Source organism: Phaethon aethereus (assembly GCF_964289735.1).
Source record: "Phaethon aethereus genome assembly, chromosome: Z".
In the NCBI taxonomy this organism is placed as follows: domain Eukaryota; kingdom Metazoa; phylum Chordata; class Aves; order Phaethontiformes; family Phaethontidae; genus Phaethon; species Phaethon aethereus.
This window is the reverse complement of record NC_138577.1, coordinates 41337581-41481759: the sequence shown is the minus strand read 5'-3', so window position 1 is coordinate 41481759 and position 144179 is coordinate 41337581.

The window sequence follows — 144179 nt, the reverse complement described above, 5'->3', positions numbered from 1 at the left end:
TTGCCCTGTAACACCCTGTCATTCTCTTCCTTTCTGCAGTTTATTCCTTGCATTCTTGCCCTTGTAACAGCATCTGTTCCACTGATATAACCAGGAAGGACCATTCACCCGTTAACTTTCTTTCTGGATTTTTCTCATAATGCCCATCCTCAGGCATTTTGATGTATTTGCTTTTGTCAAGGTCTTTTGCTCCCTCTTAGATGAATCAGGACCTCTATTCCATCTTTGTCCATAGCTGTTCAATTGCTTTTGACAAATTTTATCATATATTTCTTTGTGAAATTATGCCCTTTGGGGCTCTCAGTAGCACATCCACTCATCTCTCCTCTTTCTCAGGTATTTCTTGTGGAGAAATCTGATTTCCCCTTACTCCGTCCCAGTGCCTTTGGATCTCTACTGTTTCCTTTATACCTACTTTTTGCATGGTCTTATGTACTCAAATACCTCAAAATATTGTCCCTATGAAGTTAACTCAACAATTCAGACAGCAAAGGCCATGAGGTAAAAGGGATGAAAATCTCCACCAAGAAATATTAGTTTCTTGTTATGTGCAGATTTTGTCCATAAAACACAACCAAACCCCATGAAAACATAACTGCTTGGAAAAGCAAGATTTCAAAATAATTTTCATCAAAAATTATTAAAAGTAATTTTTAATGTAATGTTTCCTGCTGCCATATTTTCTTAATTCAGCAAGTTCTGGGAATATAGTGAAAAATTAATACTTAAAAAAACACCGTATAAAGCTAATTACTGAACATTATTTTATGGCAAAAAATGGGGAAAGAAAGAGTCTAAAAACAACATTTTGAATTGTTAGAAAGATTTTGCTTTAAGGAAAATTTGGAAGTGTTAAGGTTTCTTTCTGAAATCTCACTGTTTATAGAAACAATATTAGTGAGAAACCAAAAGGAAGAGAATGTTACAAAATGAGAATAATCCAGTTAGCTATGATTACTTTATCCTTTTGTCACTTGGCTTGCTGTGTGTCCTGATATGATTTTGATAACTAGTACATTTTGATTACTCTTGCAGTATGCAAAATGCAAATTGTCACTGGATGAAAGTCTCAGGTGATATCAGAACAAAACATCTGAGCGCAATGGGACTTCTAGATGCTCAGCACTTTTACAAATTGGGCAGGTGCCCTAGGCTTCTAATTTTGAAATCTCATCTCTGCAAAAAGAACACACAATTTTCTAATTTTTATATTCAAAATCAAGAAGTAGACAGGCAGTAAAAGGAGCTTAATGTTCCCTGTGACAAATCCTTTTCCAAATAATTTTTTCTCTAGCATGTATAAATATCCTGTTTTTCTTTATTGCTACTATTATCCATCATGTCAAGATGTGCACTGCTGGAAAACAACTAAGCAGAGAATCAGACAATTAACTGAAGCAAAATGCATCTATTTCTATATATATAATAGTGAAGTAGATTATTTAACTTACAATATTGCACTATTATGTGGTAGAAACAGTGATATCTTTTTTAAATTGTTGAAATTTCATCATTTAGACATTCTTTAAGGAAATATTTCCAATAACCATAACCATCTCTCACCAGATATCTGAAGGAGTTAGCTTGTAAGAAGGAAATACAAAGACAAAAAAACAGATTTCCAAATATTTTAAGAGAGGACTTTTAACAAACTATCCATCTTTCTCTGAAAGGCTAGTGGGTTTTTTTAATGACAAAAGACAATGGGATTTATTTCATATTTTTTGACCTGATTCTGTTTCTGTTATTTAAATATGTGACCACAAAACTTCTGCATTTCTAGATGAGACACTACAAAGCTGCACTCCACTGTGTTTGCCAATGAAATAAGTTTAGGTACATTAAAAACCCCACAAACTCTGTGCCTTTTGTGACACACACTTTTCCAAGATTGCTAAGGAGCAACCAAATCTCAGTTTATTATACTATGAATGAAGTTGTTGCTAAGCAGCAAGTGTTGTCTCTTTTTATACTCTGGCATAGGAGAAAAGGAAATTATTTCTTGTTAACTCTTTATTTCATAATTGGCAAAATGAAAAGCTCTGTTTGATAACCTGGCTCCCTGTTTGTCTGAGCTATCTGGAAAATGAATGGAGTAGTAATGAAGCATAATGTGACAGATGATGGCAGGAGGTAGGACTAGGGAAGCTGATTCTTAGCATTAAAACCCTGTACAATCCTGCCTCAATAACAGAGTAATTAATCAGCTGGGCCTAACATATAATCTGATTAAACCCTTCTTTGCTAAAGTGGTATAAAGCAAACCCCAAAACTGAGTCTGAGTGAGCAGAGAAAGATGTAAATCCCAAGCATTCCAGGAGCTGCCTCCCAATCTTGCATGTAGAAACCAAGTAATTTTTCTTAACAGTCATGGAAATTAGAACTTCTTCATATGTCATAGGTTTCAGAAGGTTTGAATTAAATTTACAGAGAAGAAGAAATCAGAGCTAAGATTCTGAGATCAGCATTTGTTTCCAGTGGTCAAATAACTGCAGCTTAGATAAAGAAAGTCTGAATTTTGAACAATGTCTGATCATCAGATGCTGAAGCTGTGTAATGGCAAGGGTACAGTTCAGAAAAGTGTATTTGTAAATGGCTTGATATTGTTTCCTGAAATCACATTGCATCCCATATTAGAGCACAGAGACACATTTTATTCTTCCATTTTAGTAGTGTTACCAGTACTGTGTCAAACTGCTGAGTACAGCAAAATGTGTGGACCTGCATAATATGAACCCCATGACAAAATGAGTTGGGATTAGCAATTTCCATTACTGCTTAGCATTGGAAAATCTCAGCTACCAGTGCCCAAGGTATAATTCCACTTCATAATGTCGACAGGTAATGCATAAATTAACCAGTAACTCACAACAGGGCATGTACTACTGACTAATGTAAGATGAATATTAGTCTGTTGCAATTTGGGTTCACACATAAGTTCAGGTGCTTAGCTGAAAAACCTGACCTTCTTTATTCTGCAAAACTAGCTTAGATTCTTTCCTTTTTTTTTTTTTAAATAAAGATTACTTTTCATATTTCTAGCAAAGGAATGCAAAAATAAGAAGTGATGAGGGACGAAAAAAAATCAGTTGAACTTTTATGAAATTCCAGACTTCGGGCTTTTGTAGAGCTTGCATGAAGTCTTGGGGTGTTTTCATTACTTACAATGTGTTTCGGCCATTTCTTTCAGCAGACAGCTACATGAGGTAAAACATGGGAGCCAAATTCTGGTCTTACATCCAGGAAATCTCATTAAAAACAGAAGAGTTAGAATTCACACAGCCTATAGATCTTGATAACAGTTATGCTCTCACACTGAGCACGTGCTAGCTATGTCTCCCTGGACATGGTGTGTTCCTAGCCTTTGGATTAGCTTAGCCTTGAAGGTTAGTGTTCCTAAACTCAGTGTAAGCATCAAAATAGTTTTAGTGCCATGAATTTGTCCTTGTGCTATAGTACAGATTGAATGTCATTCCAATTAGTTCCAAGCTGACTGGACAAAAGAAAAAGTGTGAGGTGAAGGGAGGGGAGGGAGTGGATGGGGTGGACAAGATGGCAAGGAAAAGTAACACTGCACATAAATTTGAAGGAACCTCAGAAGACAGCTACAAAGGGAAAATCAGCCTTCTTTATTTAGGTCTCCCAGTTCTCTGGAGACAAGCAGAATATCAGCATAACAAATGCTGAAGCCTAAATTGCAAGAGATGGCAGTGCTGGAGGCTATTTTGATTTTTAGTGTGGCAGTAAGTTCTTGTCACTTCTTCCTAACTTCCACTAATGCAGATTTGCCAACATTCTAAGCACAAATCTATGATCCCCTTTTTGCTCCATCCTCCTATTTGGTAGTCATATTTCTGCAGATTTTGATCATTCTTTCCTTCAGCTTTGAACCTGACCAATTCAAAACCAGAAACATCTGTAGAATAACAGTATACCCAGTGATTTTTAACAAAGTAATTGTACAAGTAACAAAAATTTAGGTTCTACCATCACTTCACATGATGGTGTTGGCTCTGAAAGGCCAGTCAGCCAACTGGCAGTAATGAAATGTAATCTTGACACTAAAATCAGTGTGATTTTTATTTATCACAGTAACACAGGAGTAGCATCCTCTTTTTCTCTGTCTGGATTCTGTTTTCCTTGCTATACTAGAGCCATTGTCAGGCCCAGGCTACTGATACCTATGTTGGGCTAATCTTCAATAGGCTGCTAAAGTGCACTTTAAAAACACTTTAAATTCACATTGCATTGAACTGCTTTGCAAAGTAACCACTCATATGGAAGAACCTCACCCATGGAAAAGACAGTCAGGTGAGTGCTACTTCTTGGATGTATGCCATACATCGATCAAATAAAAGTGGTGCTTGAAAATTAATAGTACAGGATATATTTCTAGTGATCAGCGAGCAGCATGGTTCAACAACAGATAGGACAAGCAATTAATTTAACGTGCCCAGGAGTACCACACTATTTAATGTTAAAATAGATGTGATATAAATTGTTTCCTATGATTTCAATTACATTATGCTAATATTCATAGCCATAGCTAAACTTTATAAAAAATTTAATACACAAAACAGACACTTACCTGCAAAAAGCTACATTGCTTCTCAGTCTTCCTTTTCTTTCCAAATTCTGATATCACAACTGATAGTGCACATGTATTTAGAAAACTGATGATTGGAAGACAGTGTTCTAGGGTCCTGGACTTCACAGTTATCTCTCTCTCTCCTGTTTTCCCAACTGAGTGAGAGGGAGAGATAAATTTACTCAGTAGAAGATCCCACTGCCTGTTTCTGAGGTCTCTCAATCTTTAGTATAGGCAAAAACCTTATGTGAAGTATTTGATACCAGCATAACCAGGCACGTAAATAAGTGACTATGGGAAAGGTCATTATGCATACTTCATTTTCTAAATGGTCTGTTCTTACTAAGTACCTAGGCAAAGTTTCCAATGGTATCAGCAAGACTTTCAGGTGGGCAAGGGCACTTAAGAGTTTCACTGCAGTTGATTCAGTGTTCCTGCCTGGTCCATAACTGGTAAGGCCAGGAGGATTCTGGAGACAATTCTTTAAGAGGTTCTGCACCCAGTTGTTTTATAGTGTCCAAAAAGCAAGAAGATCCTTGTGAGAGCTTATGAGACCTTGTAATCATCTCTAGAGATGTGCCAAAACGTGTAAGTATAGTGTTTATGGGGCAAGTACCAAGTAGATATACAGTAGAGGATGTTTACATAGAATCAGAGAATCACAGAATTATTAAGGTTGGAAAAGACTTTTAAGATCATCAAGTCCAACTGTCAAACCAAAACCACTATGCCCACTAAACCATGTCCCTAAATGCCACATCTAGACATTTTTTGAACACTTCCAGAGATGGTGACTCCACCACTTCCCTGGGCAGCCTATTCCAATGCTTGATCACTCGCTCTGTAAAGAAATTTTTTCCAAATATCTAGTCTAAACCTCCCCTGGTGCAACTTGAGGCTATTTCCTCTCGTTATATTGCTGCTTACTTGGGAGAAGACACCAACATCCACCTCATCGCAACCCCCTTTCAGGTAGTCATAGAGAGCAATAAGGTCTCCCCTCAGACTCATCTTTACCAGACTGAACAGCCGCTCCTCATAAGACTTGTGCTCCAGACCACTCACCAGCTTCATTGCCCTTCTCTGGACACACTCCAGCAACTCAATGTCCTTCTTGGAGTGAGGGGCCCAAAACACAACACAGGATTCTAGGTACGACCTCACTAGTGACGAGTTCAGGGGTACAATCACTTCCCTGCTCCTGCTGGCCACACTATTTCTGATACAGGCCAGGACGCTGTTGGCCTTCTTGGACACCTGGGCACACTGCTGACTCATGTTCAGCCGGCTGTCAACCAGCAGCCCCAGGTCCTTTACCACCGGGCAGCTCTCCAGCCACTCCTCCCCAAGCCTGTAGCATTGCATGGGGTTGTTGTGACCCAAGTGCAGGACCTGGCACTTGGCCTGGTTCAGCCTTGTACAACTGACCTCTGCCCATCAATCCAGCCTGTCCAGACCCCTCTGCAGAGCCTTCCTCCCTTAAGCAGATCAACATTCCTGCCCAACTTGGTGTCATCTGCAAACTTACTGAGGGAGCACTCAATCCCCTCATCCAGATCATCAGTAAAGATATTAAACAAGACCAGTCCCAAAACTGAGCCCTGGGGAACACTGCTTGTGACTGGCAACCAACTGTCTGGGCTCGGCTGTCCAGGCAGATTTTTACCCAGCAAAAAATGCATCTCTCCAAGCCACGAGCTGCCAGTGTCTCCAGGAGAATGCTGTGGGAGACAGTGTCAAAGGCTTTACTGAAGTCCAAGTAGAGAACTTCCACAGCTTTTCCCTCATCCACTAGATGGGTCACCTGGTCATAGAAGGAGATCCAGTTGGTAAAGTAGGACCTGCCTTTCATGAACCTGTGTTGGCTGGGCCTGATCCCTTGGCTGTCTTGCACATGCCCTGTGAGCACTCTCAAGATGAACCACTCATGATCTTCCCCGGTACCAAGGTCAGGTTGACAGGCCTGTAATTCCCCAGATTTCCCTTCTAGGCCTTCTTGTAGATGGGCGTCACATTGGTAAGACTCCAGTCATTTGGGACCTTCCCAGTTAATCAGGACTGCTGATAAATGATGGAGAGTGGCTTGGCAAGCTCCTTTGCCAGCCCTCTCAGTACTCTCAGGTGGACCCCATCCAGTCCCATAAACCTGGGAGTGTCCAGGTGGCATATGAGGTCATTAACTTCTTCCTCCTGGATTATGGGGGGTTTATTCTTCTCTCTATCCCTGTCTTCCAGCTCAGGGGGCTGAATACCCTGAGGATAACTGGTCTGGCTATTAAAGACTGAGACATTAAGTACCTCAGCCTTTTCCTCACCCTTGGTGTCAATGTTCCCCCTCACATCCAATAAAAGATGGAGATTCTCCTTGGCTCTCTTTTTGTTGTTAATATATTTGTAAAATCATTTTTTGTTAACCTTTACAGCCGTGGTCAGATTGAATTGTAGCTGGGCTTTTGCCTTTCTAATTTTGTCTCTGCTTGACCTAACGAGATTCTTGTACTCTTCTTGAGTTGCCTGCCCCTTCTTCCAAAGGTGATAAACTCTCTTTTTTTCCTGAGTCCCAGCAAAATCCCCCTGTTCAGCCAGGCCGGTGGCCTTCCCCACCAGGTTGTCTTGCAGCACATGGGGACCACCTGCTCCTACAATTTTAAGACTCACTTCTTGAAGAATGTCCAGGTTTCCTGGACCTTTTTGCCCTTCAGGACTGTCTCCCAAGGAACTCTCTCACCCAGTGACGTGAACAGGTCCGGAAGTCCGTGGTAGTGGTTTTGCTGACCCTCCTCTTTACTCACCAAGAATTGAGAATTCTATCATGTCATGGTCGCTAAACCCAAGACGGCCTGCAACCACTACATCTCCCACCAGTTCTTCTCTCTTTGTAAACAGCAGGTCAAACGGGACACCTCCCCTGGTAGGCTCACTTACCATCTGTGTCAGGAAGTTATCTTCCACACACTCCAGGAACCTCCTAGGCTGTTTTGTCCCTGCTGTGTTTTATTTCCAGCAGATGTCTGGTAAGATGAAGTCCCCTACAAGAACAAGGGCTAGCGATTGTAAGACTTCTGCCAGTCGCTTGTAGAATGTTTCACCTGCCTCCTTGTCCTAGTTGGTTATCTGCAACAGACACCCAGCAGGACATCTGCCTTGTTTGCATTCCCCCTGATACTTACCCATAAGCACTCAACCTTGTCACCACAGCTGTTGATTTCTGTACAACCAAAACACTCCCTAACATACCGAGCCACCCCACCACCTCTCCTTCCATACATATCCCTTCCGAAGAGCTTATACCCATCTGTTGCAGCACTCCAGTCATGAGAGTCATCCTACCATGTTTCTGTGTCGGCGACTAAGTCATAGCTGTCTGGCTACACCACGGCTTCCAGCTCCTCCTGTTTGCTGCCCATGCTGCGTGCATTGGTGTAGATGCCCTTGAGCTGGGCTATCCATTTCATCCCCAACATCATCATTCCACCTCTAGGCTTATCTCTAGTGAGCCTGGTTTTATCCCTTTCCCTCTTTGAATCTAGTTTAAAACCCTCTCGATAAGCCCTACTAACTCATAAGCAAGAATCTTTTTCCTCCTTGGAGACACCTGAACTCCATCTGCTGCCAGCAGGCCTGGTGTCATGTAAACCTCCCCATGGTCAAAAAACCCCAAAATTTCACCAACAGCACCAACCTCTGAGGCACGTGTTAACCAGGTATGTTTTTCTGTTCCTTTCAGTGTTCCTCCTTGTCACTGAAGGGATTGATGAAAACACTACCTGTGCTCCTGATCCATCGACTAATCACCCCAGTGCTCTGAAGTCCCTTTTAATCACTTTTAGACTTTGCGCAACCCCGTCACTACCAACCTGCATGACAAACAGTGGGTAGTAATCAGTGGGCTGAACCAGACCAGGGAGTTTCCTGGTCACATCTCTCACGCGGGCCCCAGGGAGGCAGCAGACTTCCCTGTGGATTGAGTCTGGTCAGCATATTGGGCCCTCTGTTCCCCTCAGAAGGGAGTCACCTACGATAATTACCGTCCTTTTTTTCTTTCTTAACAGAGGAAGCTTTTATGTGTGGGGCTGACTGATTCACCTTAGGCAATCCCCTGGATGGACTTTCATCAAAGTCCTCATGTTGCTGGTCCTCAAGTTCCAGAGCCCCATACCTGTTGTGTGAGGGCAGCTGGGACCATGAGGGAGGCTGGGAGGGGATTTGCCTGCCTCCCTGAGCAGGGACCTGTTTCCATTCCCCCTCATCTCTTGGGTTCTCTCCTTCTGCCCGGCAGCAAGAGGACAGGGGATCCCCTGCTGCTTGTGGAGCCGCCACCGGCTGTCTCTGCCTTAGGGACAGCCAGGTGTGGCTCCACCAATCCGTCTCCTTCTTGCACTCCCTGATACTCCTTAGTCTCTCCATTTCCTCTGTCAGCCCTGCCACCAGGCTGAGCAGATCATTCCCCTGGTCGCACCGCACACATGTGTTGTCTCCACTGCCCTCCAGCACATGTGATGGGCTCAGGCACTGCCTGCAGCTGGACACCTTGACAGCCATGTGTTTGTGTGGGAGCTTCGTCTGCGTCACCACATTCCTTCTGGCCATTGCTTTCAGCCAAGTGGAGACCATATCTGGGGCCTCTTCAGGGAGGGCTATGACCGACCACTTGTAGAGGGAGCCTCTAGAGGCAGGAGACGGGGAGACTGTGCCCTGCCGGCGTGCCTTCCCTGCATGCCCTGCCTGCGTGAACTGCTGCACAAACTGATGTGCCATGCCCTTCTGAAGGACCATGTCCTGTTTGCCTGCCCTGACATAGTATTCCATAATAACATGACAGTAGACAAGTTCTTAAGAGTCAAATTGTATTCTCCTTTAACCTCTTCAAAGGAAGAAAGAAGACATGAAGCAAGAAAATTATTGGGAAAATTTGAGAAATTATGTTTAAAATCTCATGAAAGACCTTATTTGCCTTAGAAGTCATAATATGTTATTAGTATATTCACAGTGAATACTGTTTGTGGTATGCCATATTTTCCTTATGTTCCCCTGTGTTATGGAGAAGTTGAACTGTGCCAAGGAGTTTTGCCTGGATTTCAGTATTTATGCAAACTAACACTGGTCTAGTTATCTTGACATGTAAAGCTGCTAATCATTTCTCACCTTGTACACTGGGTTTCTGACCATTATTTCTTTATCCATTTTCACTATGTATGTGCGTTTATAACTGATGTGAGAATGACATTCAACAAGGGAACAAGTGTATTATTTGTCCTTAGAACGTAGGAAAAGTTCTGTGTCACTGTATGTTGGTTTCTCTTTACTTAAATAAAAAGTTGTAACAAGACTCAAATCTAATACTGACATCATCAGCTGCCTTTTGGGGCCCACTCTTCCCTTCTGTTTTCCTGTTATCTATTAGAAAATTTGATAATATCACAGAAACTGATATGTGGAGATTTCTGAGATAGATTTGTTTATTTGTTTGTTTTCTACTTTTCAGGAAATGACTGATGTGCCACTTTCATAGACTTCTCATTGAAGAAAAAAGTCAAAAAAAAAGAAAACTGGCCAGTCATGGGAAAAAAAACACAAATGCTGACAGATTAATGGTCTGATAACCTGTGCCTACAGAGTAGTAATAACAGGACCCATACTGAAATAGAGGAAAGCCAAAAGGCTGAGTGAGGCACTCAGTTTAGAAATATAGGATACAACCATGACATTTTAGGTAGTGAAAATCTGTCTTGTTTTATTTTTAAACAAAAAGATTTCTCGCTACTTCTACTTTTTTGCTTGCCCTAAAAAGCTCAGTTTGATAATTTAAATCATGTCATACATTTTAAAAAATGCATATAATTAATTAAAATCATCAATTTGTTGGGTGCTTTTTTTCATATATTCCCATTTGTGACATAGGTACACAGGGATACAAGCTACTGTGTTATGTAGCTTACAGACTTCATCAGCAGAATTCTGTGACTTCTGCACACAAACCCATAGTATGACAGAGAAACGGTATGCTCTTTCAGTGTGAAAAGATGTACTGTTAAAAAGAAAGAATCTTTTGCTGCCTTCACAATGCACACTTTATACTTACTATAATCTATCATGAGTCATTTCTAATAGTCTTTGAACACTGTTTCATGCTTTTTTTTTTTTTTTGAACAGTCACAAAGTCTCTGTGTGATTTGAATGTTTGTAAATACTCCTGTCGACATACACTGTCAACACACACACATGCAAGTGAGAGAGAGAAAGAAGGATTATACATATATATGTATACATATTTTTCCCAAATGACTGCAAGGAAAGTTTTAATTCCCACTACATAATGGTCCATTTGCCTCGAGTGTTTCAGAATGGTTCAATAATCACTAGCCATGTGTGCAGTTTGTTGAATTATTTAAGCTTATTTCCAGGGGGAAAAAGACAGGGAGGAAGGCAACTGATTCAATGCAAATGAAAAGCTTTTGAAGCTCCCTATGGTGAAGATGTGATTACAGTCAGACAGTTAATAACCTAGACTTAGAAAAATCTGAAGGTTTTAAAACTGTCTGGCCAGTCAGTAAATGAGGTTTTTCCACACTATCGACCAACTGCCATGTGTTGTAATGGTTTCAGATTTGTTTGGAGTGTGAGTGGACCCACAAATGAGGAAAGGACCCCCCTGCTTCATGATTAAGAAGAGCAGTTGGTAAATCTCAAAGGTTTTCTTTTGGATTTGTGCTCAAACCTTCAGCCTGCAATCGCATACTTTCTTCTAAAGTCTTCAGAGATTACATAAGGTTGTCCAGCTCTAGGCTTTTGTAGGAAGAAATTGGTTTATGTCATGCTTTTTCTCCAGGGCTCGCAGGATCCTTTTCCCTCCCTTCTCTGACCCCCATGCTCCATCTCTCTTGTTCCTTGGCACAGGTAAGTCCTGTTGAGTAACATCTTATACGCTTGATATCTTTGAATAACTGATTGGAGAAAAAAAACAAAACACAGTAATCCACACATGGTTCTAACTCTAAATGCATGTAAACAGTTCTGAAGTGTTCATAGTCCCTCAACAATAAAAGATGTGTCTACAATCTATGTATGCTACACAGTGGCTGGCTCAAAGCTGTTTCAAAGAGATGCTGTTAGTCAGCCACAAAGAACAGCCCCTATTTATGGGCATCCAGTGAAATTAAGCCACTGTAGACTGAACCTCATCTCCAGTGAGCTCCATTATAAATCATCTGTCTTGATCATCTTGTCCAGTGTGCAGCCACGTGGAAAGGCATAAACACTTGCCATCTGTGCAAAACGATAGGAAGAAGTGCAAAATACTGCCCATCCTTATGCTTCCTCCCATGCAAGCAGCACCGCACTGGTGTGTGCTGCAGAGGACACTGAGGATGTGCTATCCTGGAAAAGGAGGGGGAGGCATTTCCTTTGACAAAGGCAGTATGCCCACAGGAGCCTGGCCAATGTTTACTCTTATGCCCTGCATGTAGCCCAAAGCCGAAGCAGCCATAGGCATCTTTAAATTATCTGCCAGACAGTTGGCAGCCAAGAAAACATGAGCAATATCAACTGACGGATGTACCCGCAGGGAATGCTTTCCACATCCCGCCCTCCAGAACTGGCCCTCGGGGATATTGACCTTTGTAGTACTCCCTCAGTGACAAATTGGATGCTGATATCCTTGCAATTCTTGCTTCTGTTTTCCCCAAAAGCCAGCTGAGAGGCACCCGGTCCCCTGAGAGGTGGCAGACCACCCGGTGTTGTGGTTCTGTCTCACAGGCAATGGGGTGTGCTGTTTCTCTATGCCATGGATGACAAGGAACCTGTAATATTATCTTAATAATTTTCTCCTCTTTTTGACCAGTTGTGTCCAAATTTCCCAGCCATGTTCACTGCCCTAAAACCTGGTTAAACATTGCTGTTGTGCTTGTTAATTGAGGAGTGATAAAGTGTTGTCATTAATGTTCAAAATAAACAATAACACTTTTTTAGTGAGACAAGCTTCTCCTTACTCTTTTGTTTAGCCTCCCTCTGAACATAGATGTTGCCTAAAAGCAGAAATACAGTGTTCAAAGCAAGAACCTGAAATTATACCTGAATTACACCTCATATTTTCCAAACGCTTTATTTTCACTTTGTTACATTTTGTAGAAAGTTCAACTTGGCTTATTTTGGTTTCTCTGATTTCCTCACCCTTTTGCTGTTAGGCAGATTATCCTTGTATTTTTCTCATGGCACAAGTAAAATGTCAGACAAAGTCTGAGCTCTTATCAATCTCCTGTGACTGTTCGTTCAGTTCACAAGGGACTTTCAACCTAGTTTTCAAATCTGCAGTGAATAATTTTTTCTCCCTGGGTTTTCTAATACAAACTGCCCAACTTTTGCTATCTCTGTTTGAAACAGGCCAGTAAGGATAGCATTCACCTATTCAACCAACTGTAATTTTGGGAGAAAAGTTGTATTTATTGATAAAATTAGAGTGAGGTTTGAATCTTCTTAGGGGATAGTTTCAGATGTGAAGATTTTGAGAAATCACTCCACAGCAGACAATCATTTACACTAAATATTTGCCATCAATTGACAATATGTGTACGGATCACTCTCTGTGTCACTTTTCAGTCAGATAACTTTGCACACAGAAAGACATTAGACCATCTCATATCCTGAGGTTTAAAAAGAAGATGATGAGAAAGAAAAGAGAGAAGCTTTCTACCTCTGAAAATTTCAATACAAAGGAGAAATATGAATCTTTGAGTGAACGGAAGATGGTTAGAGGACATTACATAGCAAAGTATTCATGCAGTTAGTTCATACAGCTGTTTCTGTAAATTAGATTTGAAAAGGCAAAATATACCTGTATAACAACCTCTATTATGTGTTGATGTTAAAAAATGTATTATAAAATGCACAACCAGAAAACCTGTCATGCTGTAACTCCAGGAAGAGGCTCACAGTATTTGGTTTTCATTGAGTCTTTTGCATGGCAGATACTCAGTGGTCAACTTCCTCTTGTCAGCTTCAAGTGGGTTAATAACATTATTAAAACAAAAGCCAAAGCTTTAGGGCAACATATATTGGTATCAATGCTGGCAAACATGGATAAGAAGATTGCACTTTCCTTTTGAAAGTCACATGCTGAGCCTTTCAAGTATCAAATATTAATGTGCAGAAAGGTTACCAAAACAGAAATGGTGCTAATCCTGGTGAACAAATGCTGGAGATAATGTGGAATTGGTGTGACTTCAGGCTTTACAGAGAACAGAGGCAGCATGACCTGGAGAAATGGGACCAACTGAAAGAGGGAAGCCTGAATTCCAGACATGCCACTCTTCAACTGACAAATCACTTTATCTTTCTTTCCTCTTTCAAAACATCCATATTTACTGAATTGTCTCAGTATTTTTAGAATTCTCTAAAGTGCTATGAAATAAAATGGACTTATATTTAAAATAAGTCAACACTAAAGCCATAAGCTTGTGATAAACGTTGCATGCTTTATGAAGTGCTGTGCCTGAAAAGTTGTGTGAACTCAATAGTTATCTGTGGTATGGTGTTGCTCGCTTCATAGATTGTACTTGGAGTGGGAACCTAGTTACTTGTATTGAGTCAGTTAATAAATTCCAATATGTACAGCAGCTTGTGAAAAAAGGATCATTTATGCAGAAAGAGTCAAATTTTATTTCCATTGCTCATGTTCTTTTGTGTTCCATAAGAGCTATATTTCTTTATTTCTGTTTTATTTATCTTATGGTAAGACTTCCAAACCTTATGTGTAGGGTAAACCTTAGGGTTATATTATTTTAGTAGCATTTTAATACTCCTATGCTAATCCTAGCAGCAGTGGAATACCTACAGTTATCTTTACACTAGTTCAGTATAAAACATATCAATAAAAAAGCCTAAACCAAGCAATGTACAGGTATGCATACTTTTGACTGAAACCACTTGGGGCTAATGAGGATCCAAATGTTTGGCTACTTGCTGTATTTATCTCGGGCAGTATCTAGCTAGGGCTTGGGGTTTTTTGGGGGGTGGTTGTTTGTTGTTGGGGTTTTTTTTATACTCTCTCATTTATGAAATCTGAATTGTATTTCCATCATTTGAGGCTGAACATCAGTTTTTGACACTGCTGTTTTTCACTATCCAGGCACATGTGAAGCTCATAATGGAGAAAAAGTAAATGATCACAAGCCTTTTTTTTCCAAAGCAACCATAGCAAGCAAAAGATTTTTTTTTCAGATGAGAAAAAAAATGTGAATTTTGGTTTCAGAGAGAAATGGGCCAGGTGTGTTTTGACCTGAATTAAAACATTAGTGCTTGAATAGAGACAAGGTGCAAGGATTCAGACAAAGAAGTAATGAAACCTTCCTGATTAATAAAGCAAACAACCTCAAGATCTCAGACAAAGTTGCTGTTGAATGTGGAATTTTTATTTCAAGCTGTGCATTAAGAAAAATAATCCTTTAAGCAGGATAAAAACATGAGTGATTTCTAGATTTCAAGAATTGATGGCATATCTACACAGACTTCTGTGCTTCATAAAGGAAAGGAATGAGCATATTATCTTTTAGGAACTATTTTCCTAACAGGCATAGCTGTTTGCACTGCATTAAAAGACCTGACTTGTTGCCTTGTAGAGAAAGGAAGAGGCAAGTCTGCAAACCAGCAAGGATTCCAAGGGATTTTTACATTAGCCCGTAATTAAATAATAGTTTATGTTGCCTTCTTCCACTGGGAATTACATCCTTTTCACCTCTCCTCTGCTAAAGCAGAGACATCCATTACGATGAGTAGCTACAACACTTGTCAGATCCAATCAGCTCCAAACGACTGAAGACCAACTGACGTGTGCTCTCTTAAAGCATGGTTTCTTCTCCCCCAAAAGCCCACTGTCCTTTCACGTGCATGTAACAGTCAGAAGAGATCACATCACACAATGAAGAAAAACAGAAGCATATGGTACTAAGGGGCCTCTGCAGGAGATGGCTAAAATGCCAAGACTCGCACATAAACAAAATATATGCAAAAATATGTGTTCATATAGAAAGCCAGTTAAAAGCAGATGACAGAAACAGCACAGAAAGGCAAAATTTTGCCATCATTACAATTACCTCAGAGTATTTTTCTTCTTTTTTTCAGATTGTTGTCTAAAGTGGTGCACAAAATCCAGCAATCACAGGCACTTAACTATGCATAAGCAGTTGCAAAGTTCACTTTTCCAGTACAATATCAAGTCATGTATACTTCACACCACATTTTGCTCATGCTTATAGTAAATTTCAACATGACAGATGAATTGCAAACTCTAAGTGACTACACTGGCAGATTTCTCTTCCTCATCCCATCGCTATTAAATACTGTATGTAAAAGCAGGGACACAGATTCACTGCATATTCTTAACCATCATGTAATCCTCTCTCTCTCTTTCTCTCTCAGGAGACACATAGCTGACTGCTTCTTCTAACCCAGAGAACAGCATTTTCTGAACTAAGCAACCTATTAGGTGTTTTGCAAAGAAAGTTGATATGCTGAGGATTCTTCCCTCTCCCCCTTAATTCCATATGTGTAAGATGCTTTTGCTGCAATAACTGCATGAAAGAGCATCACGTACCAAAAGGTGCTTTTTTCATCATGTTACTACAAACTGAAACAGCAGCTGTTTCAGGAACACCATGAAGTGTATAAACTGATGGTTACAGAGCTTATTCTGTAAGCCATAAATTGACTAGAAGCTTTAAAATGCTATTCGCTGGAGAAGAAAATGTTTATTTTGGTTTGTAATGCTGTCACAAAGTATGTTTAAAGGAAATAGGGAATTTATGAAGACAAGATTCACTGACAGAGATGCTCTTTGATCCATAAAATGTATCTGAAAGCATTTTAGTGCCAATGTTAGGTGATGCCATTGTTCAGTTCCTATATGAAGCCACAGAAATGACCAAATGGATTATGCAGGAGGGCTTCTAATTTTAGCAGAATCTGTGGTTTTCCTCACTTTAATTTAATCTTCTCTAATTCAGGATGTTAAAAAATGACTGCACTTTTAATACCCATCTCTTTTGATTTGCACAGATTAAATTTCTCCTATTTAAGAAATGTCGTAGATCTGAATATTTTTTAAATGGGTTGAGACATCGATTTGTCTTAATTTCAGGAAAATTCCCTGCCTTGCAAAGATGCATTGGATGTTGTAAGATTGCTTTCTAACCAGGACATTCACCAAAACATTCCAGTAGAACCATGACGCTAAAAAGCAGCTGTCCCAATGTCACAAGTTATGTGGTAAAAATATTATTTTAAAAAAAAAAAGAATGAGTAACTTGAATTCAGAATATTCTGCATGCATTTATCAGTTTGCTAAATTCATGTTGTTACAATATACATTAGTAAAGGAAGCAATTTTTTAAGAAAAAAAATAAAGCTGTAGAAATATAATGAAAAAATGTGAGTTTTGGATGATTTCTCAATTCAAGTTGTCATTCAGCTCTGAAACTCTGTGACATTTATGTAAGAGATGGATTTCAAATAGGGCAGGTATTTTTTGTTTCATTTGACAGGCGGTGTTACTTTCTGGTTAGACTGTTCTTGATACAGAGGATTGTTTCCTGTTTTCTATAACTATGGCATATTGACAGAAATTGTAATTATGTTCCCATCATTTCCCTGTGTTTACTGCCTTTTTTTTTATTTTCCAAAAGAGAACAAGATGCTCCTGAATGCAATTACTAAGCAAGCTCAGAAACATCATCTATAGTATGGAAGTTATGTTGTTAAACATAATAAAATCCAGAAAGACAATAAAACATCCTTTCTAAGGAACCTTTACATTCAAAGACCACAAATATGGGAGAGGGAGAAACCTCAAAAAAAACCAACCAGTAATTTCTAATAGGAAACTACAATACTAATGGAAATATCTGCAAAGGGTCACAGGGTTAGCTTCATCTTTCTCGTAATAATGCAGATAAAACTTAATTTTTAGTCTAGTGTTTTCCATTTTATTGAATATTTGGGGGGAAAAAATCTCTTTTAATGACAAAAAATTATCACTAAACCTATGACTAGAAGAAAAATAAGGATGGAAGGTGAAGAAATGGCTTTTATTTTATTTTCACTAAGGAAAAAATAATGTAAAATCCTTGAAGTGGCTTAAAAAATTAAATCATAACTCAATTAGTCTGGTCACTCTTTTTACCTGATGGGTAGGTTAGTCAACAGTGTAGGAAGCACCTCTTGCCACTGACACAATTGCTGCTGCCTTCTATCTTCTTCTCCAAGTTGTCCTATGTATTGTTTTCCCAGGCTTAGACCACTCCCACAGGAAATAATCTACTTTTGAATTGGTTATGTAAATCTGTGTAGCAAAATTAGAAGTTGCATATGTAAAGTGGAAACTGGCAGTTTGCATGACAAAAGTATTTTTATCACACTGTTGATGTCAAGCACTGATGATATAAAACATGGTTGATTCACAGCAGAACTTTTCTCTGGTTAAGCATTCAGTTTAGAAAATTTGTCTTTTTAAGGATTACTATGACAAGGTGTTTTTCAGTACAAGAAGCAGGTGTGCTTTTTAAGAATAGAGAATCTCATTAAAAAAAAAGGAAAACCCATCTTTCTTGATGACATCAAGCTTATGGCATCTCTAAATCAAATCTGGTTTTCTGTTTTTCTGTTTTCCTGAATGCACCCTCTTCTTGTAACCCTGCGAAATGGAAAGCATTGTAACTATTTTTCAAATATTACTAGTTAGATCCCCAGCAAGTGACAAAGATTCTAAGATCAAGATAAATACCAATGACAGAAAGTTGCTGTATGTAGTTCATGAGGCCTTATGTTATAGCTTTGCTACGATGCAGACCATAAGCTCATGGATGCAGTTTTTAGCACCTCTATATTCTTTTTTCAGTTATTTTACTTTACTGAGAGTAAAATTGAAAATACTTCTCTTTATGCATAAAATTCTATTTAGCAAAATAGAATTTGCAATGCAGAAACATTGAAAATGTTACTGTTACAGGTATGGACTGAAACTTCTTTAGCCTTTTTAAACTCCCCAAAGCAAAATTCTATGTGTTGGATGGTCAGAAGTTAAGGAAATATAATCAAAGTATGAGAAGTATTACTTAATTTTATGCTTCATAAAAGTTAAGCAGGAAGGGACACGCAAGGTACCTATTACTGTCAGGTAACAGATACAGTGTTGCAAGGACTCAATAAGTCAAAAGAGAAGCTAAAATAAAATCATGTTTTGAGTTTAGGCTACCACATAACAACAATGTATTGGGTCCTCCAAAATAAAAGAATTTTATATTATTATGAGAGTCTTCATTTGTGGTGTGTAAATAATTACTTCCTTCTCTTTCCACCATGTGCAAGTATTCTAAATTTGCTTTTTCCAAAATGTACTCTCTAATATCTGGATATGGAGGTAAGTGACAGCTGCTAGACATCAATGAAGTACTTGTGCAATGTTGTACACTTGAAAAATGGTTCACAGGAGGTCCTAGCAATTTGGTGCGATTTTGGGTTAAGTCTTTTTTTTTTTTTTTTTTTTAATTTAAATAATGTGGCACATAAAATTCAGCAGGAAACAGAGGGATAAGTGTGATTATGAGCTGGACTTACCAAGAAGGGTTGTTCTATTCCTTGTAAAGAGACACATATAATTTTGAATTCTTTTTTTCTAGACATTCACAATCTGAATTGTTACAATTCTGTTCAAATATGAAATGTCATTTTTCTAATAAAATTTATGTGTTTACTAGGTTTTATTTGTCTTTTTCCAGTTCCAACCCTAATCATAAGTCTGCCAGAATCTAGGCACTGGTCTGGGAATCAGAAGTTCTATGTCCTTTCAAGCTATGTGTCTCACTGTGTCAGACTGACTGGAATAATGGATTCTGATCTTACTGCAAGTCACAAGATATTAAAAAATACAAGTATGTAGTATTGCAAAGAAATACCTGGAGGGTTTTGAAATCAGTGTAATGTGATTAGCAGTACTTTTTGTGACTACTAAATCGGTATACACATTTACTAAGAAGGAAGGATGTTTTTGTACCTGTCAGACTAAAGAAACCACCTAAGATTTGAAGTAATAGAAGATTAATATATATTGTCATATTGTCTTTGTTTATTTACACAGTTTATATATAATTTTGTAGTTCTACTTCAAATTCAGCTAAAATGATCTAATATTCAGATGGAAATAAGTTGACAAAATATTGATGTTTTGAGGTGCTGAAGCTCCAGGTCTTAATTTAATATCTTACTACTGTGAGCTATGGATGAAGAGTTAGCAGCTGTTAAACTGGATATAAACTGACATTTTAGCATGACAGTAACAAAACAATTGCAGTGAGAATTTTTTGTTTCACTACTAGCTGGCCACAAAACTCTACTAAATTACCATATAACATTATATTTTATTGTGTAAATCATATGTGATATATATCAGGAAGTTGTCCAGCATGAAGATGATTACCTTTAAACAGCAAATAGTCTAAACTCATATAATCTATTTATATATTTATAAGGTCTTGTCTATAAGAGAAAGAATCTGGGAAGGGAATACAGAATAGCTATCTCTCAGTAGGTATTCAACCTAGATGTTTCTGCAGGGACTTTTAATCTGACACAAGAGTGCCTTTTCTTGTCCATTTGATGGTGGATTAAGCTGACCACGCAAAGACTTTTTCATTGTGGATTATAGCAGGAGTTCATACCGAATAATTGGAGTCATAGCCTATCGTGTTTCACAACAGTTTCTGCCTAAAGACAGGCTTTACTGCTGAGACACGGAGCCAGAAGTCTACACCTCCTTAGCAGTCTCTTTAGTCTGTATCAGCCTGACAGTCTTCATCCCAGACCCAAAAAGTACTTCAGACATTTGCTGCTTCACTTTGCCAGATTTGGACCATGGCTCTCAGGGTCTCAGAAGGCCAAGTTCTGACAGACACCCTCATGGTCAACACACCTCACTTCCACTACATACAAAGTAAGGCAGTAATATTTCATATTTTAAAGACTTGTAAATCCATTTTATAAAAAAAGGGTATGGGTTAAAAATGCTTGGAAGTGTAGGGGAAGGGGTTTAAGCATGTACAAAATAAAGAATTATCTATTCTAATTAATTATGTACAGATATTGCAGTTTCACACCCTCTTTTCACTTGACAGGTAAATTGTTGAAGACAGGAGACTTATTATAGATTTTACATCCAGCCCATGAGGATTTGGACTGATTCCATGAGCAGGTTCAGGTCAGCTAAGTCCTTTCCTTCAAAGCATCATGGGTGTCTCTGAGCATCATTGCAAGCTTGTTCTGGCAGTAAGCCAGGCTTCAAAAGCCTTTCACTGTGCAGTCACTGACTCACTAATGGGCAACTGCAGGCTTTCTGATTTTCCTTTCGTTTCATGTGTTCATTTGACATAAATTTAATTAAACCAAATCTGGTGTTAAAGCAAGAAGAGATAAAAGTGATATGTCGCAAATTAAAGAACTGTGAATGATACAGGAAACAGATTTTTTTTTTTCTGTTTCTGTAAAATATTGTCAATTTTAGTAAGCTCACTACTTAAAGTCTGCAAAAACTGTATAGATATGCATTATTAAGAATAATATGCATCCAGGGTTAGATGAAGGTCTCAGCCCTATATTCTCTGTAGTAAAACCTTTCAGAATATTCTTATACTTTCTTTCATACCCACACTTCAGGTAGTCACCTCTTCACAGGATATGAGATAAGTTTGCCCTTCTGCCAGCTACATATCCATAGTTGTTAGACAGCTCAAAAGCATACAACAGCAGAAACATGAAAAGACCACATATTAAATATAAAAAATCATCATTTTTCAAAGGTCTCTTTTGGTTTTTACTTAAGGCTAAGGAGGTGATAGTGAAAATGAAAAAGATCATGCTGTTAAGAAGGTTTCATTTAATTGCTTTGAATGTTGCTTTAGGAAACATCGAACTTTCTTCTTGTTCTTTTTAAAAGTCTTTTTTTTAAAATTAAAAGAAAATTCAGACTGGAAATATACTAATGTGAACAGAAAAGGTATTTGCAAGCTGCCCAGAGATGTTCTGAACCAATCATATTCAATGGGGTTCCAGCACTGTCATTTCATAAGAACTACACATAAGTTCCTAACACTGAAAGCATTAGCACTGCAGGAAGGACATGAACAGTGGAAGGAGGACCTAATGACCAATGAGCAATTTTTGCAAAGTCTCCTATTTGCTTATTTGATATGTAAGCTATGAGTGGATAATTCATGTATGGGACAAATTCTGGTGGTCAAGCTGATGCAAACAGGAATTTATTTATCATAGCACCAGCTTTCCAGCTTTCTTTCCTTTATAGATTATTATGGGTGTCTCTGTTTTTTTCAGGGTGGATGGGTGGGGGTTCAGTAATTCCTCCAGCTACTGTTGCCTACGCACAGACAGCTGCTAACATAAAGGAGGCCACATCACAACTGACTGAATGGAAAGTCTCCCTGGCCATGCCTGTACTGAAGGCAAAGGTGGTTTGGCAGTGTTTTCTAGAGCTGCCACCACCATCTGCACCCTGACTCCTGCTTAGGACAAGATGAGGGTGCACATCACCCCTTGGCAGTCCTTGTCGCCTGTCGGGGGAAAGCCTCAATACAGTCCACTGCCTGGGCAATGGAGCTGATGAGAAAAAACTATGGAATATAGACAAAGACTCTCAGGGCAGGATCTTTTAACACCCCGTAATCCCCCTTATCTCTATTCCAAAGACCACATGAAGCTTTTTCATGAGGAAAAAGGGAAGCAGCTTTGAAGAAAACAATCAGAAATGCTTTCTGTAGAGAAAATGTCCCCTTCCAGAAATGGTAAAAATTATGCAAATACAGTACACCGAAATGAACGTTATCTGAATAATACAAAGTCTTCATCTTGCCCATGTGGAAGGATTCCCTTTTACTCTTCCTAACAAGACAAAATAATGTTGCAGGTATCAAAATCAAAGATCTTATGTTGAATCATGAACTTGCTTAATTTTTAAAATATTACGTAGCAACTAACTCTTCTAAAACTGGGAAGTTCAAGCCAAATACAGATATTTTAGGCATCAAATATTTAATTCCATAGAGTTTTTGTGAACACCAAACTGTATACATGAAAATTATGACATGTTTATTCTTGTCTAATTAAAAACAACAACAAAGAGCCAAAAAACCCAAAAGCTGCTTCATTTAAACAGACAACTTCCCATCAACCTCATTCTCAATGGGGATAAATTTAACATTTGACATAAGTAAAGACATTTAGGGTATAACTTTTTAAAGCAATCATTTTTGTTCATGTGCCCAGCTCCTTTGGACTTGTAGTGTTTAACTTTTCTGGCACTTAAGAAAATTTTAATCTGTTTTTCACGGGTAAAATACTACAGAGGGATTCAAAATAGAGACTATGAAAGAAAAATTAATTACAATAAAGTGCTATCTTTGCTACAGACTGTAAATACTGCAATCGTATAGTGTGGCAGAGTTGATGATCTGATATAGAAAGTGCATTTTTTCATGACAATTCTAGCTTAACTCAACACTGTAACAATGGAGACCTTGACAAAAGCATATTGGGAATGCAAGTGGCTGTATATGATGATCCTCTCAGTTCAAGAGCTCACTTACATACTGGGTGTATGTGCGTAAATCTGACAGTACATACAAGTTATACTGTTAGTGAGACCTATTATCATTTTATGATCCTGGAAATTTATCCAGGTGAAGCCGTTTTCACTACAAGGTCTTCAGCTATTGTCATTTATTGACAATTAACCCATCAAGAACCATAAGACAAAAACATAGGACAATCTACATACTGCTTCGTCTTATTTCACAATCTAATTTTAGATAGGGTTAGCAGAGTTAGGCAGAGGCATTCCAATATGTAAAAAGCTTATGTTAATCCAGAAATGCTGCACCTCCTCATAAACATTAGAAGATGGAGGGCACTGTTATCTATCTGGCTGTATTTGCTCCACAAAGAATATTAATGCCAACCCCGAAGGCCTTCACTGGAGCTATCTCAAATGTCTTTGGTTAGAGCTTCACTATCTCAGTGTACTCCATCATTGTAGTAAGTTCCTTAGAAAATAAAACTCTGGTCAACCTCTAGAATGAAACATATTAGGTGAGAAACAAGGATCTCAATTTAGTTTCCAGGAATCTGTCACAGAGAGCTAATGTGTAAATCTCATCACCTTCAAAGAGAAGAATAAAAGTAAAATCTGTGATTGCTAAGGATGAGGTAACAAGGGAAGACTGGTTTGCAGAAGGAAGGAAAAAGAGAAAGACACAAAGAATAATAGCAGACAGATGAGTTGAGATTAACATAACTAAGATGCACTAGAATTCTGCAAATGTTACCTAGAAATAACAAAAAATTAAATACATTACTAATTTGTTTAAACTATCACCCAGATCATGGTGTTCAGTTCAGAGGCAATAATCAGATTTGAACTAATATTCACAGATTTTGCCTCATCTTTCAAAACTGCAAATTGTCTTTTTATTCAGTAGGCATCCTCCACGGCTTCTTCTGCTTCTTCTCAACATTGAAGATCTCAGGGTAGTCTCTGGGAGGGAGGAATGTGTACACTACTGCTCTTTGTTCTTTGCAAAAATGTCTTCTAAATACAGAGTATGTACAATTTTGTACATAGACTCATTGTGTATTTAGGTATTCTATTTTTACTTGCCTTCCTGACATGTAAGTGGCTCACCTGATTAAAAAGGCATTTGAAAGTTATGATAAAACTGTGTTATTTCTCTGTTCACCACAGTGAAAAATGCTATGGTAGCGTATGTCAAGTGTTTGGGCATTTTTTTGATGAAAGACAGTGTGTCCTGCATAACAACTGTAAAATATTATTGCTAGACAAATAGCAATGTTTTTTTCCCAGTGTTTCCATTAACATTACTTTCAAATGTGAATACATGTTTCATATTTTCTTCTCCAGCTGAACAGCCCAGTTGTTCTGTCTCTTCTGCATTTGTAATCCAAAGAGGAAATCAATAATAAAGATGACTGAAACTATTTGGCAAAGGAGTAAGGAAGGGGAGTCTTCTGTGAAAGCTGCATATCTGCTGCCCTTTCAAGCAAAACATGGAGACTATTTAGATCAAACTCGCTGTCCCTGATATTCAATATACTCGTGACATTCTCACCTCCCCTTCAGCAGTGACACTGCAGCAGGTCTTCACCCATTGTGCTTAAACACAGCCTTGCAGTAAAACTCTTGCTCCTGCCCCTTGCCAGAAGGCATGATCTATTTTAAGGTTAGGTGGAGGTAGGCACTAGGGAGCTGTTACAGAACTGTGACATCAGGAGTGGGAAGCTAATGATTTATGGTAAAAACCAGAAAAGTGGTGCAGTAGAGCTTCAGAAAGTCTTGAGTGTTCATCAAAAGACACACACCCTACCAGTTGCCTTAAACCCTGACCTAAAATCAAAATAAGATTGTACTCAAGGGTTAAAAATGTTCCATACATCTTCCTCATAGAAGGAAATGTTTTCTGTAGACATTGGATTTGACTCGAGGATGTGTCATGCAGAATTTTTACAGAATGAAAGTCTAGGATCTGGTACAAAGCAAGGAAAAACATTGGTTTCAAAGGATTTTGTATCAAGAATTTGTTACCTCCTGGTCTAAAGTAGACGACTTACTTCCCAAAGACACATTACTTCATCAAGTGGAAATACCTGACACGAGAAGTTTCAGGGAAGTGGACTGAAAAATGTTGCAAGATTGTGTATGTATGTCATTTGAATATCAAAATCTCCTCTTGAAAACATATACTACAATAGCTTTAAGAAGTTGACCAGGCTTTAGGCAAGAGAGATAGTAATGTTTACATAAATGTGATAGGAGAGAAAACTCATGCTTAAAATACCCACATTTCAGAATAAGTAAAGCACAAATGCAACAATCCTCTGAAGTTTCATAAATTATTCTCTTATCACTGTCTTTCCTTCTCTCCTACTGTATCATTTAATCACTTATCTTTAAATGTACTATAAAGATATGGTATCAAGGACTATGTTTTCCTGTATATGTTTGTATAGGATCTAGCACAGTAGCATTTTGATCCTGCCTGGGACATTAAGGTAATACTTCAGAATAATCTGCACACTATTTTCAGAATATTATATATCCACCTGCAGAAACTGGTCAGATAATGAATAGATATGAATAATTTATTTTAAGAAAAAGGTTCTAATTAATCAGATAAATTACCAGGAATTAATAATTTAACAAATCTAACTGTAGGGAGCAATCTTTCACCTACAGAGAAATGAACCAGATGACCCAAGATATTTCCAATTTCTAATTCTCATCTCCTAGGAAATAAAAATTTTTAAAAGTCAGTGACAATTGAGAATTTTTGCATAACCAAAACCTCATCTAAACCCACAAATTTTCTGAAAGCAGAGACAGACATATAAGAAAGGGAACCATGGAGATTTCCAAGAAAGTGGAAGCTGTGTGCCAGCATCCCTGGGGAGAAGGATTTTCCTTGATAAATTGAGGAAAACAGCAAAGTCGGATTGTGTTCTTGACCGCTTACTTCACACTGCAGCTCCATATGTAAGAAACTCTTTCCTCCAAAGTCCCACATATAACAATCAAACCTGAAATTGTCACATACCTGCATACACAACAGACCTTTCCCATACAAATGTTAACATTCTTGCATTTTGGTGACCACAGTTTCACCACCCACTTTCTCTGACCTGACAAAAAAAAAATTTTGAATTCTATATATTTGATAACTTCACAAAATACAATCATAGAATCCTAGAATCATAGAACAGTTTGGGTTGGAAGGGACCTTTTAAGGTCATCTAGTCCAAAACTCTGCAATGAGCGGGCATGTCGTCAACTTGATCAAGTTGCTCAGAGCCCCGTCCAACTTGACCTGGAATGATTCCAGGGATGGGACATCTACCACCTCACTGGGCAACTGGTGCCAGTGTTTCACCACCCTAACCAGTTGAAATCTATCTTCTTTTAGTTTAAAACCATTACCCCTTGTCCCGTTGCAACAGGCCCTGCTAAAAAGTCTGTCCCTATCTTTCCTATAAGCCCCCTTTAAGTACTGGAAGGCTGCAATAAGGTCTCCCTGGAGCTTTCTCCTCTGCAGGATGAACAATCCCCAACTCTCTCAGCCTGTCCTCACAGGAGAGGAGTTCCATCCCTCTATTTATTTTTATGGCCCACCTCTGGACCCGCTCCAGCACATCCATGTCTTTCCTGTGCTGAAGACTCCAGAGCTGGATGCAGTACTGCAGGTGGGGTTTCACCAGAGCAGAGTAGAGGGGCAGAGTCACCTCCCTCGACCTACTGGCCACGCTGCTTTGGATGCAGGCCAGGATACGGCTGGCCTTCTGGGCTGCGAGTGCACATTGCCAGCTCATGTGCAACTTTCCATTTATCACTACCCCAAAGTTCTCAACAGGACTGCTCTCTATCCCTTCATCCCCCAGCCTCATCACCAATCTCCATCTGGACATTAAGCCACTGACAACTACACTCTTCATGTGACCCACCCACCAACTCCTCCTCTACCCAACAGTCCACCCATCAAATCCCTATCTCTTCAATTTAGAGAGAAAGATGTTGTGCAGGACTGTGTGAAAGGCCTTACAGAATTCCAGATAGATGGCATCCATAGCTCTTCCCTTGTCCACTGATGTAGTCAGTCCACCATAGAAGGCCACTAGGTTGATCAGGCAGGACTTGGCTTTGCTAAAGCCATGTTGATTGTCTCAACTCACCTCCCTGTCCTCCATGTGCCTTAACATAGCTTCTAGGAGGATCTGTCCCATGACCTTCCCAGGATCAGAGGTGGGGCTGACGAGTCAGTAGTTCCCAGGATCCTCCTTGCTACCTTTTTTAACAATGGGTGTGATATTTCCTCTTTCTCCAGTTTCCAGGGACTTTCATCTGACTGCTAGGACTTTTGAAATATTGTGGAGACTTGCTTGGCAACTACATCAGCCAGTTCCCTCATGACTCTGGGATACATCTCATCAGCTCCCATAGACTTGTGCATGTTCAGGTTCCTCAGGGGGTCTTGAACTTGATCTTCTCTTACGGCGGAAGGGACTTTGCTCCTCCAGTCCCCGTCTTGCAGTCCATCCCCTCGTGAGGTGTGGGAAGAGACACAAGACTGAGGCAAAGACGTCATTAAGTACCTCAGCCTTCTCTTCATCCATTATTATCAGTCTGCCAGTCTTTCTCATCAGGTTGGTTACGCTTTCTTTGACCTTCCTTTTCTGGCAGACATACGTGTGGAAGCCCTTCTTACTGTTCTTTGCATCCTTTGCCAAGTTTAGCCCCAGCCGCTCCCTGACTTGCCTGACCCCATCCCTACACAACTGGGCAGTGTCCCTGTACTCATCCCAGGATACCTGTCCCTGCTTCCACTGCCTGAGCGTTTCCTTCTTGCCCTTTAGTTTGCCCAGCAGGTCTCCACTCAGCCATGTTGGTTTCTTGCCTTCGTTTTCTGATTTCTTACACCTGGGGATCAAGAGCTCTTGTGCTCCATGGAAAGTGTCTTTGAACTTCTCCCAGCTCTGTTCTGCTCCCTTGTCCCTGAGGGCAGTTTCCCAGGGGGTCTTATTGACTGAGTTTCCCAGGGGGTCTTATTGACTGACTTAAGAGCTTTCCTAAGATTCAGGGTCCTGACTTTACTCTTTGCCTGCCCCATGTCCTTCAGGACTGCAAACTCCACCAGTGTATGATCATTGCAGGCCAGGCTGCCTCCAATCCTGACATCACCAATTAGCTCACTTGCACTGATGACCAACAGGTCCAACAGGGCATCTGCTCTGGTAGGTCTGTCTGTAACCTGGCCTAAGAAGTTATCCTCCATGCACTCTGGGAGTCTCCTGGATTGCTTACAGCTTGCCATGCTGTTTTTTTGAGCATATGTTGGGGTTGTGGAAGTCCCCTAGCAGGACAAGAGCCTGCAAGTGTGATGCCTCCTGCAGCTAGGGTAAGAAGGCTTCATCAATAAACTCCCCTTGAGTAGAGCACAACAACAAGGTTTCCTTTGTTGCCTCGGTCCACGGTTCTTACCATAAGCTTTCAATCTGCTCGGGGTTATTCTTCAGAGACAGCTCTTCAGACTATCCATTTCTTCATTTAGAGGGAAATATGCAATAACCTCTTTCTAAAGACAGCTTTTGAACACACTTGTTTGATGAACATGAGAAAAAGCATGATCTCCTCACAGATAGTCTCTGGGAAGAATGTTAAATTTTCTTGAGTGTATTATCTGCTACAAATTATTCACTTAGTTCTAGTTAGTCTCAAAATACTGAGCTTCTCTGTATCCGGGCTGGGGGCTGAACCCCTCTGACAGATGAAGCAGATGAACTGTGCTGATGAGCTCCAGATAGAGCCAAACATCTGTCCCCATTTTGCTGTTGCGTGTTCCCGACAGACATTTATGCATTAAGTCTCTTTATCAGACAACACTTTGTTTAAGCCAAGATATAGTCAACCATCATAATAGGATATATCACTAATATGGGAATATGAATGATTGCTACTTTGATAAGATATTTGTATCAGAATACAAGCATTGCCATTTGGCTTATCTTAATACTGCCAGGCATTTTTCATCATTTATAAACAAGGTCTCTCATAAGAGTGATATATTCACAGTTATGCAGAGTGTCCTCTCCCTTTAGGGTTACAAAAATGAGATAGTGCTGTCCTGTGCTCTAGTCCTAGACTTACTTTCATCCTGAGAGATATATGAGCTGTTTCTCTGCAAGCACAGAGCATTGTCTGCTCCTTGCAATTCTGCATTCAGTGAGTACTTTATATAGAACAATGAACTTTTAAACATTCTACTGATGCTAAGTACAGAAAAAGATTGCAGCAGTGTCTTCACCCCCAGCTCCATTATGCATACATGTTTTTATTTAAAGAACAATGTTGAAGAGAGCAGGGATGTTTCTATTGAAGAAGGTACCCCATAGCTTTTTTTTTTTTCTTTTCAGCAAAGGCATGACAAGATGCACTGGTGGTTTGGTGATTTACTCAGCCTTGAAATAAGAATCTGTTTCCAAGTCACAAAGGTAGTTTGATATTAAAAGAATGTTAAATTACAAAGACTCCACCTTTTAGCACCCTTGTAGTATAGTTACAAGTTCACTGATTGTGCATGATGGAGCAGATGTACAGCAAATATCTTCCAGGACTGGGACTTGTATATCCAGAAGGTTTAGCATGAAAAGGGCCATCTGTGAAAACCTTCAGGTGATACTGGCAAAGTTTCTGAAGACAAGTTTTATATCAGACTAGCAATTTGCTGCCATGTGAGGCTGTTGGTTCAAATTTGATTTCTTCTATTCTACTCTTAAGACAGCAAATTTAGTTTCCATTGGACTGAAATACTTCAGTCTACCTAAAGCATTTGGACTTCATGTGAGGTAAAAATTGTGTATGCTGAGCAAGAATTGATGATTCTCTCATGCATAAAACATTGCAATACTTTGATATATTATATTAACCATATTAATTGCACTTATTTGTTTTATGGATATAATTTCCCATGCTAAGTCCTTAAATTAATGTTGGGAATGTACATGTAAGTGTCAAGGAAGAAATATTCATACAATAGGAACTGAAGAAGAGATGAAGAATATTTCCACCTGGAAGTCACTATTATGAGAATTAGTTTTCTGAAAAATACTCTTAGTGAAATGAACTGGAAAGAAATTGAAATACTGATAGCAAAAATCATAAATCTGGAGGATAATAGTCAGAGATTAAGATGTGGGAAATTAGTAGTTTAGTAAGAAAGCAATCCCTTTGAAAACATTTTGTAAGCAATGAAAAGAACATTTTGGTTTTTAATATTGCCCTAGTCAATATGTTATGTGGGACTGAATTCAGAAGACATAAATGAAATGTCTAGACAAAAAACTCAGAAAATATATAACAAACATATATTCTTATCAAAAGGAGACTAGAGAAGGCAGAAAAATTGCAAGACGGTAAAATAAAATAAAAGAAAGCAAGAAAAAAGGATTCTTTTTCTGTTTCTGTTTTATATTGACAATCAATGAAATAAAAAAATGTGTGTCATAAAAGTAGAAAAAAAGACTGGCTTTGGAAATACCATTATATATATAATACTATTATATATATGTACACACCATATATATTATATATATCTATACACCATATATATAATGGTATACCATTATATACCATTTTAACACACTACTCAAAATGTACTGTAGCATTTCTAGATTCTGTATGTTAATACCACATTTTGTGCAAATCATGTTTCATCAACACCATTCAGAACCATCCAGGCAGTCTATTACAGAAATTCTTATTTTGGAATGGACATTTAATGTAGAATACTTTGAGGTTATCCTGAAATAATAATCAAAATAATTTTTAGAATAATTTAAACTTACTAGAGACATTAATTTTATGACTTCTTACAATTACACTTCTGTATTTTTTAAATTGGTACAAAACTGAGCTCTGTGGACAAATAAGTGCAACACAAACTATTTTGTGATTAATAATGCAAAACGGAAGGCACTTTAAATTTTCCTTTGCTTGGCAACTCCTCCATTTTACTAACTCGGTGTTTAAAAGCTAGATAAAATGTATATACTAAGAGAAGAGACCAGAATATATTGCACATAAAAATTGCTGACAGAGCATTAAAACACACAGGAAAAAAAAACTTCTCCTCGTATCCCAAAATGTAGTTTAAATATAAGATTCAGTCTGTACGTTTGTCCCATCGCTCTCCCAAATGAGTTTCACAGAACTGCTGCTAATATAGTCCCTGGATTTACATGAAGAGGAAAAAAATCTAGAGGAAAAAAGCACCATGAATGCAGTATTTTTGCACAAATTATAGCTGAACATCAGGCATTACACCTTCAGGGCAATCTATGCATCTTTTTAACACAAACTCTCTCAGATGGGCTTGTCTGAAAACACTAAAAGCACTTGGGCCAAGAATGTCAGAATTAAAAATACAAAAGTGGCTGAAAATGCTGTTGTGTGTCAACCTTTATTTGTCCTTTAAACCAAGAAAAAAGAACAAATGTATGCCTGTAGGCCAAATGCAGAAGAGGGTTTTTTTTTTCTCCTTTCCCTCCAACTTATATGAGATTTGTACAATGAATTGTAATAGAAGGTTCAGATGACAAAAATTACAGTGGTATAGCCAAGAAAAATACCCATGGGGCTTTCTGCTTCCCTTGTGCCCAGCCTGAACTATCAGATCAGCCTTCTGGACTCAAATGCAACACTGTCAATAGGAATACATCATCTTTTTTGTGGTGTAGAAGAGCTGTCGGTTGCAATTCCCATTATTCCAAGGCCAGGATTTTCCATTAGTGTAGCCACCTGCTGGGTTTCTCTACTCAGGTTTAATGGAGTCTGAATTTGAATTTATCACCATCTGTGGGAAGACAGGAAATGAGAGGAGCAACACTAATTCCTTTCTTCATTTACTAAGCATAAGCATAATCTTTATAAGGAGATAGTCAGAAGCAGCAGTGATCAGGGAGATGGAGAGAATATTTTAACTCATATTGACATCAGAGTTCCAAACCAAGAAAAATGCTGTCTGTTCCTCAGCCAATTCCAGCAACAAAAAGAATGTTTTCATTTCCTATGTAATGTTGTACCAAAACATGCAGATATGGGATACTATTTTGTTTTTCCTTCCAAGGAGGTCTCTAAAGATTTAATAATTCAGGGCTTGGAATGTGAATAAGTTCTCAGGAAAAGTTAAGAACACTGAATGATAATGTTTGTTTATTAAATAGCTAAAATAATCGTTTACACATTTTGTTCTTGTTATCTCCTGCCCCCAAAACAAAAATTTGGAACAAAGCACTAAGGAAGAAAAAATGGAAGTATTCAATTGAAAAAACTGTTCAGTGCAAGGGTGAGATAAAGAACTCAAAAGATACAACAAAAAGCAGAACTTCTGTATTATCATGAAAAGGAATATTTTTTTGTTTGTTTGTTTTAGAATACCCAAAACAGATAATATTGAAGTAACTTCCTGCCCCAATATAACAATAGGAAGACTGTTTGTGATGCTTTAATATGGCACTGCAGTTCAATTTAGAGTCACCAGTGGGCTAGGAACCATAATTCCAATCCACCTTAATGTATAATTTGTTGTTCCTGCCTATTGAGGTTGAGATCTATGTACTTCTCCTGTTTGAAAATGGTAATTGGTGCTTTGGAGTGGACAGAGGAGAAGGTGGAAGTTTAAAAATGCATGGTTTTAAAAATCTTATGTGATATCCATATGTACTCATGAAAGGGATGCTGACATCCAATCTGCATTTGTGAAAGTGGTGCCATGAGTTCAAGCATTTCTCATGAATTTTGCTCCATGCTTGTAATCTTTGGAGCTACAATCTTGAACTTGTGAGGCTGCTCTCCTGACATGTGGGTCAACAAAAGGAGTTTGAGGAACTTACGTAATTTAAAGGAATGTTATTTGTTGCAGTGAAGAAACAATTCCAAAGGGGCAAAATTATTGCCCCCCCCCAAAAAAACCAAAAAAACCCAACCAAACAAATAACCATGAATGTTTTCTTCCCCTCCTTTTCTTTTTACTTTTTGACTATCTAAATTCCTCTTCTATCAGAGAAGTTTTGCGCATTGCACTGCGACAAAGTAAAAAACCTTCAGGTTGTCTGTTTCTGGTGAAAATCATCTGACATTTTGTCCCTAATGAAGCAGAGGATAAAACAATCTTTCTGATTGCTTGATGAGTAAACTGAATGGTTGAGTTTACCTTGTTTCATTGTGTAATTTGTGATTTGTGGGAGACCACTTGGTCTTATACCAGCAAGTGTTGTAACATGTCTGATAATCTTACTGCATTTTGCTTTGCAGACTAGGATTAGCCACAACAATGACTCTTGATCTTTCTTATATGGTTTGGTTTTGTTATGTTTGTCTTCTATTTTTGTCTTACAGCTACTGTGGAATTTGTCTAGGCTTAAAAATTGATAGTGAAACACTAGGATGTGTATGTTGTTCAAATGACAGCTTTCTCATTAGGTGTTACGAATTGCCTTTGGCCATATGCGTCCTGAGATTAGGTGACTATTTTTCATTTATTTATTAGAGCTACACCATTGTGGGACCATAAAGAGCCTTTAAGATGGGTACAGGCTACATTTAAACTATCTTGAAGCCTTTTTCCTCAAGCAGACTGGCAGGTGAGATTCTTGCAACAATCTTCGAGTCACTGGACAAAGTTTTCATCCAAAAATATGAATAACCTAACATGCTAATAGAAAAAAGAGACCTATTTTTCCAGAGCGAATTCTAATGAAAGTTTTTCATCCTAAAGGTTTCCTTGGTTCTTGATTTATTAAAGCTGCAGTCTACTGGAAGTTTTTCATCTGACTTTTAAGTACTCTGCCTACTGGATATTGAAGGACAGGTCTTTATGCTTCCTACGTACAGGAATTCCAGTGGTCTCCAGTATCTTTGTAGAGGTGGAATTGGAAGGTTTACCCCTTTGCCTTCCACAGAAGTGTTTTTATTAGTGAATTATTTTTTATTTACTTCTAGAAATGTAAGGATGATGCCAATATAAGCATATCTATTAATTGGCTGAAGAATTTACATCACATGTTGGGCATCTTGCTTTTAACTGACTGTGTACAAGTGAGTAGGTTTTGATGCAACACCACCCCAAATCTGAAGACCTAGCAATCTTTTCAAGGCTTATGTAGGTATGTAAGGTTCCGAAAACCAGCTTGCACTGGATCTGCATGCCTGAACCTTAGTACCACAGAAGAAAAACAGCTAAGGAGAAGACAGCAAACTAAATAAGTATTTAACTGTGGCTTGCCTGTTTTGTATGATGTCACACATATGGTTATGGTTATTCATACTGAGGGTGGCAACTTTAGTGATTCAAGACTAACACAAGAAAATCTGTCAGCTCTAGTTAAATGAACGTTGTTATTACCTCAGGTCAAGCAGATGGAGGGCAAACTTCTCCGTTGGATTCTGCTGCTCTTTAATTAATGTCCACATTTGTTATGTCAACATGATGCATCACGTTTGGTTTAAAGATTTGTTTTATTCCTAATACAAATGCCTATACAATTGAATTTCCTACATTGTAAGAGTTGATCCGGAAACTGGAGACCTGAGGTGGATGGAGATTCCTTCAGTTCCATTTTGGAAGAAAATAGTTAGAAGAAAATTGTTTAATATTTCTGTAATATCTCTTACATATTCTTCTTCTTCAAGTTCTTAACATGAGCATTTAATACATTATAAGGAGCAGTTTGCTTGTCAACAAGCCTTTTCAATGGGGAAGGAAGATGTTTCTTCCCACTATGGGAAGAATATATTGATGTATTTGTGATAGTGAAATAAATGGTCTGGTACAATTTTTCATTCAGTAAAACATTTTGTTTTGTTTTGTTCTGGAGAAGAAGAAAAAAACAAACAAGCTCTATCTTGTGGAATGTTTCCTTGGAACATTCTTTATCCATGCAGAAATCATGAAAATATCAACAGAAGGAAAAAAACAGTAATTGCAACTTTTTGTGTACATATGATTTTTCATCATACCTATTTTAAAAAAAAAATAGGCTGAAAAAAAGACGTCACCTTTGTCATTTAAATCTTAGGAAGTAAAAGAAATTTGTTGGCAGTTGCCAAAATAATAAATGAAGAAGCCTGATGCTTCATAGAAGCAGAAAACAAATATAAAAATCTGCACAATGTGATGTTCTTTCATAAAGAGTTGGCAGACCCATGCTTGCTTCCCGGAAAATTTTTTTACAATGTTTGTAAGCATTTAATATTGCAAGTTCATTCCATTTATAAAGAAGAGGTTTTCTTGCAACTATTTAGTAACATTAAGGAATTATGTGTCTTGTTTTGTTCATTACTTCAGTGAGATTTAATCCTTGCTGGATGGTTGTAAAATCTCCTTTGAGAAGGGCTGCTGTGTTGATTACCTATAGAAAGGGACTGTAGACTGGCTGTGCAGGACAATTGTTTCATCAAGAGTGTAGACATGGACAGAGCTCTTTAAAGGAAGTATTGGGAAGTGAATCAGTGGAAGTTAGCAGTGGCCCTTTGCAGGTGGTCAGTGTCTCCTGCAAAAGAAAGGAAAAAAAAAGTTTTTTCTCATGTATGGACATATTCTCATCACAATAATGACTTCAATTTTTTTTTCCCCTACTCTTTCCACCCTCCACATTATATTAATAGATCTACTCATATATACATATAAACATATATAAAAAGGGTTAGTACAAGTACACATTTTTCAAAACATTAATAAATAATACAAATGTTCTTTATGGCTGTAATGTAACATAATGCTTTACAGAATCACAAAATCACAGAATCATTAAGGTTGGAAAAGACCTTTAAGATCATCAAGTCCAACCATCAACCCAACACCACCACGCCCACTAACATGTCCTGAAGTGCCACATCTACATATGTTTTGGACGCTTCCAGTGCCAGTGACTCCACCACCTCCCTGGGCAGCCTGTTCCAATGCTTGACCACTCTCTCCATAAAGAAATTTTTCCTAATATCTAGTCTAATCCTCCCCTGGTGCAACTTGAGACCATTTCCTCTCATCCTATTGCTAGCTACTTGGAAGAAGAGACCAACATTCACTTCACCACAACCTCCTTTCAGGTAGTTTTAGAGAGCGATAAGGTCTCCCCTCAGCCTCCACTTCTCCAGACCAAACAATCCTAGTTCCCTCAGCTGCTCCTTATAAGACTTCTGCTCCAGACCCCTCACCAGCTTTGTTGCCCTTCTTTGGACACACTCGAGCACCTCACATTTAGTTTGATTACATATAATCATTTATTATTATATCCATTTCCTTTCCTTTTTATCTGAAAAATTCTGCTTTGAAAATGAAGAAAATGTCATGGTAAGAGCTGGATTGGTTTTATTTGAAAGCAAGAGTAAAATCAGTTCAAGTTTGGAGTGGAGTTACAGGAGAGTGAACAGAAATATACACTTGCTAGATCAAAGATATCATGGAACTTGGAATCATAGAACAATTTGGGTTGGAGGGACTTTTAAGGATCATGTAGCCCAAGCCCCTGCAATGAGTGGGCACATGGTCAGCTTGATCAGGTTGCTCAAAGCCCTGTCCAGCCTGACCTGGAATGATTCCACCTCTCTGGGCAACCTGTGCCAGTGTTTCACCACCCTCATTGTGAAAAATTTCTTCCTTATATCTAGTTGAAATCTACCCTTTTTTTAGTTTAAAACCATTACCCCTTGTCCTGTCACAACAGGCCCTGCTAAAAAGTTTGTCCCCACCTTTCTTAGAAGCCCCCTTTAAGTACTGGAAGGCTGCAATAAGGTCTCCCTGGAGCCTTCTCTTCTCTAGGTTGTACAATCCCCAACTCTCTCAGCCTTTCTTCATGAGAGAGGTGTTCCATCCCTCTCATCATTTTTGTGGCCCTCCTCTGGACCTGCTCCAACAGGCCCATGTCTTTCCTGTGCTGAGGGCTCCAGAGCTGGACGCAGTACTGCAAGTGGAGTCTCACCAGAGCAGAGTAGAGGGGCAAAATCCTCTCCCTCAACCTGCTGGCCACGCTGCTTTGGATGCAGGCCAGGATACGGTTGGCCTTCTGGGCTGCGAGGGCAAATTGCTGGCTCATGTCCAGTTTGCCATCCACCAGTACCCCCAAGTCCTTCTCAGCAAGGTGGCTCTTGATCCCTTCATCCCCCAGCCTGTATCACATCTTCTTCTACAGAAATGTGAACAAAGGCGTGACAGCCTAATTATATAAGAAAGATTAAGATAGTCCATCTGTGATTTGCTTTTAATGAGCCTGCAGGTTGACCAGCTTGAGAATTTAAAATACAGATCTCAAGTCATCAGTAATCTTGGCTATGTAGACAAGCTTGATCCTTGTCACTTGGCTTTATAGAAATATTTTGCATTTCCTTTCTTCCCCTTCCTGCTATTTTCCTAAAATGAGAACTTCATAGCAAGAAAAACTTTTCAGTTCATTAGCTGACTTCCCCTGGATTTGAACTATATGAGGTATAGAAGAAATAACTATTGTCCTAACAGTCAAGTGAAAATTATGTATTATATAAATCTGGTTTGGAATCATGACCTAGAACAGCCTTCTCAGCAAATGAGGTTGTAGCAAATCAAATTCTTGTAAAGAGCATCTTTCTTTATATTTGAGTTCCTTCTTGCCCTCTGTGCAAAGCTTTTATTGCCCTTCCCCGATTCCTCTCTAGGACCTCCTGCATAGTTTCTCCTGTGTGATTTTTACAGACGTATTACCTACACACACTTTTAGTCCATGTTTACAATTTGATGTAGACCCATAATCTATTCTGATATTCTTAGGTTCCACTTTGTTGTTGAAGTTTTTCAGACACAGCAATATACCCCATTTAGGTCCCCGGGCCCAACCTTGCTCTGTAATTCCTGGCCCCACTGTACTTTTACCTCTGCTGTCAATCATCCTTGCCAGCTCTGGTTAGTCCTGCTTATCTGCTGTTCCCTACAAGAGAGAAGGAGAATGGAGGGAGACAAGTGGCATTCTGCTTCCCTTTCCTTTGCTTTAGCTGGTGAGTGTATTTTCAAGATCTGTGTGTCCTAGGACTAGTTTATACTAAGGGAAATAAACTCAGGATCCAAAGAACAGAAGATTCCCAGGACTGTATTTTTACTGTTAATTCCAACATGAATTTCTAGGCTTGGGACATCAGATAAATTAAATGTTGAAAAGGACTGAGTAAAGAGAATAAGATTCTAGTTCCTACCCATTGGCACCTTGAAACTTCATTCACCTTTGTCACAAAGTTTTAATAATAGCATGATATTTGATGATACTGTGATGCTTTTGATTGCAGGAATCATGAAAGATTCCAGTGTCTTTAGTCTCACTACTCTCCACTGTCTGATCATCACAAGCCATACTATCTCCTCATATTTAATAAAGTACATAAAAGACTTTGTAACTTTGACATCATTAGTATTTTGTCTATTTCCAATGTAGAGAAAATGGATGCCCACCAGGTTTTCCAGACAGCTGTCATACAAATTTTAAAAAAAGAAAGCCAGAATAAACAAAATCTATGTGAGAAGATGTCCCCTCCAGTTACAAAAAGGGAATAAGACTAGCTTTGCACTGTGACATTTAAAAGATGGCTCTGATAAATTGGAGGGCAGCAGTTCTCAGAGCTGAAGTTCTTAACAGAAAAACTTCCTCTGGAGACTTTACCACTGAACGTATCTATTTCAGCTTCCCTCCTCCCACAAGCACTATATGCCCCCAGCTCTAGTCTTTTACATGCCTTGCTGTTTACTTCCTGAAGAACTTAGTTCCCTCTTCCACCATTGCAACCTTGCTCAAAACTTGAAGAAATACCTGCTTATCCATGTCTGCCAGGTCTTTATCAAGTGCACAGGCCTCATTAGCTTTCCCTAGCTTTTTTTTTTTTTCCAACAGTATTGTTGGAAGGTGTTTGGGAGAAGTTGTGAGAGCACTTGTACAGAGAAGTGACTTGAGAAATCTGTCAATGCAAGGCAAGAAGTAAGCTAGTCTATCCTTTTTGATCACTTCTGCAAGTTTGAAGATGAAATGGAATAATAATTTTTCTATTAAATTTTCAGATATTTCCTTAAGTCTGATATGCTATACAAAGCATGCACATCTATATGTAGGAGCTTAGGTGTTTCTGCTGACTGAAAATCTTGATACAGATCAGTAATATCTCAAGAAATATTTCTAAAGGAATTTGTTTTTGTGTGTTCCCTCTAGTACTCGTTTGACCACAAAAAAAGTCATGGTACATTAGCTTGCTTTTGAATTACAAATATGTTTAATTTTGAAGCTAAATTTGAATACATAGGTACAAAATAGAAGGTTATAAATCCTACATTTAGTGACATTTCAACACATCTTTTGCAGATGAATCACCTTCATTATATATTCTTCACACCTGCTCATGTGCTCTGTCCACTGCACTGTCTCTTTTTATCTTTCTGGGGATATTTCCCTCTTAAGCAATAGAAAATAAATGTATTTTCATTTTAAAGCAATAAACAACACAATATAGCTCATTTCATCAAACAGACGTAACTTTTTATTGCTAGGGCCATAAAACTCCAACACGGGTCCTGTATTGCTAATTTAATGTAGTTCACCAGATTATATTTGTGAGATATTTAAAATAAGGATACAACGTTCCTTGAAGTATTTTTAATACATCTCAATGAATTATACTTCAGTTAAAAAGTTGCTATTGCAGTTTTAAAATTCAGTAAATACATCAATAAGCAGCCTTTTTTTGGAAACTGGGATTTCAGAGCAGTACATTACATAGACTCCAAGGCAGTGAAGAACAAAGAGCCTGTGAAACAAAAATTGTTAGGGGAAGAAATTAGAGCCTAAGTACTCAGACAAGAACTTATGGAATTAATAATGGGAATAGAGGAAGACATCTGTGCATGTCATCATGCAAGAGAAATATTGGACATTAGGAAAGGCAATATATTTAGTACCTGGAGGCAGTGGATTCAAGACTATCAAAAAAGTAATGTGCTGGAGTACAAAATTATGCTAAACCCATGTTTTTTTAACTGCTGTGAGTGTGTAAACACTGGACCTGTATTCAAAAGCTTTTATTTCTAAAAAATAGATTAAGATAAAACTATGTCAAAATACCATATACCAAAGACTGGGACGCTGAGGACTTGCTGTACATAAATTTTGTATACATAGTAAGAAAGGTGGGAAACAAGAAGGGGAAAGGAAGAATGCACAGTTGTAATAAAGGTAATTAGGAAACAGTAGCAAGTACAGAGGAAAACTGAAATGAGCAATTCCAAATGGTGGATAACTTATTAAAACAAGACATTTGAGGTTAAGCTAGATGGATACTTTGGAACTCCATTCTCTCTCACTAAGTCTGTCCATCACAAAAAAGGAATTTCAATCTTCAGCCTCTTTCTGCAGTAAATTGATGTCAAAGTGTGGTATACTGACAGAACCACTCAAATATTTTTTGCCACTATGTTTTGGCAACCGGCTGCACCTGACAAATATTTATTTACATCATAATCAAAGTCTTTTCTGAAAACATTCTTGCATAACTTAATGTTACATATGCTTCATTTGACCACTCATTTTCTAGAGGCAGTCCAGCGAATGTCCATTCTTCTTCTCACAACGTGAATTAATTAAAATTGTTTGTTCACTTGGGAAAAAAAAAAAGAAAAAAGAAGTAAAATAATGAAATAATGATACTCTGAACTTAATAATTGGAATAAACAACAAACACGTGAAGCAAGCTCAGAAGACATACACTTTGGTATTTGAAGTTGCCAGTGTAACTCTTAACACGCAGATCATCAGAAATTGTTTTGTCCTTTGAATCACTTTATCAGCATGAATTTATTCAAAGCAGTCTCTGCTGAAAATCTGAAATTGTTGACAGTGCTCATTCTGTGAAGCAAAATGTAGTATGAAATGGCTTGAGCTGCTATGACCATAGCAGAGACTTCCAAGTAGCATATGTTACAGAACTACAGTACCACAGTAACTATGAACAAAGCAAACGTTACCATAGGGACAACTGTATCCATACTTGGAACTGTATCACGTAAAATTGCTACCGAAACAAGAACATTTGGGCAGCACAAAATTTCCTTGCAAACATGCTTCCCCAGGACAAAATTTATTCTTGTTCAAGTCAATGTGGGATTTGTGTTATGGCCCCTCTACATGTCAGCAGGAAAGAGATCCCTTATGGACTTTTAAGACAATTTGGGCTCCTAAGACATACACGCACTTCCAAAAGGTATATTCTCCCTTCTATTTCCAGTTGAAAAATATTTTACTTACTTTTTATGGATACTTACAAGGAATTACTTTCCCTAAAAGAGAAGTTTTCCATCCTCAAATTCCAAGAGTAGTGACAACACCAGGCTCAATCTCATGTGAAACAACATCAGTTGCACTTGCAGATTAGAGGAATTTACCAGGTATACCATTATTGTATTTCAGTGTGCCATGGGCTGGGAATAGTAAGAGTTTGTCTGTTTACATGTATTTCTCATCAGAACTAAAACTTCCTAGTCTTGCAACTGCAACATGTTATAGTTTAATTTATGCTATGTGATGTGCATTTTCAAAAGGACAAATAGCTGTGTCTTTAATTGGAATAATCAAAAAGATACATAGTTACATTTCAGACTTCAAAATGTCAGTCAATTAAGGTCAAAAAAGTAAAAAATTAAAAGTTTACAAGCTATAATGTATCAGTCCGATTGACTCTTTACCAAAATATCATGTGGAGAAATAGGTAAATGTGTTTAGGAACACAGAGAGCTACAAACAGCCTATTTATTTAATTTATTTTCAAATTACAGAAGCACTTATACATTAGTACTTTGGATGCCTGGAGCGCAATTAAAAGAAAAGATCACAAAAACAAAAACCAAAACCAATGATCATATTATAGCAAGACTGTTCCATCAGGTAAGGCAAACTATCAAATCAAAGCAGCGGAAGCAACAAATTCCCCAATCTATTTTAGAGCAAGCTTCTCCTGCTGCTATTACCCTCCCCTGATAGATGAGAAAAGAAGGTATGTTCACAGATATCACCCTAATGTTTGGATTAAAGTGGCATTATCTATTAATAAGATTTTTTTCTATTCTTTAAGAATTGTTGATTAAGACCATGAATTTTCTTTAAAATGTTTGTGGGTTTTTTTGAACCGGGTTTACTACTGAAAAAATGGTCTTTTAATGTTGGTAAATATTTATTCTGTCAAATAATATTCAGCCGATTTCCAACTCAACTTCTGCCAGTAGAGCTCCTGTAAGCCACAACTTATTTGTTAAAACAGCGTCTTTGTTGTGATGACTTGCATGATCCGTCTTTACCTTTCTGCCTCTACAGCTCTTCTGTGTTTCTGTGAAGCATTTATTGTCAAATACAATGCATGCCTCCTAAACAACAGCCAAAACAATAACAGGTCAGTGGTGCAGTTCTCTATTGCAAATAGTCCTTGTGCTTTGCCTCTCTTGAAGGAGTATTCCTGTTCTAGGTACAGGCATCCAGTTTGCTGGTGCAGTGACAGAAGTACTAGCAGGAGTATTTTGGTTTATGCCTTGTCACTGTGTCTATTCTAAATACTGTTAGTATGCTGCTTTTTAGTTTAAGCAGACAGGACGAGTCTGTTCCCATTTCAAAGAAATTTCAGTCTAAGGTTCTGTTTCAGCAAGATGGAGAAACATCTGCTTAATTTAGAGAATAAATAAATAATAATATAGAAATTGTTATGCTGGTAACCTTGTGTCTGTTCTGCTCTTCTCATAGGTAATCTATAGAGTATTGTGAAACAGTCAAAGATGTCAGTCTGTATTTTCAAAATGGTTGATGTTTCCAGGCCAGAAAGAGCATTTAAAGCTCCACCCTAAAAAGCACAGTCAATAGTTTTATTCCTTAGGCATAACAGTCTACTGGGTACCACAGCTTTACTCTTGCGAAGCACATATATACAGAAAATAAAGTGTTTTCTCAGCAGAAAAATCAATGATACTTTTTTTTCCCCCTATTAAAAAGAGGCTCAAAAAGATATTTATACAAGTTTGAGAAAGTTTTCATTTCTCTATTGCAATGGAACAATGCATGTATTATTATATGTATTATAAACATGTAATCAACACCCACTCTCCTCAGAAAACAATAGCTCTGACCTAAAGACCCCTGCAATTTCAGGCATATATGCAGCCCTTTCTGAGAGCTTAGACATCTAAGGACTTCATAAAATGAGTAATCAGCAGATTATCAGTCATTTGCTCACTGGCGGTGGTTAAAAAACTTTTAATAACATTAAATATGTGTAATAATTTCTCAGAGTTGATATCTAAATAAATAATGACTAGATTAAAAAACTAAATTACTTGAGACTGCAGCACTGAAGTAAATTTTCAACTACAGAAAATGAGTAAAACCTTTACGAAAAGGATTGTATATTCATATTGCCCAACATATAGCCAGAGAAACTTCTTTCTGTAGTCAGTGGTGACACAGAAACACCTGCAAACAAAGGCCAGAGAGGGAGAACTTGAGCTATCTCCTGCTGTTGGTGGCTCTCTGGAGAATCCTCTCCAACTTAAGAAGCAGCCTTGTGAAGCTAGCCAGCTAATTTAACTAGCATAGGCTGTTATCTAAAGTTGAGGGATGCAAATGCTCCCTTAAATTCTGTGTTATCAATTAAATTAAACTATATTATCAGAGTCTTCTGTGAAGGCAGTATGCTGTAACTGTCCTTTTTTTGCTTCCATAAAAGGGGGAGTTTTATTAAAAATTACTGTAAAAATGTTTTAAAAACTATCTTCTGCATTAGTTGAGTTCTTGGCTTTGAATTTATATATTTTTCACCAAAAAAAGTAAGAGAGTAATGGATTTTTACATCCAGTTTGTCCCAAAAGAAAATATGCCCCCTTAAAATAATTTTTATCCCCATAATTAAGCCTTCCTCTTTGAATGTTTCCTTTAAAATATTTTTCGTATTTTTTTCTCCAACTGTCTTCTTAATATATTTTCTTGTTCCTTCCAGCATATATTTTCATTCCACTTGCAAATTATTTTACATCCCTTGGTTTTCTACAGCATAGCATTCTGTTGAAAGACCTTTGTCAACTACAAGGTAGTATTATCTGTTCTTCCCAAAAGTCAGAAACTATTTAGTGTTTTATATATATTCAGTTTATCTGTGTTCACTCTTCTCTTGCCAGTGTCTTCAATCCCGGGTGTTCACCATTTTACAGATATAAGACTTAGTCAGTTTTATCACTTGCACCAATCTCCTTTTTAATCATTGTCATTACTGAGGTTAATGAACTCTGTCCTTTGAAGAGTTTCTTTCATTTTTTTTCCTGCAAAGGTATTTTTTTCTGCATTGCTCCTGCGCAATGGCAGAAAGACTCCTGAATTCATTGCGTAAACATAGCCATGATATCCCATCACAGGTCTACAGCAGTACACACATTAGCACATGTTGTCACCCTTGGAAAGCCTAAGTGCCAGCTAACGCCAACAACTAGTCAAAGGTTCAATTCCTCATGGTGTCACTACAGAGCAAAGAGTTTCAAGTATAGGTTAAGCCCAATGCTAGAATTGCAAAATTGCAATCTTAGCCCAGCCTTAGTATGCTTTTCAGAGAAAAATACAAGGTTGTGGCACTTTTTTTTTACTGACTCCTCAACATATTTCCACAATTTCTGTATCAGGTTTGCATGGCAAGGTTTTGGTAATGGGGGGACTGCAGGGATGACTTCAGTGAGAAGATGCTAGAAGCTTTCCCCGTGTCTGACAGAACCAATGCCAGCTGGCTACAGGACTGACCTGCCACTGGCCAGGGCCAAGCCCTGTGGTGGTGGTGCCTCTGGGATAATGTATTTAAGAAGGGGGGAAGAAAACCCCAGCATGCAGCAGTTGCAGCTGAAGAGAGGAGTGAGAATATGTTAGAGAAACAGCCCTGCAGACACCCAGGTCAGTGAAGAAAGAGGGGGAGGAGCTGCTCCAGGTGCCAGAGCAGAGATTTCCCTGCAGCTCATGATGAAGACCATAATGAGGCAGGCTGTCCTCTACAGTCCATGGAGCTCCATGGTGGAGCAGATATCCACCTTCAGCCTGTGGAGGACCCAACACTGGAGCAGGGGGATGCCTGGAGGATTCTGCAAACCCATGGGAATCCTGTGCTGTAGCAGGCTCCTGGCAGAACTTGTGGACCTGTGGAGAGAGGACCCCACACTGGAGGAGGTTTGCTGGCAGGACTTGTGACCCTGTGGGGGACCCATGCTGGAGCAGTCTGTTTCTGAAGGACGGCACCCCATGGAAGGGACCCAGGCTGGAGCAGTTTGTGAAGAACTGCAGCCTGTGGGAAGGACCCATGTTGGAGAAGTTCGTGGAGGACTGTCTCCCATGGGAGGGACCCCACACTGGAGCAAAGGAAGAGTGTGAGGAGTCTTCCTCCTGAAGGGGAAGGATCATCAGAGACAAGGCATTATGAACTGACCACAACCCTTATTCCCTGTCCCCCTGTGCTGCGTGGGGGAGGAGGTAGACAAAATCAGGAGTGAAGTTGAGCCCAGGAAGAACAGAGAGGTGGTGGGAAGGTGTTTTAAGATTTGGTTTTATTTCTCATTATCCTACTCTGATTTGATTAACAATAAATTACATTAATTTCCCCAAGTCAAATCTGTTTTGCCTTTGACAGTAGTTGCTGAGTGACCTTTCCCTGTCCTTATCTCAATCCACGAGGTTCTCATCATAACTCCTCTCCCCTGTCCAGCTGAGGAGGGGAGTGATAGAGCAGGTCTGGTGGGTACCTGGTGTCTAGCCAAGGTCAACCCACCACACCACTGTATCCCAGTCAGGGTTTATAGGGATTTTTTCCCACTCCAGACTTTGATTAGAAGTCCTGAGTAACCAGAGTGTTAGAAAATGTAAAGGGCAACATACATTTATTCAAGAAAACAATTATAGGTAGTGTTATTTTGGAGTCCCAAAGCACACACATTTTACTCTACAAGCAAATATATTACTTGTTTTTATTATAACTGAGTATATGTGTGAGAAAGGGACAGATGTATTTTCCCCACATTCTTGAACAGATTTTAAATGAGCAAGTTTATCATTAGCCATACACAGTCTGTTCTGAGACACATCTCTCCTACCAGCTACAGCTAGAAGATAAGTCTTGAAGCCTGCGATACAATTTGCTTTTTCAATTTAAAATAGAAAGCATTCAGTAATGGAGCTAGATTGTTCTTTTATAGGGGAAGAGTAATGCAAGTAAAGGAGAAAAAAATACTATCATAAAATATTGGATTCTAAATATTCCCCTGTCAAATCTCTTTTGCTTGACAAAGCTGTATACTAATGAAAACTATGTATAGTAGTGAAAAGAATGCATGGAGAAGAAATAGACCATTAGACTCAGGTTTGTTTCATATCCTGTTTTAATGTTCTAACTATTCAGCTATATTTGCATCTGCTTATAAGCAGGCAGACATAGGGACAGAAAGACCAGTACTTTCCAAAATGGACAGAACAAGTGACAGTATGTACACCATGAGGTCTTCCTGGAATACTGCCAGTGTGACACCACGTATACTAACTCTCTGCAAGTGCAGTTCTTTCTGTCAGCTAAACACAGATATGATATTTGTATGTGCACCTTCTTTGATTGGACATTTTACATGCATTTACAAACATTTTACTTGCATTTTCAGACACAATTCACATTATTTACCAAATGGATCACCTACCTCTAAAAATAACATTTTTCTTTGTATGGAACATTTATTTCCATAGTAGCTGAATGATTCTTTATGTATTCAAGCTTGATTAAACTGAGTTCAAGAGACAAGGATTAAATCAGATTGTAGATGGAAGCTCCAGAAAATTATTAATTTTATATCCATCTTTACATGGATTATGTCCTGGGGCTTAATTATATGTTCTTTAAAATGAAGAAGAAAACTGGAGGAATGAAGTATATTATTTAGTTAGCTATATTTGTCTGGATTTTTTCCCATACAAAAAAAAATTACAAAAATAATTAAATGGCTGCCCCTTGTTCACAGAGGCTATCTAATATCTCAAGCACTACATTTTCTTCTGATACTGTGTAAAAGCTCTTAAGTGCTCATTTAAATTCTGTGTAAAAGTTACTATAAATACTCTTTGCATAGAGTTTCCTTTATTTATCTCCATCTTCATATCAAGCTTTAATTGTGGGATTTGCTTATCTTCACAATGTACTGGCTACCTTTATGCATTGATTACTATTTTGCTTGCTGTCCACCACCACTAAATTTGCAGCCTTGTACAATTTCATTTATGTTTGAAAACACATGTGACAAGAAGGCAAATATATATTAAAAAAGTTTCCACTTCTTATTGCTCAAAATTAATAATATTATCCATGTAACCCTGTTTATTGCTACTGTTGTACATTTACAATTTGAATTCAACCTCAATATCAGAAATATAGAATTTTCCAGCTTTTTAAGAAGAATGAAGTTACATAGTTAGAATATTACAACATGCCACCCAAACCAAAATCCCCCATACACTAACATTACGCTGTGTTTTTCAGAACATCCCCTATGTAGTACCAGAAAGGCAGATTTCTATGCCTTTAAAAATCTCTATAGACAGGATATAAGATCTATAAGAATATTTTTTGTTTGTCATCGAAACTTTTGCATTGCTTGTCTTGAAATTATGCTTTATGACACTTAAGATATATATCCAAAAAGGGTAGTCAATTTAAGTAATTTTGTCTTTTTCTCTCAATGTACAAGGTCATTAATTGCTATTGGGACCTTCATAAACCCTACTCTGCTGATGGGGTGAGAACTCTATTGTTAAATGTATTATGGCAGGGCTGTCTTCGGAGATTGCCTGCTTGATTGCTTTGTAAAGGCCCAATGGCACACAGCAATTAAAATCCATAGACCTTTATAACCCTACTGATGTTTTATGGGCCTTTTTGTGTCCTTCGGTGTGGTTTACCATTTGTGTGTCTCCCAGTGGATCTTCTTTTCAGAACTCAAAGTGGGATTTTTTTTTCCGGAATGATAAAGCTAGTTATACATCATGTGAAAGGTTAATGACTATTTTCAAAAAGAGCATATGTTTAATGTCATAGGGTGAAAGTTATAGTAAAGAACAATTAAGTAAAATCACTTGCCATTTTCTCATTCGCACAGTATTTAGATAGTCCTACTACTTACATACAGTCCACTGAGTTGATAAGTCACTGGATGATTTAAAACTCTTCAATTTATTTTGAAATACAAGTTTAACTTCTTAAGCAGAACTAAATCATTGGACACTTTGTCTGTGTGTAGCCATTCCATATGGAATGAGAAAATGTCAATTCCAGAGCATGATCCCCAGTATCTACTACTATGAAAATGCCCCATCAGCAAGGCACTGAGAGTATCCCACTTAAAACAGTACATGGAACCAATACACAGTGCTGGACCCATAAAGGAGTCACGTTCTCAGAAGTTATATAGTTTTCCCATGGTCTCTGTCAACAGTGGACTAACCAATGCAAGTAACACAAAACAACGGTCTAGTGAATGAGAACTCCCTTTTTGTCATTCCTGTGACCTCATGGACAATAACTTTCCTTCCAATAGCCCTTGGAATCTTTGGAGCCATAATCAATGAACTGTACAATCTTTACCACTACTGATCTACACATTAAAAAATTTAGCTATTTTTGTGATTTCTCATGAGGTATTTGCATCATGTTTTCACGGAGAGGAGAACTGACTTATAAAATTCAGTATGGAATAGCCATTAGCTGTGATAGCACCTGTGATTTAATGGAATAGAAAATGTCTGCCCTTAAAAGGAAATAATTAAAAAATTCCTGGAGATCTCATAAAACTTTTTTTTTTTTAAAGTTCATTTCTATATGTGACAGAATAGGTGCCTTCAGGAATTACTCAAAAATGTTTTCATTCTAAAACAGCATATAGACAAAGAATGATACAATGGTAGAAAAAGAAGTAAAGATGGACCAGGAAATAAATCAGTCATTAATTTATTTTAAAAAGGACTTTTAAGAATGTAATAATTCACAACTGCAAAGACAAATAAGTTTTAGAGCCTAGCAAATAGGAAACATCTATTTATATGCATTTCTATCAAGGGAAAGAACTACTTAATATGAGGTACCTATGGCTTGCTGATTTCTACGTCACTCTCACAATATGTCAATCTAAACGTAGTTTCCATTTTTCCCTCAATGCCAGTCATTCCAGTTACCATGGACCTCAAATTCTCCCAAATAACTTCTTTCTACATTATTCTAAGTTGGAGAGGATTTGGTGGCCAAAGCAGACCTTCAGAGATTCTCAGTACAATTGCTCAAACCCAGAGTTATCATAATGAAAAGACACTGGGCTTTAAAGCTATAGCTGGAATCCAAAACTGGCCTGCAAAATCTCTATTATTACCAGTGGCAAGCAAGATACTGATTGCCAGAGGCTGGGAATGTGTAAACCAGTGATAGGGAAGGAGAGAGTATCCTTTTACTTAAACTAATTGTATTTCATATGGAAATCAGGAGGAAACAATGAATAAGGAACTTCACAATGTCAAAGTAACAAAGCCACTTTGTGACTTGGTCATCACAGCTGAAGGTGCCCAGACAACGCAACAGTTAGTCATTTGGACCCAGTTTATCTAAATACGTATTTGATCTTCTCATGTCATGACCCACAGCATGCAGTTAAGTATCATGGTCTCCTCGGCTTTTTAACTGCTATTATTCAGGGTTATTTGATTATAAAGAGTGCCGACTGCCACAGAATATATTTTGTGGTCATGAATTACTCTCACTTTAGCAAAGAACAGCAGTGTGGTGTCTACCCTCACAGCAGGAAATCTTTCTATGTAGGATCCAGTTTTCACCCCGTGTTTGACTGATAATAATTGGGATCACATCTGGGAAGAAAAACTTTTGACTCTCAAACTAGTATTTGTTTTGGCCCTAGCAGTTTTCATTATTTAGGTCTTATCTCTGAGGTTTGAGATGGAGATTGGAGTCGTTGGTCCAGTTTTTGATAAGGAAGATTAAGCAGGGTATCCAACAACATATTTCATCATAGCTAAGATCCTAATATGTATCTGAAATGAGAGGGTTGAGCATTATTGTGCAGACAATTAAGTGGAACTCAATCTGATTTCTTGCAAAAGAAATCTGTTTTGTCAAACAGATTAATTATTTTTTTACTTTCTTCTCATCTCCCCTTCCTTTTTACAGAATGGTGCCTACAGGTCTTTCTCCCATCATTTTGTTTTTTTGTTTATTCAGAGAAAGGTGGGATTTGTACATTAAAAAATGCAAGACTTCATATTTGCTGTGATGAGGAATATAAGACAAACTGGGAACACTGATATTTTTCATGAAATGAAAGAAACACCAGCTGTTCTTATTAAATAATACAACTGTTCTACTGACAGATTAATATCTCTTTCTTGCTTGTTGATTTTCTTGAGTGCTTTCTGTGTTGCTTTTGAGCTGATTTTTTTCTTTTTTTTTATGTGTACCCAGCTCTTCCTGTTGTGTAAACTGCAAAGCTACATTGAAAGCAATAGCACTCTAATTCTGGGTAAGAGTATGATCCTCAGAGATGCAGCAATCTTATCTCTCTTTGTGAATAAAAGACCAAATAATAAACATAAAAGAAATATCCATAATATTCAGCTATCTTTCAGGTTTAAAGACGTTTTCATCACCACATCATTCAAAATGCTTATATAACAGCAAAATACTGTAATTTGCAACACATACCTTCACACATAATGTATGGAATCATGTGCTCCTCCCTCATTGTTGCAAGTTAAAATATAGCTGATCCGAAGGGTTTTAAACTGTGTGTTCTAGCAAATACAGACTGTATCACAGCAAAGAATAGGAATGATTTAAAGAACTAGTGCACGAGGAACCTTTGAGTCGTACGAAGCTGGAGAACAATTGTGCAAATACATTTTCTATCTGTTGGAAGGCAAAGCATTAATGGTACTTATGGTGTGCCTTGGTCCTTAATATACCATGGTGGCTCTCAGATACAATGTGACCATACTGACTCAAAGCACTAAAGCATGTTTAGTGCCTCATTAATGGGACTACCACAATTCAAGTGGAATGGAATAACTTTGCTTCCGGTAGGAAGAGAGCTCTGGATGGTGGTTACAAAAATGTGTCATGATAAAGATCAAACGGTACTCTCCTCAAAGTTATTTTCTTAGGTGGATCAGAGCTGAACCTTTTAAGCAGAAAATTTCCTAAAGACTTCAGTACTATGAAGATTGTTTTTGGAGCAGTGTGATGTCTGCAGATACCTGAGCAGTGCTCACTGAATTCAGAAACATGTAGCCTGAACTTCAAATTCTGGTTACTCTTGTGCTACACTGATGACAGGGTTTAATTGGGCCTTTGTGCTTCAATTCTTCTTGAAGGAAAGCAACTGAAGTACTTGTGCAGATGTTTCTTCCTGGTAATGAGAGGAACCTGGCTGGTCTAGTTTTAAGTAAAATAGTTGAATTAAAAGCTAAATTAAGGCTTTCTGACATGGATGATCAGTGATTGCAAGCCAAAGTCTTGAAATTACTTGACATTTCATATGGTAATCAAAAAGGATTAAATGAAGCGACTGAGCTGTCCATTGAGGTCCTCTCCACCATGACATTCATTCAGAAGAAGTAACTCATCAGAGACACTTTGATGAAATCAGTTAAGACACTGTGGGAAAGTATCCTTTTGGGGAAAATGAATCCACTTTGAAAGATCTAAAGGGTTGTGTTGTTGACAGATTCTGAAGGTACTGGGAACTAGACACAAAAGAAAACTGTGTTTGGTAGCTACAACCTAAGAGAGGACAATTTTCTGACCTGATAAACAGAAAATGATAGGTTTTGTTGCACGGTTCTATAAGGCAGAGGCTGAAACATCTCTCGTATAAAAAGCCATTAAGCTAGCTATGAGAAACATGAAGCAAGAGTGGAAATTCTTACAATCGTTTCCAAGTAAGCATTTTCTGAATTTTAAAGACTCTAATGATGAAAGCTGTGCAAAGGAATATTAAGTAGGACAATATTTACATTAAATCTACTTCTGCAAAACTTCAGTGAAAATGTACATTTTGCGTAGCCCAACAAGCTACCAGGTTTGTCTCCTGCATATACATCTGTTCACTGCAGTCACTCAGGTACGCAAGGGATACAAACATGTATTTGCAAAATCAGGTGTAGTTTCTTATACTCTTCAGTATGGCTGACCTCATGATAACTATGAAATGGCGTGTTTGTTATATTCTAAAACAGGGTCCATTGCATTTATTTTTGCTATACATTGTACTGCATTATTTTTTCAACAAGTGACCCCTGTGTTGTGAGTGGTCAGCAAATGCAATATGTTTCATAACAAATTGTGAACAAAGTAGTTTCTATTTTTCTGTTTACATTTTTATTTACTTATAGGGACTGTGCTGGTTGTGGCTCTTAGCGAGTTAATTTTCTTCACAGTAGCTCGTACGGGAATAAGTTTTGAATTTGTACCGAAAACAGTGTTGGTAACACAGGGATGTTCTCATTGCTGAGCAGTGCTTACACAGAGTCAAGGTCTTTTCTGCTTCTCACACCACACCAGCAGCAAGTAGGCTGGGGGTGCACAAGAAGCTGGGAGTGGACACAGTTGGGACACCTGACCCCAAGTGACCAAAGGGCTATTCCATACCATATGACAACATGTTCAGCGTATAAAGCTAGGGTAAGAAGAAGGACAGGGCAACATTTGGAATTATGGTGTTTTTTCTTCACAAGCAACCGTTACACGTGATAGAGCCCTGCTTTCTTGGAGATGGCTGAACCCCTGCCTGCCCATGGGGAGTAGTGAATGAATTCCTTGTTTTGCCTTGCTTGTGTGCACAGTTTTTGCTTTACCTATTAAACTGTCTTTATCTCAACCCATGAGCTTTCTCACTTTTACTCTTCTGGTTCTCCCCACCATTCCACTAGAGGGGAGCGAGTGAGCTGCTGTGTGGTGCTTAGCTGTTGGCTGTGGTTCAACCATGACAGGGACTTTCAATGAGATGAGATCAGTCAAACAACTAAAGTGAGAGCAGTCTAAAATAATGTTTATAAATTTTATATTTCATTTCAAATCAGTATTTTTGTTTAAAATGTTACAACTATTTTAACCTGCAAGCTAAAATGATGTGACATTTTAAGGTAGCATGTGATGTTCTGAGACTGATTTTTTTCTCTTTGAAATGGCCTATAAAAGCTTATTTTTTGGAATTAGTATTTTTACAAACATATATAAACGTACACAAATATAATTACACTTTTCTTGAAATAGTAGTTCACTGTGAAACTTTTCCACACCAATTCATAGAATCATAGAATAGTTTGGGTTGGAAGGGACTAGGCCAACCCCACTGTAATGTGCAAGGACATACTGCATAAGATATACAGGTTAGGGGATAGAGGTAAAACATTTTTCAATATTTAACTCTTCCAGTTCTTAACTCTTCTATTTCTAAACTCTTGTAATAATGTTAACTGTGTTTTTTATGTGTTAATACACACTAAAGAATACAATGTTTTTCTTTCATACCTTTTTCATTTTTTTCCTGTGGTGTCTTTTTTTTTCCTAAGATATTGAAGACTTAAATCACATAACTTCATTAGTCTCACTGTAGACCTGTTAGAGTGTCGCTGTCCCACAATGTCTTCCTTCCTCTTTGCCTTGAAACATCTGTTGAGACACCAAAAAACATCCCTCAGAGTTTGGCACTGGCAAGTCACCAGCATGGGTAAATAGCTGAACAGCAGAGGGCTCTACAGCATGGTGCTTGTCCGCAGCAGGAAACACCAAGCCTATGATCTACTTTCAGATCTCATCTTATTGCAATTCTTATAGTGCCCTATAGCAGGAGAGAGATATTCACGTTAGGACTCATTACTGATTAAAATATAAAATAGCCAAACCCTTTTGGTCCTGAATATGCAATTTTTGCTAGTGTAACAAACAGCATTTACATTGCTGTGTTGAGCGAAAGTTGTAAGACTGCTCTTTGGATTCACGACGGTTTTAGTTGCATAGAAGAATGACATGAAGGATTTTATTCCTCACAGGCATACACCCACAGATAACAATCTCCACTGGGCATTTAACTAACAGGCCTGAAAAACAGTTTCAACTAATTCTTTCTTTTTCCTCCATCATAGACTCATTCACGTTTCAAATGCAGCAAAAACTAAAACAGTGCATATTCCCAGCACCTGGCGATGAATATGGAATATTATTGGTTCCTAAAAACAAATACTTAAGAATGTTAAACACTTTTAAGTATCTCTTCAATACAGTGGATTGAGAACAGAAACTTAATGTCAGTATTTCTTGTAAAAGTTTTCTTTAAGATGAGCCTGCCTAACAGATATGAGACTGTATAATCATTATAGGTAGAGCAAATCTTAGTAAGTCTTCCTATCCAAAAGCAGAAATAAGGAAAGTTAGAAGGTCTCAGGGTAGTTTCATGTCAACAGCAGAAATAGAAAAATAAACAAATAAACAAGCAAACAAATACATAAATAAAAATAGACCCTACCTGCCACCATTTATTCAAGAGTTACACAATTGACTGCCAATAACAAAGTAAAAATGTTCCTTGTAAAATGCAATGGTGCCTGAGGGATACTTTTATTTTATGGATTACTTTGAGAATAATTCAGGTTTGCAGTCCAGTGGACCAGTACATAGAGAAGCTGAGTGCTTCAACCATGAACACAAACAGTAAATATGACTTTCTACCATGTAAACAGAGCTATGCTCAAGGTCCCACTGTAAAAGTATAATAAAACAGTGTGACATATAACCACAGCTACATTATAGACTCCATTACTCTGGTGATTTATCAGTAAGCATATATTATTCACTACTGACAAGATTGTCAGCTTCAGGCATGCAATGAATAATAGTAGTATCAGAAAGGTTAAGGTCCTATGATCCAGGTGCAGAGAGACATCCGGGTAGACCTTAAGGGACTTAAACACAATGTTTATGGGTTTCTATGTGCAGAAGAATCTACAGGTCCTATGAGTACAAAAACACCACATGCGTGTATGTTTGCTTTTGCATTACCACATAGACAGCAAACCTTAAAGAAAGGTGAAGGAAAATGCTGGAAACAATAGCAGTAACATTTTTAGAGAAAGATGAAAATCCCTCATTTCATTTTATGTGGGCTGAAGTGTATGTCAATGAAATACAAGCTCTTGTGAGCAAGATCCATGCAATTGCTACAGAAACAGCTGTGATTTGAGATCCTACTACTTTACGGCGTGCGATATTGTCCCTGTGCTCTTGCTGCTGGGGGTCAAACTGATGAGAGCTCTTTATCTGCATAAGGCAAAGTCAGCCTAAACAGCTTCTGATCACTATCTAAAATGAAATATCTGACTTCCCTGATTCAAAATAGGAGCACTTACATGATCATCCAGGCTTTCTTTGAAGGCAGAGGTACAAACTGTAGGAGGGGTGCAACCAACATTATCAACTAAACTGGGGTCAGCCATATCCCTAATCATCATAGCCACTTCTGCAGGGATTGTCTGGCCGTAGTCTTAGCTGATGCTCCATCCAACATCATTCCAGATGTATTGGCATGAGCCTTGACTGGCACTTTCATTAAGCTGTGATTATATCAAAATGCTCCCTTTTAGTCCATCACAGCCATGCGATGTAGGCATGCAGGACAACAGAATAGTTGCTGGCATTACAGGGGGGTTAAGACAGTGGAATTTCTGAGTAGGATACGTTTGGTGGGGGCAACAAAAAGCACAATTTTAAGGTATAAGAACGGCCAGAGGACCATAAGAAACAGGCAATTTCCAAGAGGATTTAATTTGGCTGACTCAAGAGTTTGTGCAATGTTGCATGAAACAAGTCCACTTGTACGTGTGCAAACCAAACCCTATCAGTGTGCCTAATTCACAATTGTCTCTCAGCCATTTGTAAAGCCTTGGTGAAAATGTGGATGTTTTTTTTTCAAGTCACTTAGATTTTAAGAGAAATATGACAGCAGCCTTCTCCAGAGGTTTTCCATTTGCCCTTTTTCCCTTAATTCATAGTTAACTACAGTCCACTGCTTTGAAAAGTCTTAAAAATATAACTGCACAAAGCTCTCCGTTGAGAAAGTTTTACCTATTGAGAAAAGAAATATAGAAATATATTTATATTCTAAAGAACTCTTTAGAAAGCATCAGGATTAAAACAGGCAGCCATTCAAGATTCTCCAGGAAACTCTGCCCTTTTACACTGAGAATTTCTTCCCTGATGGACATTTCTTCATAACTGGCATGCCTTGAACACTGACTTGAACTTTTCATTGTGAAGTTTATCTTATTTTTGGTGGTGTACACTGTATTTCCATTTACTGCTTTTTAGCAGTAACATAGCACATTTCTTTCTGATTTTAATTTCAATTTGTCTCAATGATTATCACCAAAATGTAAGTGGATTTATTATGAAGGAATGAAGAAAAATGCATGAAGAGTCAAAAAAAGAAAGGAACATAATGTGAAATTATAAAGCTTCAAGTGTAATTTTAATTTGTTTTTTGTTGGTTGTTTATATGTTTGTTTTCCAGGAAATGGAGGAAGGTCCAAAGAAAATAATTTTCCCCTTTTTATTTTCATATAAAACTTGTCAATTGAACAACATGTATGTCATAGTACAAAATCCTATATTTCCATGCAACAGCTATGAGAATCTCTCCTAGAATACTAAAACACATTTTGTTAGGATTGAGGGGATTAATCACAATAGTGTAAAGCTGAGCAATTTTTAGTTTATATGAAACCACAAAAAGCCTCATTAGGGATTCAGGACTTCCTTTCTTTCCCCAGATTTCAGCTACCTCAGCAGTATATTTTCGGTGCTGTCAAGAGTTTCCAGTGATGAAGAAGTCTCCCCTCTGCTGTGGTAAGATCTTAAGTGGCTGACTGATACCTAGATCTGTCAGCAACCCTGCATAACTGGAACTTAGTGTTACAGGGAGGGCCAAGTCATATTTGTAGAAAATTTAGCCCTGCAAAGAAAAGATTTCTTACTCTGCTTTCTGCACTTTCTAGAACAGATTTCAGACATAAATATTAAGATGAAAACCCCTTGATTAAACACAAGAATTATTTATTGGAAACATGCAGTTTATTGAGGTCGTACCACTAAATAAGTAGATTTAGGCAGGTGTGAAAAGCAAAAAAAAAACCTCTTGTGGACCACAAAAATTAAGACTCATTTCCTTTGTGTCATTCAGACAGTTTTTCCCATCTTGGCCAATTTCCATCCCAATTATCCTCCTGAGAGTCAGCAAATTATTTCAGTGGCCACTTTGTAATAGAGGACCCACGCAGTGTTTTTATGTGGCAGGTTCCATTTTACAAGTGTATTTATTTCTGTAGCTAGTGAGCAACAGTAATTTCTATATAAATAAGCACTGTGTTGTAATTCTTAAACATGCACTACCTCCTTTCTCCCCTCTCTCTGCATTAAAATTTCTAGCTATGGTTAAATATTTGCAAAACAGGCAGTGTAAGTATTTCCTCATCCTTACATGGAGGCAACACAGCCAGAATCTGTTCTATATCATGTCAGCCTTCACAAGTAGGGTGACAGCTGTGAGTTGTGTATGACAAAAATGTATTATTAATTTTAGGTATTATCATACCCATGCTTAGCAATAGTAATATTGATTATTTAAGGCTAAAGAATAAATTCTAGACAGAGATGGAAACCCAGCTGAGCTACCCTGTTCTAGTGGGCGTTACCATTCATTAATTCCTGTTGGGTGTAACCAGCCCAAGCCAGACATTTCTGCTGATGAAGGTGTGGCACACGAAACATGACTCTTTATCCTTCTCTTCCTTTCCAGTTACTTATTGCTTACATAGTTCCTTATTCTGTACTGGGAAAGAAGGATGAAGGAGTATCTCCAAAAGGATTTCTTGTGCCAAGGTACTAGTGGCTGCTATCAGTTCCATCCTAGATGGTGTGTGCAGGTACGCCTGTGCTGTTGTCACTGTGTCCTTCTGTATTGGGTCTCACTGAGATGCAGTTAATTTTCCCCATAGCAGCCCTGGTAGTGTTATTTTTTGTACTTGGAGCTAGAAAGGTGTTGATAACACACCAGTGTTTTGGCTACTGCTGAGCAGTGCTTGCACAGCGTCAAGGCTCTCTCTCCAACATTCCCCCCTCACCAGTAGGCTGGGAGTGAGCAAGACCTTGGGAGGGGACACAGCCAGGACAGCTGACCCAAACTGACCAAAGGAATATTCTATACCATATGGTGCCAGCTCAGCAATAAAAACTAAGAGAAAGGAAGAGTGGGTGCACATTTGGTTTTTACATTTGTCTTTCAGAGCAACTGCTACACATGCTGAAGCCCTGCTTCCCCAGAAGTAGCTGGATGTCACCTGCTGATAGGAAGTAAAGAATAAATCTTTTGTATTCCTCTGCTTCCATGTGCAGCCTTTGCTTTTGCTTTATTAAACTCCCTTTATTCTGACCCACAAGTTTTTTCCACCTTATTTTCCTCCCTTCCTGTCCTGCTGAGAAGGGGATTGATGGAGTGGCTTAGCAGGCACCTGCATCCCGCCAAGGTCAACCCATCACAGCCTCCCAGTTTTCAGTGTTGCAGTTTTAACCAGCAGCTACTCCTGGGTGTGCCCAGGGCTCTGCATAGCCACATCCTGCCGCTACTAGTGCCCTCCAACGGAAAGGCAGAGGCTGGATATTTTTCTGTTTGCTTTTTTGCACTCTTTTGAAATAGAGTATGTAACCTTATTTTTTAAAACTTGCCTTATTTAGATAGGAAAAGTCTGTATTTTTTTTAGCAAAGAGGGTGCATTTCTGGCTTCCACAACTTTCTGCTCAACCTGCCTGGCCACTTACTGGTCTGCTGTATGGTGACTCAATTTACAAACACAAGTCAAAGACAGCATCCTTCTCTTAGAGAGTTTGGGAGTAATCCTCAAAGGAACAGAATTCAAATAGGCAACCAACTTTCATTGCTTTTCAATGGATTGAGCATCTAATTGCATTTTATGCCTCTCTTTTTGGATGTAATCATCCTGTCTGGCAGTACAACTGGCATCAAAGAATTCCTTGGTAGTATCTGTTCTTAGGCCTTAAGTCACTGACACAATGTTGTTGCTCCCTTATACATCGTTCTTACACTGTGACCGTGGATGTGAGGTAAGGCAGGAAAGGGTTAGTTCTCCTTGTTTTTATTCTGGGCCTGGCAGCCTTGACTACTTTCTTAACCAAAAAAAAAAAAAAGAAAAAAGATGGGGGTGGGAAGGAGAGAGGGAGAGACAGGAAAAAGGAGAAACCAAAGAAGTTCTCATGTCAGCAGGTTTCCTAGAACATAAAAATTAAAAATGAAGGAAATTAATTTTTCATGAACTGCTTTTCAGAATTCAGCTTCTTAATTCATGTAGCCTGTTTATTACACTGAGGACTACAATTGCTTTCCATGCCGAGCTGAAGCACTAGCTGATGTTACCAACCAAGTACTGATTAATACCTTGTCCTGTGGGGTAAGTTAGTTATGAAACCAATACTCTTAAGGTGGTATTTCAGAAATCTTTGTCTCCTCATGTGACTGATGTTTTTCATCCACATACAGTGATACAATTTTATTTTATTCAGAATAGAAGAATTCAATCCCAGTGGCTTATGCCTTTATTCTAAGGTAAACATAGCTTTTTTAATATAAAATATTACTCTGTATTTCAGCATCAAAATCAAATGTGCTAATAAAAGTCAAAAGAAATTACAAGGAAAGCTATTATTGAAAACATGAAGAAGAGTGACCATGTCATGATCAAAGGCCTCATCTGTAACTTTTAAAGAAGTGGCTTGTAAAAATCTGTGTGATTTATTTATGCTAGTAACTTAAAATATTAATAATTAAAACTGAAAAGCCTTGTTAACAGATATGATTTACGCAAATGTATGTCAGGGTACAGCAGAATCATTACGATATGCAAAAAATGAATTGGTGTACCGTAGGGGTACTGCTTGGATGCCAGGAGATCAAGACTATATTTGCGTTACTGTCTGGTATCTTACAACTAAAGCATTTTATAAGCATCAGCACGTTGCAGAGCTGCCTCACAGTGCTAAAATAAAATACTGACGAGCAATACAATTTTCCTACTTAAGTCCCTAGAGATGTTAAGTGTGATCTGATGTCTGATATTAAAAAACTGCTTTGTCCATATACATACAAAAAATTTTATAGCTCACCATGAGTGTGGCAGGGATGGGAAAAGATGGGACTGAAAAGACAGGAAGAAAGAAACAACGGGCAGTAAAATGACAGGGCAATGCTGAATGTGTGTACATTTGAGCTGTAAGATATTAAAGGGACTGCAGTAAGCTATGAGGTATTTAGTTTCCATCTGTACATCTGTTGTTGCTCCTAAATTGGACATAAAACAGTCTAAGAGGGGACAGTACCTCAGCTCACTCTGGTGGACTCTAAGATACAGGCATGCTCCTCAAGCCTAGTTGGTTTGTTGGCAGACACCTGCATTCAGTTCAAAATGTATAATACATTAAAATTGTGCATAAAAGCACTGAAAAGTATGAACAACAAATAGATCAATTCTGCTGTTGATGTAAAGCTTCACAGCTCATCCCACTTGAGTGAACACCATCTTTCTAAGCATAAGGTTGATGATCACTGTGGTTGCTGATGCCATCTTGGCCCTGGAAGAACCATCAAACATCAGGAGAAAGACACTGACAGAAAGCAAAGTGGGGAGCCCAAAGACACATAGTGCCAGGGCCCTGATCGCACAAACAGTGCACCTGACCAGCTCAGTCTGAGGCTGTCAGTCTCTGCCCAAACTCCCTTTCAGGGCCAGGGGTTCCCTGGGGGCTGCAGAGGCTCCCCATGGGGCAGGAAGAGCAGAGTTTCACTAGCCAGGGAACTTGAGGCATCCTACATAACTACGTAGCACTCTGTGCTTTGCAACAGGCTGCCTCTTTGATGGTAAGATCACATATTTGTTCTCAAATGAAATAATGTAATTTTTTTTTTTTTTAACGTGTGAATGTGCATCATTTTCTAATCCTCTTCTTTTATTATAATAATAATTCATTTTCATCAGAAATCTGTTTGCAGAACTGAAATTCTCTGATCATAAATTCTCACCTATGCATGTCAATATAACTTTTAAAAATGTGCCACATATTTTTAAATGTGCAGGAGTACTGCACTCCTTGAGGATATCGAAAGAGAAGGTGCAACTAGTCACAGCCCTAATTTACTAGTTCATGCATAGATATTGCCAAAAATGGAACACTGTTTTAGAGTTTCTGCTGAAAAAGGATTGGTGAAAGGATCTATTATTTGAAGTCTGTCTTGATTGTAGCCATTGCACACAGCAGAATAAAACATAAACCTTTTAGGGGCAATCCATTTCCTGTGGTGCTGCATTTTCAGATGTATATCCTGAGGATTATCTTTGGAAAAAATGAAACAAACCCAACATGTCTCTGTGTCCCTCTCCTCCTGTGTAGATTACAGCGCAGGTAATATGAAGGGAAGTCTACTTCAGGAGCTCTCCTTCCCAGAAGTCCCCTGCCCGTGACTCCATCCCACATGTTTCTGTAGCCAGGTTCTACTTCCCCTGATCCCCCTCCCTCTGCTCCCACTGCCACAAAGTTCCCATGCTTCTGATTCCTTCTTGATACTACTGCTGATACTACTTGTCAGGAATTTATTTTTTTCCCAAAAAATTGCTGCTCATTTAGGCATCCACAGGTTACTGAGTCTCAAAATTAGTGCTGTAGCAACTCTCTGCTTGCACTCCAAGTGAAGTGACAGCAGAGTACAGTGGATGGTCTTCTTGACTGTTTTTATAATTTGAGATTGCTAAACAAAGCCATGACTGGTTGAAAGAAAAAAATATCTTGTCCTTACCTTGAAAGAAGAGAGAGAGAGGATTTTCTTTGTCGCTGGCTGTCTGCCTTCCTGTCCCAACTCCAGCAGTAAAACTGCACGGTGATGGATCCCATCTGTGTGCACTCAGCCAGCTGCACATGGAGTGGAAAGCCATCAGCAAGGTGTCGAGTCTGGCTTTACTTCCCTGAGTGGATGAGGCTCTTTTTAAAAATAAATCTTGCAGTGTCCAGAAGTTACTGCCACAAATTTGTGAGATTCTAAAGATAATGCCTGTTCTAAACAGAAGGAAGAGGTACAGCATCTTCAGTATGGCTGCCTGGTAGCTCTTAGGGAATATTAGGTTTCTAATGATGACTACATTTGTTTTTCTTGTAAGTTTACTTTCTGTCTACCAACGGGGTCTGCTTATATTTGCTGTTTGTTTCTGTATCGCTGACTTTTTAATTGCACCTAATCTTTTAAGTCCATTTTGTCTTTTGCCTATTGCAGGATAGGTGATCAGTGAAATTATGGTTTCACTTAAACTAGGATAAATGGATGAGGCTACAAGGTAACAAAATTTTGCGTTCCTTTTGGCTCAAAGTGAATTAGCAGGCTCAAGAAGACAGTGTATTTCCAGACTGTGAAAGAAATAGAAGTATACGATTTCAATTGATCTTCTACAGCAATTTTTTATCTTGCCCTTTTTCTTTATACCAACACAAAACGTCAGGGAGGAAGGCAGGGTCAAAATCTGTAGCTGCCTCAATATTCCTTCAATTTAAATGTTTTGAAGAGTTCAGCTTTCCTGCAATTTGCTCATGATGAAAAAGAAAAAAAAATGGGGATTTTTTTTGTTTTCTCTGGAGATGGAAAGTAAGTATGTATAACCTGGAATCCTCATGCAATGCCCATTATCACAGCATCTGAGTGCTTCACAGGTCATCATATGTATAGCTCTCATATGTTTTTTTCCATGTCTGAAATTCTAGCTCAACGTGTATTTTTCAATGTTTGTACTACATCAATTAATTATTTCTACTTTTCTCTCTGATGACCCAGGGGATATAAACTTCTACACACTGTGCATTCATGTCCTTCATCACAATAATTTTTCAGTATTTTGAACACCCTTGGCTGGTTAAAATACCTCTATTGCTACTTCTGGGGAACATGGTTTCAGTTTTGTCTAAGGTTGGCAAGCAATTTAAGAATATCACCCGGAGATCTGCCCCAAGGCTGGATAGTTATGAATGGCAGGGTGTGTGGAACAGCATGGGCAAATGCCTGGGGCGGTGGGCACCTCCGGTGTTTTGGAGCTTCACTCCCGAACAAGTGCAGAATCCTGATAAACTAGCAGAATATCTGGAAGAAGTATGCTGTCAGCCTGGCAGCTCCAAGGAGACACAAATCATTGCCATGTGCTGGGGCCTGGCCCATGCCTACCGAACCCTATTTAACACTATGCAAAGGGGAGAGGGGCTCTCTGGGTCTGATGGCAATGTGGCAGGCACTGTGACTACTCCAACGTCTGTAGCAGGCACTGTCACTACTCCAACCCCCACGGCGGGCACTGTAGCTACTCAGACTGTTGCAGCTGAACCAGAGGACCAGCCCATCCCGGTATCAGTTGCCCCTGTACAAAAGAAGAAATCTTGGAAGCGGAAGTCAGCTCGTTTAGTAAGGGAGGAGGAAGATCCTGCTAAGAAGGAGCCAGAGGAAGAGAGTGAGGAGGCAGAGTGCTCTGAAGCAGGGCCATCACAAGCACGGAAGAGGGAAGAGAGCGAGTCATCGCTTGAAGAGGAGGAAGAGGAAGAACTTATAAAAGAGACGGTAACTACCCGATCTCTATCCCTGAGTGAATTGCGAGATATGCGAAAGGATTTCAGCCGTCGTCCAGGTGAGCACATTGTCACCTGGCTGCTCCGATGCTGGGATAATGGGGCCAGTAGCCTGGAATTAGAAGGTAGGGAAGCCAAGCAGCTGGGATCCCTTTATAGGGAAGGGGGCATTGACAAAGCAATTGGAAAAGGTGCACAAGTCCTCAGCCTCTGGAGACGACTCCTGTCGGGTGTGAAGGAAAGGTATCCCTTCAAGGAAGATGTTCTATGTCACCCAGGCAAGTGGACCACCATGGAGAAAGGTATCCAGTACCTGAGGGAGCTAGCGGTGCTGGAAGTGATTTATGGTGACTTGGACAATGGACAATCATCCAAAGATCCAGATGAAGTCAATTGCACGCAACCTATGTGGCGGAAGTTTGTACGGAGTGCACCATCATCATATGCCAACTCATTAGCAGTAATGGCCTGGAAGGACGGAGAGAGACCAACGGTGGATGAATTGGCTGGCCAACTCCGGCAATACGAAGAAAGTCTCTCTTTGTCCCTACGGGCCTGCGTCTCTGCTATAGAGAAACTGTCCCGAGAGTTCCGGCAATTCAAAGAGGATATGCCCTACCCTCCACCCATACGGACCAGTGTCTCAGCCATTAGGAGTAAGCGCTCTTCTGTTCAAGAGAGAAGATATAGAGGATACACACCACGAGCCACCCTGTGGTTTCAATTGCGTGACTACGGAGAGGACATGAGGAGGTGGGATGGAAAACCTACCTCGACCTAGAGGCACGAGTACGCGAGCTGCAAGGAAAAACAATTACAAAAGGGGGTTCAGGTTCCTCGAGGAAAATCGTCGCTCCACTTTCCAGTGGGCAGCTTCCCAGAAAGAATAGAAGAGCTGATCTCACCTCTGATCCTCTTGAAGGGACTTCTGATTCCTATTTACAAGAAGTGGGTAACGAGTACTATGAGCAGGATTAGAGGGGCCCTGCCTCCAGCCAGGCGGAGGAGAGGGACAACCGAGTTTATTGGACTGTGTGGATTAGATGGCCTGGCACGTCAGACCCACAGGAATATAAGGCTTTAGTGGACACCGGTGCACAATGTACCCTGATGCCATCAAGCCATATAGGGGCAGAACCCATCTGTATTTCTGGAGTGACAGGGGGATCCCCACAGCTGACTGTACTGGAGGCTGAAGTGAGCCTAACTGGGAATGAGTGGCAGAAGCACCCCATTGTGACTGTCCCGGAGGCTCCGTGCATCCTGGGCATAGACTACCTCAGCAGAGGGTATTTCAAGGACCCAAAAGGGTACCGGTGGGCTTTTGGTATAGCTGCCTTGGAGACGGAAGAAATTAAACAGCTGTCCACCTTGCCTGGTCTCTCAGAGGACCCTTCTGTGGTGGGGTTGCTCAGGGTCAAAGAACAACAGGTGCCGATCGCTACCACAACAGTGCACCGGCGGCAATATCGCACCCACAGAGACTCCCTGATCCCCATCCATGAGCTGATTCGTCGGCTGGAGAGCCAAGGAGTGATCAGCAAGACTCACTCACCCTTCAACAGCCCCATATGGCCAGTGCGAAAGTCTAATGGAGAGTGGAGACTGACAGTAGACTATCGTGGCCTGAATGAAGTCACGCCGCCACTGAGCGCTGCTGTGCCGGACATGCTAGAACTTCAATATGAACTGGAGTCAAAGGCAGCCAAGTGGTACGCCACCATTGATATTGCTAACGCGTTTTTCTCGATCCCTTTGGCGGCAGAGTGCAGGCCACAGTTTGCTTTCACTTGGAGAGGTGTCCAATACACCTGGAATCGACTTCCCCAGGGGTGGAAACACAGCCCTACCATTTGCCATGGGCTGATACAAACTGCACTGGAACAGGGTGAAGCTCCAGAGCATCTGCAATACATTGATGACATCATCGTATGGGGCAACACAGCAGAAGAAGTTTTCGAGAAAGGGAAGAAAATAATTCAAGTCCTTCTGAAAGCTGGTTTTGCTATAAAGCAAAGTAAAGTCAAGGGACCTGCACAAGAGATCCAGTTTTTAGGAATAAAATGGCAAGATGGACATCGACAGATCCCAACGGATGTGATCAACAAAATAACAGCTATGTCTCCACCAACTAGCAAAAAAGAAACACAAGCATTTCTGGGTGTTGTGGGTTTCTGGAGAATGCATATTCCAAATTACAGTCTGATTGTAAGCCCTCTTTATTAAGTGACCCGGAAGAAGAACGATTTTAAATGGGGCCCTGAGCAACGACAAGCCTTCGAACAAATCAAACAGGAGATAGTTCATGCCGTAGCCCTCGGGCCAGTCCGGGCAGGACAAGATATTAAAAATGTGCTCTACACGGCAGCCGGGGAGAATGGCCCTACCTGGAGTCTCTGGCAGAAGGCACCAGGAGAGACTCGAGGTCGACCTCTAGGGTTTTGGAGTCGAGGATATAGGGGATCTGAGTCCCGCTATACTCCAACTGAAAAGGAGATATTGGCGGCATATGAAGGAGTTCGAGCTGCCTCAGAAGTGGTTGGTACTGAAGCACAGCTCCTCCTGGCACCCCGACTGCCGGTGCTGGGCTGGATGTTCAAAGGGAGGGTCCCCTCTACGCATCATGCGACTGATGCTACGTGGAGTAAGTGGGTCGCGCTTATTACACAGCGGGCTCGAATAGGAAATCTTAATCGCCCGGGAATCTTGGAAGTGATCATGGACTGGCCAGAAGGCAAAGATTTTGGAATATCACCGGAAGAGGAGGTGGCGCATGCTGAAGAGGCTCCACCATATAATGAACTGCCAGAGAACGAAAGGCAATATGCCCTGTTTACTGATGGGTCCTGTCGTATTGTAGGCAAACATCGAAGGTGGAAAGCTGCTGTATGGAGCCCTATACGACGAGTTGCAGAAGTGGCTGAAGGACAAGGTGAATCAAGTCAGTTTGCGGAGATGAAAGCCATCCAGCTGGCTTTAGATATTGCTGAACGAGAAAAATGGCCAGTACTCTATCTTTATACTGACTCATGGATGGTGGCAAATGCTCTATGGGGGTGGCTGCAGCAATGGAAGCAGAGCAACTGGCAACGCAGAGGCAAGCCCATCTGGGCTGCTGAATTGTGGCAAGATATTGCTGCCCGACTAGAGAATCTCGTCATAAAAGTACGTCACGTAGATGCTCACGTACCCAAGAGTCGGGCCACCGAAGAACATCAAAACAACCATCAGGTGGATCAGGCTGCTAAGATTGAAGTGGCTCAGGTGGATCTGGACTGGCAACATAAGGGTGAATTATTTATAGCTCGGTGGGCCCATGACACCTCAGGCCATCAGGGAAGAGATGCAACATATAGATGGGCTCGGGATCGAGGGGTGGACCTGACCATGGATGCTATTGCACAGGTTATCCATGAATGTGAAACGTGTGCTGCGATCAAACAAGCCAAGCGGTTAAAGCCTCTCTGGTATGAAGGACGATGGTTGAAATATAAATATGGGGAGGTCTGGCAGATTGACTATATCACACTTCCACAAACTCGCCAAGGCAAGCGCTATGTGCTTACCATGGTGGAAGCAACCACCGGATGGCTGGAAACATACCCTGTGCCCCATGCCACCGCCCGGAACACTATCCTGGGCCTTGAAAAGCAAGTCTTATGGCGACATGGCACCCCCGAAAGAATTGAGTTGGACAACGGGACTCATTTCCGAAACAACCTCATAGACACCTGGGCCAAAGAGCACGGCATTGAGTGGGTGTATCATATCCCCTATCATGCACCAGCTTCCGGAAAAATTGAACGATACAACGGACTGTTAAAGACTACACTGAGAGCAATGGGTGATGGGACATTCAAAAATTGGGATAAACATTTAGCCAAAGCCACCTGGTTAGTCAACACTAGGGGATCTACTAATAGAGCCGGCCCTGCCCAGTCAAAACTTCTACGTACTGTAGAAGGGGATAAAGTCCCTGTGGTGCATGTGAGAAACATGCTGGGGAAGACAGTCTGGGTTACTCCTGCATTAGGAAAAGGCAAACCCATTCGTGGGATTGCCTTTGCCCAGGGACCTGGGTGCACTTGGTGGGTAATGCGGAAGGATGGGGAAGTCCGATGTGTACCTCAAGGAGACTTGATTTTGGGTGAAAACAGTCAATGATTTGAATTGTATTATGTTAATTGTTCAGAATGACATTACTACTATGGCTGCTATCTACCATATCAATGGTATTATAGTAAGAATCACCCAGACTGATGAAGAATGAGCTTCACTGAAACCAAGCAACGTGCAGCAGTGATGAAACCAGAACTGGCTTCAGCAGCTTGCGCCCAACAAATCCCTCGAGATCGACATCTTCGACCTGCAGATCATGGACATGGACCGTGCCAGATGACAATCCAACACCACATACCACCTCCCCTGCCCTGAGAGACTGCTATGATGGATGAAGCCCAGAGTCATGGACTGACTGAACTCCATAGACATTTTAAGTGATGGCCCATGGACTAAGAGAGTGATATCTGTGCGTATATATTAAAGGACAGGAAGAGTAATAATGAATAATTGGAATGTATTGAAAAGTATAGGACCTGGGCATGACGTAAATGGTATGGAATAAGGGGTGGATACTGTCCTGGTTTCAGCCAGGATAGAGCTGGTTTTCCTCACAGAAGCCAGTGTGAGACTGTGTTTTGGATTTGGGATGAGGAACTGTTGATAATGTGCTGATGTTTTGGGTTGTTGCTGAGCCGTCAAGGACAGTCCAGCTTCTTGTGCTGGCCTGCCAGCGAGCAGGCTGGGGGTGCACGGGGAGCTGGGAGGGGACACAGCCGGGACAGCTGACCCAGACTGGCCAAAGAGATATTCCCTACCATACGACGTCATGCCCAGTACATAAACTGGAGTTGGCCGGGGGGGCGGAAATCGCTGCTCGGGGACGGGCTGTCGATCACGGGGTGGTGAGCAATTTCTGTATTGGGCATCACTTGTTCTTATACATTCCTTTGTTGGTATTATCATTATTGTTCCCTTCTTTCTTTCTGTCCTATTAAACCGTGTTTATCTCAACCCACGAGGTTTTTCCTAATTCTCTCCCCCGTCCCACTGTGGGAGGGAGAGTGAGCGAGCGGCTGCGTGGTGCTTAGTTGCCGGCTGGGGCTAAACCACGACAGCAGCAAACAGGTTGAACTGGAATGAAAACATTATTACATATGTTTAGCATTTTAGACATGTGTCCATTTTATTAGCATTTAATGGGTAAAATTGGCAAATTCATTTGACATACAAAATGCAAATGTAGAAGAGAAATCATTACTTTGAGGCTGTAAGTGTCAGGCGGGTTTTCTCTTCACAGATAGCATTTAAGAAACCAAAAATATTACATTTTTCTCTAGCAAAAGAAGAAATAGAGAATGGAAAAGACAGAAAATTGTTGCTGTTTTCCACCCTGAAACGGTGCATTCTCTGTTTGAGCAACAGAACTCTGGATATAGCCCAGAGATAGTCCTGGCTCAGAAATGAACATTTCATCATTTCTAGTGCCAATTACATTCATTTGCCTTCAGTTTTGGGGGGAAGGGGAAGCTGGGAGGGGAAAATAGCAAGGGAAAAAAAAAAAAAGAAGCCTGGCAGCCATGTTCTCGCCATCCTACTATGTTCTTTTTAAGATCTGAATAAGGTTGTGCTCAGATTTCCATATTCGTTTGTTAAGGCACAGCTTCCGCTGTTGGGAATTCTAGTACTGAAATGGTTATTACCACTTTGCTAAAGGCGGCTATTACTCTAGTTATCTAAAGACAAGGAAAGACAAGACCCTCGAAAAATGAGATTTTAATCACTGTGTTGTTTTATTTGATACCGATTTTAATCATTTTTCCCCCCTGAGCCTCATTTTTATTAAATTACAAAATATAAAAAGGAGTGTGAGCCCTGCTAGAGGTTTCTGTTTTAAACTTCTGAAGTTGGATACTGTAGGAATAAGTACTTGGAAGAACTTTGCAATGCAAACCTTAAATCTAATTTTCTACTTGAAATATTTGTCTTTATAGAAGTACACTTTTATTTGCCAAACACTTTTATGTGGTACATACACAAATAGTGCTTAAAGACAAGAAAGTCAGTTTGCAAGCTGTAAATCAAAAGTAAGCAAGCATTTTGACTTAACATATTGTCTAGCTATGCTTATGATTATTAACTGATAATGGTTTCGTAGGGGCTGTATTGATACGTGTGTGTAGTTTCTTTGAACCCACACACCTGTCATTGGTTTCTTAATGTTCCATCTCCCCTTTTTTTCTGACTGTTTCTTATAACCATATGTTGTCCTTAGTCACCATTAGATTAAAACTATTGGGAAGACTTTCATCAAATAGCCTTAACAAAATAACATAACAGCCCAAGCTAATAAAATAATAAACATGTTAAACAACAGTAAGGGAAATCCAACACTTAGCATGTTCATTTAGAAATTGAAGTCTGGTCTATACAGAAAGTAAAATTTCTCAACTTGGGGAAACTTGGATAGGAAGTGGTATCAACTAGAATTTGAGACAACAATTTAGAAGAAATATTTCATGAAATTAACACTTATTTTTCCCAACCCCCATAATAGCAATGTGCAAATTACTGTTTCCTCTGCATGATGGACTAACTGAATTTCTTTTCAAGATTTTTTTTTCTGTCAGCATTGATTGCCTGGTTTTCATTACTTCACAGCTTTTAAGTGTCTGTTTAGCTTTGGCTAATAGCATGATGCACGTTACATCCCTGGACCATTATTTTTCTCATCAGGAAACCCTACCTGCATGATGTGTAAAATAAAGTCTTGCCTACTCTATCTGTGTTTTTGTGTTGACAAAAATAGGGACAGTGTAATAAAATGTACCATAATATTCCAAAACTGAATGTTCAGATTAGTCTGCTATCAATTTTGGTAAGTCCGGATTTCTAAATAATACCATTCATTAAGAGTTTTTTGAAACATTTAATATGGTGAAGTACAGGAAAATATGAATTAAAATAAATGAAAAGATTTGCAGCAAAACTGGAAAACATAAGCATAGTCTGAAGAGGATGCAGAATAGGCAGATGGCAGGAGTTAGAACTTGAAGGCAGACTTGTTAGGTGTTTGTCTTTGGATTCTTCTTATTTAATATACCCAGTAATGGCTAAGGCATGAAACATTGTAGAACATTAGTAAATTGCCCGGATACCATGCATTGGGGAAGCTTTATAGATGTTCTGTAGATCAGAATACCACACAGCCTTGAGGACTAGTGGAACAGACAATAACAGTGGGTGAAGCTTACGGTATAGGGGTCTCGTCCAGGTCTGTCTACCAGACATGAATTATATGATCACTTCAAAACCAATGCTGGAATGGAACAGAACATGGCAGTCACTGAGTTGTGTTTGGACTGCCGGTACTAACTCCATGATACCAAAGCAATTTTCTTCCTAGCTTCTTTTCTTCCTTCTTTACTCTCCCCGGGAAGTTATGTTCAATGTCCATTTGTAGAAGAAGAAAAGTCACTGTGTATAACAGCAAAAAATAGGGGCCAGCCATATAAATATGACTGACTCACTGTTTTTCAGAGTAGAAAAATCTAATGTTAGAAGGTCTGTTAGTGATACTGGATGATATGTGAATCATATTAAAGTTAACAGCCAAAGTCATTGGCTTCAGTGATACCCAGATTTCAGCTGTTGTTTTTCATGGAATGAGTACTACTTAAAAAGGGGAACAGACACAGTTCTTCACAAAATTCTGGCACTAATATCCTTGGTCTAAGAAAAAACCAAACAAACATTCCAATGAAAAATGAACTAGCGAAACAACTACCATTCCCACATACTTTATTGTGCAGTTCAATTGTTATTGTAATTACCCTGAGTATAGTCCACAGTTTTAAAAAGTTCAGTGATTTTAATTCTGTACACAGCTCTGGTGATAATACATCACTATTTACATTCCCATATGTCTGCTAGAATGTGCAAGATCAAATCTGAGCAAAACTAACCCTTCTCACTGTTTTGTCACTGTCCTTTACCCTTATAGGCATGAAAATGGAAATTTTTCCCTGTATGGAGAGATAATGTTGCTATGGTTATAATTCTATAAAGGTAAAGTAGATTTATCAAAATAATTGGAGGCATGATTCTCCATTAAGGTCAATGATTGCAGAGACAGGCTGACATGAAATGAGTGAACTTTTAATTTGCTTTTTTTTTTTTTCCTTCCTTTATTTCTTCCCTTCCTGTGAATGGATATTCAGCTGGGATATGCTGACAGAAGCCTGTCCCAGGAATGACATATTAAACCTTAGGTCTGAAATGTTAATGTATCAGTTAATGGGACTACTGAAGCTCTGGAGGCATACACAAACTTACTTTTTCAGGACCCTTCTGCAGTTTAGATAGCAAAGATGGGGAGATACATAGTGCTAAAAACATGCTAAGAAAGTTCAAGATTTTGTATATTTTTGGTTGTGTATATTGGTGGTGCTTGCTGGAGTCCATGTTTATGGATACTGACATAACTGGCTATGAAAAAATATATATAAAATCATATAAAATTAATAAAACTATATAAAATTAATTTGCTGGTTTCCAATAGACATTACCTTACAATATCTCTGAATATTAAAGAAAAAAACATGTGAAAGGTACATAACCACTAGCAATAATTTTCTTCTTTAAGATTGTTGTTGACATCTAAAATACACAAACACCACTGTCCTAAATTCTTTCTATTAATTACATGTGTGTAAAACATTATCCACGTAAACTGGTTTAGCAAAGTGCCCAATACTTTTCTGTTGTTAGACACTGTTTTCAGTATTTATATTCTTGCAAAATTTAAGTATTTGCATTGAGATTTTATTCACTAATGACCATCTTGGGCACATTTATTCTTCCTTTTTTCCCTTTGAATAGTGGGTAAATTTTTCATAATGAGAGGTAACAGGAAAATGTACTGTTTTTTTCCCTCTTAGAAATTGCAGCAGCTTATCTTCCCAATTCTCTCAAGACATTTTGACATGAGAGTTATCTCCAGGCATTGATGTCATGAAAGTGCCTTTAATCATACCTGAGAAAATTCCAGAATTAAGGTGATTTGGCCCTGAAAATCTGTTCTTCCCTGGTCAATAAAGTTCTCCTCCTTCTCCCTCCTTCTTGTGGTGCATAATGAATTGCCATCAAGAATGGTAATGGCAACCAAGAAAACTGTCTCACCTGGATTCATTATAAAAACTATGCTCAAGACCATTTGCATGTGTTGCAAAAAAAGACCAGGGTAACACTGTTCCCTTAGGGGGAATGTTTATTGGGAACAGTTTCCCATTTCAAGTTTTATTAAATCTTTTCCTAGGAGGTTGGAGGTTTGGGCAGGGTGGAGATACTAAACATTTTGGTGTCTGGGTGCCAATAGCTGAAATACGTTTCATGCATAAAAGTAGTTTTTCCACGAATGCAAACAAAAATCAGTTTAAAAGAAATTCTGCTGAAAAGGGAAATCCCTCATTCAATCAGAAAAAAATACTTGAAATAGAACTTCCATTCAGCTTTAAAACCTAGTCAGTTCTTCCACCCATAAATTCTGCTGTTTCAATTCAGTGGAATGGTTGCTGCTTCTTTTACATTGTAAGGTATAAATTTCATTTGTCTTATCTCCGGTAGGATACAGAATATGGTTATATTGGTTACTGCTAGCACATAACTGTAGGTTACAGTTATGTGCTAGCAGAAGCATGTCAGATGTAACTTGCTCTGAAAGATTTTAAATTTTGTCAGTTATAATTACTGTGTATCTGTCAAGAGATATTGTTTTCTGGATACCTACCACACTACCTGTGCTGGTTTTGGCTGTTATAGAGCTAGTTTTCTTCACAGTAGTTAGTATGGGTCTATGTTTTGGATTTGTACTGATAACAGTCTTGGTAATACAGGGATGTGTACATTATTACTGAGCAGTGCTTACACAGAGACAAGAAGTTTCCTGCTTCTCACACCACCCCACCAGCGAGCAGGCTGGGGGTGCACAAAAGGTTGGGAGGGACACAGCTGGGACAGCTGACCTCAACTAACCAAAGGTATATTCTATACCATATGTCATGCTCAGCATATAAAGCTGGGGGAAGAAGAAGGAAAGGTGGGAATGTGTTTGTCTTCCTAAGTAACAATTCCACATGATGGAGCCCTGCTTTCTGGAAATGGCTGAACACCTGCCTGCCCATGGGGAGTGGTGAATGAATTCCTTGTTTTGCATTGCTTGTGTGTGTAGCTTTTGCTTTCTTTATTAAACTGTCTTCATCTAAAGCCATGATTTTTCTCACTTTTACTCTTCCCATCCCACTGGAAGGGAGTGAGCAAGTGACTGTTTGGTGCTCAGTTGCTGTCTGCATTTAAAACACAACACCACCTTTCCTTTGAGCAGCAAAACAGCAGTGAAATACATCAGAGGAGTTAAGAGCTGTTCCTCTCAGAAGGTGACACGGCCGACAGCCCAGCTGCTCTACATCAATGCATGCAGCATGGGCAACAAACAGGAGGAGCTGGAAGCCATCATGCTGTTAGAAAGCTGTGATCTGGTTGCCATTACTGAAACTTGGAGGGACAAATCCCATGACCAGAGTGCAGCTATTGGCGACTAAAGGCTGTTCAGAAGGGACAGGTGAGGAAGGAAGGGCAGAGGCATTGCCCTCTACATCAAGAAATTGATAGAGTCTGAAGAGCTGTCTCTGAAGAACAGCCATGAGCAGGTTGAAAGTTTATGGTAAGAATCACAAACAGAGGCAACAAAGGAAACCTCATGATTGGTGTCTACTACAGGTCATCTGATCAAGGGGAGTCTGTTGATGAAGCTTTCGTACCCCAGCTACAGAAGGCATTGCACTCTTGTCCTGCTCAATCCAAGAGACTCCTGGAATGTATGGAAGATAACTTCTTAAGCCAGGTAGACAGCCCTACCAGAGCAGATGCCCTATTGGACCTTTGGTCACCAGTGCAAGTGAGCTAATTGTTGATGTCAGGATTGGAGGCAGCCTGGCCTGCAGTGATCATGCACTGATGGAGTTTGCAGTCCTGACAGATATGGGGCAGGCAAAGAGTAAAGTCAGGACCCTGAATCTTAGGAAAGCTCTTCAGGGACTTAGTCAATCGGACCCCCTGGAAAACTGCCCTCAGGGACAAGGAAGCAGAACAGAGCTGGCAGAACTTTAAGGATGCTTTCCATAGAACATAAGAGCTCTCGACTCCCAGGTGTAAGAAATCAGGAAAAAAAGACAAGAGACCAGCATGGCTGAGCGGTGACCTGATGGGTGAACTAAAGGGCAAGAAGGAAATGCTCAGGCAGTGGAAGCAGGGACAGCTTTACAGGGACACTGCCCAGTTGTGTAGGCATTGGGTAAGGAAAGTCAGGAGTGACTGGAGCTGAATTTGGCAAGGGATGCAAAGGATAATCAGAAGGGCTTCTACAGGTATGTCAGCCAGAAAAGGAAGGTCAAAGAGAGCATAGCCAACTTGATGAGCAAGACTAGCAAACTGGTAACAACAGATGAGGAAAAGGCTGAAGTAGCCAACGACTTCTTTGCCTCAGTCTTCACTGGCAATCTCTCTTCCCACACCTCTCAAGGGGATGGACTGCAAGACAGGGACTGGAGGAGCAAAGTCCCTCCCACTGTAAGAGAAGATCAGGTCTGAGACTGAACATGCACAAGTCTATGGGACCTTATGAGATGCATCCCAGAGTCTTGAGGGAATTGGCTGATGTAGTTGCCAAGCCAGTCTCCATGGTATTTGAACAGTCCTGGCAGTCAGGTGAAGTCCCTGGAGACTGGAGAAAGGGAAATATCACACCCATTTTTAAAAAGGGTAGCAAGGAGATCCCTGGGAACTATCAACCTGTCAGACTCACCTCTGAGCTTGGGAATATCATGGAACAGATCCTCCTAGGATCTATACTAAGGCACATGGAAGACAGGGAGGTGATTCGAGACAGCTAGCATGGTTTCACCAAGGTCAAGTCCTGCCTGACCAACCTAGTGGCCTTCTATGATGGCGTGACTAGTGACTACATCAGTGGACAAAGGAAGAGCTATGGATATTGTCTGTCTGGATTTCTGTAAGGCATTTGACACAACCTTACAGAAGTCCAGACAGACAACATCCATCCCTACAATATCCTTCTCTCTAAATTGGAGAGTGTCCTGGTTTCAGCCAGGATAGAGCTAGTTTTCTCAGCAGTGAGCGGCTGCGTGGTGCTTAGTTGCCGGCTGGGGCTAAACCACGACAGTGAGGGAGAGATTTGATGGGTGGACTGTTGGGTGAATGAGGAATTAGTTAGATGGTTGCATCTAGAGAGTAGTGTTCAATGGCTCAATGTCCTGATGGGGATCAGTGATGAGTGGTGTCCCTCAGGTGTCCATACTGGGTCCAGTACTCTTTAATATCTTCATCAGTGACATAAACAGTGGGATAGAGTGCACAGTCAGCAACAGGGCAGACAACACCAAGTTGAGTGGTGTAGTTGGCATGCCTGAGGGATGGGATGCCATCCAGGGGGACCTGGATGAGTTCGAGGAATGGTCCTGTGTGAACCTCAAAAGGCTCAACAAGGCCAAGTGCAGGGTCCTGCACCTGGGTCGGGGCAACCCCCAGTACAATACTAGCTGGGAGATGAAAGGACTGAGAGCAGCCCTGCTGAGGACTTGGGGGCACTGGTGGATAAAAAGCTGGACATGAGCCGGCAATGTGCGCTCACAGCCCAGGAGGCCAACCGTATCCTGGGCTGCATCCAAAGCAGCGTGGCCAGAAGGTCGAGGGTGGTGATTCTGCCCCTCTACTCTGCTCTTGTGAGACCCTGCCTAGAGTCCTGCGTCCAACTCTGGAGCCCTCAGCACAGCAAAGACATGGATCTGTTGGAGAGGGTCCAGAGGTGGGCCACAAAAGGAATCAGAGGGATTGAACATTTATCCCATGAAAAAAGGCTGAGAGAGTTGGGGGTTGTTCAGCCTGGAGAAGAGAAGGCTCCGGGAAGACTTTATTGCAGTCTTCCAGTACTTCAAGGGTGCCTATAAGAAAGATGGGGACAGACTTTTTAGCAGGGCCTGCCTGCTAATAAGTCTTTTAGCATATTTTAGCCTAGATGACATTTGAAGGTCCCTTCCAACCCAAACTGTTCCATGATTCTAAGATTCTATGATTCTATGAGTTTTGGTAATCTATAAAGGTCATATGGTGTTGGAGAAAAGCAACAAGTATGTCAAACATAGCAAACCAAATTTGTCCCTTTTGTTTCTTGGTGATTTTTAGGTGACTTCAGCTAAATGTATTCAGTGGCCATGCAAAAACAACAACAAAAAAGATTTTATATTTTGAAAACACCAACTTTAGCCTCTTAGCAATTCAGCTATCAAATTTCCTTAGATTTTTGCCAATATGACAGGCATCCTAAAATTTATGAATGGTCTGGGAATAAGCTCAACCCAGGGAGACAGAGTGCTTATTTTCTGTGATCCTGTTAATTATTTTCCTTGCTAGCAGTTCATGTTCTTTCCTTGATTTATGTTACTTTGTGATGTGTTTGTCGCATCCACTAAGTACCAAAATATTATGAGCTTCTCAGTACTACTTTTCCCGTTACAGTTCTTCACTATTGCTTTACGTTCAATGAATGACTTACTACTCTTCATATGAGGATTGCATTCAACCAGGAGATTAACGTTTGAAAAGAACTATTAATTTATTTAGTTCATCTGCCTGCAGGTGTAGGTTGGTTCCCTCCTGTACAAGGATGTGAAAACACAAGGATAGTTCAGTTCTTTATCTTTCATAAATCACTTATGCAGGACATACACATTTATTTTAATATAAATCTATAATATGCTGTAAGAAGTTTATCTCTCATTGTGTGGGTCCATAAAGTGTGTTGTGCTTCCTATTGTAGCTCATCCTGGCGTATGTGATGTAAATTCAAGATTTTTGATTTTTGTGTGTGTTGTGAATTTGGTGCTTTTGTAGCACCAAAGGATCATGTTCTACCTCTAGGCCTCAAAACAGTACTTTTAGACTCTTCACTGCTATTTATGTTCTGTTCTCAAAACATTCAAAGGTTTGTAGGTTACACATTCAATCCTCTCATCTTACAAATAATTTATTTTTGCAGTTTTTAAGTGAAAATTTAATAGAAACTTGAATTACATGTCACATATTTTTCTAGTTCCTAGTTTGCATGTTTTTTGAAACTGATGCCTAATTTATCCATACATTTACCTAGCCATCTGATGGAACAGCCATGGATTCTCCAGTTATGTGCTAGTTTCCTTTTGTGCTGTATATCACCTTGTGGTTGGTTAGATGCAAACTACTATTTTAAAATTACAAGACGCCATATTGCTCTTGCTTTCTCAAGAAAGTTGTTTAGAGTGCTGCCAAGTTTTGTTCTTGTCAATAAATAGTCTGACCAGTCAGATCAAACATTATAAACAATATTTTCAGCCTTCATCAGCCCTAATTTAGCATCCCTTAAAAAGATATTTCCTATTAGATTGATCTGTTCAAGAAATAGTTTATTGTTTTCGAAAGACTTATTGACTGCTGGCAGATCAGAGAATGTCATCCATCTCACTTATGATCTGTTCTTTGGTTAATATTGACAATTGTTACTCGATCAGTGAAAGCCGAGTGCTCTATTTGTTAATTTGTTCACTGCTTATTTTTTGATGATGTACAATCAGTCTCTTTAATTCCCAAAATACTATCCTCACATAAGGTTTTTTAGTCAGCAAAGATCAGCCGATCAGTATTTTTAATTACAGTGCTACCAGTTGAGGGGAGTGAGATAAATTATCATAAATTCAATACTAGTTTAAGTTATCAGATGTACTTTGAATATTTTGTTATGCTACAAGTTTTAGGTGGGATAACATTTGGAAGCAGGAGAAGTTAACAGTATCTAGTCTGGGCAACTGCTGGGTTACTTTCAGAAATATTTCCTTTAGTATCTATCAGCATAATCCAAAACAGACACAATGATGTGATATAAAAATCTTCTTGTATTCAGTAGCTATGCAGTATCCTCTCTTGTAACAAGTTCAGTTAATTTGGATCCTAAGTGTTGTGAGCTGGACAGGGACTTAGCTGCGCAGTGCCAATCTTCCTGCCTTCTGTGGCAGCTGACTATGCAAGGAGAGTCTCTGCCAAAGGTTATTATAACAGTTCTGGATCAAGGAATGATGAGTTGTTGTTGTCAGCCCTGCTGCTCTGAGAAGATGAGGGAAATAAAATTTTTCCATAGAAAGATGGGCATGTACATGTAAACTTGTATGAATTTGGAAATCTTTGGAAATTGCATTAGACATGTCTATTCAGATTAATTAAAAGTCAGGGTTAAGTAAACTCCAATGCCATTACTATTGTTCTAGTGAGTAACATTAGTTCCAGTCAGAACTGATGAGTCTAATGAGTTAAGTATTTGAATGTAAAGTTAAGTTAATATTTATTTAAACTGAAACTGCAAAAATATCTGGAATTTGCCTCCCAAGCAAGAAAAAAAAGTATAGGAAAGGAGTCTAGGTATCTTCACTTAACTGAAGTGATACCTGCAACTTTCTAAAAACTTTTTAAAAAAGAAAAAAGCCAATAAAATGGACAGGGGGAAAGAGCAGAAGAGAAGGTCATGTCTTAAAATTCAAGAATTATAGGAAAGAGTTGCAATAAGTGGAACTGATACATATTTTGAAAATTGTATTAACACAAAACCAAATGCTCTTCAAGCAAATGATGCTATGTGGTGAGGATGTGGTAGAGATTAAATACATATTCCCAAAAATCAAGGAAATATGTTAAAAAATGCCTTAGTTATATAGAAAATAAAAAGTTTAATATAAAACAATTATATAATTTTATATTTAAAAAAGTTTTATTTGCCTTATTTTTGTGTAAACAGGACAGCATGGAGAGGAGCAAATAAAGGTAGGCTGGCAAATGAAACTGGTGTTCTGAAAATGGGAGTTACCATGATTAAATTAGAAGAAAATCACAGGGAATTTAATGCATTCAGGTGTGAACGAGTTTGAGGCTACATCCCTGGATGCTGAATAAGTAACATAATGACTGTCAAATAGCAAATTGTTTTGATTAAGCTAAGCAGTCAGAATACAGTACCGGGAAAAGGCCATGTAATGCCTGTGGTTAAGACAAGAGAAAGAAAAGATGCAGAAAGATACAAGCCCATTAGCCTGATCTCATAGGTCTTCAGAACTTTTATGCAAATGTTGAGGGAAAGTTGATTAAAGACTTTGGTGGGGAGCAAGGTAAAATTTTATGTGAATTACGTAGGAAATTGTGCTATATTAACCTGGTATTTTGCTTTGACATCTTGTCTTGTAGACAGTAGGATTCCAGTAGATATAGGATGCTTAGGTTTGGTTAAGAATTTCAAATAACATCACAAGCAAAATTGTTAATAAAATAGGAAATATGGGCTTTAGTAGATGCCCTGGAAAGAACTTATCTATGCAATGATGCTGAAAGGGCAGATATTTGCTTAGAGAAGGTTCTTAGTGATGATTCTTAAGGTTGAAGCTTGAGACAACTTTTTTAATATTTGCATCAATGACTTTAGGGAAAGAAAAAAAAAGAAAAAGTGAAAATCTACAAATTTTGCAATGTCTACATAAGAAGGTTTAGATTACCTTGAAAACTGGAGCCAAAAGGATAAACAGAGTTAAAATCTATGATAGTAAGTACAAAGTAATGCTTCTGGCTACCAGTATTTCTACAATAAATTGGAACCCAATCTGCTGAAAACAACGGCTATGATTAGTTGCAGAATTACTGTGAACCCTCAGTACATTGCTGTGAAGAACATAAATGTGATCTAGAATGATTCAGGGAACATATTCTCTGTGAAGGTATGAAAACCATTATCATCACAGCACAAAGACCTGGTGAAACCCATCCAAAATATTCTTAATAATGATCATGGACACATTCTTGTACTATTAAATAATAGCTTCATTGGAAATTTGGGCAAAGTAATAACGATCAAGCCAATGCAAAGATACCATCTGAGAGGTGATTAATACAGCAGGGCTTAGGTGGCACAAGCACAAACAGGTGGCTGGCTATGAATTTGTTCAGTACAGTAGAAGAAAGTTTGTATCGTAAAACCTCAGATCGGTGAGATTTAGAATACTCTGTTTGCAATAGCAGGAGACAGAGTTGGAAGGCCCAAGAGGATCCTTCCAGTGCTGAGTCCTATAGAATAGTTTCAGTGTGGCCAGTCTTTTCAATATAACCTAACTACCCCAAATTTCCTCCGGTAGAGATTCTGTTTTAGATAGCCCACTTTTGAGTTTCCTGGAACTATTGCAACAGAAAAAATTATGAATTATGCAAGCATCAATAACAATATCAGCTAGCACAGGACAGTCCTAAAGAAACTTCCTTAGGATAATGAAACTATGTTTCAGATTTTCTTCCCTCTTAGAGTCCTTCTCTCCAATACTGAGGAAACTAGTGTAGGCACCACTCAGAACTGTTGTGGTGAGATTCAGTTTAAGGGAATGTCCTTTCTTCTTTCTTACTTTGGCTATTAAATGATAAAGTATTCTGTAAGAGGTCTTCCTGTCAGAGAAGCTGTTAGAAACTGACTGCTGAGGCTGTGTTACAGGAATAGACGTTGAAGCTAAGAGGTAGCTTTGCCATCTTTCTCTACACAGGTCAGCACAGTGCCACAGAGATTAAATAGAATTTCACAGAAAAGCCAAAAAATCATTTTAATTGAGCCTTGAACTTGCAGCACAATATTCTTCTCTTAAAATAGAAGATTTCTTAAAGTAGAATGTTCTAAAAGAGCTTGAAATGTGGCTTTTAATACTGACCTCAGTTAAAGAAAAAAAATATGTTCTCTCTTTAGTTCTATTTAATCTTCATGGTGCAGAGCTGTCTCAGAAATCTTTCCCATCTTTTTCTTTCCACTGTTAAATTTGTTAACTTTTTTCCCATGATTAATATATGAAGATATATATTTAAGTAAGTCCAATGCTTATGATATTTAAAACAACAACAACAATGACCAAGTTTAAAAAGTAGGACCAAAGAATCAAAGAGAAGATTTTTAGATCTTTATTTTAAAATTAAGCATGGAACAAAACCACATGATTTTCCTTTAAAGTGTATTTGGTTTGTATGAATTTATGCTTGCTCAGTTTATACCTATAATGCTATTAAAACCAGTGGGAACTTCAGGGAAAGTATAGTTGTAAGGACAAAATTATACCCTCAATTACCTCTATGTAATAAGGTCTGAATTTGCCCCGATTGTCGATGTTATCGATAAAGATCTCATTTAACACCCTGTCAGATATGGAATCAGTGTCATAGTTCCTTCCTCTTTTTTTTTTCAAATTGATTAATTTTCCTTTTAAATGCAAGAATGTTGCTTAGTGGCAGTTTTGCATTGCAGGCAAAAATTAAAACCTTTTCACTAAAAGAGAAACTGTGGAAGATAGAAAAAAAAATTGACTTGAAGTGAATCTAGAAGTCAGAGAAGACTGTATAGGACAAAATTGTACTGGGTAATGGAGCCTGAACATTGCAGCTACTAATTATAGTCCAAATTGTGTCCATGGGGGTCTCTGTCTATGAAGCTGAAGGAGCATTTCTCCAACACTTTCACTGCTGGAGAAAGGTACTGTAACACACGGGGTCTCCAGGGATGCTACTGCAAGTAAAAGGAGAAATGTCCTGTTCTTCAAGTGTTCCCTGCTGGCACAAATCCCTCTGGGCCTAAAAAGAAATTCATAAGCAATCAACTTAGCTACCATTAGTCGTGGATGGGGAATACATAAGACAGATAGAGAATTTCATTACAATAACTCCTGTTTACCAAAACTGTACCAAAAATAAATGATTTGTGATAAATTTCACTCTGTTCCACAAAACACGCAAATCACAGTGGGAATTTTTCAGTATGATTCAGCTTTCAGATCTCTGGGTCCAGAAATAGGCTCCAGGCTGTCCTATTTAAACTGTCAGTTTCATAAATCTTAACCATCAATTAAAAGAAAATGTAACATATCCTGCAAGAATAATTTTAAACACAGAAGATACTCTAGACCCTGAAATTTACTGATAAATGTCTGACTGCAGATATTTAAGAGAAAGAGTAAAAAGTTTGTATCATGAAATTAAGGTCAAACAAAGTCAAAGTGTGCCATTGTAAGGCTGCATAATGGGTTGTGCCATTCTGACTTTAAAAACAAAAAACATAATGCAGAAAGAAAGAGAATAAGTTCCCTGCATGTAGTTGCTCCACAGGCTAAATAGTCAGAGTGGGACTTAGGTATATAGGTAGATATATATAGATAGATAGATTAGAGATAGAGATAGAGATAGAGATAGAGATAGATACAGATACAGATACAGGCACAGGCACAGGCACAGGCACAGGCACAGATACATACAGATACAGATATATATAGAGAGATAACAGATAGATTGGGGGGGGAGAGAGAGAGAGAGATGAGAGAGATATGGGGAGGAGAGAGAGATGAGACAGAGGGAGATATGAGAGAGAGAGAGAGAGAGAGAGAGAGAGGGAGAGAGATATCACTGCCACATCACTGAGCAAATGTGAATGAACAAGCATATGGGCCCTGCACTAGGCTGTTTCTCAACAGTCAGGATAAAGATGTGTCTTTAGATTGTGTTAACAAGGACAATGAAGATACCTAAATTCTAAAGATACAGTGTAAAGGTATCTAAATGTTGTACCACAGCCTTTTCACTGAAGGTAGTACTTCATCTAACTAGATAAACCTAGCAAATCTACAAATACTTTTAATTTTGCAGTGGACATAAAAATTCAGGCAACTTACAAAGTGAGGTAAGCAGTCGATCCACATGATTCCTGGCTGATGTTTCTGCCCGAGGAACGGTCCTACATAGATTCTGTGTGCAGGAGAGTATTATGCTAAGGGGAAGATCCTTCCCACAACCCTAGACAAGAGTTTCACAAGATGACTTTTCCTGCATTGTGTGTTTGCACACTCACTTTCATTCTTGATTTTACTAAAAATATCTGATAAAGAACAGAGTATGTCTTAAAAGGAATAGTATCACAATACATTGAGAAACGCATATGAAAATTTGGCCAAAGATATAAAAAAACTCAAGAGACTTGGATTTTTTCTGATCGACCTGATTTTTCAGAGCAGTCCCTCTTTGAGAGGAATCTGGACTATTTGCACCGTGTTTATGATCTGATTAAAGCTATCTGCAAACTAATCAGATATTGCAACCCAAACTGTTCTATGATTCTATGATTCTATGTAGTTCTTAGCTATTGGCATAGTGCGTACACCACCTGTCTCCTCTGTCATGTCTCATATGTTGTCTTTGTGCTCTCTATAAACCTAGAAAATATTTTTTTCTAGATAAAAAGCAAGTTGCTTCATATGTCTGTAATGGGTAGATAATGAATATAACAGACATGAGACTAAGTGACAGCAAAAGTAGCAAGGAATTTGAACTTAGTTCATAATACACTTAGATAACCAGATTGTGTAAGCATTCAAATATCTTACTGTAAATATATGTGATGGCCAAAGATCATCCACATTTTTCTGAGAACTAGAAACAGCATCATCTTAACTGCTTAGTTACGTGTCTGTGGAACTTCTCCAAAATGCTTTTACTATGGAGATACACCCAAATGTTATTAGGTACTTCTGACTAATCCAATAATCAAATGATTGCTTCTGAGGTGAAGATGTGACAATACTTCAGCATTTTACAGTATCTATTTATTCTTGTGCAATTCATAATTCGCACTACAATGTATGAAGCACAGATTAATAAAAGTTGAGTTGAGAAGTTGAGGCCTGTGTTTAGTTTAGGTTGTGCTATCTCCATTCCTCAGGAGTGTTTATGTCCTTTCTCTTTGCATGCTGGCAAAATCAGAGCTGTATCATTACTGCATCCTTCAACTTTCGAATTACCTCCTACCAGATATTTATTTAAAATTAGTTTGTCACTTTTAAAGCCAGTAGCAGTGTGTACATCTCTTGCTCCTAGATTCTCACTAACCACAATTTCTGGAATTTAATATTATGATAATCTCTTTTTCATTTTCTTACTTTCAAAGTCTGTGTGTGTGTGCACTTGTATGTGTGGGCATGTGCGTTGGGATTGTAACATTAAGTGTTTGATTATCCTATTTGCTTAATGTCAGTTTCTCACATTTTCAATGATTTAAAGTACTTCCAGATTACACATTAATGGGTGTGTAAATGACAGCAATAATAATGATAATAAGGATAATTTCTGCAATTTGGAAGTGAATTTTTCTGAGTTCAGCTGTTCCCGTAGGATTTTGTTTGCATGCAAATTAGGTATGGAAAATAGGCCCATTCTGATTTTGAAAATGACCTGAAAGTGAAGTAGATAGAGCTTTGAGAATCTGATCTCAGCCTAGGTAATCCTAGCAATTTGAAGAAAACTAAGACATCAACAAATACTAGATTCATGAAACTATTTCTAATATTTAAGTGCATAGTCTTTTATAATCAGAAGATTATAAAATACATATAATAATAATAATAATACATTTAATAATCTCATAATAATACATTTAATCATCAACAAAGTAAAGGTGAGTTGAAAGAAAAAAGTACATCTCTATATAATTAAATGTACACACACAAAAATATGCATACACACATATATATATGCATATACATTTATACTTTTTTCCCTTTCTCTCAAATATATATGCAAAGGTGGGGTTTTTTTTGAGTTCTGAAAATTATGAGTTTTCTAAAAATGTTTTTGGGATCTATTTTATCTCTGTATGTAAAGTCTAACTTTAGAATGATTCTTACATACTATGTATCATTATTAAATAATTATATTTTGCCTCTTCTTTAGAATCAATGAGACAATTACCTGCAAAGACACAAAAACAAATTTGGGCTTCACACAAGTCTTGAGCTGAATAGACTGTATCAGACCTCTGTTTGGTGCTGTCAAAAAGAAATTTATATATGCTGGAATTTTGAGCCCTAATCTGGCTTCATGTTACTTCTCTTCAACTTCTATTGAAGTTAATGAGAGTGGAGGATACCCAGTACTTTGTAGGAACTGCTAGGCAGCTCATGGGAATGCGTTCTTTGTTAATTATCTTTTCTTTGAACTTCAACACTTAAAATTCAGGCCCCCCATCTTGTAAACATTCATGCATGAGAATGTTTTCTCACATGTGCACAATATAACCAAATTCAGTTGAGCTATTCAAGTATCAGAGAGTTTGTAGAATCAGGCCCGTTGTCTAAACATGTGCCCCTATGGAAACCAATGAAAGTTTTACCGTCATAATCTTACCAATGCCATAGCAATTTCTCTCAATGCTTTTGTGACATTATAACTAAAAGAGTGCATTGAAGTCAGAGTAAAAATTCTGGCAATATGCATGCAGATTTTATTTGCATTATTGAATTAAAACACCCCCCTGTTTTGGATGAGGCTTGTCTTTTAAGATTGCCTGAGAAGAATAGTTGATCCTGAGGAAGAACAGACTTTGAGAAGGCAAACTCAAGGGAAGAGGGTGTGGGGGAGAATGAGGAAACCAGAGCCCAAAGCACTTGGCTAAACTGTTCTATATCTTTCTTGAGCAGTTATTTGCTCTTTTAAAGCTTTCAAGTTTTAATCATAACCTTATGGGATATGGTAAGAAATTGTTAAAAAAAAAATTGCATACAATAATCACAAGTGAAGTGCATTGAATTTGAAAACAGATCCTTATTACCAACTTCCTTTAAGACTTAAGGGAGCAGCAATTTTCTGACAACACTATAATTATTATTTACTATTTAATTTGAAGAATAAAAATGCTGCTTTTAAGAGATGCCTTTTAAAAATTAGTCTTGGGACACAGCCTAAGCTCATTGTTGGGATAAATATATGAAGGAAGTTCTTAAGGTGTTCAGTAAGACACTTCAATCTTTAAGGCCTATGCTAGGTCTCAGTGAGACCAGGGATATATATGCAATATTCAGTTCCCAGCTCCTCCCAGCGGACATCTTACCTTTCAGTAACTCCTGATATTGCCCAGGAAAAGTGTGATTTGTACCCATGAAATATTTGAAACCATGGAAAATCAGGAGTCAGCTCACAAGACTATCTGCAACCAAAGGCAGACCTCCAGAGAAGAAAAGGCATCAGGACAAAATCCAGAATACAATAAGGATGATAGGTGTTGAAATGCTTTACTCTGGGGCACTGGGTTTACTAGATTGCAGTCTAAAAAACCTTGCAGACCATCTTTATTTTGCCTGGAGGAAGATAGGTGCCTTAGAGTGAGCTCCAAACCAAACTTAAAACCAGTGATCCACAGAAAGTCAGCCCAAGCAGAGCAGGCAGCCTCCTGAGGGGGCAAAGAGGCAAGAAGGTGACTATCATACATCTTGTCTTGGGCATCAGGCTCCTGACTCCTGGCTCCAGGAGATATGTCCATCTACTCATTGTCCACAGGCCAGGAAGCTCTTCTAAGACTACATTCAAGTCTCTTTTCTCTCAAGAATCAAGCAACTCCTGTTTTCTTTTATGGTATCACTAGCTAGGGGTTTTCTCTTTCTTCAAAATTTTAGGCAATCTATATAGAATGTGGAAGACTAATTTTTTTTTTCTGCTGATAAAGATGTCTCAAACTATTTAAGATGATCTCACTGAAGAGTTATACCTGGGATACTTTTGTGAGGATTAGTGGAAAGAAGAGGGAGGAAATGTATCCTTGTACCTTCTGTTTAAATTGTTTCAGCACAGAGAAACTAAATAAAGAGATCCTACGTGAGAGACTAACATTAAAAGAAAATACGTCATCCAGAGAACAAAACAAGGTCCCTATTCAAAGATGAGTTTAATATTTTTTTTATCCAGTAATTGCTTTATATAGGGTACTTAATTCCATCGAAATCCAATGCTGCCTAAATTTTTTTCACATATAGTCCTTGGTCACTTCATCTGAATTTTATATAGGTAGCATGTTTATAGCTATTATAAAGGTAGCATTATTAAATAATTTAATAAGAGTTAATTCCTATTCATAATGTGTATGCAAAATTCTAATAAGAGATGGCATATCTTATTCTTGTATTTTGGAGAGTGTACACATTACTTCAATGCTGTTTCACAGAATGGTAGTGTTGATAATCATGAACATGTTAGATTTACAGTGTAATGTGAAATGACATATCCAAAGCAAAAGTAAAATTTTAAAACATGCAAAGCAAACATCAGGTGAAAATAGCATTTCTAATGACAACTAGTGAGTGTTCCCTGAAGGTGTCAAGTGTGTATATGACTTTTTCTGTTTCTGTTATTTCAGCTGTTTCAAAATACATTGTAATACTACGTCTTTGACATTACTTTTGCAACTGATAAAAGACAACTTCAAAGTCCTTCTCCAGTCATATTCTATTCTTCTTCCAAAATTTTGGGTTTGAGTAAACTGGACTTCACCATGGCTTAATATAATCTTCCTGATGGAGCCCAGACTCCATGGATACACTTTGCAGTGGATCTCAGCTGCTTGTATACCAGCTTGTTCAGACTAGGGACTCATGCATAATGCAGAACATCTTTCTTCTAGCTCATCTGCCAAGGTTTTTTCCCCAGGAAAATCAAGCCTCTCAAGAGAGTTAGGCTTCGTGAAACCCAGGTTTCATCCTGACACAGTAGTGAGAGCGACCTGGAGCACAAACTTGGACCAAGTATCTGAGAAGCACTGTAAAGTTCAAACTGAGCCTGTGGGAGTCCATAAACAGCCATGTACTATTTATTGAGGCCAGTGAACACTGAAGGGAGGAGTAAAATGGGGTGATTGTGTCTGGGTAGCAAAACCAATTTAAATTTCCTGAGAGACACTTCAAATATTCTAATTTTGCAACTACTTGCTCCTTCAGAGTGATGTGGATACTTAGACAGGTAAAATAGGCCCATGAAAGCCATTAACTGATTTCCTTAATACATATAGATATAAAAATAGCTGTAATAATCCATTCTTGGTGACCAGATGTGGGTGGAAGTGACCCACAACAGACTTTTTATGTCTTTCTGTGCTATGCCTCAAGTCACAGGTTTCATATAACTCCAGTACTAAACCCAGAGTTACTGGTCAGAAATGTCAGTTGTTTCAACAAGTACATGGCTTTACCTTTCACCACCATGACTAATGGGGTATGTTTTCATCAGTCCAACTTACAGCAAGAAGGTTCACAAAGCAATAAAAGAGTCTCCAGCTCTGTGTAATGAACCATCTAACTAGACAGCAGGGTTTAATGCTGTGTGGCATGTTTTGGAGCAAGGTAATAACATACACAAATGATCTTTTTGACTCTTTTCAATTCATTTGAAGATGGTAGGTGTAGCTGTGGTTGTATAGCAAGTGAAAGGTTGTTTGGTATTGGAGGTAGGAGACTGGAGCTCTACAGGGCAGTGTCAGAAATAAATTGTCTGTAGCAGCCAAGCTCCTACATCCTTCATCAACTCCTGGTAATGTTTAAAGGTTGAATTAATGCAGAAAAAATAATACAATTTTCCTATAGCTCAGCTTTTAGGTAGTTTTCTTGATATTCAGAAGGTGACTTCACCTCACAATTCAAAGTTTTCTAGCCTGGGACAATAATTCCATCTTGGTGTGACTGCCACCTCAAATAAAATGTGGTAAGATGGAAGGAAGTTCTGCTTTTAATGCTGCAACTTGATTAAAATGTTCTAGAAGGGGATTTCAGAAAACAAATTTCTTCACTGTGAAACACACATGGCCTCAAAATTGCAGCTAATGATTAAAGGAGTCAGCCATGAGCTCCAATGTGCATGTTACTTTACCTTGTTAGAGACCATACAGTGCTACCAACTTGGTCACCTTGCATGAGGTATGGAAAACATCAAAGTAACCTCACTGTAATAGAAATCATTGACAATATTTCTCAGCCTTGACCAAACAGGGACCCCAGAAGAGGATGCTTTGCCTATGAACCATTCCTACAGTGCTCTTCATATCTCAAGAGTACAATTAGACTGTAGGCCCAAAATCTCTATGGCTTTTGCTCATGGTGACTACTTCCTAACAGTTGCCACTGATTTTCTCTCTGCAGCTATATGCAAGAGTGTTGTTGCCTGTTGCCACTTGTTCACACAGTTCCCCTGTGGTCTAGATCCCTGTAATCATTCTGTTTCTCACTTTCACTCTACTTTGCGTTGAGCACATGTTAGTCTGGTTACATACCCTTTCCAGAATGGGACATAATATTGCCACATTACACAGCAAGTAGGACACAGATCTTGAAGGAAAAGGGTCTTGTATAGTCAAAGTCTATGTAACTGATAACTTTAACGATACTAATTTAATGGAGAAGTGAGACCACACTTGGAGTACTGGGTCCAGTTCTGGGCTTCCCAGTACATGAAAGATATGCAGCTACTAGAGAGAGCCCAGCAAAGAACAACTATTATGTTTAATGAATGGGAACATCTCTCACGTGAGGAAAGACTGAACGAACTGGGATGGTTCAACCTGGAGCCAGAGAAAGCTCCCAGGAATCTCATAAATGTGTACAAATATCTGAAGGGAAGATGTAAAGAAGCCAGACTCTCTTCAGTGGTTCCCAGTGACAGGAGAAAAGGCAAAGGGAAAAACTGAGACACAGAAGGTTCCATCTGAACATCAGAAAACACTTTTTCACTGTGTAGTGGCTGAGTACTGGCACAGGTTACGTGGAGAGGTTGTGGACTCTCCATCCCTGGAGATACTGAAATGCCATCTGGACATGGTCCTCCACTATTTACTCCACATGATACTCCTTGAGCAGGAGAGTGTAGGACAAGATGACTTCCAGAGGTCCCGTTCCAGACTCAACCATTCTGTGGATTTGTGATTTTCAGAAAAGTAAAGAACCATATTTTAACTGCACAAAATTCTTCAAAAAAGGTTTAGGAAATAATCTAATTAAAAAGGAACTCCAGATGAGTGTGTCTGAATTAACTATTGAAAGCCTGAAAAGTAAATCAAACCTTCAGTAGCATATTGACTGCCAACAGGGTTAGAAAGTCTAACATTGACATCAGCAGACTGAATATACCTTGAGGCTGTCCCTCTCTGTGTGCTTACATCTGAGCCTGTGCACTAACTCTCTGTGACTGCTTTGTGACAGAGCAAAAGAGTAATTGACATTCTAGTTAACATAGGCTGAAAAATGACCTCAATTCTTCACTTTGTCCCTGGCTTAGCGGGGTATGAGGGTTAAAGAAGGTCACTCAATTAAAAATCTGCCAATATTGCATCCTAACAAACACCAACAAAATGATTGCAGTACCTTAACTGTTGTGCTATTTACTAGTGAATTCACTGAAGTAAGTGAATTCGTAGCCCAGTGTTAAAAGAATTAGATTCAGTTTTCAGACATAAACACATTCTCTGTATATTTCCATTTTAAACCTTATTTATCATTATGTATTTTCAAACATCTAATCTGTACAATGCCCTGGCAAAGAAAACAGAGTTTTGATGGCAAGATGCCTAGTTTTTGTGGTGCTGTGGTGTGACAGACTGGCATTTCTCTCTCAGTCTCATTTATATCTAAAAAAGGAGTGATTTTTGAGTCAAACATGGAAATGAAAGATAGCATCTGTAGACTAGGCCTGGATTTATTTTTGCTGTGCTTGAGTTCAAGTTACAATATGTTTCCCAGACTTTAGTATCCAGAGAACATTTACACTGACCACATGTATACACTTAAAGAAAGAGGTAGAAATACATTATTCGTTGTGTAGGTAGCTAGTGAGACTCCAGATAACTGGAAAACCCAGTCAGAAGTGAGAAGTTGAATGCTTTTGCTAAAACAGCCACTATGTAAGTAGTCAACAACATTGACCTTTAAATTATCACAATTGGGAAATCTGTGCACATTGCAGTGTATTAGCTTAATTTTTTTCAATTTACTATAGATTTCCTTCCAATACTGAAAGGGAGAAATTTTGTTGTTTTTAACAGAGGATGTCATTCTGACACGAAATTTTGCAGCAAAGAACAGGATTTCCAGAAAAATCTTTTGCTGTGCAATTGTGTTGAAAATTTGAAACAAATCAAAAAACATACAAGAAAAAAATGTTAGAACCTGTTCTTATCCACATATTACTTTTTTTCTATGACATTTAAAATTTCAAGAAATACTGTGTTTTGTGAAGTGAATTGCACCTCACATGTGCCATTTAACTTTGTATTGAATGTGTAAACTTGATTAGCTTCAGAAAAGAAGTGGAATTACTCAGAGCTTGTTAAACATAAACCTCGTAGAGAAAAAAAAAGGTTATAGGTTACTAGGATGGAAATAAAAGCTACCTGAGAAACAAAAAGAGATTGTAGAAAGCATCCAAATCTTGAACTTTCATACTATAGAAAGTTTAGAAAAGTAGCATGTTAATTAACTGGTTTGAAAAGAAATGATGCATGAGTATTAGGAGTATTTATAGAGTTAAAGTTGAAAAACTAACAAGTCTACAAATAGCCACAGTAGTTAAAAGAAACACAGCTTCTTAACATAGTTTGACAGCAGTGAATGACTAGAGAAAAGACTTGGAATCTGTCTCCAAATCCCGGCCGTATGTTAAGTCAGGCACACTGGGAAGACCCAGAGGTAAGAAGTGTAGATGGAAAAGAATTGACTGGAGGAATAGAAGGGGTGGATGTTTTGTGCGTTTGCTGCCTAGAGTGGATGATTAGCATAATTAATCTATACTTTGCACTGGCCCAGAGGGGGAGTGATTCCTTGATGCACCTGGTGAATAGAGTGATTGAATAAACTAAAGGAGGGAATTGCTAATGCAGCTACATTACAGCCTTTGTGAGTAGCAAGCAGGTGCTTTCAACTCATGTAGCTCCCTATGTCTTGGGGAGAAGACAGGAATGTGATTTGACTGCTTATGGCCTGACCCACGTCCTGCAGAGCTCATAGATGGGAATGCAATGACTGCATGAACTGGAGAGAGACTGGCTGCCTGATGGCAAAGCTGGTGGAAATCAGTAGCTGATAGGTGTCTTTCTGCAGAATTATGTTGTATTGCTACTGGGCATAGAGGAATCTGTCAGTTCAGCCTTTATCCCTGTTTCTTCTTCTCCCCACCCCCCTCTTCTTCCATTTTAAAAACAAACTCCCGAAAGATGTGCATGTGACATTGGCCATTAAAATCCAAGGATTAATGTTAAATACCAATGTCTTAGCAAAAAAACATGCAAGTGAATAGTACGGGAAACTCCTGAATAAACTGTATCTAAAGGCATTTCTTTGCCTTTTTGTAGAAGTTTTTCTTCATGCAGATTAAAAACTCAAAAATTCTGGCTGTTGTGCAACTTCAGGAAAACCTCCATTATAAGGTTTTCAAAAATAAGCAATCGATTACAAAAACTACACCATTCAAGATACTACATTATCATACAGAATACAAAGTGTGCGGTTTTTGGTTTTGGTTTTGGTTTTTTTTAATGTTTTCTTGTCGTGAAGTTTAAGGAACTTTTTTTTACTTTTTTTTGTAGAACTTTCTAAATTTAGAAATACCAATAAGAAAGGGTGGAGGGGGGGGGGAGAAGTGAAACCAGCTATTCATTTACTTCCTCAAACTTGAAGTTTAAGTACATGTGGAAGGAAGGACGATCAACAATGCCAAGAAAATAGTAAATAAAAACCAAGACACGTCCTTCAAAAGCTTTATTTAAAGACAGTGGTTGAAATACGTGTCTAATTTATGAGGAATAAACTTAGTACCTGAAGTGATGAACAATTGCAGATTGTAACTGATTCTATTGACTGATTTGATAAGTTGCAGAATTACTTCAGCGATGTTCGTATGCTACTGTATGAATTTAGAAGACCAGCCCATAGGCTGGTGAGACTCAGACAAGGGTACTAATTTGGGCATGAAATATCCACTTTTATGTGTGCAATTTCATTCATTTGTGCATTTGTTTTCCTCAATATCCTCTTGCTCTTTTAGCAGTAGGATAGAAAATATATTTAATGTGGTTTAGGATGAAGAGAGATTTTAGAAGAATTCAAATTTTAATCTGCTACTAACAGAGAGTAGAATAAGAAATAAGAACTGAAAAAAGGAAGATAATGATATTGTACCAAAGAATGAAAAAGAAATAGCAGCAGATAATCAGAAATAAAAGGCAAGGCTGAATGTTGTTAAGAAAACCAGTGTCTCAGTATTCAATATCTTATTAAATACTTTGTTGAACACTTGGTTTCTCTTTAAAAACCTCTTGCTTGTGTCATCAAGAAATTAATGCCTGGTGGTGTCCATGGCTTTATTTTTTACCATAATTATGAGAGAATCACTGATGAAAACATTTCTTGCAAAATTGTAACTAATCAGCTTACTTGAGTTTGCTTTATTCTACAGATAGAAAAACAAAAAATTACTAATGTCATTGCCTTAAAACTTGATTCAAAGGGACACGTTTTATCATAAGGTTTGGCAAACTACTCAGAGAAATAGATAATTAAATTATCAGTGATAAACTTCAAGAGCAGAGCGTAAGCTAACTCTATTTTTCATGAAGTGATTGTGTTGAAAGTCTGTTTTGGATGATCTTTGCAACAAATCTACCAGATGGTACCTAATGATACTCTGACTCTCTTGTGTCTGGCTTTGCTGCAATAATAAACCTACTGATATGAACATTCTCAAATTCCTCACCTTCTTCCCTCAGCCCACTCCCTTTTCAAATGTACCTAAATTGCCCTGTGCCATCAAGCTGCGTTAAGAAGTTACATTTTAGATTTTTTTCCTTAAACATTCAGCAGTCTGGTTTTCAGAATCATGGAGTATTCAAGCATAAACCAAGTCAGTAGGTGTTGCAGATATACACCTCCATGAATTTACATCTCAGTTTTGTATAGATAACAATAGAAAACGTCTCTTCCCTTCAGCTTAAGAAAGAATTAAATACAATTTAAGGAAATTCTGTTAAAGCGGAAATACACCTCTGTTAAGTGTAGCAACAACCACTTAAATATATTCTTTCCACTAACTACACTGGTCATGACACAACTGGAAAGATATGCGATTTGTTTAACTACAAGTCAGATGTTCTCTTGTTTTATTGGGAGCTTTGTTTATCTTTTGTAATCTCAATACTTAAAGAGTTATGGAAAAATGCATTTTTAAGTTGGAGTTAGATGTATAGCTTTCACATCTAGCAAAGATATTTCCATTCTAAGTTGTCAAGGAATTTGGTGGAACAGATAAAGCAAGCATACATGAAGGGTAGTCACATGACCTAAAAAAGGATAAAACTTATCTGTTTCATTTCCAGCCAGAAACTGATCCTGAGTTTGGGAGGTGACACAGATGTGTACTAATAGGACATTTACTATTTCATAGATATAACTCACTATGTCTTGAGAGATTTTTCTTTTCAATCCTAGTGTCTCTATCCCACAGAAGATCTTCTGGTACATTCTGATGGAAAAAAATGTATGCTATTCAAATGTTCATGTTAGCCTACTTTTTCTTCCTTTGTTTTAAAGAACTGTATTTCTCAAGCAACTGAAAGATTGCTAAGAATGAAGGGGTTGCATTCTGGTATGAGTAGTTATCAAATACATAGTAATTTCTGCGCCTCTTACATACAGAAAAAATTATGTGCCTGTTAATTGTATAGTTAAAAGTCAGAGTAGAGTTTACAATCTACAAATACTGTTGGTGTACTCCCACAGTATTGTGACAAAATTGATCAAAATAATGCTTAGGGTCTTCTCATTATGGATTCATTTGGTATTCATTAGCATATCACTGATCATAATGATTTCATTTGGTATTCAGAAATGTCATATGTTTCTCCATAGGTGTTCATGGACACTTAAAATAAATTGCTTCTTTCCTCTCTTGAACTCTTTGATGACATGTTAATGCAGAATGTATTTGTACTAACACAGTCTCTCCCAGCCCACCTGGCACCACAGGGGCAGATCTTCTTCTGCAGCATCTGAATTAGTAAAATAAATATTTTCCCTTCATGAAAAAATGGAAGGTTGTACTATTCAAAAAGCATGCACAAAGGTACACAGTATAGGAATGATTTAATTTTTCTATTTAAATAACAAAGGCCTGAAAGAATATGGAACTTTCAGACAGACGTAGAAAATGTTAACTTTCCAGTACTGCCTTTAAGACATGATGGTATGTCAGAGGGGACCTATAGTAAACACTTCTTAGAAAAAGAGCATTTTGGATGAAAAAGAAACAAAATCAGAATTTGGGAGCTTAGATTATCTTTGACTTCAGCAAAAATTTGTTTTTCCTTTTTGTTGACCATCTTCATTTCCACAAGCTGAAGGACTTCTAATTGAAATGAAGTCAACTTCAGTATTTATGCATGTCTTCCTACTTGCCCTTTCCTGGATTTATATAGATCTAAGGTAGAATAAGCAGAGTTTGAATATTGTTCATAGGATGGTCTATTAGGAACACTGATTTCTTGTCAGAATGGTGCATATTCCTGTCAGCATTGTCCTGCCATTGCTGACACTAAACGTTCAGGGCTGGACAAATGACAGAAAGCTGCCTTTTTTTGTCTTGTTGATTTTGCTTTGAGAAAGTAAACTGAAACTCCTAGTTGCTTCTAATATTTCATACATAAGGATGGAAAAGAATCAATTAGCCTTGGTATTTTCATCCTGCTATGTTCAGCAAAGTTATCTGGAGTTGCTGTACATTTAAAAGGAAATGTGGAAGTATTTTCTGTGCTTCCAAAAAGATTGAGGATTGTGTGTCTCTAATGAGTCTATTTGTAGTCATGTTTCCCAGTGTCTAAAAGTAGTTGGACAAAGAAAGTCTTCCTTAAAGTATATTGAGCATTCAACAAAATTAAAATTTTCCAGACTATAAATTCTTCAGAATATAAAAGCCAAATTAACTTTTATTCTTATAGTTTAACTTCCTAAAAATAAATCAATGTCTTGAGTTTAAAAGATATAAACTGAAACACAACTTTCAGGAGGCAAATGTTCACAAGCCAAAAGGGAACTACAATATTTTGCTTGATCTTTCAAATATCTCTGCCCTTTTTTCAAGTGCCTCATGTGGCTTGAACACAGATTCAGGCTACATCTTTCTGTTTCTTAAATCATTGATCTTTTTTAAATAGATATTATTGTAAAAGTTTCTTTAAATTGGACTCAGTAACATTTCCTTTCCTCTAGCACTACAAACAAAAAGAAAATGATAACATGTAGGAAATGTGCTTTCCCTTCAGTGAAGGAGAATTTTGCAATTTCTTGCATGTTCCTGCAGAAATCATTCTTGGATTGCAAGATATAATTAGAATATACTTTCAAATCTAGTTGTTAGACACTGATGAATTAACAGATCCCACAGGAAAGACCTTTGTGAATCCCCATAATCTGATCAGATCTTCCTTTTATTCTCCCTGCTTTCTGAATAAACTTTCTGATTTCTGTCTTTTTTTTTTCTTTCCCAAAAGCAAAGGCCTTAAGTTAAACTCATAAGTCCATGTTCAAATGACTAAAGTGGCTTCATTATTAAAAGAGCTGAATGATGAGCACCAGCATTAATGTAAATCTATTTAGCATATTTTATTATTAATCTTAAGAAATTTCATATTCTTTCTAAACAATGTGTCTATGAAGGGAGCATCCCTAGTATTAAATTTTGACTTCAACCTGAGTGCTGATTCTTTTTGAAAGTTAAGCCATTTGAGTTATTAAATAGAGTTATAGTCCCTTCTCCTCATCTTGGGCACTTCAGAACTAAACTAGATAATACACAATTATTTTAATTTTTTAAAGTTTTTCTCCTGTTAATGATTTAGCCTGTTAATGCCAGGTAATCTAGTCAGATCAGCTCCAGATGCACGTCAAATTGTTTGCCTGTAACTTTCAAAAGAGCTAAGGGACATAGGCAAGAAAACTTCATTAAAAAAACTAGAATATTGAACTGATCACATGGCCTAGAACAATAGCATCATAGACTTTTCTTAGGCTACTAGGAAATAGACCCATGTAATTAATCTGCTTTTGTGCTTTTAATTGCTATTAAATGCAGCTATTACATACGGGGTTACCTGTAGACCTGATACTCTATTTTGAGTACAACCTTAAGGGGAACCAGTTTATGCTTGAGGTTTACAAGCTGAGCTAGTACTGACATCAAGCACTGTCAACTATATCTGCTGCTAGAAAAGATCTGAAATCATGTTTAATCTACCTACAGTCCTGACTCAGGAGGGTTAAAGCAATTTATATAGTACTGTTTTCTGACTTTTTGTTATGCTCTTGAATACCCCCCACGTATCTTGCTGTTTCAATCTGCCTGAGTCTGTGCAATGTTTAAATTGCCTTTGACCTTCAAGCAACTTATCAAAGCAAATGAATTCCAAAGGGAACATCAAATCTGACTGTGAGATTTGCTATTTCTCTGGGAAACTCCAAACCCAGAGCCCTAAAGTTCAGGTACCCTCACAGAGCTTAACAGTTGTGGTGGCTTGGAGAATATGATGGCAAAAGACCTGTGGTGTGAAGTAAGGGGGTTTGTGTGGTCCCAGAAGAATGAAGTCAAATTCAAATACTTCTAATTGCTCTGCAGAAGCAGATAATCATAAAGAAAGTTAGGTTGGAAGGGACCTCTGGAGGTCATTTTGTATAACCTCCCACTCAGATCAAGGCTAGCTGAGATCTGACTGTTCATGACCCTACCTAATTGACAATAAAATAACAAGAAAGAACCTGATGAACCCATAGGGCTTCATGGAGTGCATTTCTCTACCTCAACTGTCCTAAAATCAAGTTGTGATTTTTTTGAGTGATAAAAAACTGCAAGATTATGGGTCCTTCCACTAACATTCGTATAGATTAATACTGCACCTGAAATAAACAAAAGATTACAAAAATTAGCCAGCACAAATTCAAAAATATCAAAGAATGCTGGAAAGTGTTCAGAGACAGCCTGTTTATGACAAATAATTACACATGGAATGTTTATCTTTATTGTTAAGATTACTTTCTTTCATTCCTTCACACAGAGTGTGTTAGTATATTTGTGTTTGGATAGTAGAGCTAGAATAAAGTTATTTGTACAATTCCTTTTCTTAATCACTGAAAACTTGCCTTCCATTAATGTTTTCTTTTTTCAGAAAGCTTTGTTTTTTATACATGTTTTAGAAAAGATTTTTTTCCTAACTCTTGTGCAGTAATATTTCATGTAGAATGGACAATTCCTCTTTCTAGAAGTTCAAACAAAATGCCTTGAAGGCATTTCTGCAATCCTGATCTCTAATACTGAATATTTGAATTAGAATGATAACTAGAACCTCTAAAAAATTGAAAATATTTTAAATACCAACTTGTGATGATATGTTTATTAGTATTTTTCTTATCGTTAAACTTATCACTTTTTTTACAATAGCTTTCTTACTTCAGCACTGCTTTTATAAACCAGCTTGATACAACAATATGTTAACAGCAAAGACTTTAAATAAGTTTTTCTCAGCGTTTTTTGGAGTATTTTTAACTTTATCTTTTTTTAATTTATTTTGTCTTGTCCAAAAATATACATTCTGTCTTATTTAACCTGAAGATGTAAGATTCTTAAAAGCAAATTTTATGAAGAGTCATCATATCTGTTTACTGGGGTCTGCTATTTCATGGTACCTGGAAAACAGAACTCAATATTATCTGGGATATCATGTTAAAATTAGAAGAGAGTTCTCCTCTGACAGCTGCTTTTTGTACAGATCCAAAGTTGGCAATAACAAGTTAGCAACTTGAGTAAAAAAGTTTAGGAGTAATAATAATAATGAAAAGGTGCCCCAGAGTAAGACAGGTTAATGATCTCTAAAAGAAACAGAACTGCAGCAGTTTTGTCTCCTGCATCCTGGTGAATATTGCCTAAAACCATAGCTGTGGGAGAAAAATTCTCTACTGGATCATTGTTCTCTCCTCAGAGGCAGAGTTCCAATGAGTCAGAAATCCCACAAAAATAATTTCTTTGAATAAGAGGAGGAGAGGTAGAAATAGGGAGAGTCCTATGATAATGACTAACTTTACATTTCGTTTTCTTTTCCCACTGAGGACAGACAGGGTTGAAAGAGAACCTAAAGTTAGCAGCCTAGTTTGAAGAATGTAAGGAGTCTGGGGTTGAACTTGGATCTGAATTACTATCTATGTTGTTTTGTCTTCTCTAATATTTTAGACAGCTCATCCTAATGGTACAGAGTCCTTTGTTTTTCCTACTCTGCTGCCATCTTCAACAAGTTTGCTTTGAGATAATCAGAAAGCTAAAAACAAAGGATTGAATTTACACGAAAAGGATTCCTTAGTCCTCCTACTCAATGCTTACATAACTCACATCAGCAACAGCTACTGGATGACCACAATATGACCACAAGGTCTGTTGGAGAACAAAGTGATGTTTCATTTAACTCTGCTCATTGTTTCTTCCTGTTATGATTCCAGGAACAACAGACAGCTTTGCATGACTCCATGCTGGGGTAAACACAACCACTCTGATACTTATAGCCAATAACTACTCCTTTTTTTCTCTGTAATACCACAGGACTTCAGTCTGCAATAACCCATGGAGGTCCCAGTATTGATGGTTGTTCAGCACCTCCTAAAATTTTTTGCACTCTTACAGAAATCATACATTGAAGAGAGGACAACATGTAGGCACAATATAAGTAGGTGCAAAGGGATTTAACTTTTCCTTAATTGAAGTCCTGTCAGGTGACCACTGACACTCAATGTAATTCCCTGGTGAGAAGAAACTAAGCATCTAATTGAGAGTGATAATTGCTAAATATTGATGTCAAAGATGGCACTTCAGTCTGTGTGAGGAAAGTCAGTCTAAATTTGTATTTCACTCAGAATACAAGCATTTTCAGCTTACATCTTTCTGAAGTGCAGTATGCATGTTAATCTACTGAGAGTTACTATGGAGGGTATATGTTGTGGTTATACTTCATATTCTTCTGTGTCTGTGGAGTTCCCATTTAGTATGATAGTCAAAAAGAGTTGCATATATAAATACAGACATCTGCCCAGTGCAGATACCCATCCACACCACTTCTGAAACACCCACTGAAAGAATATTAATCGTAATATATCAGTGGGGTCAAAACCTTCTGGGCTCCAGGGTAAATATGATGTTTGTGTTATCAGAGCATATATTAATATAAATCAGTAGTTTACATCTTTGATAGGAGGTATAAACTTATTTGATCAGTGTCTGCCCTTACTTGTACTAGAGTTCTGTCGTGGTTTAGCCCCAGCTGGCAACTAAGCCCCACGCAGCCACTCACTCACTCCCCCACGGTGGGACGGGGGAGAGAATCGGAAGAGTAAAAGTGAGGAAACTCATGGTTTAAGATAAAGACAGTTTAATAAGTAAAGCAAAAGCCGCGCACACAAGCAAAGCAAGACAAAGAATTCATTCACTACTCCCCATGGGCAGGCAGGTGTTCAGCCATCTCCAGGGAAGCAGGGCTCCGTCACGTGTAATGGTTTCTTGGGAAGACAGACGCCATCACTCCAAACGTCCCTCCACCCCTTCCTTCTTCTTTGTCCCAGCTTTATATACTGAGCATGACGTTATATGGTATGGAATATCCCCTTGGCCAGCCTGGGTCAGCTGTCCCGGCTGTGTCCCCTCCCAGCTTCCCGTGCACCCCCAGCCTGCTCGCTGCAGGCCAGCACAAGAAGCTGGACTGTCCTTGACTACTTAGCAACAACTCAAAACATCAGCACCTTATCAACATTTTCTCATCCCAAATCCAAAACATAGCCTCACGCTAGCTTCTATGAAGAAAATTAACTCTACCCTGGCTGAAACCAGGACAAGTTCATAGATTCTAATAATTGTAATCACATAAGCATGACAATACGTACACTGTGGTGTAAACTAGGCCAGATATCAGCTGATGGTCTGTTTACCCCAAAGATGCAGTCAAGCACTTTTTTCCTCTGTTTTTAGCTTGTGTGGCTACATCATTGTCAGAAATGTCTTCAGATGACCTTTTTTTTAATTTTCTTTTTTAATTTTAATATTCTTAGGACAATGAAAATAATTTGCTGTAGCAAAATGTTGGTTTAGCGTTAAATGTCTGGTCAATCATCTAAAGACAAAGAGGCCTTTATGCAAACATCCAACAGGTTGTAGCTTATGACCTCTGGAAAATCCAAATGCTTCCCTAATAACGAAATCAGTCACTAGCTTTGTGGGACTGAGATATTGCCTTCTTTCAGTACTCCATGCTAGTTTGCTGGCATTCCCTGTAATAGGTGATCAAATCTATGTCCTTCCACACCTGCCTTTTTAACCTTGTTACCAACTAAACCATTACAGACACAAGGGGAAAGGAAAGCAAGAAGCCCAAAGCTGCTACAAGGTCAGGGATCAAGTAAGCAGAAGCAGCTTGTTAACAACATTCTCAAAGGGAAGCAAGTCACTAAGAAATTATTCGCGCACCAGTGAATTAGAGACACATGGTTTGTATACATCTGTTTGTCAAAGACCCTAGAAACTGCCTCAGTAGTGCTGATGCTGTAGGAGACTGTAAAAGATCAGACAGTTTAACAAAGGTTAGGAACAGCTTTGGCATATTCATTACTTTGATGCAGCTTTTCTCTCAAAATAATGAGTTGTTGCTGTGACCTCAAAGTGCCAGAAAGCAGTAAACTGGGTGAATAAATGTCAGTGTCATACCTTCAGTCACGAATCAGAAACAGATTTTGTTTTCTTTAATCATGGTATTATGGTTAGATCCACATGTACAGAAGGAGTGGTCATATTCCAGTCCATTCTAGGAACACATCTAGGAACAGATCAAACTACAACAGGCAAAGCTTTTCCAGTGCTTTCTAAGTTATAGGGGCTGTTTTCAGACAGATAGAGAGGCTCTGTTTCTTTGTAGTTACACAGACCTTGTAAGCATGTATGTGACGCTATCTGCTTGTACAAATGTGGAATTTCAGGCAGGAATAATATATATGTTCTCTATTCTTAGCAAATAGCAATTTTTCACACTGACTGGAACTAAAGGTACCATAATTCTATTAGTTTTTTTCTCCATCTTCCGTGGGCCTGCTTCTTAGTATGGTATTGCATGGTTTTGTCTCATGCACAGTCATGCTTTTAACATGTATTTACTATCTGAAATATGGCTGAGGGATTAGCTGCACTGTTAGCATGCTACTGCAGCTGTGGTATTTTAAATCACTGCAGGGCTGGTCAAACAGATGCAGATATGCACATGTGCACATATATACATATACGCAATGGGAGATGGTCTTTTTAACAGGTGACAAAACAAAGAGACAGGCATACTGTCCCTGTCCATGCCACCTTTTACTAATTGGATCATTACTGTACTAATACAAAATTATCACCATAATAATTTTAAAAAATGTTCCCAGTTTGTGTTTCTTTTGACTTTCCGGTTTGTCTCCTTTTGTTGAGGCATAAGTAAATATTCCCACTAACTCATGTGTGATTTTTTCGGATATGACTTATTTAAAATATTTATATTGTCTTTCCTTATAAACAAATATTGCCAAGCTTATGTTATTTAGCTGATACTAGGGTAATACTGAGTGATTTTCCAGCAATGTTTCACTATTAAATTTTAATAAGGATTTATGACAATCTACATCTTCAAAAATAGGGTATTAAAAGAGGGAAATTATTTGTGCAGCAAATCATGCAAATTCCCTCTTGCTTTCATTCAAAAATCCAAAGCTGACTATGCAGAACTTTTTCCAAAGTGATCATTCACTCAAATACTTTCATCCCCTAAACACAGGTTGAACTGGCAAAACCAGGCCCTTTTCTAGCATCAGTGAGCACTTTGCTGCTTTCCTTTAAACCTGCATGCTGGTTTTTTTCTAAAAATTTCTTTCAAAACATCTTCTCAAGAAGTATTCAACTCTTTTTAGTGGGTAGAAGACAAATTCCTTTTGGGCATGTATGTATGTGTGTGAATGTAAGTGCAATCTGAGCATCTGCGTGTCAGATTCAACTGTTTAACAAATGAGACGTTTCTAGATCTCTTGCTGTGCTAGACACACTGACCCATGGGAACAGGAAACATTTCCCATGGGACATGTGCATATGGAGACTTCCTCAGCAGGTTTCCTTAACATGTTTTACACTCTTAAAAAAATCCCAACATGTTGTTCCATCCAGCTGGGATGGAACAAGATTTACCTGGAGCTGGGTGTTCAGGAGACTGAAGCTAAAGTGTTGGGTATAATCCAAACCCAGACTATTACTTTGAGAATAGCTGATGAATTGAGACATAGGAATGTGGAAATGTTTCATTTTGGAGAGAATATTTCCATCTTATGGTTCTCAAGTGAACTTCCTTTTACAACTGATACCACTAGAGGATCATATGACATTGGTCTACTCTACAGGCAGGAATAAATAAGACTGTCAGACATGTGCCAGAAGGGCATTTCCTAGACTTGTTGGGTCAAACAAGTCTTTGTGTTCACACACTTCAAATAACTGTCCAAGCTGTTTGGAAGCATACAGCCCAAATAACTTGTGGTTCAAAGACAGCATTAGTGACCCTGATTGTCCTTAGGCAACAAGCTAATAAACAGGTGGTAAGCATTTCTGCCTTTGGAAGAAACCTGTATTTTTCTATATGTAGACTCTGGCTTTGGTTCAGCTCATTTCCACTGACAGAGATCCAAGAAACAAAGCAAGAATAAGTGAAGCAGGCTGATAAGACATTTTCCAGTTATAGATAGAACAAGAAAAGGTTTTCCCATCTTGTAAAATACGCAGGCTTTGGAGGAAAGAGAGAAAACACAGACCAGCAAAAACATGTTTGCATTTACAGGCTGCCCAGGGAGGTGGTGGATTCGCCATCTCTGGAAGTGTTCAAAAAACGTGTGGATGTGGTGCTTCAGGACATGGTTTAGGGGACATGGTGGCGCTGGATTAATGGTTGGACTTGATGGTCTTAAAGGTTCTTTCCAACCTAGTGATTCTGTGATTCCGTGATTCTGTGATTTAACCCTAGAGGTAAGACAAGACTATTGTAAGGATTTTTCAGTGTTTGTTTATTGTTGTTGTTCTGGGGTTTTTAATAGAGAAAAAGATATAACAATGAATCAGAATGCAGAGGGTTTATTAGCACTGCATAATTGTTCTCAGGGAGTTGCTCAGCTCAAGCTGGTATGTTTTCATAGAACTCCACTGCTCTATGTAGATTTACTGGTAGGGCTGCTCCATGTTTGCTTTAAAGTATGCTTTTGCATAAAAGGTGAATAATTTGGTAACAGACCATGACGTGCCCATGGTGTGGAAGACAGTCTTACTCTAATCAGGTAGAGTAGATAACTGACCTGATGTTCCCATGGATCTCAAGGCAGTTCTCATGTTTTTCTAGGGGAAAGGAGAACTGGCTGCTCTTTTTGATTAAAATTTCCACTCTTTACTTGATAAACTTATGACTGCAACTATCATGTCATTACAATATATTGTGATAGCGCACCAAATTTTTCTGATGAAGTTACATTATAAATTTTTTTCTAAATTCATGCAAGATGAATTGCATTGCTGAAAGCTCATGACAATTCTCCAGTAACACTGAATGCTTGCTCAAAGTAATGTACTGTGTGTGAATATAGTATTGGTAAACTAAATCCAATGAGAGATTTAGATGAACTTTAGAGAAGTGAAAAGAATGTTCCTCATGTGTTCCTATTCCTCATGTATTTATTTATTTATTCTTTTGGATGGTTTTCCAGTGATAGAATTTTACATTTTTTTGTCAATCCATTTGTCTTTGAGATTTTTTTTAGTACTTGCAACAATTTTTAAGAAATAAAAGTTTATATTTGCAGGCCTACAAACTTTTGCTACAGCATATCTAGACAGAAGTTGATGGGAGTCAGGCAAGACTGAATGAAAGCTGAAAAACTTCTCCACATCTTACTGCAGTGAAGTCAGTTTGAATTACAGAAATAAAATTAAAGGTCAGAAATTAAACTCTGCCCTTCAGCTTTTTAGTTCCACAGTATTGGCTCTTGTAAGCCAATTAGCAGCACTGAGGGATTCCAGAGGAATGATGGAAGATCCAGCACTTTGGAACATTTAACATCAGGCTGCACAATATACCAAAAAATGTGTTTGTAAGAAGCACAATTCATGGGCAGGAGGTGAGTTGGTTAAGCTAATGGAGCTTTTGTCTTCCTCTCTCTCACTTTCATCTTTAAATTCTGTGAATTCAAGGTAAATGTCAACTGCATTGTGAAGGGTTTCATCCTCAAAAATGGCATTTGCCCTGACTACTAATCCATAGTGTGTTATAATAGAGTGTAAGCACTAAGTAAGTGAATCCACTTTTCTTTTACAGTCCTTCTAGGACAAAGACAGAACCCACTCATTTAAAAGTAATGGGAGGCCTTTGACATATTTCTGTATCCTTTATATGTGAGACTATAATCAGGAGTTTCACGGAGACAGTGCCAAAATTTATTTCTCACTAAAGGCAAAAGCAGGCAAAAGTGGCTGGGAGATGGGAATGCTTCCTCTCCTCATTTTCATAAACATTTCAGGGTGCCACCTTCTTGAAGGCCTTTCCACCCTGAAAAGTGTTAAGGTAAGATACCCAGTCCTCTTGCTATTTTAAAAAAAGAAAAAAATAGATTAAAGGGTCTTCATGGAAAAAAACAAATTTAAAAGGTGGTATATTTTAGGGGCTGACTTGACAGACATTGACAGAGGCTATTACATTCACATTCAGTTTAAGCACAACAGAGTTATTTATCTAAATCTAAGCCTGTTAAACTCTCTTTATAGACCCCCTCAGCTGACTATGCAATTAATACAGATACCTATCTTAATGTAGGATGACTGTCAAATGAAGGTGCAAAGTACTATAAAGCACGACAAGGCAGAAAGGGCAACTATTACATGTGCAAATCAAAGTCAGATGAATTTTAACCATAATTAAAATTTTATTTTATTTTATTTCATTTTTTAAGCAGCAGCACTGACATGTAAAACTTAACAGCAACCACAGTATTTAACCAGCATTTATCCTTAAATGAAGATCCCAGAGAAAATTTGTAAGATCAGTGAATTCTAGAATGAAGGTAAGTGAAGAACAGATAGAGGAAGCAAAAAAAATTCTTTTTAGTCAGATCAGGTATATTTCTATTTGTCTTTACTGTGGTAGAACGAACATTAACAAATGATTGCCTACACCTGTAAAACCATAGATAAAAAGATTAACTACTACAAGCAACTTAACTATTACAAGGTGCATTATATGATGCATAGAAGACAGTAAAACTGTGAGAAGAATGCAACCACTGTTATGACTCAGGTACGTTAGAGATGATATCCTTTCCCTGGAGAACAAAACTCTCTTTGCACTTACCTACAACCGCCTCTAGTGACAAGTACGTAACCACAGTCTTTATTGCTCTACTGCAGCTTTCATGTTTTCCAGTAAAATAAATAGATTAGCTATTTCTGCTAATGTGTATTTGGAGAACTAGGAACTTTATCTTATTTGTCACAGAATAATTAGATTGGAACAGACCTCTTGATATCATCTAGTCCAACCTCCTCCTTCTCAAGAGCCAAGAATATTATTGACAGAGGAAAAGCTGCAGATAAAATAATAATTGCTGCATATATAACTTGGCAAAAAAATGGATATAATATTTTAATGAAAATTCTACTCAAAACACTAAAGCGTATTTGATCTTGCTTGAAATTTTTTTAAAACACAGAGCCCATTTTAGTCAACAGCGTTTTGCTTTTTTTTTGTTTTTATGAAGATAATTTCAAGATCTCTTTAGTTAATAAAACACATATATATTTTTATTATAATGGAACTATAATATATTACAATATATTATATCTGATTTGAAATTATCTTTATATGCTCAGCTTTCACTTTCTTTACTCAGGAGAAATCCAATTGTGATTTAATCTAAGATATCAACAAAATTTCTTAGCTTTGACTCTCTACAGTCTCCCTTTTCCCTTGAAACATGACCTTGGAAAGATTTTAGCTTCCTCCCAAACTAGGTTTTTGAAGCTTAATTGCAGTTGGCCAAATACAAGTCTTTCATCTAAAGCATTAAAATGCAGAAAATGTTTAAGTCAAACTTCCTGGTTTGGGATTTTCCTTCTGTATTGCATCCATTGAACTTTAAGTCCTTTTACCTTTATCTATGAACTAGTTTTTTTCTTATTTTCTACATGATTTATTATTATTATTATTATTTTATAATATGAAGCATATTAGATATAGTCACCAACTAAAAATATTTAAAGTATCTTCCTTGAAGATTATTTTGAAATTAGAATAATGAGCTGCTTCTTAAGCAAAGTGAGTTTTGAATCTCATTGAATTTAAGTTTTGAAACTTTCTGCTAGGTACAAATCTCTGGAAGCCTGTGGGATGCTAGCATGACAGAGCACAAAGTATCACAAGTAGTAGTCAGCAGCCAAATTCTGAGAAGCTGTGGTATTATAAGAGGAAAGGTTTAATAAAGAGAGATCACAAAAGAGAGAAGGAGGAACAGATGTACAATAGTTCTTTAAGAGACACTTAGATAAAGTCATCCAGAAAGACTGACTACGAAAGGGGGACATCCTGGGAACTGGCTTTATATTTGTTGTGACTCTTATAAGCTATAGAGCACTTTAGCATGTGGCTTCAGCGATACTGATGTTGTATATGTCTTAACATATATTAATATCAAAGAAGCTTGAATTTGTCCCTAGGATTAGTGAGGGGAAAAGCTATGTGAAAGATGGTTTACATTCTTTAAGGCAAAGTAGGGAAAGAAACCATACGGAAAAAATAAGGAAGAATGATAGTCTAGAGTGACAGTCCTCGAGTTAGGAAAAAAGGGTAAGGGTGCTAAAAAATACACAGAATTACATTTTGGTTTATTACATGGTTATGCTTTATTCCTGCTTTTTTTCTTAATTTCTCTAGATTAAAAGATAAAATCACTTATTTGCAAGAAGAAGTACCACATTTTTCATAATTTTTAACATTAGCTTGTATTTTTTACACATTGATAAGCCTGGCAGCCCAACAGGGACAAGGATGCCACAGCTCCATGACCAGTGGACCATGTCCAATTGGACCAATTGGACCATGTCCAACCAGTAGTAAGGCTGAGGCACAGGTGTACATCACAGGTATACATATATATGTGGCTGGCCACATGTGTTAGGTAGGCATGCAGACCACTCACACAAGCACAAACAGCTACAACAGCATCATTCTTCTTCCTCTCTCTGGATGAGCCGGATAGAGGTCCACTGGTGAAAATGTATATAAACACATGTGTAATGCAGACCCTGCCAGCAGTGGGACTTAAACACTTGGTGTGTCCAGTAGCTGCCACTGGATCCCAGTATCCTCTGCTGCTGGCACCTGGGCATACCAGCTACTGAGGCCACAGCCCTGCTCCAGTTGCAGGTACAGACTGTGTCACTTACATGCATATGTGCATGTATATATATATGCACACACAGGCACACATACACTTACACACACCCCTCAAACTGGTCAGGTGTCCTGGTTTCAGCTGGGATAGCATTAATTTTTTTTTTTATATAGAAGCTAATATAAAGATATATTTTAGGTTTGGGATGAAAATAATGTTGATAATATACTGATGTTTTCAGATGGTAAGCAGTCACGGACTGTTCAGGTTCTTATGGTGGCCTGCTAGCAAGAAGGTGGGGGTTGCACGGGAAGCTGGGAGGGGGCACAGACAGAACAGCTGACCCAGGCTGGCCAAAGGGATATTCCATACCATACGATGTCATGCTCATCATATAAAGCTGGGAGAGGATGGGGAGAGGAGTGGTCGTTCGGAGTCATGATGTTTCATCTTCCCAAGTAACCATCACGTTAGGCGTGATGGAGCTGTGTTTTCTTGGAGATGGCTGAACACCTGCGTGCGGATGGGAAGTAATTTTGCTTTGCTTGTGTGCACAGCTATTGCTTTGATTATTAAACTCTTATCTCAACTAAGAGTTTTAATTGAGTTAAGCATCTCATCCCATGAGTTTTCTCACCTTTATTCTTCCGATTGTCTCCCCCATCCCACCGGGTGGGGGTGAGTGAGCGGCTCTGTGGTGCCTGGTTGCTGTCTTGGGCTAAACCAGAACACCAGGACACCCCTGGTTCCCTAGCAGCTAATTCTTCATGGCCTTGCTGTTAGAGACCCACTCAAACCCTTGCTCCCAGGCTAATTCACCTACTCACCAGCTGGTCCAGCTTGATCTTAGCTAATAATCACACTTGCACATACACACTCGCTCCATTTCCTTGTATCACAAAGGATGGCACTCCAGCCCATTGTCTGACCATAATTGCTGTGCTAAGACCCCGTACACACACATGTACTCAGAATAGAAAGACCCCACTTGGCAAAGATTTAGAAATGAAATTAAATAAAATATAAATATTCTTATAGATAAGAAGACAGGACAGGCTGCGTTGATCAGGTGAAGGGTAAGCCAGGCAAGTTTACTGACCTCTTCACACATAAGCAGTCTCTTTTCTCCAGTTGTGTCTCTATTTTGCCATGCTTCTTCCTCCCCAGAGACTGCCATTTCCCTGCAGTTGGTTCCCCAAAACATCCTGTAATAAGGCTTGTACAGTCCCAAGAGGTAATCTCACATAACTTCATACAGTTATATAGATATATATAGATAGATATATATAGATAAGTTGGGTTCTAAATGACCATGTTTGAGGAATAGGTTTTTCCCTCAAGTAGTTCTTTAGGAAAATCTTGTTCATACAGTTCAGCAGCTAAGGAAACTTCAACTCTTTATTGCAGCTTGAAGTAGACCTGTGATAACCTCAGTGTGATTGGTTGGAAATTAATTTGGTAAAGTTGCCAAGGACAGAAAATTTGATTATTGATTTAGTTGACCCAGTTTATTTGATTTGCAGTAGCTGAATTTAGAATATTGCTTGAAATACTTCTAGATCTTATTTTATTCTACTGATTTTACCAAGCTGTCTATAAATGGGACTTAGATTTCAGTATGATTAAACTAATAAAATTGCAGGAAGATTCAGATCTCTTGTTTGCAAAAATTTTTTAAACTCCTGAATAGCAATTAATGGCAATGCAAAAAGATGGTCATACTAGTGTTATTTGGCTTTAATAGGTATTGCAGACTTCAATAATAAGCTTTGATAAAATCACATTTTGCAGATGTCAAAGTTTCTCTAAAGGGAAGGTAGATAAAGTTAATTTATCTTATGATGTGGTTACTTCTCACCTGAACATATCAAAAAGATTAATTTACAAAAAATCCCTGCAAAGATGTTTGTTTTGAATCATTTTAATAATAAAATTGTATTGTTTATGTTGATTAGTATTCAGGATGCATTTTCAGAGTTGATTTTCAACAGCGTTGTAATTGCAGTCAGCTGAAGGATGTAATAAAATTATTATAACTTAGCTATGATCATGACTAGGACTGTTTTTTAGCATCAAAAAGTTCTCCATAGCATAAGTGATACAATTGAAGTTGAATATATGTTATGAAACATAACAGGCTTATCAGTGTAACTATTATATCCTAGTTACATAGGTTTCTTAGCGAGAAGTCAACTCCAAACAAAATACCAACAAAAGGATCAATCACGAATAGTCACAGCTGAAATTCCTATTTAATTAGAAAGCTAAAAAAATCGTATGTTTTGGTTTTTATATTATTTTTTTACCACCATGTCAGAGGTTACAAAAAGGTCATTAACCTTTTTTCATAGAGTTTAAACCAGTTTAGTACTCTTTTGATCTGAGAACCTTGAAACAAATGACCTTTTGTACTTGCATCCTAGCATTTGTTATGCTCATTTATTAAGGACTGTTGAATATAAGGGAAGAAGGAAAAAAACAAGCCTGATTTTTCTATAATAGGTCAACGAAAGTTAATCAATCAGGCAGTTTACAAAAACTGTGTTGATTTCTAACATGTTGTCTGGCATGAGGCCTCCAAATTGGAAAAGTTAAGGCAGTCTAATGGCACAGATGCTACACAGAGAGATCTTAAATAAAACAAGCTTTGGAGCAAAAGACTGAATTACAGGTATCAATATAAATATCATCTATGTCTATATGTGTATGAGGTAACTGAGTTTTTCTTTTTAATGCAGTGCATCATCCAAGTTTTCATGTAAAGATTTAGCATATTTCACACTTTTTTGGAAAATGTGTTTGATATATTTATATCTTGCAGCTAAGCTTTCACATTTTAAAAAGTAATATTTAATTTTTTTTCAGCAAAAATATTTTTAGCTAATATTTTAGGATAATTTGAATTTTAAATTTATGTTATTTTTACTCCATTTTATGAAAGTGTAATAAGCTAGTCCATGTCATATGTAACACAACTGTGTTCTCTTGGTCAGTCAAAGAACTATGCAAGAATGAAGAATGATGTATCCATAGTAACTGATAAAATATTTACAAGTGGGACCAATCTCATGAGAATCAGTGTGAAGGAGGTCTCTGATTAAATGTGAAGGGATTTTAGTTTTTAAATAGCTACAGTTTTACTTTATTTCTCACAGAAACTGCTAGGATTTTTTTTTTTTTTTACTTCCCACCCCTGCCCAGGTGTAAAATGCAACATCTGCATTAGTCAGCTCTGCATCCTCCTTTATCAGATTCACTACCTCAGAGCTTCCCAAGGCAATTACTTGTCTGTATGTCACAACTGATACTCCCAACCAGTTTGACATTTCATCTATTGAATGACTATAGTATATGTGTCTCTGAGCAAGATAAAAGCTTTTCATCTTACTAACGCAACAATATCATGTCATTTTGGGAAATCAGATATGTCCTATTGTGAAAAAAGCTAAGTTTTCCACTGTATACCTTATGATTCTGTGAAGGAAGCCATGAATAAAGGGATGTGAATGAATTATGGTAAAAGGAGCTAGGAGCTACATAAGTTACATCCATCACCTATTTTAGAAATCTATTCTCAGATTTTTTCAGTCATAATTTTTGTGTACAAAAGACACAGTCTGAGACACAAATGTGCCTCAAAGTCTGGGAATGATTCATCCCCTTCTGTATGAGAAATATCATTCTATTTGGTGAAAAAAAATAAGGAAGGGGACATTTATTTTAATGGCATTTAAGTGATAGAAGCTGCCTGATAAAAGCAAGGAATTAACTGAGGGTGCCATTCCGGTGCCATTCTGTAGGGGTTGTTGTTCCTTGGCCCATGTGAGCTGTTTCATGCTCTATGTTTTGACGCAAAAAAAAATTCACAAAATAATTTAGGGGGGCCTAAGTGTCTGGGAATTTGTTACACTTGACAATAAAGAATGTTTGCCACAATAGTAAACATATTCCTTCCTCTGAAGAAAACTGCTTAAGAATCACAGTTGAGCTACAAATTCAAGCCAACACAGTGGGACTCTCTGAAAATAGGCAGTGTGAAGTCAGTAAGAAAAAAGTAGACTTAAATACTGCTTTTTGCATAATATAGAATTAAAGCAATCAAGTTAAAAAATAACCAAGAGAGAAATATTAGAGTTCATAAAGCACATGTCAAAAGTCTTAAACCTTCTATAAATTATGATGCTGCTTTTAGGCTGGCAATGAGGACATGTCGTTGATGTGAATGGATTACTTGAATTTTGTTTCAATGCATGAAAGATTGTCAGTCTCTAAAGATATGCCTAAAGGCTCATTAAAAAATATCTGCCAAACAGGTGTAGGTCCAAATTTTAAAACCTATACTCTTTCTCATTTATATTTCAGCTGTATAGGGACCTCAAAATACCCTGGATATTTCTTGCCTTGCCTCTTCTTTGGAAAAATAAAGAGAAATTGTTACAAAACTTGACATTTCACTATCTGATCCAGAGTATGTCTAGATGTCTCATATGGGACAAAAACAGTTGTTTTCCATGTTTTGAAGAGGTGGAGTGGAGAAAGAGTTAGTACTAAACGTTACTTCCTAAGAAACTTTATATCATTTGGAACTCTTTTCTGGATCTGCCAGAAGCATGCCTTGTGTTATTTCTGTGCTGATCAAACAGATTTTTCTAATTTCAACATCATTACATTACTTAGTTAACATGGAACATCTAAACATAAATTGAAATAACTTAGGATTGAGCCAATTGGGTTTTTTGTTGGGGGGAGGGGGGCTGGCATTTTGTTTTGGTTTTCTTTTTTTAATGTCAGAAGAACAAATTTTCACACAGTTTTAGCTGTGCAGCATCCCATCCTTTCCCCAGTGGTGACATGAATTCCAGATGGGGAAATAAAGTTACCTTGGGGATTTGGAGTGTTCCTTTCAATGAACACAGGCAACTATAAATGGACAAGATTCAAACATACGTTAAAACTTCTAGATTGTTCAATTACAAACAAGCCCACTTGTTCAACTGTAGTCAAAACCAGTACTTCCAGCCTTCCAATATTGTCATACTATATAGTCATACTATTGTATATTGTCATACTATAATTCACTGACATCACTGTTTTATGACATAAGTAGATATTCAGAAGGAAATTACAAGAGGAAGACTATATGATATAATCAACCAGGAGTTTGTTCAGATTGTTGAGGACAGTTGTGAAAGTTTCACAAGCTGGCACAGAAGAATTGTTGAGAATATAGGAGGAGATGAAGGCAGAAGAAATGCTTTGCAAATGAGAAGACATTTGTTCTACAGAGGACACAGGTCAGAGAACTAGAAATGGAATAAGCATGATGTAAAAGAGAGGAGGATTTTGTCAGCACAGGTTAGGACTGGCTATGCAATGAAGGGAAAATGTGGCAGGGAACCTGAGCAGGGAGCATGACATGCTGGTGAATAGAGAGGAGAGGAGAAAAATGAAATATAGTAGAAGGCAGATAAAGACAATAGAAAAAGTAACAATTAATTTTTATTTATTTACATCTCCAGAGGGACAGGACTGGAGCTGCAGATGCGCTAGCTCATCTTAATTGTATTTTTGTATCTCATAGTACGAAAATGATAATTCCAGAGAACACTAAGCCATCTGCTACCTCCCAACAAATGTTTTTTATCCTTTCATTATCAGGTAAGTAAAACCCGGGAGAAGGGACATAGAGACTTGTAGAAAGAAAATGTGTCTTGGAGAAGAAGGATGTTCAACTCATTTCAACTCAACATAAAATCACAGAACCATAGAATAGTTTGGGTTGGAAGGGGCCTTTAGAGGTCACACAGTCTAACCCCCACTTCAATGAGCAGGGACATCTTGAACTAGATTACGTTAGTCAGAGCTCCATCCAGGCTGACCTTGAAAGTTTCCAGGCATAGGGCATCTACCACATCTCTGGGCAACTTGTTCCAGTGTTTCACCACCCTCACATACTTCTTTTTTAGTGACATTCAAGGATAAATTAGGGAAAATAATTTAAAAGACCATCTGGCTCCTTACATATTTCCAGCTCTTCTGTCTTCACAGAATTGAACTTGAAATCCACAGAAGCAAATTGAATGTTTACATCCTCCTCATGGCTGCATTGTCATCTTGGCAGGCAAACTGCATGTAAAAGAGAGCCGTTACAGAGAATGAGGCACACTAACCAGTGTTACAGATGAGTAGGATTCATCTTGCCTGAGCAAAATAAACTCACAACAGCAGCGCAGTGAACACACAAAGCAGAGTTATTTCACGTAAGTAACAGACTCCCACCTAAGAAATATCTATGTGAGAGCAATAGCTAAATAGCAGACACAAAGGTCATGAAAGGTCATGAAGTTCTGAATGATGATTCTAGTAATCATCTGTACAAGCAGATGTCTCTACTCTTTACAGTACACTTAAAGAACTTTCCTTAACTTCAGAGAGTAGCTACATTATGGAGTATATTAATGCTGCTGAGAGACCCATATTGTGGTAACAGCTATTGCAAATCTGGACCCCTGTGCTAGGGCAGGCACTGCACTGCATTGTCTGCTATTTTTGACTTTGTAGGCTCATGAAGACAGGGAAGGTAAAACATTATTTTTAAAGATACCCAGGTACCCAGCTTCTATTTAAATCAGTTCTTAAAAGCTTCAAGAAGGTGACCTTTTCTGCAAATGAATAATAATTAACGCCTGTTGATATTCCTGGAGCACATATATAGTTACCGTTAAAATCAAGTGAGGAAGAACTTAATTTACCTACAGTGTTAGTAGCTCATACTTTACGGTATGTTGTAGCAGTGTTGTAAAAACACATTTATAAGGACTTCTACTGGCATGACTTCCCCCTTTCTGTGCCTCTAAGAACTATAGCATATTTGCAAGCCAGAAAGATCCAGTGAACATGTTGTTTCCTTCTCACTTCAGAGACCTGGCTTTCTCAATCTGATTCCCATTCTCTTGGGTTCTTTCAAGTGAATGGAGACAACAGCACCTCTTTAAGGATTTAAAGGAAGGTTAAAATAAAACTTTTGGGATAAGTATTTTCCAATAGCTCTTGCTGACCAGAAAGGGAAGGTGCAAGTTCCCAGTTTGGGATCAGGCATAAGAAGTAGAGGAACCTAGACTAGGAACTGTCACTTAGTGGAGACAATGACAGATGAAACAATGTGTCAGATATCAAAATTAGGCTGGAGCTATGGCTATTTTCCCTTTTTAATGACTGTAATGAACATGCACTACAGTAAGGCAGGGGTAGGAGGAGAGCAGGAAGTTGGAGGAAAGGGAATATAAGTAACTTAGTCTTAGGCTGGTAATGAATTTTGCTACTCTGAGTACAAGTTTTATCTTCAGATAATTTCCATGACCTGGGTGAATATTTGCAGCTGAATCTTTGTGCTACCATCTAAATTAAACAAGATAATATTTGCTCTTTTGTCTCCTTAGTTCCTGTGGCCTTTTAAGACATGGCTGCACTAGGAGATTTAGCAGGGTTTTTGACACCCATTATCTTTTCCCCCTTTCTTTTTGTTGTTAATCACAGAAACTCACGCAATGAAATCTGAAAATGATTGTTTCTGGCACTTGACTCTAGCAGATTCCTTGGGTACTTTTTTTTTTTTTTTGGTCAGGTTCAAATTTGTCTTTAGCTGTAACAAATTGGGATGCTGCTTCTGTTTTTTTCTGGCTTCCCTTTCCTTTGATTCTGCTGAAGTTTTTCAGCATATTGATGGATTTTCTATTTTTCAAGGTTTATTGTATCCAGAATCAACCCCTTGATTACTGGAGAAATAACTTTCCTTGCTTGTGAATCTGTTCCTTTAAAGTTGTATTGATAGTAATTTTTTTTTTGTTGTCCATGTATGTCCTTGGGAAGTAGGAGGCAGATAGTGGATTGTAGTCTTTATCCCATGCAAACCTTGCATTTAGAAAGCACAAAAAATAAACAAACAAATAAAAAACAAAACAAAACAAAAGTTCACAAGTTTTGGACCCAGATTACGATTCAAGACTTCTGTAACTATAGGGCTGATAAAATTCTGACTTTGGTTTTAAATCATTCTTGGCTTTAAAGTTGACAAATCAGTTTAACCGAACTTTTTGATATCCATCTTCCTCCTGAATGTAGTGTAATGCTAAGCAAAACCTTATTTTAAGTTATATTAGGGAATCTTTCAATTCTAAGTCAGCAAAAGGGGAATTTGTATAGTCTAATCTTGCTCATGCATTATATTTTTACACTTTACGTTTCAGAGTCATGCAAAACGTTCACAAAACAACGTTTAGCCTTTATTTATGAGAATAATATGTTTTCAGGTTATTTCAGGTGCATATGAAAAGATCATTTCTTACAATGTGTTCAAGTAACCCATTAGTGTCAGTCACACACTGGTAATAGAAGTCAAATAAACATCTGTAAGTGAGAAAATAGAATGCTTGCGGGTTTCATATTCCAAGACCACTTATATGTCTACATTGGCTGACACATTTTCAATACATGTAAGTGGTGTATTGCAGTCCATCAACTTGCCCAGCTCTATGGCTTACCATTTTGAGCTTATCACATTCATTCTTCAATTTTAGTATTGCTTACAACACTTCTTTCAATTCAATTTTCAATTAATTCTAGAGAGATTTTTGCACCCATATTTGCACTAACATTTCAGAATTACCAATAATGATTCACATGACATTACAATCAATGTCTATTAGTTTTATTAATTTGTCAAGGTTTCATATTAGCTCATGACAACTATTTTATTTAGAAGTTAGCAAGTCATGCATAATAAATGAACAACGAACCCTTGTATGACTACAATTTCTCTGTCTTTTATTTTGCAATAAGATAATTAGTTGATAGAATCAATGAAAAATGTATATACTATGTATTTATTAGCTTACTACATGACAGATGAAAAAGAGCTTGCTTTGGGATTTTATAATGTACTTATTTAAATACACTTGGTTTTGTACACAAAATTGTAATCATAATATTGAAAAAATGAAATATGAAGAATCATCCAACTCATTCAAACACAGTTAAATGGAAATTGCTGGTAGTTTAGAGTACATTTTCAAAGCTGGAGGGAGGTTTAGCCTCCAGGTTCCCAGTAATTTTAATGGGGGTTGCATAGCGCAATCCCTGTGCAACGCTTTGAAAAATTTCCTCTCACTCTAATGTGTTGCCATTAAAACTATCAGGAAAAAAACTTGGGATATGGAAGCTCCTCCATCTTTTTGACACATTTCTCTATGGAAAGAGCAAGGACTGGAAGGGGGGGGGGGGGGAAAGAGAAAAATAAACAAAGACCTTTTAATTCTAATGTTCCTGTTCCTCTAAAATAAGAGATCCATGCTTACTTTTTTCTGTATATCATGTTAATTTTTTTATGATCGTCTTATTATTTGGGGTTGTACTAGCTGCGATCAGTTTGTGGATTTTCTGATGAGATTTTCTTAAGTTGAATGAGTTCTAACTGTATTTAAAATGTGCAGTGGATGGTTGGAAGCTTCTTTACTGAATGAGAATGCCAATTGTATTAAATTAAAAACTTTCAGCAGGTATTTCTAAGAGAAGCCAAAGTTACTGATAGAAAACTGCCTAGATACCTTGCAGCTTTGGCCTTTGGGTTCCTGGGACTTCAGCACTGCTCCTAGCAAGCCTGAGATCATTGACTGCCTGCTCAGTAGCTTTTAGCTACTGGTTTTGAGACACAGCTGCTCCATGAATGCCTGTCTGGTCCCAAAACCAGGGTTTGAAAATGCTGTAAATCTAAGTTCTGAGGCTCTCCAAACGTCCTACCTGCCTGCAAATGATGACATTATTTTGAAAGAGAGAACTCATATGCACAGGATTATTCACAAGTAATTTTCTGACTAAATTAATTATTTTTAATTCCAGAATTTCCAACAAGATGCAGTGTCAGATCCCAATATGGTCTGCTTAGCTTTTATGGTGCTTATGCTTTTAATCCACCTATACAAAAATGAAGATCTCTCCCTGTCTTGTGGAGCTGCCAGCTGGAATGAATGAGTTAGCAATGTGCAGAAGGAATCACAACTGTATTAGAGAATGGGATGTCATGACATACAAGGTTAAAGAAGAATGTCCACATCCCACCGTTGATGATAAACGGTAACAACAGCTCAGATGGAATAAAACCGGAAGGACAAGCATTAACTTGCCTCTCCTGTCTTCATGTGGTAATACTGTTCATCAGAGATGAGCTAAACAGAACAGATTACACAGCAGTGGGATTTAAGAATGATTCTTAAGAGGGAATCTCGCAATACTTATCTTCAAAGAATTCCCCATCCTATTATTTTCTTGTGAGATGACTGTTTACCCCACAATTAAAATCCTAAATGCTTGCATGTATCTGGGAAGTGGGAGGGTGTGAGGTGGTACAAGAAGGAAACAGAATTCAAGTGCCTTAAATGTTAGAAATAATCTGGGAAAAAAAAAATAGTTAGAATGACTAAAAAAACATTAATCTCTTCCTCACCAAACTTGTCATTCCAGAAGCTGGTAGTAGTAACAGCAACAGCAGTAGTGATAGTAGTAATAATAATAATCAAAATAATAATGATATTAATGATAATAATGTTAATAATTATAATAATTATAATAATAATAATAATAATTATAAAAGAATTTTTTAGACTGGAAAAAGAGGATTTTTTATTTACCCCCAAACCAGAATTGCAGAGGTATGAAATTTTCTAAAATGACTAGATACTCATCTAAACCTGTTGAAATAGCAAAAAGGGTTTTCCTGGGATAATGAAAATGTAAACTTCTGTGCCTGAAAAAGAAATTATGTACAAAATGTTGCTAGTGTACAAACCAGTCCAAGACTGGTTTCAGTGAAAGGAAATCAGTCACTGGATGATCTTAGAAGTTAATGCCAGGGGCCCCATTAGCTATAGCAAGTCACCTCCCTGGAGCCATATAACGTGAGAGGAGATCAGAGAGAGATGGGTTCTCAGCTGGCTACCTGAGGAGCCCTCCTGTTAGCAGCACTGAAAAAGGTATCAAAGATAAGTGTCTATTACATGCCTCTCACTCTCTTCCAGCCTGTGAGAGAACGCCTGTGGAGATACTAGAATAATACTAATATATCATTCCATCTAGAAGTGTAGTGAAAATTTAAACCAGTCATGAATTTTCCACTGAGATGGACGATTTACACAACTACCAGTCTAATTTTAGTAAGGACTTTAAATACGTGTTTGTCTTCTCTTTGGGTGATGAACTGGTTATCTGAAATAGTTAATAATTTTGTGGAAAGGGTATACTTGAATCGTAGGAAGAGTGTACAATATTTAAGCATTAAGTCAGTCACTAAATACTATAATGAGTACTTACGTTACATTAACAGTTTGCACTTTAAATACTGCAGAAGAATTGGAATCAATAGGTGACTGTGAGCAGTATGAAAGTTGAAGACTTTGTAGAGTACATAAGAACAATTCACTATTTTAGGAAACTGTAATTTTGTGTAAAGGTGCAATGTAAGAATAATAATTCTGAATTACATTCATAGAGGGCACAACTTTTGATTTCTATAATCATTTTTTGCAAAGGGCAGGACTTGTGACCAGTTATAATCAGTCAAGATACACTTTTAATAAATAATATTTAGGCTTACATTCAGAAGTAGGACATTTTTATCAAAAGCACACAACTGAAAATGTATTTCAAAAGAGGATAACTGATATCATGGCATCTGTTGTTTAAATTCCAGATGATTTCAGTTATGACTAAACAATGCCTGATTTCACTTGTCTTATTAATACTTATGTCTTCCATAATTCTCTCATGTTTGCTTTTCAGTTCTTCCTACACAGCCCTCTTTAGTCCCCACCCCCAATCATTTTTCACTTCCTTCCTCTTTTCTTTTTCCACTGGGAAATTTGCAGGTCTCTTTAACTTATATTGTCAAACACTTCTCAATTTTTATTCACCTTTTTAATGTATTTCTAATTCCTCTTCTGTTGTACCCCAAGCCTAAGGCCCCTATCATTTATATTTAAAAAGTGTTACTAGGAACAATCATGTACATCTTTTCATTTCACTCAAATTGTAGTTTAAAGACTGAAAATACTAAAATAATAGTGACTTTGAAAAATGGGTTAACAGAACCTAGAAATCAGATAAAGTACATCATACATAAATGCTCGATCCCTGTGCTTTTACATTGCTTTCTTCTTCCTGCCTTTGAGTTCAACTTCCTAGAGTTAGATTTTCAATGAATTATAAGAACATGTTTGCCCTACTTCCGTGACAGATTAATGTGATTTAAACCTTGTCAGTTGCAGTTCCTCTCCTTTCTGGTCCTGGTACAGGTTCTAACCTGACCATGTGAACCAAGAGAAAACCATCCCTGTAGTATCAGTTCTTGCACCTAGTGAACTGTATTAGCTCAACATAAGTTGTATAGGTGGGGAACAGAGGTGTAGGGCTCAGGAACAAAGAGAAGGACCAAATGGCAGAGTCTCAGCACAGTTTGTGTTCAGCTGCTATCACACTACAGCCTCTTATTTGAATGCGCACACCACCAAACCTTCCAGACACAGAAAGTCCCTCTAGCCCATATTTAGAGCTCATTTATATCCAACCTAACTACCCATCCTGTATTATAAAATTTATATACGTCAGTATGACATTTTCATAAATTTTGAAGAAATAAAATCATTGTACTTCATCTCTAAGACCAAACACACTCAGGACATAATATTGGAAGGACCACCATCTGAAATGAATAATCTCGGCATCACAAGGGCTGCAAGACTTAAAATAGGACTTTGCAACATGCAGCAACTTGCTATAAGGCAAGTTCTTCATCCTGATGGCAAGGTACTGATCAGAGACATACTCCATACAACTCTCGAAAGTGATAAAAGAAAAATCATCTTATTCGGTGGGCTTTTATGGGGTTTATCACATTATGGCTATCACCCAGAAGGTATGATCTGGTTGACAAAGAGCAGGGTGTATGATTAAGGAAGGTAGGGTTTGATTCCACTGCCTCCACAGGTATTAGCTAGAAGTGAAATGGTGTGTGTCTTTACTAAGGCAAGGAGTTGTTATTCCTAATAGCATTTCCAGGCAAATTCTGTCTGAGACTGATCTTTTTTCCTATGAATTTCCCCTAAAACATCCTCTTTAACACCCATTCTAACCTTCTCTTTGCAAGTGCTTGGAAAGGGAACTTGTCAGGCATCTTTAAATCATGTTTCAGATAAAAGGAACTCCACAACAGGGTTAATGATATTGCAGAAACACGCTATATTGGTATAGTAGGACAGCAATTTCATTTTACTGGTTTATTACACTGATGTAGGTATGCAGATGTCTGAATAACCACATAACAAATTTTGAGCATCCAGATTATGTACTTGTTTCATTAGACTGTATGAGAACTGCATTAATTACATCAAAACAAAAACAACGAAAACCTTACAGAATCATCTATTCTACAAACTGACCTTTGCATTTTCAAATTAAGCAATAAAAATCTTTTTTCTCTGAGAACAATAAAACTAAATATTATGGCAGTCATTTAGCAGAGGAAAGGAACAGTAAAGCAGAGTAATGAAAAGGAAAAATATAATCAGTTGATCTTTGTGAAAGACTGCTAAAATTTCAGTTTCAGATCAGTTCTCTTTGACCTGCATACTAAAATCATATGTCTCATGAGAATGGATTTTGACTTGAGATTTGTAATAGTTCTGTGTCTACTCAGGCTGGAAATCCTGGGTGATTCAGATCCTACTGTAGTATTTTGACCCTTATGGGACCAATGATATGGTCAGGCATAGTAAAGGTAGAGTACATATTTCTAAACAAAAGTAGATAGCTGAATATTCTTGAACTGTGGAAAGTTTGGGAACCCACTTTTGATCTCATTTTCAATTGAATTTGGTGGTAGACTTCCAGTGACTTGTGACTTTATAAGTCAGAACAAGCTTTATAAGTAGAGTGCAAACTCATTTCCTCTTTTACTTGGACTATTGGAAATGTTGAAAGCAAAACACATTTGTGATGAGCGATAAACAAGGCTGGACAACTTCAGAGAGAATAACTCCATCAAGTTCATGTAAACTTGGTGATCCAGGGGCCAGTCTCCAAACTGCTGATGAATTAAAGGTGAGGTATATCAGGGCAAAGATTAGCTAGACATGAGCTTCTTTCTTAAGCGTCTACCACTGGCCATTAGCAGAGGCAGCATACTGTGCCAGAGGGATATTTCATCTGATTCCATAGAGTAGCTCTTCTGTAAAGTGGACAGAAGTTAAATACATAGAGCTTTATTGCTCTCTCATGTTACTAACGATATAGAGTATCTTTATTAAAACCTGTGTGATAAAAGGCACAGACCTAAAATTTAAATCCCAATAAGATCTGCTATACTCTCCATTTGCCTTTGAGGTTTTTAGAGATATATTCTAAAGCAAACGTGACCAGAGTGCTAGATATAAAACATTTCCCTGAATCTATATATCTCCATATACTAAATAAGATGGTACATTGGTAGCTGTCACCTTAGGGCTTCTGACCTGCATCCAACATGCCCTAAGAAAACATAACAGTTTTTTTCTTTTGCACAGTTATTTGTTTCTTTATATTTCAGTCCCAAATTCAGCCAAATGAACCATTAAGTGGAACAGACAGAGCAAGGGAGCTGATGAACAACGAACTGAAACATGCCTAAGGCAACAAACAGGTTTTTAATTGCTTAACTCTTATTTCTCTAATGTCTAGATCTCTAGGTGATTGTGTGACAAGAGTTTTCACTACACTCTTTATTTTGAATCAGGTATTTGTTGTAAACCTACCAATGCATTGAACCATGATCTCGCAAACAACAGCTTTGATCATCTCACCTTATGCTCCCCCCACTGCCCAAATTTTGATGCAATTTTTCATCACAGGACTGGAATTTATTAGATGTCTCCCTCTGCCAAGAGTTATGGATACTGCCATAGGTTTGTTGTGAATTTCTCTGACAAATAATTTGTACAAACTATGAGCAACAGAACAGACAGTAAAAAAAATAGAAGTTTAGAACACTAATGACTCGGTGTCTTCATCTTAGAATAGATCATAAAAAACTTTTAGTGAGGAATAAGAGAGACCAGAGAAAATTAGCTCATGCACTGAAGGAAATGCAGGTGACCTGCAGTGACTTATTCTGTACCTATAGATTAACATTTGTGTCAATACAGCAAAGATGGTGGAGTGAATGCCATTATTCCTGTCCTTGACTGAATCTGCTGTGGAGAGCAGCTGCCAACACCAGCTTTGGGAAATACAGCAGATATGAGTGACAATTAATTGCTCAGACAGGATGTATACAAGTTCTGTGTGGAGTTCATAGCTGCACAGAAGAGAACCCTCTTATTCTTTCTGTCTTCCTATTCTGCCTCTTTCATTCGCCATGGAGTGTATGACCAAAGGGCAACAGACATTTCACTTGTTTTACAGGGATCACATTTTAAGGCTTTTTTGGGGTACGTATTGTGTGTTTGCTCCTCTCCTCACTTCAACTGTTTTCTTTTTGTGTCTTGACTGATTATCTCAATAAAATGCTCACATGTTGGAATGAATGACACTTCACTTAGATGTGTTGCTTCCTTGTCTTGCTTTGTGTAACGAATTTGTGTTTATAAATTCACAGAGAGCAGGGGAAGATATTTTTTGTTACTGCTTATGTGTTAAAAGCTTCAAGTTTTATTGTGAATTCTTGTCATAACCTAGGAAGCATTTGGAAATAGTAGAAGTATCAAAATGCTGAGTAACTGGAGACTGGGAAGGTTATATAGTCTCAATTTGTCAGAGGCAGTAAAATTCCTTGAGTTAACTTTATAACTTATGTTTTGATGGAAGGAACTGTAACTAAACTTTTACAGCACCAGCTTTGCTCATACATACTCTTTGTAAAGGACTGCAAGACAATAATTTCTTGTCAGGCTTCTTCCCTTTTCTCAGAATTTACTGACTTATCAACCCTTTGCCTGATGATAAAATGGCATTTGTGGATCAAAACCTCATAATATTTTGGGTACACCAAGCTAGCACATAAAATTCATATGCCACTATCCTACTCCAAGATTCTTTTTAGGTCGCTGCCTATTTCACTTCAGATACCTTAAGTTTTATGCATCTTTCTGTAACATTTTCCAAAGCTCCTATGTTCAAAATTCAGTAGTTCTGTCTCAGGAACTTTTCTTGATTAAATAAATTAGCTCAGTGATCAAGCTCCTGCCTCGTGTTAAAACTCAGGTTGCCAGCAATTATTCCTCCTGACAAAGAAAAGTTTATTTATCAATGTCTGCTTGTTACACCAATCAAATAAATCTGTTTCTAAGTGAAGTGTCTGATTTACTGCCCGAGACTATCTGAAAAACATGACCATTCAACCCAATCTCAGATTTACAGCTCAGTTCAAAATACACTCAAGTGGGTGATGTTGCTTCTAGCCCTGACTGATAATGAACTGATCTGTGATTTGACATTAAACTCAATTATCGGAAAAGGGAAAAAAATGGCACCTTTCACATACATTAGCAAAATTGTCACTGTATTTTATCTTCTATTACATCAAAGAGACTTCAGGATTGCTTTTCTCAGGTTTTATTGTTAAAACATTTTAATTAAAAAAGTCTGCAATTTATTTTCTGAGTTGTTGATGGGAACCAGGCGCAAAAGCTCAGATTTGCATATGAAAGCAAACAACTCTGATATCTAGCTGTCAGCATTTTTTCAAAAGGGTTGTAAACCTTCCAAAGATTCTTTAATGTAGCACATGCTAGGGTCTTACTTCAGACTAAACTGTATAAAAATAAAACATAGTTTACTCTGTCCTAGTTGCCTTCCAAGAACTTAAGATAAAACTTGTTCAATTTAGCTTTTTTTCACTTGAATGTAGTGATACTTCAAGTGCTTGATGTAAGCAGTAAAAATGCAATTAATGTGTTTCACCATATTTAAACATTTTGTGCTTTCATTGTGCACCAAAGTACATGTGATTATAATGAAACCTCATGCCTCATTCCTCTAGGTACATACCTCATCCGTGTAGGCATATTTGGCCATATTCACTGAGGCATGCATAACTTCGTGTGATATATATGTTGCTGGACAATAGGACAGACTCTCGTTGATATGAGTAAGTGACTTCCCTGCCCATCACCATTGACTTACATAGAAGTATGACAACTCCCATTGGCTCAATATCCATTCATCCGTGCTCATCTGCACTGTACATGTATGAAGTCTGTTGCTGTTGATGCCTCCCTTTTTTTTTCATAAAATTTTAAATCTGCATTCTCTTCACTATTTCCTAGGCAGCTGAATGTTACTGACAGGAATTATTTTGTTCGCTTTAATGCAACCTTTTGCTAATACGAGCATATATCCATAAGGACAGCAGTCTTGCATTCAAGTTTCTTTTCCAACATTGTAATTGAAGGAAGGTGTGCATATTTTTTTCTAGAGCTGATGGCTGCAGATATGCACAGTCAATTCCCACTCTTTCTTCCAGTGTGTTTTTGCCCTCTCCCTCTAACTGTTTCTGACATTTGCTGAATGTTGCATGCCACTAACCACTCGCTGACCCTCCTCTACCTGAGCACTAAATTAGAATAGCTGGGACAGACACCTCTCCCTTTCTTCTGCCTGAAGGAAGAAACGTGAAATGGACACCTCTCACTTACTGAAGTGCTGACTATATGGATAATAATACTGACATGAGTAAGCAAATAAAAAACATGATTCAAACATTAAGTATTGGCACTTTTGACTGTTTTTGAAAGTGCTTGTTTAACAGTCATTCTCATTAGAACGTATTATGTCTCTGAGCAGTAGCGACTTTACGTTTTCTGAAACCATCTAGGGAACAAAAGGCTCTAGGACACTGAAAACCATATCAGCCAACAGAATAACTTTCATTTAATTATTTTGAGGTCAGAACTTTCACTTACCTTCCCACTATACTAATTTCTTTTGTTTTTTTCCTTGGACATTTTTCAAGGTCAGCAATGTGTTGACTATTTTAAGTTAACTGGTAACAGATGTACTCTATTGAGTACAACTTACTTCCCCTCCTGAAATCTAAAAACTCAAACTGGCTTTAACACTTCTAAATATAATACCCATTTTATAGCTCCTAATTTGCTGGGTTTCACAACAGGGTAGTTTTTTCATTAATTCTTTGCCTCAAGCCATTCTTCAACTATAATTCTGTTTTACTTAACAGTGTTTAAAAGAGTCCCTCAGCAATGGCACAGACTTTACACAAGCTGAGTCTCAGCTATTTCAAGTACAGATTCCTTTTTAATGTTGATTATGTTTTTTTCACTAGTAATTGTATATTTTTGATCTCTAAAATTCAGTAGCTCTGAATCTCAACCTATTCAAATTTCACCATGGATAATTCACTCCTCTACATAAGAAAATATTTCATGGGAAGGATGCAAACAAGAATGACATAAATTCCTTGTAACAGGGGAAAATCCAGAGCGAGAAGACAGATCTACTAGGTCTCAGGGAATCTGAGGAAAGAAGACACAGGAATATTAAAAAGTAACAGAAATAGTTTCATGAGCTCTTGAGCCTGAGGAGAGTAATGTGTGTGACTTCTGGCACAGCCACAGTAAAAGAGACCACACAAAACCCATCTTCTCATGTCAAAAAAGAAGTTCCTCTTGATTTCAGAGAGACATTAATCAAACCTAAGAGAATAAATGTAAATTTCTAATGAGAAAAATAATCTTGAAATATTATTGCATAAGTCACTTTGTTGTCTCAGATATCAGTGTGAATATGAGGACTTTATTGTTCAAATATCAAATTGCTGGATCTCTCTCAATAGATTTGCAATACAAATCTGGTCTTTTATGAACATAATCAAAATTTGACTTGAGATGTATCGTGTGACAGCAGAGAAAGTTTTCTCCCTTTTTTACAAGCATGCTAATTAACTTACAATGCCAAGCTTAGCTTGGCACCCTCACCCTTCTCCAAAAATGAGGCTCAGACATTTACCTATTGACTTTCCTTAAATCATGTCGACTATAAGAACACTTACGTACTTCCATCTAGCTTGTTTTTATCTGCACAACTGAGATATCTCTGCATGACCTCCTACTAGGGCTTCCAGCTGAAGTTCACAACTCAGGATATTTGTTTTATGCATCTTCCAAGCTGATACAGTTAAGTAAAAAAGAAAACCATTAATCAAATGAACCAGGTCTCCCAGCTATTTTCAGTTATCCCATGTGAATAAACAGTGGTTAATGTTCAGATGTATATAGACAAAACAGGCTCCACTTTATAGATCTGTTTACATTTATTTTACATACATAACAAGAATTATCAGTGTCTTCTGCTTGTTTGCTTGTCTTGATGATAATACATTTGTAATGATGCAAAAGTATTCTGAATTGTGCTGGGTGAAGTGTGCTGGGTAAAAAACTGGCTGGACAGCCCAGCCCAGAGAGTTGTGGTGAAAGGAGTCAAATCCAGCTGATGGCTGGTCACAAGCGGTGTTCCCCAGGGCTCAGTTTTGGGACTGGTCTTGTTCAATATATTTATGATATCTAATGATCTGGATCAAGTGCTCCCTCAGTAAGTTTGCAGATGACACCAAGTTGGGCAGGACTGTTGATCTGCTCGACGGTAGGAAGGTTCTGCAGGGGGATCTGGACAGGCTGGATCTATGGGCAAAGGTCAGTTGTATGAGGTTCAACAAGGTCAAGTGCCAGGTCCTGCACTCCGGTCACAACAACCCCATGCAACGCTACAGGCTTGGGCAGGAGTGGCTGGAGAGCTGCCTGGTGGAGAAGGACCTGGGGGTGCCGATTGACATCTGGCTGAACATGAGCCAGCAGTGTGCCCAGGTGGCCAAGAAGGTCAACAGCATCCTGGCCTGTATCAGAAATAGTGTGGGCAGCAGGCGTAGGGAAGTGATCGTACCCCTGTACTTGGCATTGGTGAGGCTGCACCTAAAATCCTGTGTTCAGTTTTGGGCCCCTCACTACAAGAAGGACATTGAGTTGCTGGAGCGTGTCCAGAGGAGGGCAATGAAACTGGTGAGGGGTCTGGAGAACAAGTCTTATGAAGAGCAGCTGAGGGAACTGGTTTTGTTGAGTCTGGAGAAGAGGAGGCTGAGGGGAGACCTTATCGCTCTCTACAACTACTTGAAAGGAGATGGTGGTGAGGTGGGTGTTGGTCTCTTCTCCCAAGTAAGTAGCTATAAGACAAGAGGAAATGGCTTCAAGTTGTGCCAGGGGAGGTTTAGACTGGATATTAGCAAAAATTTCTTCACTGAAAGAATGGTCAAACATTGGAACAGGCTGCCCAGGGAAGTGGTGGAGTCACCATCACTGGAAGTGTTCATAAAACATGTGGATGTGGCACTTCAGGACGTGGTTTAGTGGGCATGGTAGTGTTGGTTTGATGGTTGGACTTGATGATCTTAAAGGTCTTTTCCTACCTGAATGATTCTATGATTTTATGATTCTATGCATTATGATGAGGAACAGCGACATTTCATAAGCTGTTTGCACAAGCTTGTTCTCTGATATTAGCTACTGCTATTAGGCAGAGCAAGAAAAAAACCCCACATGACTAATTTAACCCTAAGTAACCTGGAAGAAAATTCAGCTGACTTTCTCAATTCTTGGCCTAACTTTCTTGCAGAAAAGAATGGTAATGTTACCTCAGCCTCTGGGACAAGCAAGTGACATTGGAAGTGAAAACCAGTAACCAGTGACAATGCACAGACCACATCAGTCATGCAATTGATGTTTAAGGGAATGATATTTAACCTGTAAGATTTTGTCTGTTTTGACAAAGTTACTCAGTCTGTGAGCTACTCCACTGCTTAACTTGGTTAAGAAGGGTTTGTATGTTATTATTATTGATACAACCTGGCTCACAAGAACAACATTTTCCTGTTTCATACGAATGTTTATTGTTTTCCAAAGATGCCTACAAAAATTCTAGCCCTTAGCTGATTCAGTATCAGAGTCCAGCAAAACTTAAACTCACCTTCTGTTTTGCCCTGTCATTAGCAGATGAGAATTATACAAAGAAACATCTCAAAGATCAATACACTGTGGCCTCAGTGCCCTAAAGCATTGGTCTATAGAGCACTAATTGTTTCTTCATCATAAGTCCTCTTCCCCCAAAAAAGCACTGATTAGGTGAGTTTTCCCAAAACAAATTATTATACTGAACAAGACATCTGCTACTGCATAACATATACTTGTCCGTAATAAGCTCCAATTAATTGTAATCAACAACTACAATGAGTAAGGCGGAAAAACCATTGTCATATCTGTGTCTACCAGGTACTGATCCAAACTGAACAACAACAGGTGTCCCTCAAAACCCAATGTTGCTGATGCTAAAATTATTATTCTTTTTGTCATTGGAATGTACATGCTCTCCGTAAAATAATTTCCTTAATAATAAGTTAAATAAGAAGTAACAACAAAAGTTGACTCCCCCTCAGAGCCCGATAGAGCTGCAGCTGGTGTAAGCAGAAGGAGACACTAGCTTTTGGGGATTCTGGACCTGGATCTGAGAGGACTCAGATCTTGATTCTCCACTGTGATGGGCTGCAGTAGCTGAAAATACGGTTACACAGAAATTTTCAGAAATGGAAGGGCAAAGTCAAAAGGAGAAAGAGACTGGGTGATGAAAGCAATGTCACAGATCATTTTATTAGTCCATTGATGAAATTAAGGATGGGTTAAGAGAGAAACTTACAGGTATTTGAAATACGAATGACTGCCTTCAACATTTCCCCAGGTGGGACCACATTTAGGTGTATGCTGGTGGTTAATCTGGGACCTCTTCTGTACCCTGCCCTTTCAATCACACACAGGAATGAAGCAAAGATACAAAATATTGCCATTTTAAAACCAGCTGAAAAGCTGAGTTTGAGAAAAGAAATATCAATGCTGAAAAATGTGGGGAAAAAACTGAGAACTTGTGCCAGTAAAATACATTTTACTAAGTGTATATTTGACCTCTGTGGAACAATAACATTTATCTCTTTTGAGAGATTTTTGCAGGGGCAATTGGATGGTTATTTTTTAAGGCATTTTCTTACCTCCCTTATTATACTTGCAACAGTAATTCACAAGCCAGGAATAGCTTTTATAATGTCACATTCTTCTTAATTGCTGGCCCACAGTACTTGTTGAAAGGAGGGGAATGCTATATGTATGACTCATACCATGTTCAAAAGCACATATATGATCATGTTTGGTAAGCATGAAAGAAGCTTAGTACATTTGACAATGTTATAGTTTAGTATTGCCTGCATTATTTATTATTTGGGTTACTGTACAACCCCTTGTTTTCAGAGTCTGTATTCTTGATTATTAAAATATATGAAGTAATCAAAATCTGCGGTAGGTTATGGGAGATCCAAAGGAGACTTTAAGATTGAGAAACTGAAACACATTCTTTGCAGATATTATGGAAGTTACAGAAAGGGAATGGCACATTAGTCCAGGCTACTGTCAGTATGAGATTGTTCCCTAAAGTATATTCTCCATTGCTTTGTGTAGTAGAATTGTAAATATTCCTAGAGATGGAGCTTTTTTCCACCATTTCCCAAGGGAGATTATTTCACAACTGAGGAGTGCTTACTGTCAAGTTTGCATTTTTTGTTTGGTTAAATTGTCAAAATGCATATTTGCACATTTTTATCTGTTAAGCAGACCATAACAACAATAATATTTCAATATGTATTTCAAGTAACAATATCAGAAACATTGTATAGTTGTTTTCTAAACTTAGAAGCAGTATGTGAATTACCTGGCTTACAGCACTGGGGTATCTCTGCTCTGGCTCTGCTCATACTCAAAAAATACTCAACAAAAGTAAGGGATCATTTGAACCTGTTCTGACCTTACCCAGGCATTGGTCATCTCCAAAATTTCATATTCCTTCTCAAGAATAAATAGATATTTCTGTTATTGCAGGATTTCTGCTTTAGTTTGTAGCAAAGTTATCTGATTTTTAAGAAATAAAGAGAGTGAACGTTGTATCAGTTTCAGTAAATCTGAAATGCAGAATTTTATGGAATTAATATTCATAATACTATTTTTCAGATATTAATTATTTTTATTGTTAGCTTCAAATGTCTAACATTGCAATTTGCATTGATGTAGGTGACAATAACAATACAAGGTGAGGAGGGAACATTAAACACGTTTTATTAACTTTGGGATTGGAGGGCGGGGATTAAACAGCTCTTACCTCTCAAATTTTCAACCAGATGACCTGTGTTTCTTACAGGATCCTTACCAGGGAGGAGTTCTGATGACAGTAGAGGAAATAGGCAACTTGACTTTGCTCCATGTGACTTCTTGTTTTCCCTTTGAGAGAATATAAAATAGAAGACAAAGCACAATGTCTTCAAATTGCAGCCACACTTCTTGTCAGCAGGAGGACATAGAATTGTTAAGATCCACTGTATAAATAAGAGGAATTTCCATGTGATTTAAATTAGTCTTTTTTTCAGCTGTCATGTTTGTCTGTATAATTAGGACTCTTCTACTTGTAACAGCTCAAAGTCCATAGTTAAGCCCATGAACTTTTGACAATGTGGAGACATTTGTGGAATTTGCCGTTTAAATCTCACCCTTAAACTAATATAGCATAGTTTTTGCATTCACCTACACTGTTCCTGGACATATATGCTGCTCAGGACTTTGTGGGACATTCAGTGCAATGTGTCTGTGTCTTCCCTGCCTCTTCCCCACTTAGGCATGAAAATAGGCACTTGAATATTAAAAGACATGTAAAATAACCACAAATATGAGGAAACTCGGCTGTGGGTGGTTTCCTCTCCACTGGGAGAGAGATATGCAAAATCTAGTTTCTGCGGGTTTCTAATATTTATTGTAGAAAATAATTACTATATTCTCATGAATAATATGATTTAACACATAAAAGTATGTTCAAATAGTGCAAGATTCTGCCCTTGGGGATACTGACCAACATGAACAGCAACAAGGATCTTCCCTATCTGTCAGTTCTAAGATGAATTTTTCTCCAGAGCAAACTCTCACTGGGGATTGAGAGACTGAAGCATCTTGCATTGAGTGAGCTGGTGCACAGAACATTGCTGGGCTCATATTGCAAAGAAGAAATCCAGGTGAAAAAGAAATTAAAAAAAAACAAACATAAAGTAATCCACTAGTAAGAATTAGTAAGAATGGTTTACAGCCACAGTTCTGTCTGTGCCAGCCAGTATGCTGTACTGAATTTCTTATTTAATTTCACAATTTATAACACACTTATTATCAAATACATAAAATCAATGCACAAAAAAATTATCAGTAGAAAAAAATACTTTACTGAGAACAGCTATATGAAACCAGAACACCTACTGGTTCTTCTGTAGGGTAACTTTCCTTTCGTATGCAACACATAGATGTGTATATATATATCTGTCTTGTTCTGTAAGAATTATTTGGTAGTCTGTCCTTCCATTGAACAATCCATAAGTGTGACAGATACAGCAGCTGTAAAAGTATGCATGCAGTAACATACTTTTACTATAAAGTAGCAGTGTACTGATAAACTCTACAAGTAAATATTGCAAGCATTCCACATTCTTTGCTCTCCTGGGCAGCATATAAAGATGGTTATGTAGTTAGCCAAGTCACAGAACTGAAGTATGAAGGACGAATGCAGAGGCAGATAAACGCTGGAATATTTAGAAGGCCACAACTTTCAATGAGATAGAGCCAAAGGTGTTCTACATACAGCAAGATAAGATGGAGTTTCGTTGGAAGATGGAGCAAGATCAGACTGTGTGTCCAAGAAAAGTGATAATAAGCAAGGAAGAGAAAAAAGACCAATGAATAAAACATGGAATAACAGCTTTGGGTAAGTATCAAGTGGGACAAATCAAAAACTATTGGTGGGATTTCCTTCATCAGATAGAGCAAGTCCCTACTGTTTTAGCTCAGCAAGTTTATCAAGTTTCCAGTTCCCCAAGAAAATTTGTGGTCAGGTTACCCTACTTGCAACTTGGTCTGAATCTTTAGTGGTGAACCTGAGCACAATGCAGTCCTTGTTTTCCCTCTGCTATATATTAGAAAAGGTAGGTCCAGATGCACTAGGGTTTACTGCTTCTCATAAGGTCAAATTGGAGTAGATTTGTATAGATGATGCTTTAGAGAACCCTCTCCAATACATCAACATGCTTTTTTAGGAATTTTGTGACTCTAGAGGAGCAAGTGTTAAGAATTTCCTATTTATCTGAACATTAATAACCACAATAGTTTATACAGTTACTTTGTAACTTGGTTCTAAGGTCAGTTGATACAGGATTTCAGAGGCAATTACAGTAAATGAAACTGTAGAATATCCCCATGGGATAGTCTGAAGATACCTTTGCAAAATGCTTTTCTTTTTTTTTCTTTTTTTTTTTTCATTACTCCTAACCCTAGAGCTGCCACATCTAGCAGCTGCTTTCTTTTTGACAATTCGTCACTCCTGAAAAATGTTTGCAAGCACTTTGGATAATTTCCAATTCATTCTTGCAGGAAATGAGGATTTGCTTCCTCACTTGGGATACCTGCTGCTAGGTTTATTCACTAATAAGCATGATAAATGTTTTAGCCTTTGATCAGTGCTAAATTAACAAGTAAGCTCCATAGAAAAGAAGTCTTTGAGGCTCAGGGGCTCAAGACAGTGAATGAGTTGGAAATATGATTGATTGTGTTGCTGTGAGAAATTTCCATAAAAAAAACTTTTATCATGCTGTTATGTTCCGAACAATTAAATCAAAAGTAAAAGATATCTAGCCTCCAAAGAAGACAAGAGGAAGGAGGAAGCAGACCAAACTTCACAGGACTTTGTTTCAACCCATATAGGCTGATTCTACCAGAACTTCTTTTTTGTTTTCTATTTTAATTATTTTTTGTATGCCTTAATTACTTGGAGGATTATTTTGCCACACTGGTCATTTTTATTGGAGGCCTGTACATCTTCTTTCTTTTCCCATTGTCTGGCTGGGATAGAGTTAATTTTCCTCATAGTATCCCACATGGTGCTATGCTTTAAATTTGTGACCAAACCAGTGTTGATAACTCATCAATGTTTTAGCTGTTGCTGAACCCTGCTTGCACAGCGTCAAGGCATTGTATGTTTTTCACTCTGTTTCTCCCAGGATATAGGCTGGAGTGGGCAAGAGGTGGGCAAGAGAAGTTTGATAATTAAATTACCTGCTCAAATTTCATATTATTGTGACTGCAGTATCATAAGCACTTATATGGCAAATCTTTAGCATATCTAGCTTCAATACTGATAGCAATCTATTAATCACAGCAGGAGATTTGAACTTAATTAAAAAAAAATCCGAAAAGCAAAAAAATATATGCAACTTCAGGCTAGCATTTTCAGAAAGTATCACCCACTCCTCTACAGTGTGTGGCAATGTCCTCAGAGGACACTGAATTAATCTTCCTGGAAGACAGTGCCTCACCCATCAAAGATACATACGGAAATACTCTTGTGAAATGGTAACCCCAGCTTCCTATACCACAGAGGTCTCTCTGGTTTTCTTTTTTCCTGACATACAATGCCTCAGTAACCTTGCCTTCAGTACAAGTATTCATAATGTCTCTTTTTCTTCAAACAAAATGCCAGCAGCCAACATCCCTGTCTTCATTGGTGCCATTTGGTGAGTTAACACTGCAAGGTACAGACCACAGCTTTATGAGTACTTCCATTATTTTTATACCATCTTACCACCTCTCTGCACTCATTGGACTGACAGTACAAAGGACCTGGCCTAAAACCACACTTCATTACAAATGTCCCTTCCCTTGAGGCCAGCTGTCAGAGGTTACTGTGGGAAGCAGCTTCTAGCAGGCAAATCTGTGCACCTCATTGCTCACAGTTTCTTCTTAGAATATAAGACCATCTTGGCAACAGAGACATTTATATAGCTTTCTTCCAGTCTTTGTAAACACTTGTCCTTTGTTTCACATTTTTGGTTTTTCCTTTGTTATCAAAAAAAGTGGATTTTCTTCCCTTTAGCAGCAAGCTGAGAAGGTTTTTAGTGTCAGTGTCTAGGTTCAGATTGGTATGAATCTGTTTTGTCCAACCTTTTTGCTTTTCATCATGTAAACACCACAATGTTGACCTGAAAACTCTTTTTTTCTGCAATATGTTTCCTAGGAGAAAGCAAATATATTATTGCACACAATCTCACCTTGTACCTTGTTATTTATACAGCAGTCTTTGGAACTCACAACATGAAATGTTTCACTGTCTGCCCTAAGTCATAGTTGTATGTTATCTCTGGTAAAGTGAAATATATTATCCATGGATGTGTGTGAAAAGCACTGGGATAGGTCTGGGGAATTATTCCTATTTTCTTCACGGTCTCAATAGCATTTTGTGCAAGAGGTAGTATTATTTTGCACAAACTTCAATTATTAAAATATGTAAAGATAGGAGGAGAAAAATCCTAAGGCACTATTATTATTCTCACCATATGAAAAACTGTGTCTTACCAATATCCTGGTAGAAGTGAATTGGAGTTTTACAGTGGAAGACAACTGAGTTTTACAAGAGTGAACCACAGGAATACACTGCTTTAAAGTGAGGTCTGTCAGATCAGCAGCATTATTGACTCAAAATGTCCTGCCAGAAAACAGGAGGGGAGATGCAGAGGGAAAAAAAAAAGCAGAGATTGGAAACACCAGACTTACGGGTGCTTATTTCCTAAAACAACACCATATATGGACATACACACCATAGGTCAGATATTCAGCAGGTTAGGTCAATATAATTTCAATGACATAATGGTAGAGATACATAGTCAAGCAGGAGGAAGATCTGACCATGTTTCTCCAATAGCAAAAAAATTATCAGGTGTGCACAAGTTATACAGCAGAGTTCAGTGAAAGCTTAATAATCTCTCTGATTTTTGTGTCCTCAGAAACTCACTACTATACCTGGGAAAATGCAGCTTCAGCTTTTCTCCCTTCTTCCTTCCGTAACAATTTACAAAATAAAGTAGACACACATCAGAAAACTTAGTGCAGCAAGCTGTGTATGCTGCCAAGCTGCAACGCCTAGTCAGTCATCTGGTTGTAGGCTTCCTTTTCCCTGCATACCTAAAAGCCCATTTCTTTTGCATTTGCCACACACTTGGTACTCAAGTCACGTTGGTCATGCATATTTTTTCTTTAATTTTGCCAAAGCCATTGAGATTGTATATGTACAGTTGAATACTGTACTTGACACTCATGAAAATATACTTCAGCTCCTTTCATTTCCTAGGATTACATGAATGAAGCTCATTAGCTTGTTGCTGGCAGTCTTTTAAGTTAGCTTCATAAAACTTCAAAAAAAATCCTGGAAGCTTTTAAAATAACAACAGTATCAGATCTGACAGGACCTTTTAAAATATCGTCATGTTGTTTTGTATGCAGGAAAGTTATGCAGTGTTCAGAATCCAAAATATTCAAAAACAAATTAAAAAGGATGAAAGTTTTGTTTTGTTTTCAGCAGAGACCAGAGACTCTTGGAAGAAGGCACCTTGGCTAAGCAATAAGACTAATTTATGACTGCTTTAACAGGGATTTCATAGCAGTGCTATTTGTTCATCTAATTTGTCCCTTTGAAAATTCATTTTCACTGACTTGTTTTCCTTGGGGTGATAAGGATGAAGCCTTCTTGGACTCATCTAAGAAAAATAGTTCCACAACACCAGTTGTAATTTTCAACTACACAAAGAGAATACATTTCAGTGAGAAGTTGTCAGAAATGGAGCAAGCAACCCAATTTCTCTTTTGTTTGGGACCATCTACTGCAGGTTAATGCTTGCCACAGAATCGTGACTCCTTTCAAGTCTATACTAAAAAATTGACTTTGGAATGTTCAGGATTTCTCAAAGAGAGCTGATGAATTAACACACAAGAATATATTATAGGATTTAACAATGAAATTATTAAATGTTCCTTGGAGCATATAACAACTATTGAATCTAATGAATAGCCTATAGAATAGATCCTTTTTCCCCCATTGTCCAAATAATTTTTTTATTTTTTAATGCTGAAACAGTTTCAACATAAGGGACTTAAGCGTCCTGGTTATAGGTGTGACAACTATATGTTTAACTCCTTTTAGACAGAATTACACCCAGATTTTGTAGGAACAGAATAAATGGTCTGTTCACTGAACCTTGTTATATAAAGAAGAAGGAGGCACAGCCACTATCTCTTCTGCTTTTTTTTTTATGAGGAAGACTTAGCTGAGCTTCATAACTCAAGGCAAGAGTGTCAGGTTGTGCCTCCCAACTCCGAGTGGGAATATCAGAAGGATGATGCTGAAATCCAAGAGATGGGCTCATTTTAACATAAACTTCCCTTTGTCTGTTTTTAATGGCTAGTTCACGCATATGCTAGTGCAGGTGGGTTTATTGAGTTGATTGTTTCATGCGAATCCTGCTCTTGCCAAGCATTATGTTTAGATAATATATATAGGAAAAAATAATGTGTGGAAATTTATATTCTGCTATGGTCAGGCTGTTAATATATCAGGGGTCTGTGGATCTAGAGTCATCTTATGCACCAGTGTAACCTTGGGAGGTGAGAGGCAGCCTCTTACGCTTCACAGTTCCAGTTGAGCAGGTAAAGCTCTGTCAAATGTAGCAACCAAACTCTATTACATCTCTGCCAAACATGTGCAAAACATAATTTTTCAGAGGCTAAAAGTTAGGAGAAATTTTGTTGGTTTTTTTCATGGGAACAGCAAATGTTGCTTTCCTGAAGCAAAGACATCCATTGTTTAAATCCAGGACCTCCAAAGTAATTTCTTCCAGTCATTTTATTAACATTATTATTACTTTTACCATGGGCTAGCCAAATTAGCTATCCCAGAACACATGCAGCAGTGTTTTACTCTGAATGATGAACGATGACTAGGGCTCTGAACAAACAAAGGTAGGTTATTGTATGTGGAAAATTTCAGGATAACTTCTCCGTTGAGAGCAAGACCAGCTATACTGGATATTGATGTTGACTGGATGAATCTTCATCTCAGGTGTAACTTTCCTTTTCTTTAGATATATTAGCAGAGCTCAGATTTGAAGAGAGCTGTGTTGTCCAAATACTTAGTCTCCATGACATAAATGTATAAAGTAAGGTGGTAAGGACAAGTGACAGTGTGTGTCAAATCACTGCCCTTTTTTTTTTCTTCCTGTCAGAAGACTCTATCAGAGTGAGATGCATCTGGTTACATTCAGAAGGAAATGAGAGTGTTCAGGTTTGAAAAGCTCTTGTGAGCATACTTGAAGAAGAAAGGGAGAAAAGAGTATCCATCGATGTTGAATGAATTAGATAAAACAACATTAGTAGTTTTTATAAGGCCATAAACTTCCCTGAAAAATAATCATGAACATTTGAAAGTGTCAAAATGACATTTGTATTGCTTATTTTTGCTTTCACCTTGAGACCCAAATGTTTCTGACAATAAGAGTAGAATCTGTCGCACACAAAGAAAGTTTACAATGTACAGTTCGAAAGAACAATGTTAACAACTTACAAATGGTAATGCCTATTTATTCTCTTTCAGAAGGTAATGTGCATTGTAGAGCATAGATACTTTACACTAGAAAGTTATAAGCATTATTTGGAACTATTTGGAGTGGATTGGCTTTTCTGAATACTGAGTATTGAAAAACATTGAAGAGAAAATGGACCTTGTACAGCATCATGTATCTTTAGCCATGGCTGATAAATTCCTGAAGTGGGGATTGGAGGTTATTTCAGTAAATGGGGTTTTTTTAATGTATTTACCACATTCCCTTCTTGTTTTAAGTCATCAGTCCAGTATTGGTCACTGCCTGTATGACTGAGTTATACCAGTTTGTTGGAGATGTGTAAATGTGCATGTGTGAAAGGAACACAGTTTTCCATTGCAGATGTGTTAATGAGCAACTAGATTATGATGATATATTCTGCCTGATGTAGATTTATGAAGTGACGGTGAATACGATCTCGAGATTTATGCACTGTCCATGTATTATCTCTTGTGAACAGTTTTATGATGAGATAATTGGCCAATAACTCAGCAGTCTGATAGCCCAAGGAGATTAACTTTCAGTGCAATAAAGGACATTAAAAACCACAGAAAAAAATGTAGTCTTTAATTTAAAAGTATATCGAATATGGGGGTATTTGTACAAATATGTGATTATTTTTCCCATGAGAATGGAATACAGTAATATGTTCTTTCTTTTTTCTCCCATTCAAAATGCCCAACAATGGAAAACTGAGAGACTGGGTAAACATCAAATTACACATGATCAGATAAGTTCTGTACTCTTCTGACTACTATTTGGATGACTTCTTTATTCAGGAATGGTAGTCAGATTTGCTTCTTTGTAAAGAAACTACAGGACTGACAGCACACAATAAATCATGTCTAACAACATGCTGAAAAACTGGCAAGAGACAGCTTGTACAGTGACAAATACAGCTGACAATGAGCATATACATCTGTTTGGTAGGATTTATGAGAAAAAAATACAAACAAGGAGGTAGGACTTAGCTTTACAACACACATTTGAAAATCTTTTATTTATTTCTTACTAATAGCAAAAATGCAAGTAATATGAAAAAATCAGGCTCACAAATAACTTTTTGTTATTTTAAACACAACTAGGTTATGAAGAGAAAGTCTAGATTAACATTTTGATTATCAGCTTCTATTTCAAATGCCAGGTGAACTAATAAGAGAGTGATACTAAAGCATACTGATTAAAAAATAGTCTGGTGCAGCTATTTTTAACACGTACATTCAGGTATAAATCAGTTTTGAATCCTGCCTCCACAGCTTGAACTAAAAGGGTAACAAGAGTTAATCTATTACTCTGATGTAAAATGAAGTACCAAAACATTATTTTACTAAAAAAAAAAAAATTATAATCAATTACTTTAAAAGAAAGGTCCTCAGATTCAAACTCTTTCACAATTAACTATTCAGTTATCTTAGTGAAATAATCAAGGTGCTGGCATAAAAATTAACATGGCTGAATTCCACTGAAATTATTAAGACTTACTTGATATCATGTGTATTAAAAACTAACAATGATTTAGGTAAACATAAACTTCTCTGTAAGTTTATTCTTTTTTGTCAAAGTAAATATGTTAGATAAAATTCAATTTTATGTTTATAGTCTAAAAATTCTCACTGAAACCAGTAGATGCGTTGATGTGTTACCTTTCTGAACTGACGAAGAATATTGAAAACATTAGAAATAGAAAGGAACGCAAAAATATCAAAAAACATCAAGAAGCTTCCAGAGATAAGTGAACATAGGTGTTTATTTTGCTTTGAGAGAAACAGATGAAAAAATAAATACGCTTAAGTTAATGTTTTATTAAACTAGCTCATAGCTACAAGACTTCATTGAGGAGAACAGTTCTGAAAGATAAAGAAAAATGTTTGAGGATTACAATGAAAAATAAGAATTTTCACTGTGCAACTAGAATATTTGAAACATGCAGAAGTGATAAAAAGCTCTACTTCCACCAGTTTAAGTTTCTCTTATAGACCCATTGCTGACTAGATCTCAGAAGATTTTTGCACTTATTTTTGGAAAGAGCATTCTGTACATTAAATAGCCCACTGCCCTCTCCAGATATGATATTTCCTCTGGTTTTATAACTCTTAAGCAAAAGCTCAGCTAACCAGAGACAGCGATCTAGTACATCATCTGCAAAAAAATCATCTCTTCAAGTTCAGCCTACGGTTGGGGCTAGCATAGATGGGCTTGCTGTGAAACTTCTGCCAAGCAAGGCTGGATGTGGGAAGACAGTATTCCTTTGTTTCCATTTGTCAGTTTTCAGGAACACCATTTACTCAAAATCTCTTTATATATTTGCATATTTTAAGAACTTCTGAAAGTCAGGGATGATTTTATCAAAGATACTGGTGGTGTACCATAGTTGAATAAGAAATTAAAGATGCTGCATTGGTGGTTTAAAAACTTCAGTTGTCCAATCCAGAAAGCCAACACCTGAAAACATCAGATCCAGGCTCATCATAGTGAGAAGTTTGCAAAAGGTGATTTAAAACACATCAGGATAAAATGAGGCACCTTGTGTATAGTCTACAAGAGCCTTACTGTGTGTAGAAAGGGTGAGGAAGGAAGGTTATTCTTCTGAATTTTCATCAGTTGTAAGTCTTCCTTCAACCTTATCACCCTCCCCATGAGATTTGTATTGTGACTTCCTCCAGGTTTTTTCAATGTAGCCAGATTAGTCAAATGTAATGTACAGTTAATTATGTGTAAGTGTTTAACCATATCACTAAAATATGCAACTATCTTGGAAAGTCCCTTTACAAACTTTTCAAAGAAAAGAACTTATAACAGTCCTGTGTAAACATTTGTATTCACAACATCAGCCATTGTTCTTTTTTATTTTTAGTGACATAATAAAAGAATTTAATGTTCATTTGGCATTCACATCTAATTTGAGACTGAAAATCTGATGTACTTACTGTCAATTTCAAAAGAAACTGAAAAACAATGTAAACACTACTGGTTGCTTTTAAATTTCACACAACTCACAGGAAAGACTTCTTTGGACATTTCACAAGTGCAAATTGCTGGATGATGAAGGCTTACACACAAACTCTCCTACTTAAATAAAAGGAATTTTATTTCCATCCTTGTAAAATCAAATAAATAAGTCTCCGTCCTTGCAGATATTCAGAATGCAACTGGGCAAGACCCTGAGCAACATGATTTAAGTTGCTCCTGCTCAGAGCAAGACATTGGACCAGATGACAACCTTAAGACCCTCTGAACCTAAATTATTCTATGATTCTAGATTATTTATTGGCTGTTACTTAACCATGACTCATTCACATTATGCCATGTTGTAGCACTATGTCCCCATGGTTTAGGCTGAAATAACTTTTTTGGTTTTGTTTGTTTTCTTTTGCTTAGGATCAGTTTGTATGGAATATTTTTAAATTCCTCACATTCCTCAGATAAAATTTTTCATTGAGAATGGATATAAAAGTATAATTTCTGAGGTCTTTTCAGCAATCATTAAAATAATAATCAGGCATTTCATAAGTACAGACTTGCAGAAATGAAGGGAAATATTAATAGGATATATCTGTTGTTCAGGGTAGGAACAATCAAATATTGTTTCGGTTACTGAGCTATTTTCATGGCTGAAGACTCATCTTTAACTTGTGAGATTAAAAGTGCTTTGTTTAACACACATTGTTATTTATAATATAGAACAAAGCAATCAATGTCTAGACAAATTCTTATTCCTTACTGTAACATTCTATTAAAGTAATATTGTTTCCCAGACCAACAATCAAGGCCAATTGCGGCTTGCAATCCTGACTGCAGAAGTCCTCAGTGAGAAGTTGGCACTAAATTAAGTTCAGTGCCAATTTAATGAAGCAAGTGGCAATCTGTGGGAATGATTTTTTTGTATTGTTACAATATGATTCTATCGGCTTTTTCTCCAACTGACCAGGATCAGAATGTCAACTTCCAGCAATATTAAGTAATAATCAAAAGGATGCATTGGGAAATTTCCCCTGTAGTGAGGATTAAGAACTTGGTGTAAGT